Here is a 144,179-nt window from a genome sequence, read left to right on the forward strand (position 1 = left end):
GGCTATTTAATAAGTCTAAGTTGCTGAAATGAGCCTATTTAATCAGCGTAAGTTGCTGAAATAAGCCTATTTAATAAGTCTAAGTTGCTGAAATAAGGCTATTTAATAAGCTTAAGTTGCTAAAATGAGCCTATTTAATAAGCCTAAGTTGCTGAAATAAGGCTATTTAATAAGTCTAAGTTGCTGAAATAAGCCTATTTAATAAGCCTAAGTTGCTAAAATAAGCCTATTTAATGAGGCTATTTAATAAGTCTATTTAATAAGCCTATTTAATAAGCCTATTTAATAAGCCTATTTAATAAGCCTATTTAATAAGTCTATTTAATAAGTCTATTTAATAAGCCTATTTAAAGAGTATTCAATGAGCCTATTTATTAAGCCTTTTTATTGAGCCTATTTAATACGCCTATTTATTAAGCCTATTTAATAAGCCTAAGTTGCTGAAATAAACCTATTTAAAAAGCCTAAGTTGCTAAAATAAGCCTATTTAATAAGGCTATTTAATAAGTCTATTTAATAAGCCTATTTAATATGCCTATTTAATAAGCCTATTTAATAAGCCTATTTAATAAGTATTTAATGAGCCTATTTATTGAGCCTATTTAATACGCCTATTTAATAAGCCTATTTAATAAGCCTATTGATTGATCCTATTTAATAAGTCTATGTAATAAGCCTATTGATTGATTCTATTTAATAAGTCTATGTAATAAGCCTATTTAATAAGCCTATTTAATAAGTATTTATTGAGCCTATTTAATCAGTCTATTTAATAAGCCTATTTAATAGGCCTATTTAATAAGTCTATGTTGCTGAAATAAGCCTATTTAATAAGCCTAAGTTGCTGAATAAGCCTATTTCATAAGTCTAAGTTGCTGAAATAAGCCTATTTAATAAGCCTAAGTTGCTGAAATAAGCCTATTTAATAAGGCTATTTAATAAGCCTAAGTTGCTGAATAAGCATATTTAATAAGTCTAAGTTGCTGAAATAAGGCTATTTAATAAGCCCAAGTTGCTGAAATGAGCCTATTTAATGAGGCTATTTAATAAGTCTATTTAATAAGCCTATTTAATAAGCCTATTTAATAAGCCTATTTAATAAGCCTATTTAATAAGCCTATTTAATAAGTCTATTTAATAAGTCTATTTAATCAGCATATTTAATAAGTATTTAATGAGCCTATTTAATAAGCCTATTTATTGAGCCTATTTAATAAGCCTATTTATTAAGCCTATTTAATAAGCCTATTTAATAAGCCTATTTAATAAGTCTATTTAATAAGCCTATTTAATAAGCCTATTTAATAAGCCTATTTATTAAGCCTATTTAATGAGCCTATTTAATAAGCCTATTTATTGAGCCTATTTAATAAGTCTATTTAATAAGCCTATTTAATAAGCCTATTTAATAAGTCTATTTAATAAGTCTATTTAATAAGCCTATTTAATAAGTATTTAATGAGCCTATTTAACAAGCCTATTTATTGAGCCTATTTAATAAGCCTATTTATTGAGCCTATTTAATAAGCCTATTTATTGAGCCTATTTAATACGCCTATTTATTGAGCCTATTTAGTAAGCCTATTTATTGAGCCTATTTAATAAGCCTATTTAATAAGCCTATTTAATAAGCCTATTTATTAAGCCTATTTAATAAGTCTATTTAATAAGCCTATTTAATAAGTCTATTTAATAAGTCTAATTAATAAGCCTATTTAATAAGTATTTAATGAGCCTATTTAATGAGTCTATTTAATAAACCTTTTTAATTAGCCTATTTAATAAGTCTATTTAATAAGCCTATTTAATAAGTATTTAATGCGCCTATTTAATAAGCCTATTTATTGAGCCTATTTAATGAGCCTATTTATTGAGCCTATTTAATAATCCTATTTATTGAGCCTATTTAATAAGCCAATTTATTGAGCCCATTTCATACGCCTATTTAATATGTCTATTTAATAAGCCTATTTAATAAGCCTATTTAATAAGTCTAAGTTGCTGAAATAAGCCTATTTAATAAGCCCAAGTTGCTGAAATGAGCATATTTAATAAGGCTGTTTAATAAGCCTAAGTTGCTGAAATAAGCCTATTTCATAAAACTAAGTTGCTGAAATAAGGCTTTTTAATAAGTCTAAGTTGCTGAAATAAGCCTATTTAATAAGCCTAAGTTGCTAAAATAAGTCTATTTAATAAGGCTATTTGATAAGCCTAAGTTGCTGAATAAGCCTATTTAATAAGTCTAAGTTGCTGAAATAAGGCTATTTAATAAGCGTAAGTTGCTGAAATGAGCCTTTTTAATAAGCCTAAGTTGCTGAAATAAGGCTATTTAATAAGTCTAAGTTGCTGAAATAAGCCTATTTAATAAGCCTAAGTTGCTAAAATGAGGCTATTTAATAAGTCTATTTAATAAGCCTATTTAATAAGCCTATTTAATAAGCCTATTTAATATGCCTATTTAATAAGTCTATTTAATAAGTCTATTTAATACGCCTATTTAATAAGTATTTAATGAGCCTATTTAATAAGCCTATTTATTGAGCCTATTTAATAAGCCTATTTATTAAGCCTATTCATTAAGCATATTTAATGAGCCTATTTAATAAGCCTATTTATTGAGCCTATTTAATAAGTCTATTTAATAAGCCTGTTTAATGAGCCTATTTAATAAGTATTTAATGAGCATATTTAATAAGCCTAAGTTGCTGAATAAGCCTATTTAATAAGCCTATTTAATAAGTCTATTTAATAAGCCTATTTAATGAGCCTATTTAATAAGCCTAGTTGATAAGCCTATTCATTAAGCATATTTAATGAGCCTATTTAATAAGCCTATTTATTGAGCCTATTTAATAAGTCTATTTAATAAGCCTGTTTAATGAGCCTATTTAATAAGCCTACGTTGCTGAAATAAGCCTATTTAATAAGCCTATTTAATAAGCCTAAGTTGCTGAAATAACGCTATTTAATAAGCCTAAGTTGCTGAGATAAGCCAATCTAATAAGCCTAAGTTGCTGAAATAAGGCTATTTAATAAGTCTAAGTTGCTGAAATAAGCCTATTTAATAAGCCTAAGTTTCTGAAATAAGTATATTTAATAAGCATAAGTTGCTGAAATAAGCCTATTTAATAAGTCTAAGTTGCTGAAATAAGGCTATTTAATAAGTCTAAGTTGCTGAAATGAGCCTATTTAATCAGCGTAAGTTGCTGAAATAAGCCTATTTAATAAGTCTAAGTTGCTGAAATAAGGCTATTTAATAAGCTTAAGTTGCTGAAATAAGGCTATTTAATAAGTCTAAGTTGCTGAAATAAGCCTATTTAATAAGCCTAAGTTGCTAAAATAAGCCTATTTAATGAGGCTATTTAATAAGTCTATTTAATAAGCCTATTTAATAAGCCTATTTAATAAGCCTATTTAATAAGCCTATTTAATAAGTCTATTTAATAAGTCTATTTAATAAGCCTATTTAAAGAGTATTCAATGAGCCTATTTATTAAGCCTTTTTATTGAGCCTATTTAATACGCCTATTTATTAAGCCTATTTAATAAGCCTATTTAATAAGCCTAAGTTGCTGAAATAAACCTATTTAAAAAGCCTAAGTTGCTAAAATAAGCCTATTTAATAAGGCTATTTAATAAGTCTATTTAATAAGCCTATTTAATACGCCTATTTAATAAGCCTATTTAATAAGCCTATTTAATAAGTATTTAATGAGCCTATTTATTGAGCCTATTTAATACGCCTATTTAATAAGCCTATTTAATAAGCCTATTGATTGATCCTATTTAATAAGTCTATGTAATAAGCCTATTTAATAAGCCTATTTAATAAGTATTTATTGAGCCTATTTAATCAGTCTATTTAATAAGCCTATTTAATAGGCCTATTTAATAAGTCTATGTTGCTGAAATAAGCCTATTTAATAAGCCTAAGTTGCTGAATAAGCCTATTTCATAAGTCTAAGTTGCTGAAATAAGCCTATTTAATAAGCCTAAGTTGCTGAAATAAGCCTATTTAATAAGGCTATTTAATAAGGCTAAGTTGCTGAATAAGCATATTTAATATGTCTAAGTTGCTGAAATAAGGCTATTTAATAAGCCCAAGTTGCTGAAATGAGCCTATTTAATGAGGCTATTTAATAAGTCTATTTAATAAGCCTATTTAATAAGCCTATTTAATAAGCCTATTTATTAAGCCTATTTAATAAGCCTATTTAATAAGCCTATTTAATAAGTCTATTTAATAAGCCTATTTAATAAGCCTATTTAATAAGCCTATTTATTGAGCCTATTTAATAAGTCTATTTAATAAGCCTGTTCAATAAGCCTATTTAATAAGTATTTAATGAGCCTAATTAATAAGCCTAAGTTGCTGAAATAAGCCTATTTAATAAGCCCAAGTTGCTGAAATAAGCCTATTAAATAAGGCTGTTTAATAAGCCTAAGTTGCTGAAATAAGCCTATTTCATAAGACTAAGTTGCTGAAATAAGGCTTTTTAATAAGTGTAAGTTGCTGAAATAAACCTATTTAATAAGCCTAAGTTGCTAAAATAAGTCTATTTAATAAGGCTATTTGATAAGCCTAAGTTGCTGAATAAGCCTATTTAATAAGTCTAAGTTGCTGAAATAAGGCTATTTAATAAGCCTAAGTTGCTGAAATGAGCCTTTTTATTAAGCCTAAGTTGCTAAAATAAGACTATTTAATGAGGCTATTTAATAAGTCTATTTAATATGCCTATTTAATAAGCCTATTTAATAAGCCTATTTAATATGCCTATTTAATAAGTCTATTTAATAAGTCTATTTAATACGCCTATTTAATATGTATTTAATGAGCCTATTTAATAAGCCTATTTATTGAGCCTATTTAATCAGCCTATTTATTAAGCCTATTTAATAAGCCTATTTAAAAAGCCTATTTAATAAGTCTATTTAATAAGCCTATTTAATGAGCCTATTTAATAAGCCTAGTTGATAAGCCTATTTATTAAGCATATTTAATGAGCCTATTTAATAAGCCTATTTATTGAGCCTATTTAATAAGTCTATTTAATAAGCCTGTTTAATGAGCCTATTTAATGAGCCTATTTAATAAGCCTAAGTTGCTGAATAAGCCTATTTAATAAGCCTAAGTTGCTGAATAAGCCTATTTAATAAGCCTAAGATGCTGAAATAAGCCTATTTAATAAGTCTAAGTTGCTGAAATAAGGCTATTTAATAAGTCTAAGTTGCTGAAATAAGCCTATTTAATAAGCCTACGTTGCTGAAATAAGTATATTTAATAAGCATAAGTTGCTGAAATAAGCCTATTTAATAAGTCTAAGTTGCTGAAATAAGGCTATTTAATAAGTCTAAGTTGCTGAAATGAGCCTATTTAATCAGCGTAAGTTGCTGAAATAAGCCTATTTAATAAGTTTAAGTTGCTGAAATAAGGCTATTTAATAAGCTTAAGTTGCTGAAATGAGCCTATTTAATAAGGCTATTTAATAAGTCTAAGTTGCTGAAATAAACCTATTTAAAAAGCCTAAGTTGCTAAAATAAGCCTATTTAATTAGGCTATTTAATAAGTCTATTTAATAAGCCTATTTAATATGCCTATTTAATGAGCCTATTTATTGAGCCTATTTAATAAGCCTATTTAATAAGCCTATTTAATAAGCCTATTGATTGATCCTATTTAATAAGTCTATGTAATAAGCCTATTTAATAAGCCTATTTAATAAGTATTTATTGAGCCTATTTAATCAGTCTATTTAATAAGCCTATTTAATAGGCCTATTTAATAAGTCTACGTTGCTGAAATAAGGCTATTTAATAAGCCCAAGTTGCTGAAATGAGCCTATTTAATGAGGCTATTTAATAAGTCTATTTAATAAGCCTATTTAATAAGCCTATTTAATAAGCCTATTTAATATGCCTATTTAATAAGCCTATTTAATAAGTCTATTTAATAAGTCTATTTAATCAGCATATTTAATAAGCCTGTTTAATAAGCCTATTTAATAAGTATTTAATGAGCCTAATTAATAAGCCTATTTATTGAGCCTATTTAAAAAGCCTATTTATTAAGCCTATTTAATGAGCCTATTTAATAAGCCTATTTAATAAGTCTATTTAATAACCCTATTTGATAAGCCTATTTAATAAGCCTATTTATTAAGCCTATTTAATGAGCCTATTTAATAAGCCTATTTAATAAGTCTATTTAATAACCCTATTTGATAAGCCTATTTAATAAGCCTATTTATTAAGCCTATTTAATGAGCCTATTTAATAAGCCTATTTATTGAGCCTATTTAATACGCCTATTTAATAAGTCTATTTAATAAGCCTATTTAATGAGCCTATTTAATAAGCCTAGTTGATAAGCCTATTTATTGAGCCTATTTAATAAGTCTATTTAATAAGCCTGTTTAATGAGCCTATTTAATAAGTATTTAATGAGCCTATTTAATAAGCCTAAGTTGCTGAATAAGCCTATTTAATAAGCCTACGTTGCTGAAATAAGCCTATTTAATAAGCCTATTTAATAAGCCTAAGTTGATGAATAAGCCTATTTAATAAGCCTAAGATGCTGAAATAAGCCTATTTAATAAGTCTAAGTTGCTGAAATAAGGCTATTTAATAAGTCTAAGTTGCTAAAATAAGCCTATTTAATAAGCCTAAGTTGCTGAAATAAGTATATTTAATAAGCATAAGTTGCTGAAATAAGCCTATTTAATAAGTCTAAGTTGCTGAAATAAGGCTATTTAATAAGTCTAAGTTGCTGAAATGAGCCTATTTAATCAGCGTAAGTTGCTGAAATAAGCCTATTTAATAAGTCTAAGTTGCTGAAATAAGGCTATTTAATAAGCTTATGTTGCTGAAATGAGCCTATTTAATAAGCCTAAGTTGCTGAAATAAGGCTATTTAATAAGTCTAAGTTGCTGAAATAATCCTATTTAATAAGCCTAAGTTGCTAAAATAAGCCTATTTGATGAGGCTATTTAATATGTCTATTTAATAAGCCTATTTAATAAGCCTATTTAATAAGCCTATTTAATAAGCCTATTTAATAAGTCTATTTAATAAGTCTATTTAATAAGCCTATTTAAAGAGTATTCAATGAGCCTATTTATTAAGCCTTTTTATTGAGCCTATTTAATAAGCCTATTTATTAAGCCTATTTAATAAGCCTATTTAATAAGCCTAAGTTGCTGAAATAAGCCTATTTAATAAGGCTATTTAATAAGTCTAAGTTGCTGAAATAAACCTATTTAAAAAGCCTAAGTTGCTAAAATAAGCCTATTTATTGAGCCTATTTAATACGCCTATTTAATAAGCCTATTTAATAAGCCTATTGATTGATCCTATTTAATAAGTCTATGTAATAAGCCTATTTAATAAGCCTATTTAATAAGTATTTATTGAGCCTATTTAATCAGTCTATTTAATAAGCCTATTTAATAGGCCTATTTAATAAGTCTACGTTGCTGAAATAAGGCTATTTAATAAGCCCAAGTTGCTGAAATGAGCCTATTTAATGAGGCTATTTAATAAGTCTATTTAATAAGCCTATTTAATAAGCCTATTTAATAAGCCTATTTAATATGCCTATTTAATAAGCCTATTTAATAAGTCTATTTAATAAGACTATTTAATCAGCATATTTAATAAGCCTGTTTAATAAGCCTATTTATTAAGTATTTAATGAGCCTAATTAATAAGCCTATTTATTGAGCCTATTTAATAAGCCTATTTATTGAGCCTATTTAAAAAGCCTATTTATTAAGCCTATTTAATAAGCCTATTTAATAAGCCTATTTAATAAGTCTATTTAATAACCCTATTTGATAAGCCTATTTAATAAGCCTATTTATTAAGCCTATTTAATGAGCCTATTTAATAAGCCTATTTAATAAGTCTATTTAATAACCCTATTTGATAAGCCTATTTAATAAGCCTATTTATTAAGCCTATTTAATGAGCCTATTTAATAAGCCTATTTATTGAGCCTATTTAATAAGCCTATTTAATAAGTCTATTTAATAAGCCTATTTAATGAGCCTATTTAATAAGCCTAGTTGATAAGCCTATTTATTAAGCATATTTAATGAGCCTATTTAATAAGCCTATTTATTGAGCCTATTTAATAAGTCTATTTAATACGCCTGTTTAATGAGCCTATTTAATAAGTATTTAATGAGCCTATTTAATAAGCCTAAGTTGCTGAATAAGCCTATTTAATAAGCCTACGTTGCTGAAATAAGCCTATTTAATAAGCCTATTTAATAAGCCTAAGTTGCTGAATAAGCCTATTTAATAAGCCTAAGATGCTGAAATAAGCCTATTTAATAAGTCTAAGTTGCTGAAATAAGGCTATTTAATAAGTCTAAGTTGCTAAAATAAGCCTATTTAATAAGCCTAAGTTGCTGAAATAAGTATATTTAATAAGCATAAGTTGCTGAAATAAGCCTATTTAATAAGTCTAAGTTGCTGAAATAAGGCTATTTAATAAGTCTAAGTTGCTGAAATGAGCCTATTTAATCAGCGTAAGTTGCTGAAATAAGCCTATTTAATAAGTCTAAGTTGCTGAAATAAGGCTATTTAATAAGCTTATGTTGCTGAAATGAGCCTATTTAATAAGCCTAAGTTGCTGAAATAAGGCTATTTAATAAGTCTAAGTTGCTGAAATAAGCCTATTTAATAAGCCTAAGTTGCTAAAATAAGCCTATTTGATGAGGCTATTTAATAAGTCTATTTAATAAGCCTATTTAATAAGCCTATTTAATAAGCCTATTTAATAAGCCTATTTAATAAGTCTATTTAATAAGTCTATTTAATAAGCCTATTTAAAGAGTATTCAATGAGCCTATTTATTAAGCCTTTTTATTGAGCCTATTTAATAAGCCTATTTATTAAGCCTATTTAATAAGCCTATTTAATAAGCCTAAGTTGCTGAAATAAGCCTATTTAATAAGGCTATTTAATAAGTCTAAGTTGCTGAAATAAACCTATTTAAAAAGCCTAAGTTGCTAAAATAAGCCTATTTAATTAGGCTATTTAATAAGTCTATTTAATAAGCCTATTTAATATGCCTATTTAATGAGCCTATTTATTGAGCCTATTTAATAAGCCTATTTAATAAGCCTATTTAATAAGCCTATTGATTGATCCTATTTAATAAGTCTATGTAATAAGCCTATTTAATAAGCCTATTTAATAAGTATTTATTGAGCCTATTTAATCAGTCTATTTAATAAGCCTATTTAATAGGCCTATTTAATAAGTCTACGTTGCTGAAATAAGGCTATTTAATAAGCCCAAGTTGCTGAAATGAGCCTATTTAATGAGGCTATTTAATAAGTCTATTTAATAAGCCTATTTAATAAGCCTATTTAATAAGCCTATTTAATATGCCTATTGAATAAGCCTATTTAATAAGTCTATTTAATAAGTCTATTTAATCAGCATATTTAATAAGCCTGTTTAATAAGCCTATTTAATAAGTATTTAATGAGCCTAATTAATAAGCCTATTTATTGAGCCTATTTAATAAGCCTATTTATTAAGCCTATTTAATAAGCCTATTTAATAAGCGTATTTAATAAGTCTATTTAATAACCCTATTTGATAAGCCTATTTAATAAGCCTATTTATTAAGCCTATTTAATGAGCCTATTTAATAAGCCTATTTATTGAGCCTATTTAATAAGTCTATTTAATAAGCCTGTTTAATAAGCCTATTTAATAAGTATTTAATGAGCCTAATTAATAAGCCTAAGTTGCTGAAATAAGCCTATTTAATAAGCCCAAGTTGCTGAAAAAAGCCTATTTAATAAGGCTGTTTAATAAGCCTAAGTTGCTGAAATAAGCCTATTTCATAAGACTAAGTTGCTGAAATAAGGCTTTTTAATAAGTCTAAGTTGCTGAAATAAGCCTATTTAATAAGCCTAAGTTGCTAAAATAAGTCTATTTAATAAGGCTATTTGATAAGCCTAAGTTGCTGAATAAGCCTATTTAATAAGTCTAAGTTGCTGAAATAAGGCTATTTAATAAGCCTAAGTTGCTGAAATGAGCCTTTTTATTAAGCCTAAGTTGCTAAAATAAGACTATTTAATGAGGCTATTTAATAAGTCTATTTAATATGCCTATTTAATAAGCCTATTTAATAAGCCTATTTAATATGCCTATTTAATAAGTCTATTTAATAAGTCTATTTAATATGCCTATTTAATAAGTATTTAATGAGCCTATTTAATAAGCCTATTTATTGAGCCTATTTAATCAGCCTATTTATTAAGCCTATTTAATAAGCCTATTTAATAAGCCTATTTAATAAGTCTATTTAATGAGCCTATTTAATGAGCCTATTTAATAAGCCTAGTTGATAAGCCTATTTATTAAGCATATTTAATGAGCCTATTTAATAAGCCTATTTATTGAGCCTATTTAAAAAGTCTATTTAATAAGCCTGTTTAATGAGCCTATTTAATAAGTATTTAATGAGCCTATTTAATAAGCCTAAGTTGCTGAATAAGCCTATTTAATAAGCCTACGTTGCTGAAATAAGCTTATTTAATAAGCCTATTTAATAAGCCTAAGTTGCTGAATAAGCCTATTTAATAAGCCTAAGATGCTGAAATAAGCCTATTTAATATGTCTAAGTTGCTGAAATAACGCTATTTAATAAGCCTAAGTTGCTGAGATAAGCCTATCTAATAAGCCTAAGTTGCTGAAATAAGGCTATTTAATAAGTCTAAGTTGCTGAAATAAGCCTATTTAATAAGCCTAAGTTGCTGAAATAAGTATATTTAATAAGCATAAGTTGCTGAAATAAGCCTATTTAATAAGTCTAAGTTGCTGAAATAAGGCTATTTAATAAGTCTAAGTTGCTGAAATGAGCCTATTTAATCAGCGTAAGTTGCTGAAATAAGCCTATTTAATAAGTCTAAGTTGCTGAAATAAGGCTATTTAATAAGCTTAAGTTGCTGAAATGATCCTATTTAATAAGCCTAAGTTGCTGAAATAAGGCTATTTAATAAGTCTAAGTTGCTGAAATAAGCCTATTTAATAAGCCTAAGTTGCTAAAATAAGCCTATTTAATGAGGCTATTTAATAAGTCTATTTAATAAGCCTATTTAATAAGCCTATTTAATAAGCCTATTTAATAAGCCTATTTAATAAGTCTATTTAATAAGTCTATTTAATAAGCCTATTTAAAGAGTATTCAATGAGCCTATTTATTAAGCCTTTTTATTGAGCCTATTTAATAAGCCTATTTATTAAGCCTATTTAATAAGCCTATTTAATAAGCCTAAGTTGCTAAAATAAGCCTATTTAATTAGGCTATTTAATAAGTCTATTTAATAAGCCTATTTAATACGCCTATTTAATGAGCCTATTTATTGAGCCTATTTAATAAGCCTATTTAATAAGCCTATTTAATAAGCCTATTGATTGATCCTATTTAATAAGTCTATGTAATAAGCCTATTTAATAAGCCTATTTAATAAGTATTTATTGAGCCTATTTAATAAGCCTATTTATTGAGCCTATTTAATAAGCCTATTTATTAAGCCTATTTAATAAGCCTATTTAATAAGCCTATTTAATAAGTCTATTTAATAAGCCTATTTAATAAGCCTATTTAATAAGCCTATTTATTAAGCCTATTTAATAAGCCTGTTTAATAAGCCTATTTAATAAGTATTTAATGAGCCTAATTAATAAGCCTAAGTTGCTGAAATAAGCCTATTTAATAAGCCCAAGTTGCTGAAATAAGCCTATTTAATAAGGCTGTTTAATAAGCCTAAGTTGCTGAAATACGCCTATTTCATAAGACTAAGTTGCTGAAATAAGGCTTTTTAATAAGTCTAAGTTGCTGAAATAAGCCTATTTAATAAGCCTAAGTTGCTAAAATAAGGCTATTTAATAAGCCTAAGTTGCTGAAATTAGCCTTTTTATTAAGCCTAAGTTGCTAAAATAAGACTATTTAATGAGGCTATTTAATAAGTCTATTTAATAAGCCTATTTAATAAGCCTATTTAATAAGCCTATTTAATAAGCCTATTTAATAAGCGTATTTAATAAGTCTATTTAATAACCCTATTTGATAAGCCTATTTAATAAGCCTATTTATTAAGCCTATTTAATGAGCCTATTTAATAAGCCTATTTATTGAGCCTATTTAATAAGTCTATTTAATAAGCCTGTTTAATAAGCCTATTTAATAAGTATTTAATGAGCCTAATTAATAAGCCTAAGTTGCTGAAATAAGCCTATTTAATAAGCCCAAGTTGCTGAAATAAGCCTATTTAATAAGGCTGTTTAATAAGCCTAAGTTGCTGAAATAAGCCTATTTCATAAGACTAAGTTGCTGAAATAAGGCTTTTTAATAAGTCTAAGTTGCTGAAATAAGCCTATTTAATAAGCCTAAGTTGCTAAAATAAGTCTATTTAATAAGGCTATTTGATAAGCCTAAGTTGCTGAATAAGCCTATTTAATAAGTCTAAGTTGCTGAAATAAGGCTATTTAATAAGCCTAAGTTGCTGAAATGAGCCTTTTTATTAAGCCTAAGTTGCTAAAATAAGACTATTTAATGAGGCTATTTAATAAGTCTATTTAATATGCCTATTTAATAAGCCTATTTAATAAGCCTATTTAATATGCCTATTTAATAAGTCTATTTAATAAGTCTATTTAATATGCCTATTTAATAAGTATTTAATGAGCCTATTTAATAAGCCTATTTGTTGAGCCTATTTAATCAGCCTATTTATTAAGCCTATTTAATAAGCCTATTTAATAAGCCTATTTAATAAGTCTATTTAATAAGCCTATTTAATGAGCCTATTTAATAAGCCTAGTTGATAAGCCTATTTATTAAGCATATTTAATGAGCCTATTTAATAAGCCTATTTATTGAGCCTATTTAATAAGTCTATTTAATAAGCCTGTTTAATGAGCCTATTTAATAAGTATTTAATGAGCCTATTTAATAAGCCTAAGTTGCTGAATAAGCCTATTTAATAAGCCTACGTTGCTGAAATAAGCCTATTTAATAAGCCTATTTAATAAGCCTAAGTTGCTGAATAAGCCTATTTAATAAGCCTAAGATGCTGAAATAAGCCTATTTAATATGTCTAAGTTGCTGAAATAACGCTATTTAATAAGCCTAAGTTGCTGAGATAAGCCTATCTAATAAGCCTAAGTTGCTGAAATAAGGCTATTTAATAAGTCTAAGTTGCTGAAATAAGCCTATTTAATAAGCCTAAGTTGCTGAAATAAGTATATTTAATAAGCATAAGTTGCTGAAATAAGCCTATTTAATAAGTCTAAGTTGCTGAAATAAGGCTATTTAATAAGTCTAAGTTGCTGAAATGAGCCTATTTAATCAGCGTAAGTTGCTGAAATAAGCCTATTTAATAAGTCTAAGTTGCTGAAATAAGGCTATTTAATAAGCTTAAGTTGCTGAAATGAGCCTATTTAATAAGCCTAAGTTGCTGAAATAAGGCTATTTAATAAGTCTAAGTTGCTGAAATAAGCCTATTTAATAAGCCTAAGTTGCTAAAATAAGCCTATTTAATGAGGCTATTTAATAAGTCTATTTAATAAGCCTATTTAATAAGCCTATTTAATAAGCCTATTTAATAAGCCTATTTAATAAGTCTATTTAATAAGTCTATTTAATAAGCCTATTTAAAGAGTATTCAATGAGCCTATTTATTAAGCCTTTTTATTGAGCCTATTTAATAAGCCTATTTATTAAGCCTATTTAATAAGCCTATTTAATAAGCCTAAGTTGCTAAAATAAGCCTATTTAATTAGGCTATTTAATAAGTCTATTTAATAAGCCTATTTAATACGCCTATTTAATGAGCCTATTTATTGAGCCTATTTAATAAGCCTATTTAATAAGCCTATTTAATAAGCCTATTGATTGATCCTATTTAATAAGTCTATGTAATAAGCCTATTTAATAAGCCTATTTAATAAGTATTTATTGAGCATATTTAATAAGCCTATTTATTGAGCCTATTTAATAAGCCTATTTATTAAGCCTATTTAATAAGCCTATTTAATAAGCCTATTTAATAAGTCTATTTAATAAGCCTATTTAATAAGCCTATTTAATAAGCCTATTTATTAAGCCTATTTAATAAGCCTGTTTAATAAGCCTATTTAATATGCCTATTTAATGAGCCTATTTATTGAGCCTATTTAATAAGCCTATTTAATAAGCCTATTTAATAAGCCTATTGATTGATCCTATTTAATAAGTCTATGTAATAAGCCTATTTAATAAGCCTATTTAATAAGTATTTATTGAGCCTATTTAATCAGTCTATTTAATAAGCCTATTTAATAGGCCTATTTAATAAGTCTACGTTGCTGAAATAAGGCTATTTAATAAGCCCAAGTTGCTGAAATGAGCCTATTTAATGAGGCTATTTAATAAGTCTATTTAATAAGCCTATTTAATAAGCCTATTTAATAAGCCTATTTAATATGCCTATTGAATAAGCCTATTTAATAAGTCTATTTAATAAGTCTATTTAATCAGCATATTTAATAAGCCTGTTTAATAAGCCTATTTAATAAGTATTTAATGAGCCTAATTAATAAGCCTATTTATTGAGCCTATTTAATAAGCCTATTTATTAAGCCTATTTAATAAGCCTATTTAATAAGCGTATTTAATAAGTCTATTTAATAACCCTATTTGATAAGCCTATTTAATAAGCCTATTTATTAAGCCTATTTAATGAGCCTATTTAATAAGCCTATTTATTGAGCCTATTTAATAAGTCTATTTAATAAGCCTGTTTAATAAGCCTATTTAATAAGTATTTAATGAGCCTAATTAATAAGCCTAAGTTGCTGAAATAAGCCTATTTAATAAGCCCAAGTTGCTGAAAAAAGCCTATTTAATAAGGCTGTTTAATAAGCCTAAGTTGCTGAAATAAGCCTATTTCATAAGACTAAGTTGCTGAAATAAGGCTTTTTAATAAGTCTAAGTTGCTGAAATAAGCCTATTTAATAAGCCTAAGTTGCTAAAATAAGTCTATTTAATAAGGCTATTTGATAAGCCTAAGTTGCTGAATAAGCCTATTTAATAAGTCTAAGTTGCTGAAATAAGGCTATTTAATAAGCCTAAGTTGCTGAAATGAGCCTTTTTATTAAGCCTAAGTTGCTAAAATAAGACTATTTAATGAGGCTATTTAATAAGTCTATTTAATATGCCTATTTAATAAGCCTATTTAATAAGCCTATTTAATATGCCTATTTAATAAGTCTATTTAATAAGTCTATTTAATATGCCTATTTAATAAGTATTTAATGAGCCTATTTAATAAGCCTATTTATTGAGCCTATTTAATCAGCCTATTTATTAAGCCTATTTAATAAGCCTATTTAATAAGCCTATTTAATAAGTCTATTTAATGAGCCTATTTAATGAGCCTATTTAATAAGCCTAGTTGATAAGCCTATTTATTAAGCATATTTAATGAGCCTATTTAATAAGCCTATTTATTGAGCCTATTTAAAAAGTCTATTTAATAAGCCTGTTTAATGAGCCTATTTAATAAGTATTTAATGAGCCTATTTAATAAGCCTAAGTTGCTGAATAAGCCTATTTAATAAGCCTACGTTGCTGAAATAAGCTTATTTAATAAGCCTATTTAATAAGCCTAAGTTGCTGAATAAGCCTATTTAATAAGCCTAAGATGCTGAAATAAGCCTATTTAATATGTCTAAGTTGCTGAAATAACGCTATTTAATAAGCCTAAGTTGCTGAGATAAGCCTATCTAATAAGCCTAAGTTGCTGAAATAAGGCTATTTAATAAGTCTAAGTTGCTGAAATAAGCCTATTTAATAAGCCTAAGTTGCTGAAATAAGTATATTTAATAAGCATAAGTTGCTGAAATAAGCCTATTTAATAAGTCTAAGTTGCTGAAATAAGGCTATTTAATAAGTCTAAGTTGCTGAAATGAGCCTATTTAATCAGCGTAAGTTGCTGAAATAAGCCTATTTAATAAGTCTAAGTTGCTGAAATAAGGCTATTTAATAAGCTTAAGTTGCTGAAATGATCCTATTTAATAAGCCTAAGTTGCTGAAATAAGGCTATTTAATAAGTCTAAGTTGCTGAAATAAGCCTATTTAATAAGCCTAAGTTGCTAAAATAAGCCTATTTAATGAGGCTATTTAATAAGTCTATTTAATAAGCCTATTTAATAAGCCTATTTAATAAGCCTATTTAATAAGCCTATTTAATAAGTCTATTTAATAAGTCTATTTAATAAGCCTATTTAAAGAGTATTCAATGAGCCTATTTATTAAGCCTTTTTATTGAGCCTATTTAATAAGCCTATTTATTAAGCCTATTTAATAAGCCTATTTAATAAGCCTAAGTTGCTAAAATAAGCCTATTTAATTAGGCTATTTAATAAGTCTATTTAATAAGCCTATTTAATACGCCTATTTAATGAGCCTATTTATTGAGCCTATTTAATAAGCCTATTTAATAAGCCTATTTAATAAGCCTATTGATTGATCCTATTTAATAAGTCTATGTAATAAGCCTATTTAATAAGCCTATTTAATAAGTATTTATTGAGCCTATTTAATAAGCCTATTTATTGAGCCTATTTAATAAGCCTATTTATTAAGCCTATTTAATAAGCCTATTTAATAAGCCTATTTAATAAGTCTATTTAATAAGCCTATTTAATAAGCCTATTTAATAAGCCTATTTATTAAGCCTATTTAATAAGCCTGTTTAATAAGCCTATTTAATAAGTATTTAATGAGCCTAATTAATAAGCCTAAGTTGCTGAAATAAGCCTATTTAATAAGCCCAAGTTGCTGAAATAAGCCTATTTAATAAGGCTGTTTAATAAGCCTAAGTTGCTGAAATACGCCTATTTCATAAGACTAAGTTGCTGAAATAAGGCTTTTTAATAAGTCTAAGTTGCTGAAATAAGCCTATTTAATAAGCCTAAGTTGCTAAAATAAGGCTATTTAATAAGCCTAAGTTGCTGAAATTAGCCTTTTTATTAAGCCTAAGTTGCTAAAATAAGACTATTTAATGAGGCTATTTAATAAGTCTATTTAATAAGCCTATTTAATAAGCCTATTTAATAAGCCTATTTAATAAGCCTATTTAATAAGCGTATTTAATAAGTCTATTTAATAACCCTATTTGATAAGCCTATTTAATAAGCCTATTTATTAAGCCTATTTAATGAGCCTATTTAATAAGCCTATTTATTGAGCCTATTTAATAAGTCTATTTAATAAGCCTGTTTAATAAGCCTATTTAATAAGTATTTAATGAGCCTAATTAATAAGCCTAAGTTGCTGAAATAAGCCTATTTAATAAGCCCAAGTTGCTGAAATAAGCCTATTTAATAAGGCTGTTTAATAAGCCTAAGTTGCTGAAATAAGCCTATTTCATAAGACTAAGTTGCTGAAATAAGGCTTTTTAATAAGTCTAAGTTGCTGAAATAAGCCTATTTAATAAGCCTAAGTTGCTAAAATAAGTCTATTTAATAAGGCTATTTGATAAGCCTAAGTTGCTGAATAAGCCTATTTAATAAGTCTAAGTTGCTGAAATAAGGCTATTTAATAAGCCTAAGTTGCTGAAATGAGCCTTTTTATTAAGCCTAAGTTGCTAAAATAAGACTATTTAATGAGGCTATTTAATAAGTCTATTTAATATGCCTATTTAATAAGCCTATTTAATAAGCCTATTTAATATGCCTATTTAATAAGTCTATTTAATAAGTCTATTTAATATGCCTATTTAATAAGTATTTAATGAGCCTATTTAATAAGCCTATTTGTTGAGCCTATTTAATCAGCCTATTTATTAAGCCTATTTAATAAGCCTATTTAATAAGCCTATTTAATAAGTCTATTTAATAAGCCTATTTAATGAGCCTATTTAATAAGCCTAGTTGATAAGCCTATTTATTAAGCATATTTAATGAGCCTATTTAATAAGCCTATTTATTGAGCCTATTTAATAAGTCTATTTAATAAGCCTGTTTAATGAGCCTATTTAATAAGTATTTAATGAGCCTATTTAATAAGCCTAAGTTGCTGAATAAGCCTATTTAATAAGCCTACGTTGCTGAAATAAGCCTATTTAATAAGCCTATTTAATAAGCCTAAGTTGCTGAATAAGCCTATTTAATAAGCCTAAGATGCTGAAATAAGCCTATTTAATATGTCTAAGTTGCTGAAATAACGCTATTTAATAAGCCTAAGTTGCTGAGATAAGCCTATCTAATAAGCCTAAGTTGCTGAAATAAGGCTATTTAATAAGTCTAAGTTGCTGAAATAAGCCTATTTAATAAGCCTAAGTTGCTGAAATAAGTATATTTAATAAGCATAAGTTGCTGAAATAAGCCTATTTAATAAGTCTAAGTTGCTGAAATAAGGCTATTTAATAAGTCTAAGTTGCTGAAATGAGCCTATTTAATCAGCGTAAGTTGCTGAAATAAGCCTATTTAATAAGTCTAAGTTGCTGAAATAAGGCTATTTAATAAGCTTAAGTTGCTGAAATGAGCCTATTTAATAAGCCTAAGTTGCTGAAATAAGGCTATTTAATAAGTCTAAGTTGCTGAAATAAGCCTATTTAATAAGCCTAAGTTGCTAAAATAAGCCTATTTAATGAGGCTATTTAATAAGTCTATTTAATAAGCCTATTTAATAAGCCTATTTAATAAGCCTATTTAATAAGCCTATTTAATAAGTCTATTTAATAAGTCTATTTAATAAGCCTATTTAAAGAGTATTCAATGAGCCTATTTATTAAGCCTTTTTATTGAGCCTATTTAATAAGCCTATTTATTAAGCCTATTTAATAAGCCTATTTAATAAGCCTAAGTTGCTAAAATAAGCCTATTTAATTAGGCTATTTAATAAGTCTATTTAATAAGCCTATTTAATACGCCTATTTAATGAGCCTATTTATTGAGCCTATTTAATAAGCCTATTTAATAAGCCTATTTAATAAGCCTATTGATTGATCCTATTTAATAAGTCTATGTAATAAGCCTATTTAATAAGCCTATTTAATAAGTATTTATTGAGCATATTTAATAAGCCTATTTATTGAGCCTATTTAATAAGCCTATTTATTAAGCCTATTTAATAAGCCTATTTAATAAACCTATTTAATAAGTCTATTTAATAAGCCTATTTAATAAGCCTATTTAATAAGCCTATTTATTAAGCCTATTTAATAAGCCTGTTTAATAAGCCTATTTAATAAGTATTTAATGAGCCTAATTAATAAGCCTAAGTTGCTGAAATAAGCCTATTTAATAAGCCCAAGTTGCTGAAATAAGCCTATTTCATAAGACTAAGTTGCTGAAATAAGGCTTTTTAATAAGTCTAAGTTGCTGAAATAAGCCTATTTAATAAGCCTAAGTTGCTAAAATAAGTCTATTTAATAAGGCTATTTGATAAGCCTAAGTTGCTGAATAAGCCTATTTAATAAGTCTAAGTTGCTGAAATAAGGCTATTTAATAAGCCTAAGTTGCTGAAATTAGCCTTTTTATTAAGCCTAAGTTGCTAAAATAAGACTATTTAATGAGGCTATTTAATAAGTCTATTTAATAAGCCTATTTAATAAGCCTAAGTTGCTAAAATAAGTCTATTTAATAAGGCTATTTGATAAGCCTAAGTTGCTGAATAAGCCTATTTAATAAGTCTAAGTTGCTGAAATAAGGCTATTTAATAAGCCTAAGTTGCTGAAATTAGCCTTTTTATTAAGCCTAAGTTGCTAAAATAAGACTATTTAATGAGGCTATTTAATAAGTCTATTTAATAAGCCTATTTAATAAGCCTATTTAATAAGCCTATTTAATAAGCCTATTTAATAAGCCTATTTAATAAGTCTATTTAATAAGCCTATTTAATGAGCCTATTTAATAAGCCTAGTTGATAAGCCTATTTATTAAGCATATTTAATGAGCCTATTTAATAAGCCTATTTATTGAGCCTATTTAATAAGTCTATTTAATAAGCCTGTTTAATGAGCCTATTTAATAAGTATTTAATGAGCCTATTTAATAAGCCTAAGTTGCTGAATAAGCCTATTTAATAAGCCTACGTTGCTGAAATAAGCCTATTTAATAAGCCTATTTAATAAGCCTAAGTTGCTGAAATAACACTATTTAATAAGCCTAAGTTGCTGAGATAAGCCTATCTAATAAGCCTAAGTTGCTGAAATAAGGCTATTTAATAAGTCTAATTTGCTGAAATAAGCCTATTTAATAAGCCTAAGTTGCTAAAATAAGCCTATTTAATGAGGCTATTTAATAAGTCTATTTAATAAGCCTATTTAATAAGCCTATTTAATAAGCCTATTTAATAAGCCTATTTAATAAGTCTATTTAATAAGTCTATTTAATAAGCCTATTTAAAGAGTATTCAATGAGCCTATTTATTAAGCCTTTTTATTGAGCCTATTTAATAAGCCTATTTATTAAGCCTATTTAATAAGCCTATTTAATAAGCCTAAGTTGCTGAAATAAGCCTATTTAATAAGGCTATTTAATAAGTCTAAGTTGCTGAAATAAACCTATTTAAAAAGCCTAAGTTGCTAAAATAAGCCTATTTAATTAGGCTATTTAATAAGTCTATTTAATAAGCCTATTTAATACGCCTATTTAATAAGCCTATTTAATAAGCCTATTTAATAAGCCTATTTAATGAGCCTATTTATTGAGCCTATTTAATAAGCCTATTTAATAAGCCTATTTAATAAGCCTATTTAATAAGCCTATTTAATGAGCCTATTTATTGAGCCTATTTAATAAGTCTATTTAATAAGCCTATTTAATAAGCCTATTTAATAAGTATTTATTGAGCCTATTTAATCAGTCTATTTAATAAGCCTATTTAATAGGCCTATTTAATAAGTCTACGTTGCTGAAATAAGCCTATTTAATAAGCCTAAGTTGCTGAATAAGCCTATTTCATAAGTCTAAGTTGCTGAAATAAGCCTATTTAATAAACCTAAGTTGCTGAAATAAGCCTATTTAATAAGGCTATTTAATAAGCCTAAGTTGCTGAATAAGCATATTTAATAAGTCTAAGTTGCTGAAATAAGGCTATTTAATAAGCCCAAGTTGCTGAAATGAGCCTATTTAATGAGGCTATTTAATACGTCTATTTAATAAGCCTATTTAATAAGCCTATTTAATAAGCCTATTTAATAAGCCTATTTAATAAGTCTATTTAATAAGTCTATTTAATCAGCCTATTTAATAAGTATTTAATGAGCCTATTTAATAAGCCTATTTATTGAGCCTATTTAATAAGCCTATTTATTAAGCCTATTTAATAAGCCTATTTAATAAGCCTATTTAATAAGTCTATTTAATATGCCTATTTAATAAGCCTATTTAATAAGCCTATTTATTAAGCCTATTTAATGAGCCTATTTAATAAGCCTATTTATTGAGCCTATTTAATAAGTCTATTTAATAAGCCTGTTTAATAAGCCTATTTAATAAGTATTTAATGAGCCTAATTAATAAGCCTAAGTTGCTGAATAAGCCTATTTAATAAGCCTAAGTTGCTGAAATAAGCCTATTTAATAAGCCTATTTAATAAGCCTAAGTTGCTGAATAAGCCTATTTAATAAGCCTAAGTTGCTGAATAAGCCTATTTAATAAGTCTAAGTTGCTTAAATAAGGCTATTTAATAAGCCTAAGTTGCTGAAATAAGCCTATTTAATAAGCCTAAGATGTTGAAATAAGGCTATTTAATAAGTCTAAGTTGCTGAAATAAGCCTATTTAATAAGCCTAAGTTGCTGAAATAAGTATATTTAATGAACATAAGTTGCTGAAATAAGCCTATTTAATAAGCCTAAGTTGCTGAGATAAGCCTATTTAATAAGTCTAAGTTACTGAAATAAGGATATTTAATAAGCCTAAGTTGCTGAAATAAGCCTATTTAATAAGCCCAAGTTGCTGAAATAAGCCTACTTAATTAGGCTATTTAATAAGCCTAAGTTGCTAAAATAAGCCTATTTAATAAGGCTATTTAATAAGCGTAAGTTGCTGAAATAAGCCTATTTAATAAGCCCAAGTTGTTGAAATAAGCCTATTTAATAAGCCTATTTAATAAGCCTAAGTTGCTGAAATAAGCCTATTTAATAAGCCTAAGTTGCTGAAATAAGCCTATTTAATAGTCCTATCTAATAATTCTAAGTTTCAGAAATGAGCATATTTCACAAGCCTATTTAATGAGCCTAAGTTGCTGAAATGTCTATTTAATAAGTCAATTTAATGTCTAAGTTGCTAAAATAAGCCTATTTAATAAGGCTATTTAATAAGTCTAAGTTGCTGAAATAAACCTATTTAAAATGCTATTTAATACGCCTAAGTTGCTGAAATAAACCTGATTAATAAGGCTATTTAATAAGCATAAGCTGCTGAAATAAGCCTTTTTAATAAGCCTACGTTGCTGAAATAAGCCTATATAAAAAGGTCTATTTAATAAGTCTAAGTTGCTGAAATAAACCTATTTAAAAATGCAATTTAATAAGCCTAAATTGCTGAAATAAACCTGTTTAATAAGGCTATTTAATAAGCATAAGTTGCTGAAATAAGCCTATTTAATAAGCCTAAGTTGCTGAAATAAGCCTATTTAATAAGGCTATTTAATAAGTCTAAGTTGCAGAAATAAACCTATTTAATAATGCTATTTAATACGCCTAAGTTGCTGAAATAAGCATATTTAATAAGCCTAAGTTGCTAAAATAAGCCTATTTAATAGGCCTATCTAATAAGTCTAAGTTGCAGAAATAAGCATATTTCATAAGCCAATTTAATGAGCCTAAGTTGCTGAAATGTCTATTTAATGTCGATTTAATAAGTCTAAGTTGCTAAAATAAGCCTATTTAATAAGGCTATTTAATAAGCCTAAGTTGCTGAAATAAGCCTATTTAATAAGCCGAAGTTTCTGAACTAAGCCTATTTAAAAAGGTATATTTAATAAGTCTAAGTTCATGAAATAAACCTATTTAAAAATGCTACTTAATAAGCCTAAGTTTACTGAAATAAACCTGTTTAATAATGCTATTTAATAAGCATAAGTTGCTGAAATAAGCCTATTTAATAAGCCTAAGTTGCTGAAATAAGCCTATTTAATAAGGCTATTTAATAAGTCTGAGTTGCTGAAATAAACCTATTTAAAAAGCCTAAGTTGCTCAAATAAGCCTATTTAATGGGGCTATTTAATAAGTCTATTTAATAAGCCTATTTAATACGCCTATTTAATAAGCCTATTTATTGAGCCTATTTAATAAGCCTATTTAATAAGCCTATTTATTGAGCCTATTTAATAAATCTATTTAATAAGCCTATTTAATAAGCCTATTAAATGAGTATTTGATGAGCCTATTTAATCAGTCTATTTAATAAGCCTATTTAATAGGCCTATTTAATAAGTCTAAGTTACTGAAATAAGCCTATTTAATAAGCCTACGTTGCTGAAAAGCCTACTTCATAAGCCTAAGTTGCTGAAATAAGCCTTTTTAATAAGTCTAAGTTGCTGAAATAAGCCTATTTAATAAGCCTAAGTTGCTGAAATAAGCCTATTTAATAAGGCTATTTAATAAGCCTAAGTTGCTGAATAAGCCTATTTAATAAGTCTAAGTTGCTGAACTAAGGCTATTTAATAAGCCTAAGTTGCTGAAATGAGCCTATTTAATAAGCCTAAGTTGCTGAAATAAGGCTATTTAATAAGTCTAAGTTGCTGAAATAAACCTATTTAATAAGCCTAAGTTGCTGAAATAAGCCTATTTAATAGGCCTATCTAATAAGTCTAAGTTTCAGAAATAAGCATATTTCATAAGCCTATTTAATGAGCCTAAGTTGCTGAAATGTCTATTTAATAAGGCTATTTAATGAGCCTAAGTTGCTGAAATAAGCCTATTTAATAAGCCTACGTTTCTGAACTAAGCCTATTTAAAAAGGTCTATTTAATAAGTCTAAGTTACTGAAATAAACCTATTTAAAAATGCTATTTAATACGCCTAAGTTGCTGAAATAAACCTGATTAATAAGGCTATTTAATAAGCATAAGTTGCTGAAATAAGCCTATTTAATAAGCCTATGTTGCTGAACTAAGCCTATATAAAAAGGTCTATTTAATAAGTCTAAGTTGCTGAAATAAACCTATTTAAAAATGCTATTTAATAAGCCTTAATTGCTGAAATAAACCTGTTTAATAAGGCTATTTAATAAGCATAAGTTGCTGAAATAAGCCTATTTAATAAGCCTAAGTTGCTGAAATAAGCCTATTTAATAAGGCTATTTAATAAGTCTAAGTTGCAGAAATAAACCTATTTAATAATGCTATTTAATACGCCTAAGTTGCTGAAATAAGCATATTTAATAAGCCTAAGTTGCTGAAATAAGCCTATTTAATAGGCCTATCTAATAAGTCTAAGTTGCAGAAATAAGCATATTTCATAAGCATATTTAATGAGCCTAAGTTGCTGAAATGTCTATTTAATAAGTCGATTTAATAAGTCTAAGTTGCTAAAATAAGCCTATTTAATAAGGCTATTTAATAAGCCTAAGTTGCTGAAAAAAGCCTATGTAAAAAGCCTAAGTTTCTGAACTAAGCCTATTTAAAAAGGTATATTTAATAAGTCTAAGTTGCTGAAATAAACCTATTTAAAAATGCTATTTAATAAGCCTAAGTTGCTGAAATAAACCTGTTTAATAAGGCTATTTAATAAGCGTAAGTTGCTGGAATAAGCCTATTTAATAAGCCTAAGTTGCTGAAATAAGCCTATTTAATAAGGCTATTTAATAAGTCTAAGTTGCTGAAATAAACCTATTTAATAAGCCTAAGTTGCTAAAATAAGCCTATTTAATGAGGCTATTTAATAAGTCCATTTAATAAGCCTATTTAATAAGCCTATTTAATACACCTATTTAATAAGCCTATTTAATACGCCTATTTAATAAGCCTATTTATTGAGCCTATTTAATAAGCCTATTTAATAAGCGTATTTAATAAGCCTATTTATTGAGCCTATTTAATAAGTCTATTTAATAAGCCTATTTAATAGACCTATTTAATAAGTCTAAGTTGCTGAAATAAGCCTATTTAATAAGCCTAAGTTGCTGAAAAGCCTATTTCATAAGCCTAAGTTGCTGAAATAAGCCTTTTTAATAAGTCTAATTTGCTGAAATAAGTCTATTTAATAAGCCTAAGTTGCTGAAATAAGCCTATTTAATAAGGCTATTTAATAAGTCTAAGTTGCAGAAATAAACCTATTTAATAATGCTATTTAATACGCCTAAGTTGCTGAAATAAGCATATTTAATAAGCCTAAGTTGCTGAAATAAGCCTATTTAATAGGCCTATCTAATAAGTCTAAGTTGCAGAAATAAGCATATTTCATAAGCATATTTAATGAGCCTAAGTTGCTGAAATGTCTATTTAATAAGGCTATTTAATAAGCCTAAGTTGCTGAAATAAGCCTATTTAATAAGGCTATTTAATGAGCCTAAGTTGCTGAAATAAGCCTATGTAAAAAGCCTAAGTTTCTGAACTAAGCCTATTTAAAAAGGTATATTTAATAAGTCTAAGTTGCTGAAATAAACCTATTTAAAAATGCTATTTAAAAAGCCTAAGTTGCTGAAATAAACCTGTTTAATAAGGCTATTTAATAAGCGTAAGTTGCTGGAAAAAGCCTATTTAATATGCCTAAGTTGCTGAAATAAGCCTATTTAATAAGGCTATTTAATAAGTCTAAGTTGCTGAAATAAACCTATTTAATAAGCCTAAGTTGCTAAAATAAGCCTATTTAATGAGGCTATTTAATAAGTCCATTTAATAAGCCTATTTAATAAGCCTATTTAATACGCCTATTTAATAAGCCTATTTAATACGCCTATTTAATAAGCCTATTTATTGAGCCTATTTAATAAGCCTATTTAATAAGCCTATTTAATAAGCCTATTTATTGAGCCTATTTAATAAGTCTATTTAATAAGCCTATTTAATAGACCTATTTAATAAGTCTAAGTTGCTGAAATAAGCCTATTTAATAAGCCTAAGTTGCTGAAAAGCCTATTTCATAAGCGTAAGTTGCTGAAATAAGCCTTTTAAATAAGTCTAATTTGCTGAAATAAGTCTATTTAATAAGCCTAAGTTGCTGAAATAAGCCTATTTAATAAGGCTATTTAATACGCCTAAGTTGCTGAATAAGCCTATTTAAAAAGTCTAAGTTGCTGAACTAAGGCTATTTAATAAGCCGAAGTTTCTGAACTAAGCCTATTTAAAAAGGTATATTTAATAAGTATAAGTTCATGAAATAAACCTATTTAAAAATGCTACTTAATAAACCTAAGTTTACTGAAATAAACCTGTTTAATAATGCTATTTAATAAGCATAAGTTGCTGAAATAAGCCTATTTAATAAGCCTAAGTTGCTGAAATAAGCCTATTTAATAAGGCTATTTAATAAGTCTGAGTTGCTGAAATAAACCTATTTAAAAAGCCTAAGTTGCTCAAATAAGCCTATTTAATGGGGGTATTTAATAAGTCTATTTAATAAGCCTATTTAATACGCCTATTTAATAAGTCTATTTAATAAGCCTATTTAATAAGCCTATTTAATAAGCCTATTTATTGAGCCTATTTAATAAGCCTATTTAATAAGCCTATTTATTGAGCCTATTTAATAAATCTATTTAATAAGCCTATTTAATAAGCCTATTAAATGAGTATTTGATGAGCCTATTTAATCAGTCTATTTAATAAGCCTATTTAATAGGCCTATTTAATAAGTCTAAGTTACTGAAATAAGCCTATTTAATAAGCCTACGTTGCTGAAAAGCCTATTTCATAAGCCTAAGTTGCTGAAATAAGCCTTTTTAATAAGTCTAAGTTGCTGAAATAAGCCTATTTAATAAGCCTAAGTTGCTGAAATAAGCCTATTTAATAAGGCTATTTAATAAGCCTAAGTTGCTGAATAAGCCTATTTAATAAGTCTAAGTTGCTGAACTAAGGCTATTTAATAAGCCTAAGTTGCTGAAATGAGCCTATTTAATAAGCCTAAGTTGCTGAAATAAGGCTATTTAATAAGTCTAAGTTGCTGAAATAAACCTATTTAATAAGCCTAAGTTGCTGAAATAAGCCTATTTAATAGGCCTATCTAATAAGTCTAAGTTGCAGAAATAAGCATATTTCATAAGCCTATTTAATGAGCCTAAGTTGCTGAAATGTCTATTTAATAAGTCGATTTAATAAGTCTAAGTTGCTAAAATAAGCCTATTTAATAAGGCTATTTAATAAGCCTAAGTTGCTGAAATGAGCCTATTTAATGAGGCTATTTAATGAGCTTAAGTTGCTGAAATAAGCCTATTTAATAAGCCTATGTTGCTGAACTAAGCCTATATAAAAAGGTCTATTTAATAAGTCTAAGTTGCTGAAATAAACCTATTTAAAAATGCTATTTAAAAAGCCTAAGTTGCTGAAATAAACCTGTTTAATAAGGCTATTTAATAAGCATAAGTTGCTGAAAAAAGCCTATTTAATATGCCTAAGTTGCTGAAATAAGCCTATTTAATAAGGCTATTTAATAAGTCTAAGTTGCAGAAATAAACCTATTTAATAATGCTATTTAATACGCCTAAGTTGCTGAAATAAACCTGATTAATAAGGCTATTTAATAAGCATAAGTTGCTGAAATAAGCCTTTTTAATAAGCCTACGTTGCTGAAATAAGCCTATATAAAAAGGTCTATTTAATAAGTCTAAGTTGCTGAAATAAACCTATTTAAAAATGCAATTTAATAAGCCTAAATTGCTGAAATAAACCTGTTTAATAAGGCTATTTAATAAGCATAAGTTGCTGAAATAAGCCTATTTAATAAGCCTAAGTTGCTGAAATAAGCCTATTTAATAAGGCTATTTAATAAGTCTAAGTTGCAGAAATAAACCTATTTAATAATGCTATTTAATACGCCTAAGTTGCTGAAATAAGCATATTTAATAAGCCTAAGTTGCTAAAATAAGCCTATTTAATAGGCCTATCTAATAAGTCTAAGTTGCAGAAATAAGCATATTTCATAAGCCTATTTAATGAGCCTAAGTTGCTGAAATGTCTATTTAATGTCGATTTAATAAGTCTAAGTTGCTAAAATAAGCCTATTTAATAAGGCTATTTAATAAGCCTAAGTTGCTGAAATAAGCCTATTTAATAAGGCTATTTAATGAGCCTAAGTTGCTGAAATAAGCCTATTTAATAAGCCGAAGTTTCTGAACTAAGCCTATTTAAAAAGGTATATTTAATAAGTCTAAGTTCATGAAATAAACCTATTTAAAAATGCTACTTAATAAGCCTAAGTTTACTGAAATAAACCTGTTTAATAATGCTATTTAATAAGCATAAGTTGCTGAAATAAGCCTATTTAATAAGCCTAAGTTGCTGAAATAAGCCTATTTAATAAGGCTATTTAATAAGTCTGAGTTGCTGAAATAAACCTATTTAAAAAGCCTAAGTTGCTCAAATAAGCCTATTTAATGGGGCTATTTAATAAGTCTATTTAATAAGCCTATTTAATACGCCTATTTAATAAGTCTATTTAATAAGCCTATTTAATAAGCCTATTTAATAAGCCTATTTATTGAGCCTATTTAATAAGCCTATTTAATAAGCCTATTTATTGAGCCTATTTAATAAATCTATTTAATAAGCCTATTTAATAAGCCTATTAAATGAGTATTTGATGAGCCTATTTAATCAGTCTATTTAATAAGCCTATTTAATAGGCCTATTTAATAAGTCTAAGTTACTGAAATAAGCCTATTTAATAAGCCTACGTTGCTGAAAAGCCTATTTCATAAGCCTAAGTTGCTGAAATAAGCCTTTTTAATAAGTCTAAGTTGCTGAAATAAGCCTATTTAATAAGCCTAAGTTGCTGAAATAAGCCTATTTAATAAGGCTATTTAATAAGCCTAAGTTGCTGAATAAGCCTATTTAATAAGTCTAAGTTGCTGAACTAAGGCTATTTAATAAGCCTAAGTTGCTGAAATAAGGCTATTTAATAAGTCTAAGTTGCTGAAATAAACCTATTTAATAAGCCTAAGTTGCTGAAATAAGCCTATTTAATAGGCCTATCTAATAAGTCTAAGTTGCAGAAATAAGCATATTTCATAAGCCTATTTAATGAGCCTAAGTTGCTGAAATGTCTATTTAATAAGTCGATTTAATAAGTCTAAGTTGCTAAAATAAGCCTATTTAATAAGGCTATTTAATAAGCCTAAGTTGCTGAAATGAGCCTATTTAATGAGGCTATTTAATGAGCCTAAGTTGCTGAAATAAGCCTATTTAATAAGCCTACGTTTCTGAACTAAGCCTATTTAAAAAGGTCTATTTAATAAGTCTAAGTTACTGAAATAAACCTATTTAAAAATGCTATTTAATACGCCTAAGTTGCTGAAATAAACCTGATTAATAAGGCTATTTAATAAGCATAAGTTGCTGAAATAAGCCTATTTAATAAGCCTATGTTGCTGAACTAAGCCTATATAAAAAGGTCTATTTAATAAGTCTAAGTTGCTGAAATAAACCTATTTAAAAATGCTATTTAATAAGCCTTAATTGCTGAAATAAACCTGTTTAATAAGGCTATTTAATAAGCATAAGTTGCTGAAATAAGCCTATTTAATAAGCCTAAGTTGCTGAAATAAGCCTATTTAATAAGGCTATTTAATAAGTCTAAGTTGCAGAAATAAACCTATTTAATAATGCTATTTAATACGCCTAAGTTGCTGAAATAAGCATATTTAATAAGCCTAAGTTGCTGAAATAAGCCTATTTAATAGGCCTATCTAATAAGTCTAAGTTGCAGAAATAAGCATATTTCATAAGCATATTTAATGAGCCTAAGTTGCTGAAATGTCTATTTAATAAGTCGATTTAATAAGTCTAAGTTGCTAAAATAAGCCTATTTAATAAGGCTATTTAATAAGCCTAAGTTGCTGAAAAAAGCCTATTTAATAAGGCTATTTAATGAGCCTAAGTTGCTGAAATAAGCCTATGTAAAAAGCCTAAGTTTCTGAACTAAGCCTATTTAAAAAGGTATATTTAATAAGTCTAAGTTGCTGAAATAAACCTATTTAAAAATGCTATTTAATAAGCCTAAGTTGCTGAAATAAACCTGTTTAATAAGGCTATTTAATAAGCGTAAGTTGCTGGAATAAGCCTATTTAATAAGCCTAAGTTGCTGAAATAAGCCTATTTAATAAGGCTATTTAATAAGTCTAAGTTGCTGAAATAAACCTATTTAATAAGCCTAAGTTGCTAAAATAAGCCTATTTAATGAGGCTATTTAATAAGTCCATTTAATAAGCCTATTTAATAAGCCTATTTAATACACCTATTTAATAAGCCTATTTAATACGCCTATTTAATAAGCCTATTTATTGAGCCTATTTAATAAGCCTATTTAATAAGCCTATTTAATAAGCCTATTTATTGAGCCTATTTAATAAGTCTATTTAATAAGCCTATTTAATAGACCTATTTAATAAGTCTAACTTGCTGAAATAAGCCTATTTAATAAGCCTAAGTTGCTGAAAAGCCTATTTCATAAGCCTAAGTTGCTGAAATAAGCCTTTTTAATAAGTCTAATTTGCTGAAATAAGTCTATTTAATAAGCCTAAGTTGCTGAAATAAGCCTATTTAATAAGGCTATTTAATAAGTCTAAGTTGCAGAAATAAACCTATTTAATAATGCTATTTAATACGCCTAAGTTGCTGAAAAAAGCATATTTAATAAGCCTAAGTTGCTGAAATAAGCCTATTTAATAGGCCTATCTAATAAGTCTAAGTTGCAGAAATAAGCATATTTCATAAGCATATTTAATGAGCCTAAGTTGCTGAAATGTCTATTTAATAAGGCTATTTATAAGCCTAAGTTGCTGAAATAAGCCTATTTAATAAGGCTATTTAATGAGCCTAAGTTGCTGAAATAAGCCTATGTAAAAAGCCTAAGTTTCTGAACTAAGCCTATTTAAAAAGGTATATTTAATAAGTCTAAGTTGCTGAAATAAACCTATTTAAAAATGCTATTTAAAAAGCCTAAGTTGCTGAAATAAACCTGTTTAATAAGGCTATTTAATAAGCATAAGTTGCTGAAAAAAGCCTATTTAATATGCCTAAGTTGCTGAAATAAGCCTATTTAATAAGGCTATTTAATAAGTCTAAGTTGCAGAAATAAACCTATTTAATAATGCTATTTAATACGCCTAAGTTGCTGAAATAAACCTGATTAATAAGGCTATTTAATAAGCATAAGTTGCTGAAATAAGCCTTTTTAATAAGCCTACGTTGCTGAAATAAGCCTATATAAAAAGGTCTATTTAATAAGTCTAAGTTGCTGAAATAAACCTATTTAAAAATGCAATTTAATAAGCCTAAATTGCTGAAATAAACCTGTTTAATAAGGCTATTTAATAAGCATAAGTTGCTGAAATAAGCCTATTTAATAAGCCTAAGTTGCTGAAATAAGCCTATTTAATAAGGCTATTTAATAAGTCTAAGTTGCAGAAATAAACCTATTTAATAATGCTATTTAATACGCCTAAGTTGCTGAAATAAGCATATTTAATAAGCCTAAGTTGCTAAAATAAGCCTATTTAATAGGCCTATCTAATAAGTCTAAGTTGCAGAAATAAGCATATTTCATAAGCCTATTTAATGAGCCTAAGTTGCTGAAATGTCTATTTAATGTCGATTTAATAAGTCTAAGTTGCTAAAATAAGCCTATTTAATAAGGCTATTTAATAAGCCTAAGTTGCTGAAATAAGCCTATTTAATAAGGCTATTTAATGAGCCTAAGTTGCTGAAATAAGCCTATTTAATAAGCCGAAGTTTCTGAACTAAGCCTATTTAAAAAGGTATATTTAATAAGTCTAAGTTCATGAAATAAACCTATTTAAAAATGCTACTTAATAAGCCTAAGTTTACTGAAATAAACCTGTTTAATAATGCTATTTAATAAGCATAAGTTGCTGAAATAAGCCTATTTAATAAGCCTAAGTTGCTGAAATAAGCCTATTTAATAAGGCTATTTAATAAGTCTGAGTTGCTGAAATAAACCTATTTAAAAAGCCTAAGTTGCTCAAATAAGCCTATTTAATGGGGCTATTTAATAAGTCTATTTAATAAGCCTATTTAATACGCCTATTTAATAAGTCTATTTAATAAGCCTATTTAATAAGCCTATTTAATAAGCCTATTTATTGAGCCTATTTAATAAGCCTATTTAATAAGCCTATTTATTGAGCCTATTTAATAAATCTATTTAATAAGCCTATTTAATAAGCCTATTAAATGAGTATTTGATGAGCCTATTTAATCAGTCTATTTAATAAGCCTATTTAATAGGCCTATTTAATAAGTCTAAGTTACTGAAATAAGCCTATTTAATAAGCCTACGTTGCTGAAAAGCCTATTTCATAAGCCTAAGTTGCTGAAATAAGCCTTTTTAATAAGTCTAAGTTGCTGAAATAAGCCTATTTAATAAGCCTAAGTTGCTGAAATAAGCCTATTTAATAAGGCTATTTAATAAGCCTAAGTTGCTGAATAAGCCTATTTAATAAGTCTAAGTTGCTGAACTAAGGCTATTTAATAAGCCTAAGTTGCTGAAATAAGGCTATTTAATAAGTCTAAGTTGCTGAAATAAACCTATTTAATAAGCCTAAGTTGCTGAAATAAGCCTATTTAATAGGCCTATCTAATAAGTCTAAGTTGCAGAAATAAGCATATTTCATAAGCCTATTTAATGAGCCTAAGTTGCTGAAATGTCTATTTAATAAGTCGATTTAATAAGTCTAAGTTGCTAAAATAAGCCTATTTAATAAGGCTATTTAATAAGCCTAAGTTGCTGAAATGAGCCTATTTAATGAGGCTATTTAATGAGCCTAAGTTGCTGAAATAAGCCTATTTAATAAGCCTACGTTTCTGAACTAAGCCTATTTAAAAAGGTCTATTTAATAAGTCTAAGTTGCTGAAATAAACCTATTTAATAAGCCTAAGTTGCTAAAATAAGCCTATTTAATGAGGCTATTTAATAAGTCCATTTAATAAGCCTATTTAATAAGCCTATTTAATACACCTATTTAATAAGCCTATTTAATACGCCTATTTAATAAGCCTATTTATTGAGCCTATTTAATAAGCCTATTTAATAAGCCTATTTAATAAGCCTATTTATTGAGCCTATTTAATAAGTCTATTTAATAAGCCTATTTAATAGACCTATTTAATAAGTCTAAGTTGCTGAAATAAGCCTATTTAATAAGCCTAAGTTGCTGAAAAGCCTATTTCATAAGCCTAAGTTGCTGAAATAAGCCTTTTTAATAAGTCTAATTTGCTGAAATAAGTCTATTTAATAAGCCTAAGTTGCTGAAATAAGCCTATTTAATAAGGCTATTTAATAAGTCTAAGTTGCAGAAATAAACCTATTTAATAATGCTATTTAATACGCCTAAGTTGCTGAAAAAAGCATATTTAATAAGCCTAAGTTGCTGAAATAAGCCTATTTAATAGGCCTATCTAATAAGTCTAAGTTGCAGAAATAAGCATATTTCATAAGCATATTTAATGAGCCTAAGTTGCTGAAATGTCTATTTAATAAGGCTATTTATAAGCCTAAGTTGCTGAAATAAGCCTATTTAATAAGGCTATTTAATGAGCCTAAGTTGCTGAAATAAGCCTATGTAAAAAGCCTAAGTTTCTGAACTAAGCCTATTTAAAAAGGTATATTTAATAAGTCTAAGTTGCTGAAATAAACCTATTTAAAAATGCTATTTAAAAAGCCTAAGTTGCTGAAATAAACCTGTTTAATAAGGCTATTTAATAAGCATAAGTTGCTGAAAAAAGCCTATTTAATATGCCTAAGTTGCTGAAATAAGCCTATTTAATAAGGCTATTTAATAAGTCTAAGTTGCTGAAATAAACCTATTTAATAAGCCTAAGTTGCTAAAATAAGCCTATTTAATGAGGCTATTTAATAAGTCCATTTAATAAGCCTATTTAATAAGCCTATTTAATACGCCTATTTAATAAGCCTATTTAATACGCCTATTTAATAAGCCTATTTATTGAGCCTATTTAATAAGCCTATTTAATAAGCCTATTTAATAAGCCTATTTATTGAGCCTATTTAATAAGTCTATTTAATAAGCCTATTTAATAGACCTATTTAATAAGTCTAAGTTGCTGAAATAAACCTATTTAATAAGCCTAAGTTGCTGAAATAAGCCTATTTAATAGGCCTATCTAATAAGTCTAAGTTGCAGAAATAAGCATATTTCATAAGCCTATTTAATGAGCCTAAGTTGCTGAAATGTCTATTTAATAAGTCGATTTAATAAGTCTAAGTTGCTAAAATAAGCCTATTTAATAAGGCTATTTAATAAGCCTAAGTTGCTGAAATGAGCCTATTTAATGAGGCTATTTAATGAGCCTAAGTTGCTGAAATAAGCCTATTTAATAAGCCTACGTTTCTGAACTAAGCCTATTTAAAAAGGTCTATTTAATAAGTCTAAGTTACTGAAATAAACCTATTTAAAAATGCTATTTAATACGCCTAAGTTGCTGAAATAAACCTGATTAATAAGGCTATTTAATAAGCATAAGTTGCTGAAATAAGCCTATTTAATAAGCCTATGTTGCTGAACTAAGCCTATATAAAAAGGTCTATTTAATAAGTCTAAGTTGCTGAAATAAACCTATTTAAAAATGCTATTTAATAAGCCTTAATTGCTGAAATAAACCTGTTTAATAAGGCTATTTAATAAGCATAAGTTGCTGAAATAAGCCTATTTAATAAGCCTAAGTTGCTGAAATAAGCCTATTTAATAAGGCTATTTAATAAGTCTAAGTTGCAGAAATAAACCTATTTAATAATGCTATTTAATACGCCTAAGTTGCTGAAATAAGCATATTTAATAAGCCTAAGTTGCTGAAATAAGCCTATTTAATAGGCCTATCTAATAAGTCTAAGTTGCAGAAATAAGCATATTTCATAAGCATATTTAATGAGCCTAAGTTGCTGAAATGTCTATTTAATAAGTCGATTTAATAAGTCTAAGTTGCTAAAATAAGCCTATTTAATAAGGCTATTTAATAAGCCTAAGTTGCTGAAAAAAGCCTATTTAATAAGGCTATTTAATGAGCCTAAGTTGCTGAAATAAGCCTATGTAAAAAGCCTAAGTTTCTGAACTAAGCCTATTTAAAAAGGTATATTTAATAAGTCTAAGTTGCTGAAATAAACCTATTTAAAAATGCTATTTAATAAGCCTAAGTTGCTGAAATAAACCTGTTTAATAAGGCTATTTAATAAGCGTAAGTTGCTGGAATAAGCCTATTTAATAAGCCTAAGTTGCTGAAATAAGCCTATTTAATAAGGCTATTTAATAAGTCTAAGTTGCTGAAATAAACCTCTTTAATAAGCCTAAGTTGCTAAAATAAGCCTATTTAATGAGGCTATTTAATAAGTCCATTTAATAAGCCTATTTAATAAGCCTATTTAATACACCTATTTAATAAGCCTATTTAATACGCCTATTTAATAAGCCTATTTATTGAGCCTATTTAATAAGCCTATTTAATAAGCCTATTTAATAAGCCTATTTATTGAGCCTATTTAATAAGTCTATTTAATAAGCCTATTTAATAGACCTATTTAATAAGTCTAAGTTGCTGAAATAAGCCTATTTAATAAGCCTAAGTTGCTGAATAGCCTATTTCATAAGCCTAAGTTGCTGAAATAAGCCTTTTTAATAAGTCTAATTTGCTGAAATAAGTCTATTTAATAAGCCTAAGTTGCTGAAATAAGCCTATTTAATAAGGCTATTTAATAAGTCTAAGTTGCAGAAATAAACCTATTTAATAATGCTATTTAATACGCCTAAGTTGCTGAAATAAGCATATTTAATAAGCCTAAGTTGCTGAAATAAGCCTATTTAATAGGCCTATCTAATAAGTCTAAGTTGCAGAAATAAGCATATTTCATAAGCATATTTAATGAGCCTAAGTTGCTGAAATGTCTATTTAATAAGGCTATTTAATAAGCCTAAGTTGCTGAAATAAGCCTATTTAATAAGGCTATTTAATGAGCCTAAGTTGCTGAAATAAGCCTATGTAAAAAGCCTAAGTTTCTGAACTAAGCCTATTTAACAAGGTATATTTAATAAGTCTAAGTTGCTGAAATAAACCTATTTAAAAATGCTATTTAAAAAGCCTAAGTTGCTGAAATAAACCTGTTTAATAAGGCTATTTAATAAGCGTAAGTTGCTGGAAAAAGCCTATTTAATATGCCTAAGTTGCTGAAATAAGTCTATTTAATAAGGCTATTTAATAAGTCTAAGTTGCTGAAATAAACCTATTTAATAAGCCTAAGTTGCTAAAATAAGCCTATTTAATGAGGCTATTTAATAAGTCCATTTAATAAGCCTATTTAATAAGCCTATTTAATACGCCTATTTAATAAGCCTATTTAATACGCCTATTTAATAAGCCTATTTATTGAGCCTATTTAATAAGCCTATTTAATAAGCCTATTTAATAAGGCTATTTAATGAGCCTAAGTTGCTGAAATAAGCCTATGTAAAAAGCCTAAGTTTCTGAACTAAGCCTATTTAAAAAGGTATATTTAATAAGTCTAAGTTGCTGAAATAAACCTATTTAAAAATGCTATTTAAAAAGCCTAAGTTGCTGAAATAAACCTGTTTAATAAGGCTATTTAATAAGCGTAAGTTGCTGGAAAAAGCCTATTTAATATGCCTAAGTTGCTGAAATAAGCCTATTTAATAAGGCTATTTAATAAGTCTAAGTTGCTGAAATAAACCTATTTAATAAGCCTAAGTTGCTAAAATAAGCCTATTTAATGAGGCTATTTAATAAGCCTATTTAATAAGCCTATTTAATAAGCCTATTTATTGAGCCTATTTAATAAGTCTATTTAATAAGCCTATTTAATAGACCTATTTAATAAGTCTAAGTTGCTGAAATAAGCCTATTTAATAAGCCTAAGTTGCTGAAAAGCCTATTTCATAAGCGTAATTGTGCTGGTGGCCATGTTCTATAGGTGACTTCCAAGTAAACCATATTGCATGGGGGAAATTGTGCTGGTTTGCCATGTTGTATAGGTGACTTCCAAGTCAGCCATATTGCTTGGGGGACATTCTGCTGGTTGCCATGTTCTATAGGTGACTTCCAAGTGAGCCATATTGCTTGGGGGACATTGTGCTGGTTGCCATGTTGTATAGGTGACTTCCAAGTCAGCCATATTGCATGGTGGACATTGTGCTGGTGGCCATGTTCTATGGGTGACTTCCAAGTCAGCCACATTGCATGGGGGACATTGTGCTGGTTTCTTGTATAGGTGACTTCCAAGTCAACCATATTGCATTAGGGACATTGTGCTGGTTGCCCTGTTGTATAGGTGACTTCCAAGTCAACCATAGTGCATGGGGGACATTGTGCTGGTTGCCATGTTGTATAGGTGACTTCAAAGTCAGCCATATTGCATGGGGGACATTGTGCTGGATGCCATGTTGTATAGGTGACTTCCAAGTGAGCCATATTGCATGGGGGACATTGTGCTGGTTGTGTTGTATAGGTGACTTCCAAGTCAGCCATATTGCATGGGGGACATTGTGCTGGTTGTGTTGTATAGGTGACTTCCAAGTCAGCCATATTGCATGGGGGACATTGTGCTGGTTGTATTGTATAGGTGACTTCCAAGTCAGCCATATTGCATGGGGGACATTGTGCTGGTTGTATTGTATAGGTGACTTCCAAGTGAGCCATATTGCTTGGGGGACATTGTGCTGGTGGCCATGTTCTATAGGTGACTTCCAAGTCAGCCATATTGCATGGGGGACATTGTGCTGGTTGCCATGTCCTATAGGTGACTTCCAAGTCAGCCATATTGCATGGGGGACATTGTGCTGGTTGCCATGTTGTATAGGTGACTTCCAAGTGAGCCATATTGCTTGGGGGACATTGTGCTGGTTGTGTTGTATAGGTGACTTCCAAGTCAGCCATATTGCATGGGGGACATTGTGCTGGTTGTCTTGTATAGGTGACTTCCAAGTCAGCCGTGTTGCATGGGGGACATTGTGCTGGTTGTATTGTATAGGTGACTTCCAAGTCAGCCATATTGCATGGGGGACATTGTGCTGGTGGCCATGTTGTAAAGGTGACTTCCAAGTCAGCCATATTGCATGGGGGACATTGTGCTGGTTGCCATGTTGTATAGGTGACTTCCAAGTCAGCCATATTGCATGGGGGACATTGTGCTGGTTGCCATGTTGTATAGGTGACTTACAAGTCAGCCATATTGCATGGGGGACATTGTGCTGGTTGCCATGTTGTATAGGTGACTTCCAAGTGAGCCATATTGCTTGGGGGACATTGTGCTGGTTGTGTTGTATAGGTGACTTCCAAGTCAGCCATATTGCATGGGGGACATTGTGCTGGTTGTCTTGTATAGGTGACTTCCAAGTCAGCCGTGTTGCATGGGGGACATTGTGCTGGTTGTATTGTATAGGTGACTTCCAAGTCAGCCATATTGCATGGGGGACATTGTGCTGGTGGCCATGTTGTTAAGGTGACTTCCAAGTCAGCCATATTGCATGGGGGACATTGTGCTGGTTGCCATGTTGTATAGGTGACTTCCAAGTCAGCCATATTGCATGGGGGACATTGTGCTGGTTGCCATGTTGTATAGGTGACTTACAAGTCAGCCATATTGCATGGGGGACATTGTGCTGGTTGCCATGTCCTATAGGTGACTTCCAAGTCAGCCACATTGCTTGGGGGACATTGTGCTGGTTGCCATGTTCTATAGGTGACTTCCAAGTCAGCCATATTGCTTGGTAGACATTGCGCTGGTTGCCATGTTGTATAGGTGACTTCCAAGTCAGCCATATTGCTTGGGGGACATTGTGCTGGTTGCCATGTTGTATAGGTGAATTCCAAGTCAGCCATATTGCATGGGGACATTGTGCTAGTGGCCATGTTCTATAGGTGACTTCCAAGTCAGCCATATTGCATGGGGGACATTGTGCTGGTTGTCTTGTATAGGTGACTTCCAAGTCAGGCATATTGCATGGGGGACATTGTGCTGGTTGTATTGTATAGGTGACTTCCAAGTCAGCCATATTGCATGGGGGACATTGTGCTGGTGGCCATGTCCTATAGGTGACTTCCAAGTCAGCCATATTGCATGGGGGACATTGTGCTGGTTGTCTTGTATAGGTGACTTCCAAGTCAGCCATATTGCTTGGGGGACATTGTGCTGGTTGTATTGTATAGGTGACTTCCAAGTCAGCCATATTGCATGGGGGACATTGTGCTGGTTGCCATGTTGTATAGGTGACTTCCAAGTCAGCCATATTGCATGGGGGACATTGTGCTGGTGGCCATGTTCTATAGGTGACTTCCAAGTCAGCCATATTGCATTTGGGACATTGTGCTGGTTGTCTTGTATAGGTGACTTCCAAGTCAGCCATATTGCATGGGGGACATTGTTCTGGTTGTGTTGTATAGGTGACTTCCAAATCAGCCATATTGCATGGGGGACATTGTGCTGGTTGTATTGTATAGGTGACTTCCAAGTCAGCCATATTGCATGGGGGACATTGTGCTGGTTGTCTTGTATAGGTGACTTCCAAGTCAGCCATATTGCTTGGGGGACATTGTGCTGGTTGTATTGTATAGGTGACTTCCAAATCAGCCATATTGCATGGGGGACATTGTGCTGGTGGCAATGTTGTAAAGGTGACTTCCAAGTCAGCCATATTGCATGGGGGACATTGTGCTGGTTGCCATGTTGTATAGGTGACTTCCAAGTCAGGCATATTGCATGGGGGACATTGTGCTGGTTGCCATGTTGTATAGGTGACTTACAAGTCAGCCATATTGCATGGGGGACATTGTGCTGGTTGCCATGTCCTATAGGTGACTTCCAAGTCAGCCATATTGCATGGGGGAAATTGTGCTGGTTGTCTTGTATAGGTGACTTTTAAGTCAGCCACATTGCTTGGGGGACATTGTGCTGGTTGCCATGTTCTATAGGTGACTTCCAAGTCAGCCATGTTGCTTGGTAGACATTGCGCTGGTTGCCATGTTGTATAGGTGACTTCCAAGTCAGCCATATTGCTTGGGGGACATTGTGCTGGTTGCCATGTTGTATAGGTGACTTCCAAGTCAGCCATATTGCATGGGGGACATTGTGCTGGTGGCCATGTTCTATAGGTGACTTCCAAGTCAGCCATATTGCATGGGGGACATTGTGCTGGTTGTCTTGTATAGGTGACTTCCAAGTCAGCCATATTGCATGGGGGACATTGTGCTGGTTGTGTTGTATAGGTGGCTTCCAAATCAGCCATATTGCATGGGGGACATTGTGCTGGTTGTATTGTATAGGTGACTTCCAAGTCAGCCAGATTGCATGGGGGACATTGTGCTGTTTGTATTGTATAGGTGACTTCCAAGTCAGCCATATTGCATGGGGGACATTGTGCTGGTGGCCATGTCCTATAGGTGACTTCCAAGTCAGCCATATTGCATGGGGGACATTGTGCTGGTTGTCTTGTATAGGTGACTTCCAAGTCAGCCATATTGCATGGGGGACATTGTGCTGGTTGCCATGTTGTATAGGTGACTTACAAGTCAGCCATATTGCATGGGGGACATTGTGCTGGTTGCCATGTCCTATAGGTGACTTCCAAGTCAGCCATATTGCATGGGGGAAATTGTGCTGGTTGTCTTGTATAGGTGACTTTTAAGTCAGCCACATTGCTTGGGGGACATTGTGCTGGTTGCCATGTTATATAGGTGACTTCCAAGTCAGCCATATTGCTTGGTAGACATTGCGCTGGTTGCCATGTTGTATAGGTGACTTCCAAGTCAGCCATATTGCTTGGGGGACATTGTGCTGGTTGCCATGTTGTATAGGTGACTTCCAAGTCAGCCATATTGCATGGGGGACATTGTGCTGGTGGCCATGTTCTATAGGTGACTTCCAAGTCAGCCATATTGCATGGGGGACATTGTGCTGGTTGTCTTGTATAGGTGACTTCCAAGTCAGCCATATTGCATGGGGGACATTGTGCTGGTTGTGTTGTATAGGTGGCTTCCAAATCAGCCATATTGCATGGGGGACATTGTGCTGGTTGTATTGTATAGGTGACTTCCAAGTCAGCCAGATTGCATGGGGGACATTGTGCTGTTTGTATTGTATAGGTGACTTCCAAGTCAGCCATATTGCATGGGGGACATTGTGCTGGTGGCCATGTCCTATAGGTGACTTCCAAGTCAGCCATATTGCATGGGGGACATTGTGCTGGTTGTCTTGTATAGGTGACTTCCAAGTCAGCCATATTGCTTGGGGGACATTGTGCTGGTTGTATTGTATAGGTGACTTCCAAGTCAGCCATATTGCATGGGGGACATTGTGCTGGTTGCCATGTTGTATAGGTGACTTCCAAGTCAGCCATATTGCATGGGGGACATTGTGCTGGTGGCCATGTTCTATAGGTGACTTCCAAGTCAGCCATATTGCATTTGGGACATTGTGCTGGTTGTCTTGTATAGGTGACTTCCAAGTCAGCCATATTGCATGGGGGACATTGTTCTGGTTGTGTTGTATAGGTGACTTCCAAATCAGCCATATTGCATGGGGGACATTGTGCTGGTTGTATTGTATAGGTGACTTCCAAGTCAGCCATATTGCATGGGGGACATTGTGCTGGTTGTCTTGTATAGGTGACTTCCAAGTCAGCCATATTGCTTGGGGGACATTGTGCTGGTTGTATTGTATAGGTGACTTCCAAATCAGCCATATTGCATGGGGGACATTGTGCTGGTGGCCATGTTGTAAAGGTGACTTCCAAGTCAGCCATATTGCATGGGGGACATTGTGCTGGTTGCCATGTTGTATAGGTGACTTCCAAGTCAGCCATATTGCATGGGGGACATTGTGCTGGTTGCCATGTTGTATAGGTGACTTACAAGTCAGCCATATTGCATGGGGGACATTGTGCTGGTTGCCATGTCCTATAGGTGACTTCCAAGTCAGCCATATTGCATGGGGGAAATTGTGCTGGTTGTCTTGTATAGGTGACTTTTAAGTCAGCCACATTGCTTGGGGGACATTGTGCTGGTTGCCATGTTCTATAGGTGACTTCCAAGTCAGCCATGTTGCTTGGTAGACATTGCGCTGGTTGCCATGTTGTATAGGTGACTTCCAAGTCAGCCATATTGCTTGGGGGACATTGTGCTGGTTGCCATGTTGTATAGGTGACTTCCAAGTCAGCCATATTGCATGGGGGACATTGTGCTGGTGGCCATGTTCTATAGGTGACTTCCAAGTCAGCCATATTGCATGGGGGACATTGTGCTGGTTGTCTTGTATAGGTGACTTCCAAGTCAGCCATATTGCATGGGGGACATTGTGCTGGTTGTGTTGTATAGGTGGCTTCCAAATCAGCCATATTGCATGGGGGACATTGTGCTGGTTGTATTGTATAGGTGACTTCCAAGTCAGCCAGATTGCATGGGGGACATTGTGCTGTTTGTATTGTATAGGTGACTTCCAAGTCAGCCATATTGCATGGGGGACATTGTGCTGGTGGCCATGTCCTATAGGTGACTTCCAAGTCAGCCATATTGCATGGGGGACATTGTGCTGGTTGTCTTGTATAGGTGACTTCCAAGTCAGCCATATTGCATGGGGGACATTGTGCTGGTTGCCATGTTGTATAGGTGACTTACAAGTCAGCCATATTGCATGGGGGACATTGTGCTGGTTGCCATGTCCTATAGGTGACTTCCAAGTCAGCCATATTGCATGGGGGAAATTGTGCTGGTTGTCTTGTATAGGTGACTTTTAAGTCAGCCACATTGCTTGGGGGACATTGTGCTGGTTGCCATGTTATATAGGTGACTTCCAAGTCAGCCATATTGCTTGGTAGACATTGCACTGGTTGCCATGTTGTATAGGTGACTTCCAAGTCAGCCATATTGCTTGGGGGACATTGTGCTGGTTGCCATGTTGTATAGGTGACTTCCAAGTCAGCCATATTGCATGGGGGACATTGTGCTGGTGGCCATGTTCTATAGGTGACTTCCAAGTCAGCCATATTGCATGGGGGACATTGTGCTGGTTGTCTTGTATAGGTGACTTCCAAGTCAGCCATATTGCATGGGGGACATTGTGCTGGTTGTGTTGTATAGGTGGCTTCCAAATCAGCCATATTGCATGGGGGACATTGTGCTGGTTGTATTGTATAGGTGACTTCCAAGTCAGCCAGATTGCATGGGGGACATTGTGCTGTTTGTATTGTATAGGTGACTTCCAAGTCAGCCATATTGCATGGGGGACATTGTGCTGGTGGCCATGTCCTATAGGTGACTTCCAAGTCAGCCATATTGCATGGGGGACATTGTGCTGGTTGTCTTGTATAGGTGACTTCCAAGTCAGCCATATTGCTTGGGGGACATTGTGCTGGTTGTATTGTATAGGTGACTTCCAAGTCAGCCATATTGCATGCGGGACATTGTGCTGGTTGCCATGTTGTATAGGTGACTTCCAAGTCAGCCATATTGCATGGGGGACATTGTGCTGGTGGCCATGTTCTATAGGTGACTTCCAAGTCAGCCATATTGCATTTGGGACATTGTGCTGGTTGTCTTGTATAGGTGACTTCCAAGTCAGCCATATTGCATAGGGGACATTGTTCTGGTTGTGTTGTATAGGTGACTTCCAAATCAGCCATATTGCATGGGGGACATTGTGCTGGTTGTATTGTATAGGTGACTTCCAAGTCAGCCATATTGCATGGGGGACATTGTGCTGGTTGTCTTGTATAGGTGACTTCCAAGTCAGCCATATTGCTTGGGGGACATTGTGCTGGTTGTATTGTATAGGTGACTTCCAAGTCAGCCATATTGCATGGGGGACATTGTGCTGGTTGCCATGTTGTATAGGTGACTTCCAAGTCAGCCATATTTCATGGGGGACATTGTGCTGGTGGCCATGTTCTATAGGTGACTTCCAAGTCAGCCATATTGCATTTGGGACATTGTGCTGGTTGTATTGTATAGGTGACTTCCAAGTCAGCCATATTGCATGGGGGACATTGTGCTGGTTGTATTGTATAGGTGACTTCCAAGTGAGCCATATTCCTTGGGGGACATTGTGCTGGTTGCCATGTTCTATAGGTGACTTCCAAGTCAGCCATATTGCTTGGGGGACATTGTGCTGGTGGCCATGTTCTATAGGTGACTTCCAAGTCAGCCATATTGCTTGGGGGACATTGTGCTGGTTGTATTGTATAGCTGACTTCCAAGTCAGCCATATTGCATGGGGGACATTGTGCTGGTTGCATTGTATAGGTGACTTCCAAGTCAGCCATATTGCATGGGGGACATTGTGCTGGTGGCCATGTCCTATAGGTGACTTCCAAGTCAGCCATATTGCATGGGGGACATTGTGCTGCTTGTCTTGTATAGGTGACTTCCAAGTCAGCCATATTGCTTGGGGGACATTGTGCTGGTTGTATTGTATAGGTGACTTCCAAGTCAGCCATATTGCATGGGGGAAATTGTGCTGGTTGCCATGTTGTATAGGTGACTTCCAAGTCAGCCATATTGCATGGTGGACATTGTGCTGGTGGCCATGTTCTATAGGTGACTTCCAAGTCAGCCATATTGCATTTGGGACATTGTGCTGGTTGTCTTGTATAGGTGACTTCCAAGTCAGCCATATTGCATGGGGGACATTGTGCTGGTTGCCATGTCCTATAGGTGACTTCCAAGTCAGCCATATTGCATGGGGGAAATTGTGCTGGTTGTCTTGTATAGGTGACTTTTAAGTCAGCCACATTGCTTGGGGGACATTGTGCTGGTTGCCATGTTATATAGGTGACTTCCAAGTCAGCCATATTGCTTGGTAGACATTGCGCTGGTTGCCATGTTGTATAGGTGACTTCCAAGTCAGCCATATTGCTTGGGGGACATTGTGCTGGTTGCCATGTTGTATAGGTGACTTCCAAGTCAGCCATATTGCATGGGGGACATTGTGCTGGTGGCCATGTTCTATAGGTGACTTCCAAGTCAGCCATATTGCATGGGGGACATTGTGCTGGTTGTCTTGTATAGGTGACTTCCAAGTCAGCCATATTGCATGGGGGACATTGTGCTGGTTGTGTTGTATAGGTGGCTTCCAAATCAGCCATATTGCATGGGGGACATTGTGCTGGTTGTATTGTATAGGTGACTTCCAAGTCAGCCAGATTGCATGGGGGACATTGTGCTGTTTGTATTGTATAGGTGACTTACAAGTCAGCCATATTGCATGGGGGACATTGTGCTGGTGGCCATGTCCTATAGGTGACTTCCAAGTCAGCCATATTGCATGGGGGACATTGTGCTGGTTGTCTTGTATAGGTGACTTCCAAGTCAGCCATATTGCTTGGGGGACATTGTGCTGGTTGTATTGTATAGGTGACTTCCAAGTCAGCCATATTGCATGGGGGACATTGTGCTGGTTGCCATGTTGTATAGGTGACTTCCAAGTCAGCCATATTGCATGGGGGACATTGTGCTGGTGGCCATGTTCTATAGGTGACTTCCAAGTCAGCCATATTGCATTTGGGACATTGTGCTGGTTGTCTTGTATAGGTGACTTCCAAGTCAGCCATATTGCATAGGGGACATTGTTCTGGTTGTGTTGTATAGGTGACTTCCAAATCAGCCATATTGCATGGGGGACATTGTGCTGGTTGTATTGTATAGGTGACTTCCAAGTCAGCCATATTGCATGGGGGACATTGTGCTGGTTGTCTTGTATAGGTGACTTCCAAGTCAGCCATATTGCTTGGGGGACATTGTGCTGGTTGTATTGTATAGGTGACTTCCAAGTCAGCCATATTGCATGGGGGACATTGTGCTGGTTGCCATGTTGTATAGGTGACTTCCAAGTCAGCCATATTTCATGGGGGACATTGTGCTGGTGGCCATGTTCTATAGGTGACTTCCAAGTCAGCCATATTGCATTTGGGACATTGTGCTGGTTGTATTGTATAGGTGACTTCCAAGTCAGCCATATTGCATGGGGGACATTGTGCTGGTTGTATTGTATAGGTGACTTCCAAGTGAGCCATATTGCTTGGGGGACATTGTGCTGGTTGCCATGTTCTATAGGTGACTTCCAAGTCAGCCATATTGCTTGGGGGACATTGTGCTGGTGGCCATGTTCTATAGGTGACTTCCAAGTCAGCCATATTGCTTGGGGGACATTGTGCTGGTTGTATTGTATAGCTGACTTCCAAGTCAGCCATATTGCATGGGGGACATTGTGCTGGTTGCATTGTATAGGTGACTTCCAAGTCAGCCATATTGCATGGGGGACATTGTGCTGGTGGCCATGTCCTATAGGTGACTTCCAAGTCAGCCATATTGCATGGGGGACATTGTGCTGCTTGTCTTGTATAGGTGACTTCCAAGTCAGCCATATTGCTTGGGGGACATTGTGCTGGTTGTATTGTATAGGTGACTTCCAAGTCAGCCATATTGCATGGGGGAAATTGTGCTGGTTGCCATGTTGTATAGGTGACTTCCAAGTCAGCCATATTGCATGGTGGACATTGTGCTGGTGGCCATGTTCTATAGGTGACTTCCAAGTCAGCCATATTGCATTTGGGACATTGTGCTGGTTGTCTTGTATAGGTGACTTCCAAGTCAGCCATATTGCATGGGGGACATTGTGCTGGTTGTGTTGTATAGGTGACTTCCAAATCAGCCATATTGCATGGGGGACATTGTGCTGGTTGTATTGTATAGGTGACTTCCAAGTCAGCCATATTGCATGGGGGACATTGTGCTGGTTGTCTTGTATAGGTGACTTCCAAGTCAGCCATATTTCATGGGGGACATTGTGCTGGTGGCCATGTTCTATAGGTGACTTCCAAGTCAGCCATATTGCATTTGGGACATTGTGCTGGTTGTATTGTATAGGTGACTTCCAAGTCAGCCATATTGCATGGGGGACATTGTGCTGGTTGTATTGTATAGGTGACTTCCAAGTGAGCCATATTGCTTGGGGGACATTGTGCTGGTTGCCATGTTCTATAGGTGACTTCCAAGTCAGCCATATTGCTTGGGGGACATTGTGCTGGTGGCCATGTTCTATAGGTGACTTCCAAGTCAGCCATATTGCTTGGGGGACATGGTGCTGGTTGTATTGTATAGCTGACTTCCAAGTCAGCCATATTGCATGGGGGACATTGTGCTGGTTGCATTGTATAGGTGACTTCCAAGTCAGCCATATTGCATGGGGGACATTGTGCTGGTGGCCATGTCCTATAGGTGACTTCCAAGTCAGCCATATTGCATGGGGGACATTGTGCTGCTTGTCTTGTATAGGTGACTTCCAAGTCAGCCATATTGCTTGGGGGACATTGTGCTGGTTGTATTGTATAGGTGACTTCCAAGTCAGCCATATTGCATGGGGGAAATTGTGCTGGTTGCCATGTTGTATAGGTGACTTCCAAGTCAGCCATATTGCATGGTGGACATTGTGCTGGTTGTCTTGTATAGGTGACTTTCAAGTCAGCCATATTGCATGGGGGACATTGTGCTGGTTGTGTTGTATAGGTGACTTCCAAATCAGCCATATTGCATGGGGGACATTGTGCTGGTTGTATTGTATAGGTGACTTCCAAGTCAGCCATATTGCATGGGGGACATTGTGCTGGTTGTCTTGTATAGGTGACTTCCAAGTCAGCCATATTGCTTGGGGGACATTGTGCTGGTTGTATTGTATAGGTGACTTCCAAGTCAGCCATATTGCATGGGGGACATTGTGCTGGTTGCCATGTTGTATAGGTGACTTCCAAGTCTGCCATGTTGCATGGGGGACATTGTGCTGGTGGCCATGTTCTATAGGTGACTTCCAAAGTCAGCCATATTGCATTTGGGACATTGTGCTGGTTGTCTTGTATAGGTGACTTCCAAGTCAGCCATATTGCATGGGGGACATTGTGCTGGTTGTATTGTATAGGTGACTTCCAAGTCAGCCATATTGCATGGGGGACATTGTGCTGGTTGCCATGTTGTATAGGTGACTTCCAAGTCTGCCATGTTGCATGGGGGACATTGTGCTGGTGGCCATGTTCTATAGGTGACTTCCAAGTCAGCCATATTGCATTTGGGACATTGTGCTGGTTGTATTGTATAGGTGACTTCCAAGTCAGCCATATTGCATGGGGGACATTGTGCTGGTTGTATTGTATAGGTGACTTCCAAGTCAGCCATATTGCATGGGGGACATTGTGCTGGTTGCCATGTTGTATAGGTGACTTCCAAGTCAGCCATATTGCTTGGGGGACATTGTGCTGGTGGCCATGTTCTATAGGTGACTTCCAAGTCAGCCATATTGCATGGGGGACATTGTGCTGGTTGCCATGTCCTATTGGTGACTTCCAAGTCAGCCATATTGCATGGGGGACATTGTGCTGGTTGTCTTGTATAGGTGACTTCCAAGTCAGCCATATTGCTTGGGGGACATTGTGCTGGTTGCCATGTTCTATAGGTGACTTCCAAGTCAGCCATATTGCTTGGGGGACATTGTGCTGGTGGCCATGTTCTATAGGTGACTTCCAAGTCAGCCATATTGCTTGGGGGACATTGTGCTGGTTGCCATGTTGTATAGGTGACTTCCATTCAGCCATATTGCATGGGGGACATTGTGCTGGTTGTATTGTATAGGTGACTTCCAAGTCAGCCAGATTGCATGGGGGACATTGTGCTGTTTGTATTGTATAGGTGACTTCCAAGTCAGCCATATTGCATGGGGGACATTGTGCTGGTGGCCATGTCCTATAGGTGACTTCCAAGTCAGCCATATTGCATGGGGGACATTGTGCTGGTTGTCTTGTATAGGTGACTTCCAAGTCAGCCATATTGCTTGGGGGACATTGTGCTGGTTGTATTGTATAGGTGACTTCCAAGTCAGCCATATTGCATGGGGGACATTGTGCTGGTTGCCATGTTGTATAGGTGACTTCCAAGTCAGCCATATTGCATGGGGGACATTGTGCTGGTGACCATGTTCTATAGGTGACTTCCAAGTCAGCCATATTGCATTTGGGACATTGTGCTGGTTGTCTTGTATAGGTGACTTCCAAGTCAGCCATATTGCATAGGGGACATTGTTCTGGTTGTGTTGTATAGGTGACTTCCAAATCAGCCATATTGCATGGGGGACATTGTGCTGGTTGTATTGTATAGGTGACTTCCAAGTCAGCCATATTGCATGGGGGACATTGTGCTGGTTGTCTTGTATAGGTGACTTCCAAGTCAGCCATATTGCTTGGGGGACATTGTGCTGGTTGTATTGTATAGGTGACTTCCAAGTCAGCCATATTGCATGGGGGACATTGTGCTGGTTGCCATGTTGTATAGTTGACTTCCAAGTCAGCCATATTTCATGGGGGACATTGTGCTGGTGGCCATGTTCTATAGGTGACTTCTAAGTCAGCCATATTGCATTTGGGACATTGTGCTGGTTGTATTGTATAGGTGACTTCCAAGTCAGCCATATTGCATGGGGGACATTGTGCTGGTTGTATTGTATAGGTGACTTCCAAGTGAGCCATATTGCTTGGGGGACATTGTGCTGGTTGCCATGTTCTATAGGTGACTTCCAAGTCAGCCATATTGCTTGGGGGACATTGTGCTGGTGGCCATGTTCTATAGGTGACTTCCAAGTCAGCCATATTGCTTGGGGGACATTGTGCTGGTTGTATTGTATAGCTGACTTCCAAGTCAGCCATATTGCATGGGGGACATTGTGCTGGTTGCATTGTATAGGTGACTTCCAAGTCAGCCATATTGCATGGGGGACATTGTGCTGGTGGCCATGTCCTATAGGTGACTTCCAAGTCAGCCATATTGCATGGGGGACATTGTGCTGCTTGTCTTGTATAGGTGACTTCCAAGTCAGCCATATTGCTTGGGGGACATTGTGCTGGTTGTATTGTATAGGTGACTTCCAAGTCAGCCATATTGCATGGGGGAAATTGTGCTGGTTGCCATGTTGTATAGGTGACTTCCAAGTCAGCCATATTGCATGGTGGACATTGTGCTGGTGGCCATGTTCTATAGGTGACTTCCAAGTCAGCCATATTGCATTTGGGACATTGTGCTGGTTGTCTTGTATAGGTGACTTCCAAGTCAGCCATATTGCATGGGGGACATTGTGCTGGTTGTGTTGTATAGGTGACTTCCAAATCAGCCATATTGCATGGGGGACATTGTGCTGGTTGTATTGTATAGGTGACTTCCAAGTCAGCCATATTGCATGGGGGACATTGTGCTGGTTGTCTTGTATAGGTGACTTCCAAGTCAGCCATATTTCATGGGGGACATTGTGCTGGTGGCCATGTTCTATAGGTGACTTCCAAGTCAGCCATATTGCATTTGGGACATTGTGCTGGTTGTATTGTATAGGTGACTTCCAAGTCAGCCATATTGCATGGGGGACATTGTGCTGGTTGTATTGTATAGGTGACTTCCAAGTGAGCCATATTGCTTGGGGGACATTGTGCTGGTTGCCATGTTCTATAGGTGACTTCCAAGTCAGCCATATTGCTTGGGGGACATTGTGCTGGTGGCCATGTTCTATAGGTGACTTCCAAGTCAGCCATATTGCTTGGGGGACATGGTGCTGGTTGTATTGTATAGCTGACTTCCAAGTCAGCCATATTGCATGGGGGACATTGTGCTGGTTGCATTGTATAGGTGACTTCCAAGTCAGCCATATTGCATGGGGGACATTGTGCTGGTGGCCATGTCCTATAGGTGACTTCCAAGTCAGCCATATTGCATGGGGGACAATGTGCTGCTTGTCTTGTATAGGTGACTTCCAAGTCAGCCATATTGCTTGGGGGACATTGTGCTGGTTGTATTGTATAGGTGACTTCCAAGTCAGCCATATTGCATGGGGGAAATTGTGCTGGTTGCCATGTTGTATAGGTGACTTCCAAGTCAGCCATATTGCATGGTGGACATTGTGCTGGTGGCCATGTTCTATAGGTGACTTCCAAGTCAGCCATATTGCATTTGGGACATTGTGCTGGTTGTCTTGTATAGGTGACTTCCAAGTCAGCCATATTGCATGGGGGACATTGTGCTGGTTGTGTTGTATAGGTGACTTCCAAATCAGCCATATTGCATGGGGGACATTGTGCTGGTTGTATTGTATAGGTGACTTCCAAGTCAGCCATATTGCATGGGGGACATTGTGCTGGTTGTCTTGTATAGGTGACTTCCAAGTCAGCCATATTGCTTGGGGGACATTGTGCTGGTTGTATTGTATAGGTGACTTCCAAGTCAGCCATATTGCATGGGGGACATTGTGCTGGTTGCCATGTTGTATAGGTGACTTCCAAGTCTGCCATGTTGCATGGGGGACATTGTGCTGGTGGCCATGTTCTATAGGTGACTTCCAAGTCAGCCATATTGCATTTGGGACATTGTGCTGGTTGTCTTGTATAGGTGACTTCCAAGTCAGCCATATTGCATGGGGGACATTGTGCTGGTTGTATTGTATAGGTGACTTCCAAGTCAGCCATATTGCATGGGGGACATTGTGCTGGTTGCCATGTTGTATAGGTGACTTCCAAGTCTGCCATGTTGCATGGGGGACATTGTGCTGGTGGCCATGTTCTATAGGTGACTTCCAAGTCAGCCATATTGCATTTGGGACATTGTGCTGGTTGTATTGTATAGGTGACTTCCAAGTCAGCCATATTGCATGGGGGACATTGTGCTGGTTGTATTGTATAGGTGACTTCCAAGTCAGCCATATTGCATGGGGGACATTGTGCTGGTTGCCATGTTGTATAGGTGACTTCCAAGTCAGCCATATTGCTTGGGGGACATTGTGCTGGTGGCCATGTTCTATAGGTGACTTCCAAGTCAGCCATATTGCATGGGGGACATTGTGCTGGTTGCCATGTCCTATTGGTGACTTCCAAGTCAGCCATATTGCATGGGGGACATTGTGCTGGTTGTCTTGTATAGGTGACTTCCAAGTCAGCCATATTGCTTGGGGGACATTGTGCTGGTTGCCATGTTCTATAGGTGACTTCCAAGTCAGCCATATTGCTTGGGGGACATTGTGCTGGTGGCCATGTTCTATAGGTGACGTCCAAGTCAGCCATATTGCTTGGGGGACATTGTGCTGGTGGCCATGTTCTATAGGTGACTTCCAAGTCAGCCATATTGCTTGGGGGACATTGTGCTGGTTGCCATGTTGTATAGGTGACTTCCATTCAGCCATATTGCATGGGGGACATTGTGCTGGTTGCCATGTTGTATAGGTGACTTCCAAGTCAGCCATATTGCATGGGGGACATTGTGCTGGTTGTATTGTATAGGTGACTTCCAAGTCAGCCATATTGCATTTGGGACATTGTGCTGGTTGTATTGTATAGGTGACTTCCAAGTCAGCCATATTGCTTGGGGGACATTGTGCTGGTTGTATTGTATAGGTGACTTCCAAGTCAGCCATATTGCATGGGGGACATTGTGCTGGTTGCCATGTTGTATAGGTGACTTCCAAGTCAGCCATATTGCATGGGGGACATTGTGCTGGTGGCCATGTTCTATAGGTGACTTCCAAGTCAGCCATATTGCATTTGGGACATTGTGCTGGTTGTCTTGTATAGGTGACTTCCAAGTCAGCCATATTGCATAGGGGACATTGTTCTGGTTGTGTTGTATAGGTGACTTCCAAATCAGCCATATTGCATGGGGGACATTGTGCTGGTTGTATTGTATAGGTGACTTCCAAGTCAGCCATATTGCATGGGGGACATTGTGCTGGTTGTCTTGTATAGGTGACTTCCAAGTCAGCCATATTGCTTGGGGGACATTGTGCTGGTTGTATTGTATAGGTGACTTCCAAGTCAGCCATATTGCATGGGGGACATTGTGCTGGTTGCCATGTTGTATAGGTGACTTCCAAGTCAGCCATATTTCATGGGGGACATTGTGCTGGTGGCCATGTTCTATAGGTGACTTCCAAGTCAGCCATATTGCATTTGGGACATTGTGCTGGTTGTATTGTATAGGTGACTTCCAAGTCAGCCATATTGCATGGAGGACATTGTGCTGGTTGTATTGTATAGGTGACTTCCAAGTGAGCCATATTGCTTGGGGGACATTGTGCTGGTTGCCATGTTCTATAGGTGACTTCCAAGTCAGCCATATTGCTTGGGGGACATTGTGCTGGTGGCCATGTTCTATAGGTGACTTCCAAGTCAGCCATATTGCTTGGGGGACATTGTGCTGGTGGCCATGTTCTATAGGTGACTTCCAAGTCAGCCATATTGCTTGGGGGACATTGTGCTGGTTGTATTGTATAGCTGACTTCCAAGTCTGCCATGTTGCATGGGGGACATTGTGCTGGTGGCCATGTTCTATAGGTGACTTCCAAGTCAGCCATATTGCATTTGGGACATTGTGCTGGTTGTCTTGTATAGGTGACTTCCAAGTCAGCCATATTGCATGGGGGACATTGTGCTGGTTGTATTGTATAGGTGACTTCCAAGTCAGCCATATTGCATGGGGGACATTGTGCTGGTTGCCATGTTGTATAGGTGACTTCCAAGTCTGCCATGTTGCATGGGGGACATTGTGCTGGTGGCCATGTTCTATAGGTGACTTCCAAGTCAGCCATATTGCATTTGGGACATTGTGCTGGTTGTATTGTATAGGTGACTTCCAAGTCAGCCATATTGCATGGGGGACATTGTGCTGGTTGTATTGTATAGGTGACTTCCAAGTCAGCCATATTGCATGGGGGACATTGTGCTGGTTGCCATGTTGTATAGGTGACTTCCAAGTCAGCCATATTGCTTGGGGGACATTGTGCTGGTGGCCATGTTCTATAGGTGACTTCCAAGTCAGCCATATTGCATGGGGGACATTGTGCTGGTTGCCATGTCCTATTGGTGACTTCCAAGTCAGCCATATTGCATGGGGGACATTGTGCTGGTTGTCTTGTATAGGTGACTTCCAAGTCAGCCATATTGCTTGGGGGACATTGTGCTGGTTGCCATGTTCTATAGGTGACTTCCAAGTCAGCCATATTGCTTGGGGGACATTGTGCTGGTGGCCATGTTCTATAGGTGACGTCCAAGTCAGCCATATTGCTTGGGGGACATTGTGCTGGTGGCCATGTTCTATAGGTGACTTCCAAGTCAGCCATATTGCTTGGGGGACATTGTGCTGGTTGCCATGTTGTATAGGTGACTTCCATTCAGCCATATTGCATGGGGGACATTGTGCTGGTTGCCATGTTGTATAGGTGACTTCCAAGTCAGCCATATTGCATGGGGGACATTGTGCTGGTTGTATTGTATAGGTGACTTCCAAGTCAGCCATATTGCATTTGGGACATTGTGCTGGTTGTATTGTATAGGTGACTTCCAAGTCAGCCATATTGCTTGGGGGACATTGTGCTGGTTGTATTGTATAGGTGACTTCCAAGTCAGCCATATTGCATGGGGGACATTGTGCTGGTTGCCATGTTGTATAGGTGACTTCCAAGTCAGCCATATTGCATGGGGGACATTGTGCTGGTGGCCATGTTCTATAGGTGACTTCCAAGTCAGCCATATTGCATTTGGGACATTGTGCTGGTTGTCTTGTATAGGTGACTTCCAAGTCAGCCATATTGCATAGGGGACATTGTTCTGGTTGTGTTGTATAGGTGACTTCCAAATCAGCCATATTGCATGGGGGACATTGTGCTGGTTGTATTGTATAGGTGACTTCCAAGTCAGCCATATTGCATGGGGGACATTGTGCTGGTTGTCTTGTATAGGTGACTTCCAAGTCAGCCATATTGCTTGGGGGACATTGTGCTGGTTGTATTGTATAGGTGACTTCCAAGTCAGCCATATTGCATGGGGGACATTGTGCTGGTTGCCATGTTGTATAGGTGACTTCCAAGTCAGCCATATTTCATGGGGGACATTGTGCTGGTGGCCATGTTCTATAGGTGACTTCCAAGTCAGCCATATTGCATTTGGGACATTGTGCTGGTTGTATTGTATAGGTGACTTCCAAGTCAGCCATATTGCATGGAGGACATTGTGCTGGTTGTATTGTATAGGTGACTTCCAAGTGAGCCATATTGCTTGGGGGACATTGTGCTGGTTGCCATGTTCTATAGGTGACTTCCAAGTCAGCCATATTGCTTGGGGGACATTGTGCTGGTGGCCATGTTCTATAGGTGACTTCCAAGTCAGCCATATTGCTTGGGGGACATTGTGCTGGTTGTATTGTATAGCTGACTTCCAAGTCAGCCATATTGCATGGGGGACATTGTGCTGGTTGCATTGTATAGGTGACTTCCAAGTCAGCCATATTGCATGGGGGACATTGTGCTGGTGGCCATGTCCTATAGGTGACTTCCAAGTCAGCCATATTGCATGGGGGACATTGTGCTGCTTGTCTTGTATAGGTGACTTCCAAGTCAGCCATATTGCTTGGGGGACATTGTGCTGGTTGTATTGTATAGGTGACTTCCAAGTCAGCCATATTGCATGGGGGAAATTGTGCTGGTTGCCATGTTGTATAGGTGACTTCCAAGTCAGCCATATTGCATGGTGGACATTGTGCTGGTGGCCATGTTCTATAGGTGACTTCCAAGTCAGCCATATTGCATTTGGGACATTGTGCTGGTTGTCTTGTATAGGTGACTTCCAAGTCAGCCATATTGCATGGGGGACATTGTGCTGGTTGTGTTGTATAGGTGACTTCCAAATCAGCCATATTGCATGGGGGACATTGTGCTGGTTGTATTGTATAGGTGACTTCCAAGTCAGCCATATTGCATGGGGGACATTGTGCTGGTTGTCTTGTATAGGTGACTTCCAAGTCAGCCATATTTCATGGGGGACATTGTGCTGGTGGCCATGTTCTATAGGTGACTTCCAAACAGCCATATTGCATTTGGGACATTGTGCTGGTTGTATTGTATAGGTGACTTCCAAGTCAGCCATATTGCATGGGGGACATTGTGCTGGTTGTATTGTATAGGTGACTTCCAAGTGAGCCATATTGCTTGGGGGACATTGTGCTGGTTGCCATGTTCTATAGGTGACTTCCAAGTCAGCCATATTGCTTGGGGGACATTGTGCTGGTGGCCATGTTCTATAGGTGACTTCCAAGTCAGCCATATTGCTTGGGGGACATGGTGCTGGTTGTATTGTATAGCTGACTTCCAAGTCAGCCATATTGCATGGGGGACATTGTGCTGGTTGCATTGTATAGGTGACTTCCAAGTCAGCCATATTGCATGGGGGACATTGTGCTGGTGGCCATGTCCTATAGGTGACTTCCAAGTCAGCCATATTGCATGGGGGACATTGTGCTGCTTGTCTTGTATAGGTGACTTCCAAGTCAGCCATATTGCTTGGGGGACATTGTGCTGGTTGTATTGTATAGGTGACTTCCAAGTCAGCCATATTGCATGGGGGAAATTGTGCTGGTTGCCATGTTGTATAGGTGACTTCCAAGTCAGCCATATTGCATGGTGGACATTGTGCTAGTGGCCATGTTCTATAGGTGACTTCCAAGTCAGCCATATTGCATTTGGGACATTGTGCTGGTTGTCTTGTATAGGTGACTTCCAAGTCAGCCATATTGCATGGGGGACATTGTGCTGGTTGTGTTGTATAGGTGACTTCCAAATCAGCCATATTGCATGGGGGACATTGTGCTGGTTGTATTGTATAGGTGACTTCCAAGTCAGCCATATTGCATGGGGGACATTGTGCTGGTTGTCTTGTATAGGTGACTTCCAAGTCAGCCATATTGCTTGGGGGACATTGTGCTGGTTGTATTGTATAGGTGACTTCCAAGTCAGCCATATTGCATGGGGGACATTGTGCTGGTTGCCATGTTGTATAGGTGACTTCCAAGTCTGCCATGTTGCATGGGGGACATTGTGCTGGTGGCCATGTTCTATAGGTGACTTCCAAGTCAGCCATATTGCATTTGGGACATTGTGCTGGTTGTCTTGTATAGGTGACTTCCAAGTCAGCCATATTGCATGGGGGACATTGTGCTGGTTGTATTGTATAGGTGACTTCCAAGTCAGCCATATTGCATGGGGGACATTGTGCTGGTTGCCATGTTGTATAGGTGACTTCCAAGTCTGCCATGTTGCATGGGGGACATTGTGCTGGTGGCCATGTTCTATAGGTGACTTCCAAGTCAGCCATATTGCATTTGGGACATTGTGCTGGTTGTATTGTATAGGTGACTTCCAAGTCAGCCATATTGCATGGGGGACATTGTGCTGGTTGTATTGTATAGGTGACTTCCAAGTCAGCCATATTGCATGGGGGACATTGTGCTGGTTGCCATGTTGTATAGGTGACTTCCAAGTCAGCCATATTGCTTGGGGGACATTGTGCTGGTGGCCATGTTCTATAGGTGACTTCCAAGTCAGCCATATTGCATGGGGGACATTGTGCTGGTTGCCATGTCCTATTGGTGACTTCCAAGTCAGCCATATTGCATGGGGGACATTGTGCTGGTTGTCTTGTATAGGTGACTTCCAAGTCAGCCATATTGCTTGGGGGACATTGTGCTGGTTGCCATGTTCTATAGGTGACTTCCAAGTCAGCCATATTGCTTGGGGGACATTGTGCTGGTGGCCATGTTCTATAGGTGACTTCCAAGTCAGCCATATTGCTTGGGGGACATTGTGCTGGTTGCCATGTTGTATAGGTGACTTCCATTCAGCCATATTGCATGGGGGACATTGTGCTGGTGGCCATGTTCTATAGGTGACTTCCAAGTCAGCCATATTGCATGGGGGACATTGTGCTGGTTGCCATGTTGTATAGGTGACTTCCAAGTCAGCCATATTGCATGGGGGACATTGTGCTGGTTGTATTGTATAGGTGACTTCCAAGTCAGCCATATTGCATGGAGGACATTGTGCTGGTTGCCATGTCCTATAGGTGACTTTCAAGTCAGCCATATTACATGGGGGAAATTGTGCTGGTTGTCTTGTATAGGTGACTTCCAAGTCAGCCATATTGCTTGGCGGACATTGTGCTGGTTGCCATGTTCTATAGGTGACTTCCAAGTCAGCCATATTGCATGGGGGACATTGTGCTGGTGGCCATGTTCTATAGGTGACTTCCAAGTCAGCCATATTGCATTTGGGACATTGTGCTGGTTGTATTGTATAGATGACTTCCAAGTCAGCCATATTGCTTGGGGGACATTGTGCTGGTTGTATTGTATAGGTGACTTCCAAGTCAGCCATATTGCATGGGGGACATTGTGCTGGTTGCCATGTTGTATAGGTGACTTCCAAGTCAGCCATATTGCATGGGGGACATTGTGCTGGTGGCCATGTTCTATAGGTGACTTCCAAGTCAGCCATATTGCATTTGGGACATTGTGCTGGTAGTATTGTATAGGTGACTTCCAAGTCAGCCATATTGCATGGGGGACATTGTGCTGGTTGTATTGTATAGGTGACTTCCAAGTGAGCGACATTGCTTGGTGGACATTGTGCTGGTGGAAATGTTCTATAGGTGACTTCCAAGTCAGCCATATTGCATGGGGGACATTGTGCTGGTTGCCATGTCGTATAGGTGACTTCCAAGTCAGCCATATTGCATGGGGGACATTGTGCTGGTTGCCATGTTCTATAGGTGACTTCCAAGTCAGCCATATTGCTTGGGGGACATTGTGCTTGTTGCCATGTTCTATAGGTGACTTCCAAGTCAGCCATATTGCTTGGGGGACATTGTGCTGGTGGCCATGTTCTATAGGTGACTTCCAAGTCAGCCATATTGCTTGGGGGACATTGTGCTGGTTGTATTGTATAGGTGACTTCCAAGTCAGCCATTTTGCATGGGGGACATTGTGCTGGTTGTATTGTATAGGTGACTTCCAAGTCAGCCATATTGCATGGGGGACATTGTGCTGGTGGCCATGTCCTATAGGTGACTTCCAAGTCAGCCATATTGCATGGGGGACATTGTGCTGGTTGTCTTGTATAGGTGACTTCCAAGTCAGCCATATTTCTTGGGGGACATTGTGCTGGTTGTATTGTATAGGTGACTTCCAAGTCAGCCATATTGCATGGGGGAAATTGTGCTGGTTGCCATGTTGTATAGGTGACTTCCAAGTCAGCCATATTGCATGGTGGACATTGTGCTGGTGGCCATGTTCTATAGGTGACTTCCAAGTCAGCCATATTGCATTTGGGACATTGTGCTGGTTGTCTTGTATAGGTGACTTCCAAGTCAGCCATATTGCATGGGGGACATTGTGCTGGTTGTGTTGTATAGGTGACTTCTAAATCAGCCATATTGCATGGGGGACATTATGCTGGTTGTATTGTATAGGTGACTTCCAAGTCAGCCATATTGCATGGGGGACATTGTGCTGGTTGTCTTGTATAGGTGACTTCCAAGTCAGCCATATTGCTTGGGGGACATTGTGCTGGTTGTATTGTATAGGTGACTTCCAAGTCAGCCATATTGCATGGGGGACATTGTGCTGGTTGCCATGTTGTATAGGTGACTTCCAAGTCAGCCATATTGCATGGGGGACATTGTGCTGGTGGCCATGTTCTATAGGTGACTTCCAAGTCAGCCATATTGCATTTGGGACATTGTGCTGGTTGTATTGTATAGGTGACTTCCAAGTCAGCCATATTGCATGGGGGACATTGTGCTGGTTGTATTGTATAGGTGACTTCCAAGTCAGCCATATTGCATGGGGGGCATTGTGCTGGTTGCCATGTTGTATAGGTGACTTCCAAGTCAGCCATATTGCTTGGGGGACATTGTGCTGGTGGCCATGTTCTATAGGTGACTTCCAAGTCAGCCATATTGCATGGGGGACATTGTGCTGGTTGCCATGTCCTATAGGTGACTTCCAAGTCAGCCATATTGCATGGGGGACATTGTGCTGGTTGTCTTGTATAGGTGACTTCCAAGTCAGCCATATTGCTTGGGGGACATTGTGCTGGTTGCCATGTTGTATAGGTGACTTCCAAGTCAGCCATATTGCATTTGGGACATTGTGCTGGTTGTCTTGTATAGGTGACTTCCAAGTCAGCCATATTGCATGGGGGACATTGTGCTGGTTGTGTTGTATAGGTGACTTCCAAATCAGCCATATTGCATGGGGGACATTGTGCTGGTTGTATTGTATAGGTGACTTCCAAGTCAGCCATATTGCATGGGGGACATTGTGCTGGTTGTCTTGTATAGGTGACTTCCAAGTCAGCCATATTGCTTGGGGGACATTGTGCTGGTTGTATTGTATAGGTGACTTCCAAGTCAGCCATATTGCATGGGGGACATTGTGCTGGTTGCCATGTTGTATAGGTGACTTCCAAGTCAGCCATATTGCATGGGGGACATTGTGCTGGTGGCCATGTTCTATAGGTGACTTCCAAGTCAGCCATATTGCATTTGGGACATTGTGCTGGTTGTATTGTATAGGTGACTTCCAAGTCAGCCATATTGCATGGGGGACATTGTGCTGGTTGTATTGTATAGGTGACTTCCAAGTCAGCCATATTACATGGGGGACATTGTGCTGGTTGCCATGTTGTATAGGTGACTTCCAAGTCAGCCATATTGCTTGGGGGACATTGTGCTGGTGGCCATGTTCTATAGGTGACTTCCAAGTCAGCCATATTGCATGGGGGACATTGTGCTGGTTGCCATGTCCTATAGGTGAATTCCAAGTCAGCCATATTGCATGGGGGACATTGTGCTGGTTGTCTTGTATAGGTGACTTCCAAGTCAGCCATATTGCTTGGGGGACATTGTGCTGGTTGCCATGTTCTATAGGTGACTTCCAAGTCAGCCATATTGCTTGGGGGACATTGTGCTGGTGGCCATGTTCTATAGGTGACTTCCAAGTCAGCCATATTGCTTGGGGGACATTGTGCTGGTGGCCATGTTCTATAGGTGACTTCCAAGTCAGCCATATTGCATGGGGGACATTGTGCTGGTTGCCATGTTGTATAGGTGACTTCCAAGTCAGCCATATTGCATGGGGGACATTGTGCTGGTTGTATTGTATAGGTGACTTCCAAGTCAGCCATATTGCATGGGGGACATTGTGCTGGTTGCCATGTCCTATAGGTGACTTCCAAGTCAGCCATATTGCATTTGGGACATTGTGCTGGTTGTATTGTATAGGTGAGTTCCAAGTCAGCCATATTGCATGGGGGATATTGTGCTGGTTGTATTGTATAGGTGACTTCCAAGTCAGCCATATTACATGGGGGACATTGTGCTGGTTGCCATGTTGTATAGGTGACTTCCAAGTCAGCCATATTGCTTGGGGGACATTGCGCTGGTGGCCATGTTCTATAGGTGACTTCCAAGTCAGCCATATTGCATGGGGGACATTGTGCTGGTTGCCATGTCCTATAGGTGACTTCCAAGTCAGCCATATTGCATGGGGGACATTGTGCTGGTTGTCTTGTATAGGTGACTTCCAAGTCAGCCATATTGCTTGGGGGACATTGTGCTGGTTGCCATGTTCTATAGGTGACGTCCAAGTCAGCCATATTGCTTGGGGGACATTGTGCTGGTGGCCATGTTGTATAGGTGACTTCCAAGTCAGCCATATTGCATGGGGGACATTGTGCTGGTGGCCATGTTCTATAGGTGACTTCCAAGTCAGCCATATTGCATGGGGGACATTGTGCTGGTTGCCATGTTGTATAGGTGACTTCCAAGTCAGCCATATTGCATGGGGGACATTGTGCTGGTTGTATTGTATAGGTGACTTCCAAGTCAGCCATATTGCATGGGGGACATTGTGCTGGTTGCCATGTCCTATAGGTGACTTCAATGTCAGCCATATTGCATGGGGGAAATTGTGCTGGTTGTCTTGTATAGGTGACTTCCAAGTCAGCCATATTGCTTGGGGGACATTGTGCTGGTTGCCATGTTCTATAGGTGACTTCCAAGTCAGCCATATTGCATGGGGGACATTGTGCTGGTGGCCATGTTCTATAGGTGACTTCCAAGTCAGCCATCTTGCATTTGGGACATTGTGCTGGTTGTATTGTATAGGTGACTTCCAAGTCAGCCATATTGCATGGGGGACATTGTGCTGGTTGTATTGTATAGGTGACTTCCAAGTGAGCCATATTGCTTGGGGGACATTGTGCTGGTGGCCATGTTCTATAGGTGACTTCCAAGTCAGCCATATTGCATGGGGGACATTGTGCTGGTTGCCATGTCCTATAGGTGACTTCCAAGTCAGCCATATTGCATGGGGGACATTGTGCTGGTTGCCATGTTGTATAGGTGACTTCCAAGTCAGCCATATTGCATGGGGGACATTGTGCTGGTTGCCATGTTGTATAGGTGACTTCCAAGTGAGCCATATTGCTTGGGGGATATTGTGCTGGTTGTGTTGTATAGGTGACTTCCAAGTCAGCCATATTGCATGGGGGACATTGTGCTGGTTGTCTTGTATAGGTGACTTCCAAGTCAGCCGTGTTGCATGGGGGACATTGTGCTGGTGGCCATGTTCTATAGGTGACTTCCAAGTCAGCCATATTGCATGGGGGACATTGTGCTGTTTGCCATGTTGTATAGGTGACTTCCAAGTCAGCCATATTGCTTGGGGGACATTGTGCCGGTTGCCACGTTCTATAGGTGACTTCCAAGTGAGCCATATTGCTTGGGGGACATTGTGCTGGTTGCTCATGTTGTATAGGTGACTTCCAAGTCAGCCATATTGCATGGGGGACATTGTGCTGGTGGCCATGTTCTATAGGTGACTTCCAAGTCAGCCACATTGCATGGGGGACATTGTGCTGGTTTCTTGTATAGGTGACTTCCAAGTCAGCCATATTGCATGGGGGACATTGTGCTGGTTGCCATGTTGTATAGGTGACTTCCAAGTCAGCCATATTGCATGGGGGACATTGTGCTGGTTGCCATGTTGTATAGGTGACTTCAAAGTCAGCCATATTGCATGGGGGACATTGTGCTGGATGCCATGTTGTATAGGTGACTTCCAAGTGAGCCATATTGCATGGGGGACATTGTGCTGGTTGTGTTGTATAGGTGACTTCCAAGTCAGCCATATTGCATGGGGGACATTGTGCTGGTTGTATTGTATAGGTGACTTCCAAGTCAGCCATATTGCATGGGGGACATTGTGCTGGTTGTCTTGTATAGGTGACTTCCAAGTCAGCCATATTGCATGGGGGACATTGTGCTAGTTGCCATGTTGTATAGGTGACTTCCAAGTCAGCCATATTGCATGGGGGACATTGTGCTGGTTGCCATGTTGTATAGGTGACTTCAAAGTCAGCCATATTGCATGGGCGACATTGTGCTGGATGCCATGTTGTATAGGTGACTTCCAAGTGAGCCATATTGCATGGGGGACATTGTGCTGGTTGTGTTGTATAGGTGACTTCCAAGTCAGCCATATTGCATGGGGGACATTGTGCTGGTTGTGTTGTATAGGTGACTTCCAAGTCAGCCATATTGCATGGGGGACATTGTGCTGGTTGTATTGTATAGGTGACTTCCAAGTCAGCCATATTGCTTGGGGGACATTGTGCTGGTTGTATTGTATAGGTGACTTCCAAGTCAGCCATATTGCATGGGGGAAATTGTGCTGGTTGCCATGTTGTATAGGTGACTTCCAAGTCAGCCATATTGCATGGTGGACATTGTGCTGGTGGCCATGTTCTATAGGTGACTTCCAAGTCAGCCATATTGCATTTGGGACATTGTGCTGGTTGTCTTGTATAGGTGACTTCCAAGTCAGCCATATTGCATGGGGGACATTGTGCTGGTTGTGTTGTATAGGTGACTTCCAAATCAGCCATATTGCATGGGGGACATTGTGCTGGTTGTATTGTATAGGTGACTTCCAAGTCAGCCATATTGCATTGGGGACACTGTGCTGGTTGTCTTGTATAGGTGACTTCCAAGTCAGCCATATTGCTTGGGGGACATTGTGCTGGTTGTATTGTATAGGTGACTTCCAAGTCAGCCATATTGCATGGGGGACATTGTGCTGGTTGCCATGTTGTATAGGTGACTTCCAAGTCAGCCATATTGCAGGGGGGACATTGTGCTGGTGGCCATGTTCTATAGGTGACTTCCAAGTCAGCCATATTGCATTTGGGACATTGTGCTGGTTGTATTGTATAGGTGACTTCCAAGTCAGCCATATTGCATGGGGGACATTGTGCTGGTTGTATTGTATAGGTGACTTCCAAGTCAGCCATATTGCATGGGGGACATTGTGCTGGTTGCCATGTTGTATAGGTGACTTCCAAGTCAGCCATATTGCTTGGGGGACATTGTGCTGGTGGCCATGTTCTATAGGTGACTTCCAAGTCAGCCATATTGCATGGGGGACATTGTGCTGGTTGTCATGTCCTATAGGTGACTTCCAAGTCAGCCATATTGCATGGGGGACATTGTGCTGGTTGTCTTGTATAGGTGACTTCCAAGTCAGCCATATTGCTTGGGGGACATTGTGCTGGTTGCCATGTTCTATAGGTGACTTCCAAGTCAGCCATATTGCTTGGGGGACATTGTGCTGGTGGCCATGTTCTATAGGTGACTTCCAAGTCAGCCATATTGCTTGGGGGACATTGTGCTGGTTGCCATGTTGTATAGGTGACTTTCAAGTCAGCCATATTGCATGGGGGACATTGTGCTGGTGGCCATGTTCTATAGGTGACTTCCAAGTCAGCCATATTGCATGGGGGACTTTGTGCTGGTTGCCATGTTATACAGGTGACTTCCAAGTCAGCCATATTGCATGAGGGACATTGTGCTGGTTGCCATGTCCTATAGGTGACTTTCAAGTCAGCCATATTGCATGGGGGAAATTGTGCTGGTTGTCTTGTATAGGTGACTTCCAAGTCAGCCATATTGCTTGGCGGACATTGTGCTGGTTGCCATGTTCTATAGGTGACTTCCAAGTCAGCCATATTGCATGGGGGACATTGTGCTGGTGGCCATGTTCTATAGGTGACTTCCAAGTCAGCCATATTGCATTTGGGACATTGTGCTGGTTGTATTGTATAGGTGACTTCCAAGTCAGCCATATTGCTTGGGGGACATTGTGCTGGTTGTATTGTATAGGTGACTTCCAAGTCAGCCATATTGCATGGGGGACATTGTGCTGGTTGTCTTGTATAGGTGACTTCCAAGTCAGCCATATTGCTTGGGGGACATTGTGCTGGTTGTATTGTATAGGTGACTTCCAAGTCAGCCATATTGCATGGGGGAAATTGTGCTGGTTGCCATGTTGTATAGGTGACTTCCAAGTCAGCCATATTGCATGGTGGACATTGTGCTGGTGGCCATGTTCTATAGGTGACTTCCAAGTCAGCCATATTGCATTTGGGACATTGTGCTGGTTGTCTTGTATAGGTGACTTCCAAGTCAGCCATATTGCATGGGGGACATTGTGCTGGTTGTATTGTATAGGTGACTTCCAAGTCAGCCATATTGCATGGGGGACATTGTGCTGGTTGCCATGTTGTATAGGTGACTTCCAAGTCAGCCATATTGCATGGGGGACATTGTGCTGGTGGCCATGTTCTATAGGTGACTTCCAAGTCAGCCATATTGCATTTGGGACATTGTGCTGGTTGTATTGTATAGGTGACTTCCAAGTCAGCCATATTGCATGGGGGACATTGTGCTGGTTGTATTGTATAGGTGACTTCCAAGTCAGCCATATTGCATGGGGGGCATTGTGCTGGTTGCCATGTTGTATAGGTGACTTCCAAGTCAGCCATATTGCTTGGGGGACATTGTGCTGGTGGCCATGTTCTATAGGTGACTTCCAAGTCAGCCATATTGCATGGGGGACATTGTGCTGGTTGCCATATTGTATAGGTGACTTCCAAGTCAGCCATATTGCATGGGGGACATTGTGCTGGTGGCCATGTTCTATAGGTGACTTCCAAGTCAGCCATATTGCATGGGGGACATTGTGCTGGTTGCCATGTTGTATAGGTGACTTCCAAGTCAGCCATATTGCATGGGGGACATTGTGCTGGTTGTATTGTATAGGTGACTTCCAAGTCAGCCATATTGCATGGGGGACATTGTGCTGGTTGCCATGTCCTATAGGTGACTTCCAAGTCAGCCATATTGCATTTGGGACATTGTGCTGGTTGTATTGTATAGGTGACTTCCAAGTCAGCCATATTGCATGGGGGATATTGTGCTGGTTGTATTGTATAGGTGACTTCCAAGTCAGCCATATTACATGGGGGACATTGTGCTGGTTGCCATGTTGTATAGGTGACTTCCAAGTCAGCCATATTGCTTGGGGGACATTGCGCTGGTGGCCATGTTCTATAGGTGACTTCCAAGTTAGCCATATTGCATGGGGGACATTGTGCTGGTTGCCATGTCCTATAGGTGACTTCCAAGTCAGCCATATTGCATGGGGGACATTGTGCTGGTTGTCTTGTATAGGTGACTTCCAAGTCAGCCATATTGCTTGGGGGACATTGTGCTGGTTGCCATGTTCTATAGGTGACTTCCAAGTCAGCCATATTGCTTGGGGGACATTGTGCTGGTGGCCATGTTCTATAGGTGACTTCCAAGTCAGCCATATTGCTTGGGGGACATTGTGCTGGTTGCCATGTTGTATAGGTGACTTCCAAGTCAGCCATATTGCATGGGGGACATTGTGCTGGTGGCCATGTTCTATAGGTGACTTCCAAGTCAGCCATATTGCATGGGGGACATTGTGCTGGTTGCCATGTTGTATAGGTGACTTCCAAGTCAGCCATATTGCATGGGGGACATTGTGCTGGTTGTATTGTATAGGTGACTTCCAAGTCAGCCATATTGCATGGGGGACAGTGTGCTGGTTGCCATGTCCTATAGGTGACTTCAATGTCAGCCATATTGCATGGGGGAAATTGTGCTGGTTGTCTTGTATAGGTGACTTCCAAGTCAGCCATATTGCTTGGGGGACATTGTGCTGGTTGCCATGTTCTATAGGTGACTTCCAAGTCAGCCATATTGCATGGGGGACATTGTGCTGGTGGCCATGTTCTATAGGTGACTTCCAAGTCAGCCATATTGCATTTGGGACATTGTGCTGGTTGTATTGTATAGGTGACTTCCAAGTCAGCCATATTGCATGGGGGACATTGTGCTGGTTGTATTGTATAGGTGACTTCCAAGTGAGCCATATTGCTTGGGGGACATTGTGCTGGTGGCCATGTTCTATAGGTGACTTCCAAGTCAGCCATATTGCATGGGGGACATTGTGCTGGTTGCCATGTCCTATAGGTGACTTCCAAGTCAGCCATATTGCATGGGGGACATTGTGCTGGTTGCCATGTTGTATAGGTGACTTCCAAGTCAGCCATATTGCATGGGGGACATTGTGCTGGTTGCCATGTTGTATAGGTGACTTCCAAGTGAGCCATATTGCTTGAGGGATATTGTGCTGGTTGTGTTGTATAGGTGACTTCCAAGTCAGCCATATTGCATGGGGGACATTGTGCTGGTTGTCTTGTATAGGTGACTTCCAAGTCAGCCGTGTTGCATGGGGGACATTGTGCTGGTGGCCATGTTCTATAGGTGACTTACAAGTCAGCCATATTGCATGGGGGACATTGTGCTGGTTGCCATGTTGTATAGGTGACTTCCAAGTCAGCCATATTGCTTGGGGGACATTGTGCCGGTTGCCACGTTCTATAGGTGACTTCCAAGTGAGCCATATTGCTTGGGGGACATTGTGCTGGTTGCCATGTTGTATAGGTGACTTCCAAGTCAGCCATATTGCATGGGGGACATTGTGCTGGTGGCCATGTTCTATAGGTGACTTCCAAGTCAGCCACATTGCATGGGGGACATTGTGCTGGTTTCTTGTATAGGTGACTTCCAAGTCAGCCATATTGCATGGGGGACATTGTGCTGGTTGCCATGTTGTATAGGTGACTTCCAAGTCAGCCATATTGCATGGGGGACATTGTGCTGGTTGCCATGTTGTATAGGTGACTTCAAAGTCAGCCATATTGCATGGGGGACATTGTGCTGGATGCCATGTTGTATAGGTGACTTCCAAGTGAGCCATATTGCATGGGGGACATTGTGCTGGTTGTGTTGTATAGGTGACTTCCAAGTCAGCCATATTGCATGGGGGACATTGTGCTGGTTGTGTTGTATAGGTGACTTCCAAGTCAGCCATATTGCATGGGGGACATTGTGCTGGTTGTATTGTATAGGTGACTTCCAAGTCAGCCATATTGCTTGGGGGACATTGTGCTGGTTGTATTGTATAGGTGACTTCCAAATCAGCCATATTGCATGGGGGACATTGTGCTGGTTGTGTTGTATAGGTGACTTCCAAATCAGCCATATTGCATGGGGGAAATTGTGCTGGTTGTATTGTATAGGTGACTTCCAAGTCAGCCATATTGCTTGGGGGACATTGTGCTGGTTGTATTGTATAGGTGACTTCCAAGTCAGCCATATTGCATGGGGGACATTGTGCTGGTTGCCATGTTGTATAGGTGACTTCCAAGTCAGCCATATTGCATGGGGGACATTGTGCTGGTGGCCATGTTCTATAGGTGACTTCCAAGTCAGCCATATTGCATGGGGGACATTGTGCTGGTTGTATTGTATAGGTGACTTCCAAGTCAGCCATATTGCATGGGGGACATTGTGCTGGTTGTCTTGTATAGGTGACTTCCAAGTCAGCCATATTGCTTGGGGGACATTGTGCTGGTTGCCATGTTGTATAGGTGACTTCCAAGTCAGCCATATTGCATGGGGGACATTGTGCTGGTGGCCATGTTCTATAGGTGACTTCCAAGTCAGCCATATTGCATTTGGGACATTGTGCTGGTTGTATTGTATAGGTGACTTCCAAGTCAGCCATATTGCATGGGGGACATTGTGCTGGTTGTATTGTATAGGTGACTTCCAAGTCAGCCATATTGCATGGGGGACATTGTGCTGGTTGCCATGTTGTATAGGTGACTTCCAAGTCAGCCATATTGCTTGGGGGACATTGTGCGGGTGGCCATGTTCTATAGGTGACTTCCAAGTCAGCCATATTGCATGGGGGACATTGTGCTGGTTGTCATGTCCTATAGGTGACTTCCAGGTCAGCCATATTGCTTGGGGGACATTGTGCTGGTTGTATTGTATAGGTGACTTCCAAGTCAGCCATATTGCATGGGGGACATTGTGCTGGTTGTCTTGTATAGGTGACTTCCAAGTCAGCCATATTGCTTGGGGGACATTGTGCTGGTTGTATTGTATAGGTGACTTCCAAGTCAGCCATATTGCATGGGGGAAATTGTGCTGGTTGCCATGTTGTATAGGTGACTTCCAAGTCAGCCATATTGCATGGTGGACATTGTGCTGGTGGCCATGTTCTATAGGTGACTTCCAAGTCAGCCATATTGCATTTGGGACATTGTGCTGGTTGTCTTGTATAGGTGACTTCCAAGTCAGCCATATTGCATGGGGGACATTGTGCTGGTTGTGTTGTATAGGTGACTTCCAAATCAGCCATATTGCATGGGGGACATTGTGCTGGTTGTATTGTATAGGTGACTTCCAAGTCAGCCATATTGCATGGGGGACATTGTGCTGGTTGTCTTGTATAGGTGACTTCCAAGTCAGCCATATTGCTTGGGGGACATTGTGCTGGTTGTATTGTATAGGTGACTTCCAAGTCAGCCATATTGCATGGGGGACATTGTGCTGGTTGCCATGTTGTATAGGTGACTTCCAAGTCAGCCATATTGCATGGGGGACATTGTGCTGGTGGCCATGTTCTATAGGTGACTTCCAAGTCAGCCATATTGCATTTGGGACATTGTGCTGGTTGTATTGTATAGGTGACTTCCAAGTCAGCCATATTGCATGGGGGACATTGTGCTGGTTGTATTGTATAGGTGACTTCCAAGTCAGCCATATTGCATGGGGGGCATTGTGCTGGTTGCCATGTTGTATAGGTGACTTCCAAGTCAGCCATATTGCTTGGGGGACATTGTGCTGGTGGCCATGTTCTATAGGTGACTTCCAAGTCAGCCATATTGCATGGGGGAAATTGTGCTGGTTGCCATGTTGTATAGGTGACTTCCAAGTCAGCCATATTGCATGGTGGACATTGTGCTGGTGGCCATGTTCTATAGGTGACTTCCAAGTCAGCCATATTGCATTTGGGACATTGTGCTGGTTGTCTTGTATAGGTGACTTCCAAGTCAGCCATATTGCATGGGGGACATTGTGCTGGTTGTGTTGTATAGGTGACTTCCAAATCAGCCATATTGCATGGGGGACATTGTGCTGGTTGTATTGTATAGGTGACTTCCAAGTCAGCCATATTGCATGGGGGACATTGTGCTGGTTGTCTTGTATAGGTGACTTCCAAGTCAGCCATATTGCTTGGGGGACATTGTGCTGGTTGTATTGTATAGGTGACTTCCAAGTCAGCCATATTGCATGGGGGACATTGTGCTGGTTGCCATGTTGTATAGGTGACTTCCAAGTCAGCCATATTGCATGGGGGACATTGTGCTGGTGGCCATGTTCTATAGGTGACTTCCAAGTCAGCCATATTGCATTTGGGACATTGTGCTGGTTGTATTGTATAGGTGACTTCCAAGTCAGCCATATTGCATGGGGGACATTGTGCTGGTTGTATTGTATAGGTGACTTCCAAGTCAGCCATATTGCATGGGGGGCATTGTGCTGGTTGTCTTGTATAGGTGACTTCCAAGTCAGCCATATTGCTTGGGGGACATTGTGCTGGTTGCCATGTTCTATAGGTGACTTCCAAGTCAGCCATATTGCATGGGGGACATTGTGCTGGTGGCCATGTTCTATAGGTGACTTCCAAGTCAGCCATATTGCATTTGGGACATTGTGCTGGTTGTATTGTATAGGTGACTTCCAAGTCAGCCATATTGCATGGGGGACATTGTGCTGGTTGTATTGTATAGGTGACTTCCAAGTGAGCCATATTGCTTGGGGGACATTGTGCTGGTGGCCATGTTCTATAGGTGACTTCCAAGTCAGCCATATTGCATGGGGGACATTGTGCTGGTTGCCATGTCCTATAGGTGACTTCCAAGTCAGCCATATTGCATGGGGGACATTGTGCTGGTTGCCATGTTGTATAGGTGACTTCCAAGTCAGCCATATTGCATGGGGGACATTGTGCTGGTTGCCATGTTGTATAGGTGACTTCCAAGTGAGCCATATTGCTTGAGGGATATTGTGCTGGTTGTGTTGTATAGGTGACTTCCAAGTCAGCCATATTACATGGGGGACATTGTGCTGGTTGTCTTGTATAGGTGACTTCCAAGTCAGCCGTGTTGCATGGGGGACATTGTGCTGGTGGCCATGTTCTATAGGTGACTTACAAGTCAGCCATATTGCATGGGGGACATTGTGCTGGTTGCCATGTTGTATAGGTGACTTCCAAGTCAGCCATATTGCTTGGGGGACATTGTGCCGGTTGCCACGTTCTATAGGTGACTTCCAAGTGAGCCATATTGCTTGGGGGACATTGTGCTGGTTGCCATGTTGTATAGGTGACTTCCAAGTCAGCCATATTGCATGGGGGACATTGTGCTGGTGGCCATGTTCTATAGGTGACTTCCAAGTCAGCCACATTGCATGGGGGACATTGTGCAGGTTTCTTGTATAGGTGACTTCCAAGTCAGCCATATTGCATGGGGGACATTGTGCTGGTTGCCATGTTGTATAGGTGACTTCCAAGTCAGCCATATTGCATGGGGGACATTGTGCTGGTTGCCATGTTGTATAGGTGACTTCAAAGTCAGCCATATTGCATGGGGGACATTGTGCTGGATGCCATGTTGTATAGGTGACTTCCAAGTGAGCCATATTGCATGGGGGACATTGTGCTGGTTGTGTTGTATAGGTGACTTCCAAGTCAGCCATATTGCATGGGGGACATTGTGCTGGTTGTGTTGTATAGGTGACTTCCAAGTCAGCCATATTGCATGGGGGACATTGTGCTGGTTGTATTGTATAGGTGACTTCCAAGTCAGCCATATTGCTTGGGGGACATTGTGCTGGTTGTATTGTATAGGTGACTTCCAAATCAGCCATATTGCATGGGGGACATTGTGCTGGTTGTGTTGTATAGGTGACTTCCAAATCAGCCATATTGCATGGGGGAAATTGTGCTGGTTGTATTGTATAGGTGACTTCCAAGTCAGCCATATTGCTTGGGGGACATTGTGCTGGTTGTATTGTATAGGTGACTTCCAAGTCAGCCATATTGCATGGGGGACATTGTGCTGGTTGCCATGTTGTATAGGTGACTTCCAAGTCAGCCATATTGCATGGGGGACATTGTGCTGGTGGCCATGTTCTATAGGTGACTTCCAAGTCAGCCATATTGCATGGGGGACATTGTGCTGGTTGTATTGTATCGGTGACTTCCAAGTCAGCCATATTGCATGGGGGACATTGTGCTGGTTGTCTTGTATAGGTGACTTCCAAGTCAGCCATATTGCTTGGGGGACATTGTGCTGGTTGCCATGTTGTATAGGTGACTTCCAAGTCAGCCATATTGCATGGGGGACATTGTGCTGGTGGCCATGTTCTATAGGTGACTTCCAAGTCAGCCATATTGCATTTGGGACATTGTGCTGGTTGTATTGTATAGGTGACTTCCAAGTCAGCCATATTGCATGGGGGACATTGTGCTGGTTGTATTGTATAGGTGACTTCCAAGTCAGCCATATTGCATGGGGGACATTGTGCTGGTTGCCATGTTGTATAGGTGACTTCCAAGTCAGCCATATTGCTTGGGGGACATTGTGCGGGTGGCCATGTTCTATAGGTGACTTCCAAGTCAGCCATATTGCATGGGGGACATTGTGCTGGTTGTCATGTCCTATAGGTGACTTCCAAGTCAGCCATATTGCATGGGGGACATTGTGCTGGTTGTCTTGTATAGGTGACTTCCAAGTCAGCCATATTGCTTGGGGGACATTGTGCTGGTTGCCATGTTCTATAGGTGACTTCCAAGTCAGCCATATTGCTTGGGGGACATTGTGCTGGTGGCCATGTTCTATAGGTGACTTCCAAGTCAGCCATATTGCTTGGGGGACATTGTGCTGGTTGCCATGTTGTATAGGTGACTTCCAAGTCAGCCATATTGCATGGGGGACATTGTGCTGGTGGCCATGTTCTATAGGTGACTTCCAAGTCAGCCATATTGCATGGGGGACATTGTGCTGGTTGCCATGTTATACAGGTGACTTCCAAGTCAGCCATATTGCATGGGGGACATTGTGCTGGTTGTATTGTATAGGTGACTTCCAAGTCAGCCATTTTGCATGGGGGACATTGTGCTGGTTGCCATGTCCTATAGGTGACTTTCAAGTCAGCCATATTGCATGGGGGAAATTGTGCTGGTTGTCTTGTATAGGTGACTTCCAAGTCAGCCATATTGCTTGGCGGACATTGTGCTGGTTGCCATGTTCTATAGGTGACTTCCAAGTCAGCCATATTGCATGGGGGACATTGTGCTGGTGGCCATGTTCTATAGGTGACTTCAAAGTCAGCCATATTGCATTTGGGACATTGTGCTGGTTGTATTGTATAGGTGACTTCCAAGTCAGCTATATTGCTTGGGGGACATTGTGCTGGTTGTATTGTATAGGTGACTTCCAAGTCAGCCATATTGCATGGGGGACATTGTGCTGGTTGTCTTGTATAGGTGACTTCCAAGTCAGCCATATTGCTTGGGGGACATTGTGCTGGTTGTATTGTATAGGTGACTTCCAAGTCAGCCATATTGCATGGGGGAAATTGTGCTGGTTGCCATGTTGTATAGGTGACTTCCAAGTCAGCCATATTGCATGGTGGACATTGTGCTGGTGGCCATGTTCTATAGGTGACTTCCAAGTCAGCCATATTGCTTGGGGGACATTGTGCTGGTTGTCTTGTATAGGTGACTTCCAAGTCAGCCATATTGCATGGGGGACATTGTGCTGGTGGTCATGTCCTATAGGTGACTTCCAAATCAGCCATATTGCATGGGGGACATTGTGCTGGTTGTATTGTATAGGTGACTTCCAAGTCAGCCATATTGCATGGGGGACATTGTGCTGGTTGCCATGTTGTATAGGTGACTTCCAAGTCAGCCATATTGCATGGGGGACATTGTGCTGGTGGCCATGTTCTATAGGTGACTTCCAAGTCAGCCATATTGCATTTGGGACATTGTGCTGGTTGTATTGTATAGGTGACTTCCAAGTCAGCCATATTGCATGGGGGACATTGTGCTGGTTGTATTGTATAGGTGACTTCCAAGTCAGCCATATTGCATGGGGGACATTGTGCTGGTTGCCATGTTGTATAGGTGACTTCCAAGTCAGCCATATTGCTTGGGGGACATTGTGCTGGTGGCCATGTTCTATAGGTGACTTCCAAGTCAGCCATTTTGCATGGGGGACATTGTGCTGGTTGCCATGTCCTATAGGTGACTTTCAAGTCAGCCATATTGCATGGGGGAAATTGTGCTGGTTGTCTTGTATAGGTGACTTCCAAGTCAGCCATATTGCTTGGCGGACATTGTGCTGGTGGCCATGTTCTATAGGTGACTTCCAAGTCAGACATATTGCATGGGGGACATTGTGCTGGTTGTATTGTATAGGTGACTTCCAAGTCAGCCATATTGCTTGGGGGACATTGTGCTGGTTGTATTGTATAGGTGACTTCCAAGTCAGCCATATTGCATGGGGGACATTGTGCTGGTTGTCTTGTATAGGTGACTTCCAAGTCAGCCATATTGCTTGGGGGACATTGTGCTGGTTGTATTGTATAGGTGACTTCCATGTCAGCCATATTGCATGGGGGAAATTGTGCTGGTTGCCATGTCCTATAGGTGACTTTCAAGTCAGCCATATTGCATGGGGGAAATTGTGCTGGTTGTCTTGTATAGGTGACTTCCAAGTCAGCCATATTGCTTGGCGGACATTGTGCTGGTTGACATGTTCTATAGGTGACTTCCAAGTCAGCCATATTGCATGGGGGACATTGTGCTGGTGGCCATGTTCTATAGGTGACTTCCAAGTCAGCCATATTGCATTTGGGACATTGTGCTGGTTGTATTGTATAGGTGACTTCCAAGTCAGCCATATTGCTTGGGGGACATTGTGCTGGTTGTATTGTATAGGTGACTTCCAAGTCAGCCATATTGCATAGGGGACATTGTGCTGGTTGTCTTGTATAGGTGACTTCCAAGTCAGCCATATTGCTTGGGGGACATTGTGCTGGTTGTATTGTATAGGTGACTTCCAAGTCAGCCATATTGCATGGGGGAAATTGTGCTGGTTGCCATGTTGTATAGGTGACTTCCAAGTCAGCCATATTGCATGGTGGACATTGTGCTGGTGGCCATGTTCTATAGGTGACTTCCAAGTCAGCCATATTGCATTTGGGACATTGTGCTGGTTGTCTTGTATAGGTGACTTCCAAGTCAGCCATATTGCATGGGGGACATTGTGCTGGTTGTGTTGTATAGGTGACTTCCAAATCAGCCATATTGCATGGGGGACATTGTGCTGGTTGTATTGTATAGGTGACTTCCAAGTCAGCCATATTGCATGGGGGACATTGTGCTGGTTGTCTTGTATAGGTGACTTCCAAGTCAGCCATATTGCTTGGGGGACATTGTGCTGGTTGTATTGTATAGGTGACTTCCAAGTCAGCCATATTGCATGGGGGACATTGTGCTGGTTGCCATGTTGTATAGGTGACTTCCAAGTCAGCCATATTGCATGGGGGACATTGTGCTGGTGGCCATGTTCTATAGGTGACTTCCAAGTCAGCCATATTGCATTTGGGACATTGTGCTGGTTGTATTGTATAGGTGACTTCCAAGTCAGCCATATTGCATGGGGGACATTGTGCTGGTTGTATTGTATAGGTGACTTCCAAGTCAGCCATATTGCATGGGGGGCATTGTGCTGGTTGCCATGTTGTATAGGTGACTTCCAAGTCAGCCATATTGCTTGGGGGACATTGTGCTGGTGGCCATGTTCTATAGGTGACTTCCAAGTCAGCCATATTGCATGCGGGACATTGTGCTGGTTGCCATGTCCTATAGGTGACTTCCAAGTCAGCCATATTGCATGGGGGACATTGTGCTGGTTGTCTTGTATAGGTGACTTCCAAGTCAGCCATATTGCTTGGGGGACATTGTGCTGGTTGCCATGTTCTATAGGTGACTTCCAAGTCAGCCATATTGCTTGGGGGACATTGTGCTGGTTGCCATGTTGTATAGGTGACTTCCAAGTCAGCCATATTGCATTTGGGACATTGTGCTGGTTGTCTTGTATAGGTGACTTCCAGGTCAGCCATATTGCTTGGGGGACATTGTGCTGGTTGTATTGTATAGGTGACTTCCAAGTCAGCCATATTGCATGGGGGACATTGTGCTGGTTGTCTTGTATAGGTGACTTCCAAGTCAGCCATATTGCTTGGGGGACATTGTGCTGGTTGTATTGTATAGGTGACTTCCAAGTCAGCCATATTGCATGGGGGAAATTGTGCTGGTTGCCATGTTGTATAGGTGACTTCCAAGTCAGCCATATTGCATGGTGGACATTGTGCTGGTGGCCATGTTCTATAGGTGACTTCCAAGTCAGCCATATTGCATTTGGGACATTGTGCTGGTTGTCTTGTATAGGTGACTTCCAAGTCAGCCATATTGCATGGGGGACATTGTGCTGGTTGTGTTGTATAGGTGACTTCCAAATCAGCCATATTGCATGGGGGACATTGTGCTGGTTGTATTGTATAGGTGACTTCCAAGTCAGCCATATTGCATGGGGGACATTGTGCTGGTTGTCTTGTATAGGTGACTTCCAAGTCAGCCATATTGCTTGGGGGACATTGTGCTGGTTGTATTGTATAGGTGACTTCCAAGTCAGCCATATTGCATGGGGGACATTGTGCTGGTTGCCATGTTGTATAGGTGACTTCCAAGTCAGCCATATTGCATGGGGGACATTGTGCTGGTGGCCATGTTCTATAGGTGACTTCCAAGTCAGCCATATTGCATTTGGGACATTGTGCTGGTTGTATTGTATAGGTGACTTCCAAGTCAGCCATATTGCATGGGGGACATTGTGCTGGTTGTATTGTATAGGTGACTTCCAAGTCAGCCATATTGCATGGGGGGCATTGTGCTGGTTGCCATGTTGTATAGGTGACTTCCAAGTCAGCCATATTGCTTGGGGGACATTGTGCTGGTGGCCATGTTCTATAGGTGACTTCCAAGTCAGCCATATTGCATGGGGGAAATTGTGCTGGTTGCCATGTTGTATAGGTGACTTCCAAGTCAGCCATATTGCATGGTGGACATTGTGCTGGTGGCCATGTTCTATAGGTGACTTCCAAGTCAGCCATATTGCATTTGGGACATTGTGCTGGTTGTCTTGTATAGGTGACTTCCAAGTCAGCCATATTGCATGGGGGACATTGTGCTGGTTGTGTTGTATAGGTGACTTCCAAATCAGCCATATTGCATGGGGGACATTGTGCTGGTTGTATTGTATAGGTGACTTCCAAGTCAGCCATATTGCATGGGGGACATTGTGCTGGTTGTCTTGTATAGGTGACTTCCAAGTCAGCCATATTGCTTGGGGGACATTGTGCTGGTTGTATTGTATAGGTGACTTCCAAGTCAGCCATATTGCATGGGGGACATTGTGCTGGTTGCCATGTTGTATAGGTGACTTCCAAGTCAGCCATATTGCATGGGGGACATTGTGCTGGTGGCCATGTTCTATAGGTGACTTCCAAGTCAGCCATATTGCATTTGGGACATTGTGCTGGTTGTATTGTATAGGTGACTTCCAAGTCAGCCATATTGCATTGGGGACATTGTGCTGGTTGTATTGTATAGGTGACTTCCAAGTCAGCCATATTGCATGGGGGGCATTGTGCTGGTTGCCATGTTGTATAGGTGACTTCCAAGTCAGCCATATTGCTTGGGGGACATTGTGCTGGTGGCCATGTTCTATAGGTGACTTCCAAGTCAGCCATATTGCATGCGGGACATTGTGCTGGTTGCCATGTCCTATAGGTGACTTCCAAGTCAGCCATATTGCATGGGGGACATTGTGCTGGTTGTCTTGTATAGGTGACTTCCAAGTCAGCCATATTGCTTGGGGGACATTGTGCTGGTTGCCATGTTCTATAGGTGACTTCCAAGTCAGCCATATTGCTTGGGGGACATTGTGCTGGTTGCCATGTTGTATAGGTGACTTCCAAGTCAGCCATATTGCATTTGGGACATTGTGCTGGTTGTCTTGTATAGGTGACTTCCAGGTCAGCCATATTGCTTGGGGGACATTGTGCTGGTTGTATTGTATAGGTGACTTCCAAGTCAGCCATATTGCATGGGGGACATTGTGCTGGTTGTCTTGTATAGGTGACTTCCAAGTCAGCCATATTGCTTGGGGGACATTGTGCTGGTTGTATTGTATAGGTGACTTCCAAGTCAGCCATATTGCATGGTGGACATTGTGCTGGTGGCCATGTTCTATAGGTGACTTCCAAGTCAGCCATATTGCATTTGGGACATTGTGCTGGTTGTCTTGTATAGGTGACTTCCAAGTCAGCCATATTGCATGGGGGACATTGTGCTGGTTGTGTTGTATAGGTGACTTCCAAATCAGCCATATTGCATGGGGGACATTGTGCTGGTTGTATTGTATAGGTGACTTCCAAGTCAGCCATATTGCATGGGGGACATTGTGCTGGTTGTCTTGTATAGGTGACTTCCAAGTCAGCCATATTGCTTGGGGGACATTGTGCTGGTTGTATTGTATAGGTGACTTCCAAGTCAGCCATATTGCATGGGGGACATTGTGCTGGTTGCCATGTTGTAATGGTGACTTCCAAGTCAGCCATATTGCATGGGGACATTGTGCTGGTGGCCATGTTCTATAGGTGACTTCCAAGTCAGCCATATTGCATTTGGGACATTGTGCTGGTTGAATTGTATAGGTGACTTCCAAGTCAGCCATATTGCATGGGGGACATTGTGCTGGTTGTATTGTATAGGTGACTTCCAAGTCAGCCATATTGCATGGGGGGCATTGTGCTGGTTGCCATGTTGTATAGGTGACTTCCAAGTCAGCCATATTGCTTGGGGGACATTGTGCTGGTGGCCATGTTCTATAGGTGACTTCCAAGTCAGCCATATTGCATGCGGGACATTGTGCTGGTTGTCTTGTATAGGTGACTTCCAAGTCAGCCATATTGCTTGGGGGACATTGTGCTGGTTGCCATGTTCTATAGGTGACTTCCAAGTCAGCCATATTGCTTGGGGGACATTGTGCTGGTTGCCATGTTGTATAGGTGACTTCCAAGTCAGCCATATTGCATTTGGGACATTGTGCTGGTTGTCTTGTATAGGTGACTTCCAGGTCAGCCATATTGCTTGGGGGACATTGTGCTGGTTGTATTGTATAGGTGACTTCCAAGTCAGCCATATTGCATGGGGGACATTGTGCTGGTTGTCTTGTATAGGTGACTTCCAAGTCAGCCATATTGCTTGGGGGACATTGTGCTGGTTGTATTGTATAGGTGACTTCCAAGTCAGCCATATTGCATGGGGGAAATTGTGCTGGTTGCCATGTTGTATAGGTGACTTCCAAGTCAGCCATATTGCATGGTGGACATTGTGCTGGTGGCCATGTTCTATAGGTGACTTCCAAGTCAGCCATATTGCATTTGGGACATTGTGCTGGTTGTCTTGTATAGGTGACTTCCAAGTCAGCCATATTGCATGGGGGACATTGTGCTGGTTGTGTTGTATAGGTGACTTCCAAATCAGCCATATTGCATGGGGGACATTGTGCTGGTTGTATTGTATAGGTGACTTCCAAGTCAGCCATATTGCATGGGGGACATTGTGCTGGTTGTCTTGTATAGGTGACTTCCAAGTCAGCCATATTGCTTGGGGGACATTGTGCTGGTTGTATTGTATAGGTGACTTCCAAGTCAGCCATATTGCATGGGGGACATTGTGCTGGTTGCCATGTTGTATAGGTGACTTCCAAGTCAGCCATATTGCATGGGGACATTGTGCTGGTGGCCATGTTCTATAGGTGACTTCCAAGTCAGCCATATTGCATTTGGGACATTGTGCTGGTTGAATTGTATAGGTGACTTCCAAGTCAGCCATATTGCATGGGGGACATTGTGCTGGTTGTATTGTATAGGTGACTTCCAAGTCAGCCATATTGCATGGGGGGCATTGTGCTGGTTGCCATGTTGTATAGGTGACTTCCAAGTCAGCCATATTGCATGGGGGACATTGTGCTGGTTGTGTTGTATAGGTGACTTCCAAATCAGCCATATTGCATGGGGGACATTGTGCTGGTTGTATTGTATAGGTGACTTCCAAGTCAGCCATATTGCATGGGGGACATTGTGCTGGTTGTCTTGTATAGGTGACTTCCAAGTCAGCCATATTGCTTGGGGGACATTGTGCTGGTTGTATTGTATAGGTGACTTCCAAGTCAGCCATATTGCATGGGGGACATTGTGCTGGTTGCCATGTTGTATAGGTGACTTCCAAGTCAGCCATATTGCATGGGGGACATTGTGCTGGTGGCCATGTTCTATAGGTGACTTCCAAGTCAGCCATATTGCATTTGGGACATTGTGCTGGTTGTATTGTATAGGTGACTTCCAAGTCAGCCATATTGCATTGGGGACATTGTGCTGGTTGTATTGTATAGGTGACTTCCAAGTCAGCCATATTGCATGGGGGGCATTGTGCTGGTTGCCATGTTGTATAGGTGACTTCCAAGTCAGCCATATTGCTTGGGGGACATTGTGCTGGTGGCCATGTTCTATAGGTGACTTCCAAGTCAGCCATATTGCATGCGGGACATTGTGCTGGTTGCCATGTCCTATAGGTGACTTCCAAGTCAGCCATATTGCATGGGGGACATTGTGCTGGTTGTCTTGTATAGGTGACTTCCAAGTCAGCCATATTGCTTGGGGGACATTGTGCTGGTTGCCATGTTCTATAGGTGACTTCCAAGTCAGCCATATTGCTTGGGGGACATTGTGCTGGTTGCCATGTTGTATAGGTGACTTCCAAGTCAGCCATATTGCATTTGGGACATTGTGCTGGTTGTCTTGTATAGGTGACTTCCAGGTCAGCCATATTGCTTGGGGGACATTGTGCTGGTTGTATTGTATAGGTGACTTCCAAGTCAGCCATATTGCATGGGGGACATTGTGCTGGTTGTCTTGTATAGGTGACTTCCAAGTCAGCCATATTGCTTGGGGGACATTGTGCTGGTTGTATTGTATAGGTGACTTCCAAGTCAGCCATATTGCATGGTGGACATTGTGCTGGTGGCCATGTTCTATAGGTGACTTCCAAGTCAGCCATATTGCATTTGGGACATTGTGCTGGTTGTCTTGTATAGGTGACTTCCAAGTCAGCCATATTGCATGGGGGACATTGTGCTGGTTGTGTTGTATAGGTGACTTCCAAATCAGCCATATTGCATGGGGGACATTGTGCTGGTTGTATTGTATAGGTGACTTCCAAGTCAGCCATATTGCATGGGGGACATTGTGCTGGTTGTCTTGTATAGGTGACTTCCAAGTCAGCCATATTGCTTGGGGGACATTGTGCTGGTTGTATTGTATAGGTGACTTCCAAGTCAGCCATATTGCATGGGGGACATTGTGCTGGTTGCCATGTTGTAATGGTGACTTCCAAGTCAGCCATATTGCATGGGGACATTGTGCTGGTGGCCATGTTCTATAGGTGACTTCCAAGTCAGCCATATTGCATTTGGGACATTGTGCTGGTTGAATTGTATAGGTGACTTCCAAGTCAGCCATATTGCATGGGGGACATTGTGCTGGTTGTATTGTATAGGTGACTTCCAAGTCAGCCATATTGCATGGGGGGCATTGTGCTGGTTGCCATGTTGTATAGGTGACTTCCAAGTCAGCCATATTGCTTGGGGGACATTGTGCTGGTGGCCATGTTCTATAGGTGACTTCCAAGTCAGCCATATTGCATGCGGGACATTGTGCTGGTTGTCTTGTATAGGTGACTTCCAAGTCAGCCATATTGCTTGGGGGACATTGTGCTGGTTGCCATGTTCTATAGGTGACTTCCAAGTCAGCCATATTGCTTGGGGGACATTGTGCTGGTTGCCATGTTGTATAGGTGACTTCCAAGTCAGCCATATTGCATTTGGGACATTGTGCTGGTTGTCTTGTATAGGTGACTTCCAGGTCAGCCATATTGCTTGGGGGACATTGTGCTGGTTGTATTGTATAGGTGACTTCCAAGTCAGCCATATTGCATGGGGGACATTGTGCTGGTTGTCTTGTATAGGTGACTTCCAAGTCAGCCATATTGCTTGGGGGACATTGTGCTGGTTGTATTGTATAGGTGACTTCCAAGTCAGCCATATTGCATGGGGGAAATTGTGCTGGTTGCCATGTTGTATAGGTGACTTCCAAGTCAGCCATATTGCATGGTGGACATTGTGCTGGTGGCCATGTTCTATAGGTGACTTCCAAGTCAGCCATATTGCATTTGGGACATTGTGCTGGTTGTCTTGTATAGGTGACTTCCAAGTCAGCCATATTGCATGGGGGACATTGTGCTGGTTGTGTTGTATAGGTGACTTCCAAATCAGCCATATTGCATGGGGGACATTGTGCTGGTTGTATTGTATAGGTGACTTCCAAGTCAGCCATATTGCATGGGGGACATTGTGCTGGTTGTCTTGTATAGGTGACTTCCAAGTCAGCCATATTGCTTGGGGGACATTGTGCTGGTTGTATTGTATAGGTGACTTCCAAGTCAGCCATATTGCATGGGGGACATTGTGCTGGTTGCCATGTTGTATAGGTGACTTCCAAGTCAGCCATATTGCATGGGGACATTGTGCTGGTGGCCATGTTCTATAGGTGACTTCCAAGTCAGCCATATTGCATTTGGGACATTGTGCTGGTTGAATTGTATAGGTGACTTCCAAGTCAGCCATATTGCATGGGGGACATTGTGCTGGTTGTATTGTATAGGTGACTTCCAAGTCAGCCATATTGCATGGGGGGCATTGTGCTGGTTGCCATGTTGTATAGGTGACTTCCAAGTCAGCCATATTGCTTGGGGGACATTGTGCTGGTGGCCATGTTCTATAGGTGACTTCCAAGTCAGCCATATTGCATGGGGGACATTGTGCTGGTTGCCATGTCCTATAGGTGACTTCCAAGTCAGCCATATTGCATGGGGGACATTGTGCTGGTTGTCTTGTATAGGTGACTTCCAAGTCAGCCATATTGCTTGGGGGACATTGTGCTGGTTGCCATGTTCTATAGGTGACTTCCAAGTCAGCCATATTGCTTGGGGGACATTGTGCTGGTTGCCATGTTGTATAGGTGACTTCCAAGTCAGCCATATTGCATTTGGGACATTGTGCTGGTTGTCTTGTATAGGTGACTTCCAAGTCAGCCATATTGCATGGGGGACATTGTGCAGGTTGTGTTGTATAGGTGACTTCCAAATCAGCCATATTGCATGGGGGACATTGTGCTGGTTGTATTGTATAGGTGACTTCCAAGTCAGCCATATTGCATGGGGGACATTGTGCTGGTTGTCTTGTATAGGTGACTTCCAAGTCAGCCATATTGCTTGGGGGACATTGTGCTGGTGGCCATGTTCTATAGGTGACTTCCAAGTCAACCATATTGCATTTGGGACATTGTGCTGGTTGTATTGTATAGGTGACTTCCAAGTCAGCCATATTACATGGGGGACATTGTGCTGGTTGCCATGTTGTATAGGTGACTTCCAAGTCAGCCATATTGCTTGGGGGACATTGTGCTGGTGGCCATGTTCTATAGGTGACTTCCAAGTCAGCCATATTGCATGGGGGACATTGTGCTGGTTGCCATGTCCTATAGGTGACTTCCAAGTCAGCCATATTGCATGGGGGACATTGTGCTGGTTGTCTTGTATAGGTGACTTCCAAGTCAGCCATATTGCTTGGGGGACATTGTGCTGGTTGCCATGTTCAATAGGTGACTTCCAAGTCAGCCATATTGCTTGGGGGACATTGTGCTGGTGGCCATGTTCTATAGGTGACTTCCAAGTCAGCCATATTGCTTGGGGGACATTGTGCTGGTTGCCATGTTGTATAGGTGACTTCCAAGTCAGCCATATTGCATGGGGGACATTGTGCTGGTGGCCATGTTCTATAGGTGACTTCCAAGTCAGCCATATTGCATGGGGGACATTGTGCTGGTTGCCATGTTGTATAGGTGACTTCCAAGTCAGCCATATTGCATGGGGGACATTGTGCTGGTGGCCATGTTCTATAGGTGACTTCCAAGTCAGCCATATTGCATGGGGGACATTGTGCTGGTTGCCATGTTGTATAGGTGACTTCCAAGTCAGCCATATTGCATTTGGGACATTGTGCTGGTTGTATTGTATAGGTGACTTCCAAGTCAGCCATATTGCATGGGGGACATTGTGCTGGTTGCCATGTCCTATAGGTGACTTCCAAGTCAGCCATATTACATGGGGGACATTGTGCTGATTGCCATGTTGTATAGGTGACTTCCAAGTCAGCGATATTGCTTGGGGGACATTGTGCTGGTGGCCATGTTCTATAGGTGACTTCCAAGTCAGCCATATTGCATGGGGGACATTGTGCTGGTTGCCATGTCCTATCGGTGACTTCCAAGTCAGCCATATTGCATGGGGGACATTGTGCTGGTTGTCTTGTATAGGTGACTTCTAAGTCAGCCATATTGCTTGGGGGACATTGTGCTGGTTGCCATGTTCTATAGGTGACGTCCAAGTCAGCCATATTGCTTGGGGGACATTGTGCTGGTGGCCATGTTCTATAGGTGACTTCCAAGTCAGCCATATTGCTTGGGGGACATTGTGCTGGTTGCCATGTTGTATAGGTGACTTCCAAGTCAGCCATATTGCATGGGGGACATTGTGCTGGTGGCCATGTTGTATAGGTGACTTCCAAGTCAGCCATATTGCATGGGGGACATTGTGCTGGTTTCCCATGTTGTATAGGTGACTTCCAAGTCAGCCATATTGCATGGGGGACATTGTGCTGGTTGTATTGTATAGGTGACTTCCAAGTCAGCCATATTGCATGGGGGACATTGTGCTGGTTGTCATGTCCTATAGGTGACTTCAATGTCAGCCATATTGCATGGGGGAAATTGTGCTGGTTGTCTTGTATAGGTGACTTCCAAGTCAGCCATATTGCTTGGGGGACATTGTGCTGGTTGCCATGTTCTATAGGTGACTTCCAAGTCAGCCATATTGCATGGGGGACATTGTGCTGGTGGCCATGTTCTATAGGTGACTTCCAAGTCAGCCATATTGCATTTGGGACATTGTGCTGGTTGTATTGTATAGGTGACTTCCAAGTCAGCCATATTGCATGGGGGACATTGTGCTGGTTGTATTGTATAGGTGACTTCCAAGTGAGCCATATTGCTTGGGGGACATTGTGCTGGTGGCCATGTTCTATAGGTGACTTCCAAGTCAGCCATATTGCATGGGGGACATTGTGCTGGTTGCCATGTCCTATAGGTGACTTCCAAGTCAGCCATATTGCATGGGGGACATTGTGCTGGTTGCCATGTTGTATAGGTGACTTCCAAGTCAGCCATATTGCATGGGGGACATTGTGCTGGCTGCCATGTTATATAGGTGACTTCCAAGTGAGCCATATTGCTTGGGGGATATTGTGCTGGTTGTGTTGTATAGGTGACTTCCAATCAGCCATATTGCATGGGGGACATTGTGCTGGTTGTCTTGTATAGGTGACTTCCAAGTCAGCCGTGTTGCATGGGGGACATTGTGCTGGTGGCCATGTTCTATAGGTGACTTCCAAGTCAGCCATATTGCATGGGGGACATTGTGCTGGTTGCCATGTTGTATAGGTGACTTCCAAGTGAGCCATATTGCTTGGGGGACATTGTGCTGGTTGCCATGTTGTATAGGTGACTTCCCAGTCAGCCATATTGCATGGGGGACATTGTGCTGGTGGCCATGTTCTATAGGTGACTTCCAAGTCAGCCACATTGCATGGGGGACATTGTGCTGGTTTCTTGTATAGGTGATTTCCAAGTCAGCCATATTGCATGGGGGACATTGTGCTGGTTGCCATGTTGTATCGGTGACTTCCAAGTCAGCCATATTGCATGCGGGACATTGTGCTGGTTGCCATGTTGTATAGGTGACTTAAAAGTCAGCCATATTGCATGGGGGACATTGTGCTGGATGCCATGTTGTATAGGTGACTTCCAAGTGAGCCATATTGCATGGGGGACATTGTGCTGGTTGTGTTGTATAGGTGACTTCCAAGTCAGCCATATTGCATGGGGGACATTGTGCTGGTTGTGTTGTATAGGTGACTTCCAAGTCAGCCATATTGCATGGGGGACATTGTGCTGGTTGTCTTGTATAGGTGACTTCCAAGTCAGCCATATTGCATGGGGGACATTGTGCTGGTTGCCATGTTGTATAGGTGACTTCCAAGTCAGCCATATTGCATGGGGGACATTGTGCTGGTTGCCATGTTGTAAAGGTGACTTCAAAGTCAGCCATATTGCATGGGGGACATTGTGCTGGATGCCATGTTGTATAGGTGACTTCCAAGTGAGCCATATTGCATGGGGGACATTGTGCTGGTTGTGTTGTATAGGTGACTTCCAAGTCAGCCATATTGCATTGGGGACATTGTGCTGGTTGTGTTGTATAGGTGACTTCCAAGTCAGCCATATTGCATGGGGGACATTGTGCTGGTTGTATTGTATAGGTGACTTCCAAGTCAGCCATATTGCTTGGGGGACATTGTGCTGGTTGTATTGTATAGGTGACTTCCAAGTCAGCCATATTGCATGGGGGAAATTGTGCTGGTTGCCATGTTGTATAGGTGACTTCCAAGTCAGCCATATTGCATGGTGGACATTGTGCTGGTGGCCATGTTCTATAGGTGACTTCCAAGTCAGCCATATTGCATTTGGGACATTGTGCTGGTTGCCATGTTGTATAGGTGACTTCCAAGTCAGCCATATTGCATGGGGGACATTGTGCTGGTGGCCATGTTCTATAGGTGACTTCCAAGTCAGCCATATTGCATTTGGGACATTGTGCTGGTTGTATTGTATAGGTGACTTCCAAGTCAGCCATATTGCATGGGGGACATTGTGCTGGTTGTATTGTATAGGTGACTTCCAAGTCAGCCATATTGCATGGGGGACATTGTGCTGGTTGCCATGTTGTATAGGTGACTTCCAAGTCAGCCATATTGCATGGGGGACATTGTGCTGGTTGCCATGTTGTATAGGTGACTTTCAAGTCAGCCATATTGCATGGGGGACATTGTGCTGGTGGCCATGTTCTATAGGTGACTTCCAAGTCAGCCATATTGCATTTGGGACATTGTGCTGGTTGTATTGTATAGGTGACTTCCAAGTCAGCCATATTGCATGGGGGACATTGTGCTGGTTGTGTTGTATAGGTGACATCCAAATCAGCCATATTGCATGGGGGACATTGTGCTGGTTGTATTGTATAGGTGACTTCCAAGTCAGCCATATTGCATGGGGGACATTGTGCTGGTTGTCTTGTATAGGTGACTTCCAAGTCAGCCATATTGCTTGGGGGACATTGTGCTGGTTGTATTGTATAGGTGACTTCCAAGTCAGCCATATTGCATGGGGGACATTGTGCTGGTTGCCATGTTGTATAGGTGACTTCCAAGTCAGCCATATTGCATGGGGGACATTGTGCTGGTGGCCATGTTCTATAGGTGACTTCCAAGTCAGCCATATTGCATTTGGGACATTGTGCTGGTTGTATTGTATAGGTGACTTCCAAGTCAGCCATATTGCATGGGGGACATTGTGCTGGTTGTATTGTATAGGTTACTTCCAAGTCAGCCATATTGCATGGGGGACATTGTGCTGGTTGCCATGTTGTATAGGTGACTTCCAAGTCAGCCATATTGCATGGGGGACATTGTGCTGGTTGCCATGTTGTATAGGTGACTTCCAAGTCAGCCATATTGCATGGGGGACATTGTGCTGGTGGCCATGTTCTATAGGTGACTTCCAATTCAGCCATATTGCATTTGGGACATTGTGCTGGTTGTATTGTATAGGTGACTTCCAAGTCAGCCATATTGCATGGGGGACATTGTGTTGGTTGTATTGTATAGGTGACTTCCAAGTCAGCCATATTGCATGGGGGACATTGTGCTGGTTGCCATGTTGTATAGGTGACTTCCAAGTCAGCCATAGTGCTTGGGGGACATTGTGCTGGTGGCCATGTTCTATAGGTGACTTCCAAGTGAGCCATATTGCATGGGGGACATTGTGCTGGTTGTGTTGTATAGGTGACTTCCAAGTCAGCCATATTGCATTGGGGACATTGTGCTGGTTGTGTTGTATAGGTGACTTCCAAGTCAGCCATATTGCATGGGGGACATTGTGCTGGTTGTATTGTATAGGTGACTTCCAAGTCAGCCATATTGCTTGGGGGACATTGTGCTGGTTGTATTGTATAGGTGACTTCCAAGTCAGCCATATTGCATGGGGGAAATTGTGCTGGTTGCCATGTTGTATAGGTGACTTCCAAGTCAGCCATATTGCATGGTGGACATTGTGCTGGTGGCCATGTTCTATAGGTGACTTCCAAGTCAGCCATATTGCATTTGGGACATTGTGCTGGTTGCCATGTTGTATAGGTGACTTCCAAGTCAGCCATATTGCATGGGGGACATTGTGCTGGTGGCCATGTTCTATAGGTGACTTCCAAGTCAGCCATATTGCATTTGGGACATTGTGCTGGTTGTATTGTATAGGTGACTTCCAAGTCAGCCATATTGCATGGGGGACATTGTGCTGGTTGTATTGTATAGGTGACTTCCAAGTCAGCCATATTGCATGGGGGACATTGTGCTGGTTGCCATGTTGTATAGGTGACTTCCAAGTCAGCCATATTGCATGGGGGACATTGTGCTGGTTGCCATGTTGTATAGGTGACTTCCAAGTCAGCCATATTGCATGGGGGACATTGTGCTGGTGGCCATGTTCTATAGGTGACTTCCAAGTCAGCCATATTGCTTGGGGGACATTGTGCTGGTTGTATTGTATAGGTGACTTCCAAGTCAGCCATATTGCATGGGGGAAATTGTGCTGGTTGCCATGTTGTATAGGTGACTTCCAAGTCAGCCATATTGCATGGTGGACATTGTGCTGGTGGCCATGTTCTATAGGTGACTTCCAAGTCAGCCATATTGCATTTGGGACATTGTGCTGGTTGCCATGTTGTATAGGTGACTTCCAAGTCAGCCATATTGCATGGGGGACATTGTGCTGGTGGCCATGTTCTATAGGTGACTTCCAAGTCAGCCATATTGCATTTGGGACATTGTGCTGGTTGTATTGTATAGGTGACTTCCAAGTCAGCCATATTGCATGGGGGACATTGTGCTGGTTGTATTGTATAGGTGACTTCCAAGTCAGCCATATTGCATGGGGGACATTGTGCTGGTTGCCATGTTGTATAGGTGACTTCCAAGTCAGCCATATTGCATGGGGGACATTGTGCTGGTTGCCATGTTGTATAGGTGACTTTCAAGTCAGCCATATTGCATGGGGGACATTGTGCTGGTGGCCATGTTCTATAGGTGACTTCCAAGTCAGCCATATTGCATTTGGGACATTGTGCTGGTTGTATTGTATAGGTGACTTCCAAGTCAGCCATATTGCATGGGGGACATTGTGCTGGTTGTGTTGTATAGGTGACATCCAAATCAGCCATATTGCATGGGGGACATTGTGCTGGTTGTATTGTATAGGTGACTTCCAAGTCAGCCATATTGCATGGGGGACATTGTGCTGGTTGTCTTGTATAGGTGACTTCCAAGTCAGCCATATTGCTTGGGGGACATTGTGCTGGTTGTATTGTATAGGTGACTTCCAAGTCAGCCATATTGCATGGGGGACATTGTGCTGGTTGCCATGTTGTATAGGTGACTTCCAAGTCAGCCATATTGCATGGGGGACATTGTGCTGGTGGCCATGTTCTATAGGTGACTTCCAAGTCAGCCATATTGCATTTGGGACATTGTGCTGGTTGTATTGTATAGGTGACTTCCAAGTCAGCCATATTGCATGGGGGACATTGTGCTGGTTGTATTGTATAGGTTACTTCCAAGTCAGCCATATTGCATGGGGGACATTGTGCTGGTTGCCATGTTGTATAGGTGACTTCCAAGTCAGCCATATTGCATGGGGGACATTGTGCTGGTTGCCATGTTGTATAGGTGACTTCCAAGTCAGCCATATTGCATGGGGGACATTGTGCTGGTGGCCATGTTCTATAGGTGACTTCCAATTCAGCCATATTGCATTTGGGACATTGTGCTGGTTGTATTGTATAGGTGACTTCCAAGTCAGCCATATTGCATGGGGGACATTGTGTTGGTTGTATTGTATAGGTGACTTCCAAGTCAGCCATATTGCATGGGGGACATTGTGCTGGTTGCCATGTTGTATAGGTGACTTCCAAGTCAGCCATAGTGCTTGGGGGACATTGTGCTGGTGGCCATGTTCTATAGGTGACTTCCAAGTGAGCCATATTGCATGGGGGACATTGTGCTGGTTGTGTTGTATAGGTGACTTCCAAGTCAGCCATATTGCATTGGGGACATTGTGCTGGTTGTGTTGTATAGGTGACTTCCAAGTCAGCCATATTGCATGGGGGACATTGTGCTGGTTGTATTGTATAGGTGACTTCCAAGTCAGCCATATTGCTTGGGGGACATTGTGCTGGTTGTATTGTATAGGTGACTTCCAAGTCAGCCATATTGCATGGGGGAAATTGTGCTGGTTGCCATGTTGTATAGGTGACTTCCAAGTCAGCCATATTGCATGGTGGACATTGTGCTGGTGGCCATGTTCTATAGGTGACTTCCAAGTCAGCCATATTGCATTTGGGACATTGTGCTGGTTGCCATGTTGTATAGGTGACTTCCAAGTCAGCCATATTGCATGGGGGACATTGTGCTGGTGGCCATGTTCTATAGGTGACTTCCAAGTCAGCCATATTGCATTTGGGACATTGTGCTGGTTGTATTGTATAGGTGACTTCCAAGTCAGCCATATTGCATGGGGGACATTGTGCTGGTTGTATTGTATAGGTGACTTCCAAGTCAGCCATATTGCATGGGGGACATTGTGCTGGTTGCCATGTTGTATAGGTGACTTCCAAGTCAGCCATATTGCATGGGGGACATTGTGCTGGTTGCCATGTTGTATAGGTGACTTTCAAGTCAGCCATATTGCATGGGGGACATTGTGCTGGTGGCCATGTTCTATAGGTGACTTCCAAGTCAGCCATATTGCATTTGGGACATTGTGCTGGTTGTATTGTATAGGTGACTTCCAAGTCAGCCATATTGCATGGGGGACATTGTGCTGGTTGTGTTGTATAGGTGACATCCAAATCAGCCATATTGCATGGGGGACATTGTGCTGGTTGTATTGTATAGGTGACTTCCAAGTCAGCCATATTGCATGGGGGACATTGTGCTGGTTGTCTTGTATAGGTGACTTCCAAGTCAGCCATATTGCTTGGGGGACATTGTGCTGGTTGTATTGTATAGGTGACTTCCAAGTCAGCCATATTGCATGGGGGACATTGTGCTGGTTGCCATGTTGTATAGGTGACTTCCAAGTCATCCATATTGCATGGGGGACATTGTGCTGGTGGCCATGTTCTATAGGTGACTTCCAAGTCAGCCATATTGCATTTGGGACATTGTGCTGGTTGTATTGTATAGGTGACTTCCAAGTCAGCCATATTGCATGGGGGACATTGTGCTGGTTGTATTGTATAGGTTACTTCCAAGTCAGCCATATTGCATGGGGGACATTGTGCTGGTTGCCATGTTGTATAGGTGACTTCCAAGTCAGCCATATTGCATGGGGGACATTGTGCTGGTTGCCATGTTGTATAGGTGACTTCCAAGTCAGCCATATTGCATGGGGGACATTGTGCTGGTGGCCATGTTCTATAGGTGACTTCCAATTCAGCCATATTGCATTTGGGACATTGTGCTGGTTGTATTGTATAGGTGACTTCCAAGTCAGCCATATTGCATGGGGGACATTGTGTTGGTTGTATTGTATAGGTGACTTCCAAGTCAGCCATATTGCATGGGGGACATTGTGCTGGTTGCCATGTTGTATAGGTGACTTCCAAGTCAGCCATAGTGCTTGGGGGACATTGTGCTGGTGGCCATGTTCTATAGGTGACTTCCAAGTCAGCCATATTGCATGGGGGACATTGTGCTGGTTGTCATGTCCTATAGGTGACGTCCAAGTCAGCCATATTGCATGGGGGACATTGTGCTGGTTGTCTTGTATAGGTGACTTCCAAGTCAGCCATATTGCTTGGGGGACATTGTGCTGGTTGCCATGTTCTATAGGTGACTTCCAAGTCAGCCATATTGCTTGGGGGACATTGTGCTGGTGGCCATGTTCTATAGGTGACTTCCAAGTCAGCCATATTGCTTGGGGGACATTGTGCTGGTTGCCATGTTGTATAGGTGACTTCCAAGTCAGCCATATTGCATGGGGGACATTGTGCTGGTGGCCATGTTCTATAGGTGACTTCCAAGTCAGCCATATTGCACGGGGGACTTTATGCTGGTTGCCATGTTATATAGGTGACTTCCAAGTCAGCCATATTGCATGGGGGACATTGTGCTGGTTGTATTGTATAGGTGACTTCCAAGTCAGCCATATTGCATGGGGGACATTGTGCTGGTTGCCATGGCCTATAGGTGACTTTCAAGTCAGCCATATTGCATGGGGGAAATTGTGCTGGTTGTATTGTATAGGTGACTTCCAAGTCAGCCATATTGCATGGGGGACATTGTGCTGGTTGCCATGTTGTATAGGTGACTTCCAAGTCAGCCATATTGCATGGGGGACATTGTGCTGGTGGCCATGTTCTATAGGTGACTTCCAAGTCAGCCATATTGCATTTGGGACATTGTGCTGGTTGTATTGTATAGGTGACTTCCAAGTCAGCCATATTGCATGGGGGACATTGTGCTGGTTGTATTGTATAGGTTACTTCCAAGTCAGCCATATTGCATGGGGGACATTGTGCTGGTTGCCATGTTGTATAGGTGACTTCCAAGTCAGCCATATTGCATGGGGGACATTGTGCTGGTTGCCATGTTGTATAGGTGACTTCCAAGTCAGCCATATTGCATGGGGGACATTGTGCTGGTGGCCATGTTCTATAGGTGACTTCCAATTCAGCCATATTGCATTTGGGACATTGTGCTGGTTGTATTGTATAGGTGACTTCCAAGTCAGCCATATTGCATGGGGGACATTGTGTTGGTTGTATTGTATAGGTGACTTCCAAGTCAGCCATATTGCATGGGGGACATTGTGCTGGTTGCCATGTTGTATAGGTGACTTCCAAGTCAGCCATAGTGCTTGGGGGACATTGTGCTGGTGGCCATGTTCTATAGGTGACTTCCAAGTGAGCCATATTGCATGGGGGACATTGTGCTGGTTGTGTTGTATAGGTGACTTCCAAGTCAGCCATATTGCATTGGGGACATTGTGCTGGTTGTGTTGTATAGGTGACTTCCAAGTCAGCCATATTGCATGGGGGACATTGTGCTGGTTGTATTGTATAGGTGACTTCCAAGTCAGCCATATTGCTTGGGGGACATTGTGCTGGTTGTATTGTATAGGTGACTTCCAAGTCAGCCATATTGCATGGGGGAAATTGTGCTGGTTGCCATGTTGTATAGGTGACTTCCAAGTCAGCCATATTGCATGGTGGACATTGTGCTGGTGGCCATGTTCTATAGGTGACTTCCAAGTCAGCCATATTGCATTTGGGACATTGTGCTGGTTGCCATGTTGTATAGGTGACTTCCAAGTCAGCCATATTGCATGGGGGACATTGTGCTGGTGGCCATGTTCTATAGGTGACTTCCAAGTCAGCCATATTGCATTTGGGACATTGTGCTGGTTGTATTGTATAGGTGACTTCCAAGTCAGCCATATTGCATGGGGGACATTGTGCTGGTTGTATTGTATAGGTGACTTCCAAGTCAGCCATATTGCATGGGGGACATTGTGCTGGTTGCCATGTTGTATAGGTGACTTCCAAGTCAGCCATATTGCATGGGGGACATTGTGCTGGTTGCCATGTTGTATAGGTGACTTTCAAGTCAGCCATATTGCATGGGGGACATTGTGCTGGTGGCCATGTTCTATAGGTGACTTCCAAGTCAGCCATATTGCATTTGGGACATTGTGCTGGTTGTATTGTATAGGTGACTTCCAAGTCAGCCATATTGCATGGGGGACATTGTGCTGGTTGTGTTGTATAGGTGACATCCAAATCAGCCATATTGCATGGGGGACATTGTGCTGGTTGTATTGTATAGGTGACTTCCAAGTCAGCCATATTGCATGGGGGACATTGTGCTGGTTGTCTTGTATAGGTGACTTCCAAGTCAGCCATATTGCTTGGGGGACATTGTGCTGGTTGTATTGTATAGGTGACTTCCAAGTCAGCCATATTGCATGGGGGACATTGTGCTGGTTGCCATGTTGTATAGGTGACTTCCAAGTCATCCATATTGCATGGGGGACATTGTGCTGGTGGCCATGTTCTATAGGTGACTTCCAAGTCAGCCATATTGCATTTGGGACATTGTGCTGGTTGTATTGTATAGGTGACTTCCAAGTCAGCCATATTGCATGGGGGACATTGTGCTGGTTGTATTGTATAGGTTACTTCCAAGTCAGCCATATTGCATGGGGGACATTGTGCTGGTTGCCATGTTGTATAGGTGACTTCCAAGTCAGCCATATTGCATGGGGGACATTGTGCTGGTTGCCATGTTGTATAGGTGACTTCCAAGTCAGCCATATTGCATGGGGGACATTGTGCTGGTGGCCATGTTCTATAGGTGACTTCCAATTCAGCCATATTGCATTTGGGACATTGTGCTGGTTGTATTGTATAGGTGACTTCCAAGTCAGCCATATTGCATGGGGGACATTGTGTTGGTTGTATTGTATAGGTGACTTCCAAGTCAGCCATATTGCATGGGGGACATTGTGCTGGTTGCCATGTTGTATAGGTGACTTCCAAGTCAGCCATAGTGCTTGGGGGACATTGTGCTGGTGGCCATGTTCTATAGGTGACTTCCAAGTCAGCCATATTGCATGGGGGACATTGTGCTGGTTGTCATGTCCTATAGGTGACGTCCAAGTCAGCCATATTGCATGGGGGACATTGTGCTGGTTGTCTTGTATAGGTGACTTCCAAGTCAGCCATATTGCTTGGGGGACATTGTGCTGGTTGCCATGTTCTATAGGTGACTTCCAAGTCAGCCATATTGCTTGGGGGACATTGTGCTGGTGGCCATGTTCTATAGGTGACTTCCAAGTCAGCCATATTGCTTGGGGGACATTGTGCTGGTTGCCATGTTGTATAGGTGACTTCCAAGTCAGCCATATTGCATGGGGGACATTGTGCTGGTGGCCATGTTCTATAGGTGACTTCCAAGTCAGCCATATTGCACGGGGGACTTTATGCTGGTTGCCATGTTATATAGGTGACTTCCAAGTCAGCCATATTGCATGGGGGACATTGTGCTGGTTGTATTGTATAGGTGACTTCCAAGTCAGCCATATTGCATGGGGGACATTGTGCTGGTTGCCATGGCCTATAGGTGACTTTCAAGTCAGCCATATTGCATGGGGGAAATTGTGCTGGTTGTCTTGTATAGGTGACTTCCAAGTCAGCCATATTGCTTGGCGGACATTGTGCTGGTTGCCATGTTCTATAGGTGACTTCCAAGTCAGCCATATTGCATGGGGGACATTGTGCTGGTGGCCATGTTCTATAGGTGACTTCCAAGTCAGCCATATTGCATTTGGGACATTGTGCTGGTTGTATTGTATAGGTGACTTCCAAGTCAGCCATATTGCTTGGGGGACATTGTGCTGGTTGTATTGTATAGGTGACTTCCAAGTCAGCCATATTGCATGGGGGACATTGTGCTGGTTGCCATGTTGTATAGATGACTTCCAAGTCAGCCATATTGCATGGGGGACATTGTGCTGGTGGCCATGATCTATAGGTGACTTCCAAGTCAGCCATATTGCATTTGGGACATTGTGCTGGTTGTATTGTATAGGTGACTTCCAAGTCAGCCATATTGCATGGGGGACATTGTGCTGGTTCTATTGTATAGGTGACTTCCAAGTGAGCCATATTGCTTGGGGGACATTGTGCTGGTGGCCATGTTCTATAGGTGACTTCCAAGTCAGCCATATTGCATGGGGGACATTGTGCTGGTTGCCATGTCCTATAGGTGACTTCCAAGTCAGCCATATTGCATGGGGGACATTGTGCTGGTTGTCTTGTATAGGTGACTTCCAAGTCAGCCATGTTGCTTGGGGGACATTGTGCTGGTTGCCATGTTCTATAGGTGACTTCCAAGTCAGCCATATTGCTTGGGGGACATTGTGCTGGTGGCCATGTTCTATAGGTGACTTCCAAGTCAGCCATATTGCATGGGGGACATTGTGCTGGTTGTGTTGTATAGGTGACATCCAAATCAGCCATATTGCATGGGGGACATTGTGCTGGTTGTATTGTATAGGTGACTTCCAAGTCAGCCATATTGCATGGGGGACATTGTGCTGGTTGTCTTGTATAGGTGACTTCCAAGTCAGCCATATTGCTTGGGGGACATTGTGCTGGTTGTATTGTATAGGTGACTTCCAAGTCAGCCATATTGCATGGGGGACATTGTGCTGGTTGCCATGTTGTATAGGTGACTTCCAAGTCAGCCATATTGCATGGGGGACATTGTGCTGGTGGCCATGTTCTATAGGTGACTTCCAAGTCAGCCATATTGCATTTGGGACATTGTGCTGGTTGTATTGTATAGGTGACTTCCAAGTCAGCCATATTGCATGGGGGACATTGTGCTGGTTGTATTGTATAGGTGACTTCCAAGTCAGCCATATTGCATGGGGGACATTGTGCTGGTTGCCATGTTGTATAGGTGACTTCCAAGTCAGCCATATTGTTTGGGGGACATTGTGCTGGTGGCCATGTTCTATAGGTGACTTCCAAGTCAGCCATATTGCATGGGGGACATTGTGCTGGTTGTCATGTCCTATAGGTGACTTCCAAGTCAGCCATATTGCATGGGGGACATTGTGCTGGTTGTCTTGTATAGGTGACTTCCAAGTCAGCCATATTGCTTGGGGGACATTGTGCTGGTTGCCATGTTCTATAGGTGACTTCCAAGTCAGCCATATTGCTTGGGGGACATTGTGCTGGTGGCCATGTTCTATAGGTGACTTCCAAGTCAGCAATATTGCTTGCGGGACATTGTGCTGGTTGCCATGTTGTATAGGTGACTTCCAAGTCAGCCATATTGCATGGGGGACATTGTGCTGGTGGCCATGTTCTATAGGTGACTTCCAAGTCAGCCATATTGCATGGGGGACATTGTGCTGGTTGCCATGTTATATAGGTGACTTCCAAGTCAGCCATATTGCATGGGGGACATTGTGCTGGTTGTATTGTATAGGTGACTTCCAAGTCAGCCATATTGCATGGGGGACATTGTGCTGGTTGCCATGTCCTATAGGTGACTTTCAAGTCAGCCATATTGCATGGGGGAAATTGTGCTGGTTGTCTTGTATAGGTGACTTCCAAGTCAGCCATATTTCTTGGCGGACATTGTGCTGGTTGCCATGTTCTATAGGTGACTTCCAAGTCAGCCATATTGCATGGGGGACATTGTGCTGGTGGCCATGTTCTATAGGTGACTTCCAAGTCAGCCATATTGCATTTGGGACATTGTGCTGGTTGTATTGTATAGGTGACTTCCAAGTCAGCCATATTGCTTGGGGGACATTGTGCTGGTTGTATTGTATAGGTGACTTCCAAGTCAGCCATATTGCATGGGGGACATTGTGCTGGTTGCCATGTTGTATAGGTGACTTCCAAGTCAGCCATATTGCATGGGGGACATTGTGCTGGTGGCCATGTTCTATAGGTGACTTCCAAGTCAGCCATATTGCATTTGGGACATTGTGCTGGTTGTATTGTATAGGTGACTTCCAAGTCAGCCATATTGCATGGGGGACATTGTGCTGGTTCTATTGTATAGGTGACTTCCAAGTGAGCCATATTGCTTGGGGGACATTGTGCTGTTGGCCATGTTCTATAGGTGACTTCCAAGTCAGCCATATTGCATGGGGGACATTGTGCTGGTTGCCATGTCCTATAGGTGACTTCCAAGTCAGCCATATTGCATGGGGGACATTGTGCTGGTTGTCTTGTATAGGTGACTTCCAAGTCAGCCATGTTGCTTGGGGGACATTGTGCTGGTTGCATGTTCTATAGGTGACTTCCAAGTCAGCCATATCGCTTGGGGGACATTGTGCTGGTGGCCATGTTCTATAGGTGACTTCCAAGTCAGCCATATTGCTTGGGGGACATTGTGCTGGTTGTATTGTATAGGTGACTTCCAATTCAGCCATATTGCATGGGGGACATTGTGCTGGTTGTATTGTATAGGTGACTTCCAATTAAGCCATATTGCATGGGGGACATTGTGCTGGTGGCCATGTCCTATAGGTGACTTCCAAGTCAGCCATATTGCATGGGGGACATTGTGCTGGTTGTCTTGTATAGGTGACTTCCAAGTCAGCCATATTGCTTGGGGGACATTGTGCTGGTTGTATTGTATAGGTGACTTCCAAGTCAGCCATATTGCATGGGGGAAATTGTGCTGGTTGCCATGTTGTATAGGTGACTTCCAAGTCAGCCAAATTGCATGGTGGACATTGTGCTGGTGGCCATGTTCTATAGGTGACTTCCAAGTCAGCCATATTGCATTTGGGACATTGTGCTGGTTGTCTTGTATAGGTGACTTCCAAATCAGCCATATTGCATGGGGGACATTGTGCTGGTTGTCTTGTATAGGTGACTTCCAAGTCAGCCATATTGCTTGGGGGACATTGTGCTGGTTGTATTGTATAGGTGACTTCCAAGTCAGCCATATTGCATGGGGGACATTGTGCTGGTTGCCATGTTGTATAGGTGACTTCCAAGTCAGCCATATTGCATGGGGGACATTGTGCTGGTTGTATTGTATATGTGACTTCCAAGTCAGCCATATTGCATGGGGGACATTGTGCTGGTTGTATTGTATAGGTGATTTCCAAGTCAGCCATATTGCATGGGGGACATTGTGCTGGTTGTATTGTATAGGTGACTTCCAAGTCAGCCATATTGCATGGGGGACATTGTGCTGGTTGCCATGTTGTATAGGTGACTTCCAAGTCAGCCATATTGCTTGGGGGACATTGTGCTGGTGGCCATGTTCTATAGGTGACTTCCAAGTCAGCCATATTGCATGGGGGACATTGTGCTGGTTGCCATGTTGTATAGGTGACTTCCAAGTCAGCCATATTGCATGGGGGACATTGTGCTGGTTGCCATGTCCTATAGGTGACTTCCAAGTCAGCCATATTGCATGGGGGAAATTGTGCTGGTTGTCTTGTATAGGTGACTTCCAAGTCAGCCATATTGCTTGGGGGACATTGTGCTGGTTGCCATGTTCTATAGGTGACTTCCAAGTCAGCCATATTGCATTTGGGACATTGTGCTGGTTGTATTGTATAGGTGACTTCCAAGTCAGCCATATTGCATGGGGGACATTGTGCTGGTTGTATTGTATAGGTGACTTCCAAGTGAGCCATATTGCTTGGGGGACATTGTGCTGGTGGCCATGTTCTATAGGTGACTTCCAAGTCAGCCATATTGCATGGGGGACATTGTGCTGGTTGCCATGTCCTATAGGTGACTTCCAAGTCAGCCATATTGCATGGGGGACATTGTGCTGGTTGCCATGTTGTATAGGTGACTTCCAAGTCAGCCATATTGCATGGGGGACATTGTGCTGGTTGCCATGCTGTATAGGTGACTTCCAAGTGAGCCATATTGCTTGGGGGACATTGTGCTGGTTGTGTTGTATAGGTGACTTCCAAGTCAGCCATATTGCATGGGGGACATTGTGCTGGTTGTCTTGTATAGGTGACTTCCAAGTCAGCCGTGTTGCATGGGGGACATTGTGCTGGTGGCCATGTTCTATAGGTGACTTCCAAGTCAGCCATATTGCATGGGGGACATTGTGCTGGTTGCCATGTTGTATAGGTGACTTCCAAGTCAGCCATATTGCTTGGGGGACATTGTGCCGGTTGCCACGTTCTATAGGTGACTTCTAAGTGAGCCATATTGCTTGGGGGACATTGTACTGGTTGCCATGTTGTATAGGTGACTTCCAAGTCAGCCATATTGCATGGGGGACATTGTGCTGGTGGCCATGTTCTATAGGTGACTTCCAAGTCAGCCACATTGCATGGGGGACATTGTGCTGGTTTCTTGTATAGGTGACTTCCAAGTCAGCCATATTGCATAGGGGACATTGTGCTGGTTGCCATGTTGTATAGGTGACTTCCAAGTCAGCCATATTGCATGGGGGACATTGTGCTGGTTGCCATGTTGTATAGGTGACTTCAAAGTCAGCCATATTGCATGGGGGACATTGTGCTGGATGCCATGTTGTATAGGTGACTTCCAAGTGAGCCATATTGCATGGGGGACATTGTGCTGGTTGTGTTGTATAGGTGACTTCCAAGTCAGCCATATTGCATGGGGGACATTGTGCTGGTTGTCTTGTATAGGTGACTTCCAAGTCAGCCATATTGCTTGGGGGACATTGTGCTGGTTGTATTGTATAGGTGACTTCCAAGTCAGCCATATTGCATGGGGGACATTGTGCTGGTTGCCATTTTGTATAGGTGACTTCCAAGTCAGCCATATTGCATGGGGGACATTGTGCTGGTAGCCATGTTCTATAGGTGACTTCCAAGTCAGCCATATTGCATTTGGGACATTGTGCTGGTTGTCTTGTATAGGTGACTTCCAAGTCAGCCATATTGCATGGGGGACATTGTGCTGGTTGTGTTGTATAGGTGACTTCCAAATCAGCCATATTGCATGGGGGACATTGTGCTGGTTGTATTGTATAGGTGACTTCCAAGTCAGCCATATTGCATGGGGGACATTGTGCGGGTTGTATTGTATAGGTGACTTCCAAGTCAGCCATATTGCAATGGGGACATTGTGCTGGTGGCCATGTCGTATAGGTGACTTCCAAGTCAGCCATATTGCATGGGGGACATTGTGCTGGTTGTCTTGTATAGGTGACTTCCAAGTCAGCCATATTGCTTGGGGGACATTGTGCTGGTTGTATTTTATAGGTGACTTCCAAGTCAGCCATATTGCATGGGGGACATTGTGCTGGTTGCCATGTTGTATAGGTGACTTCCAAGTCAGCCATATTGCATGGGGGACATTGTGCTGGTGGCCATGTTCTATAGGTGACTTCCAAGTCAGCCATATTGCATTTGGGACATTGTGCTGGTTGTATTGTATAGGTGACTTCCAAGTCAGCCATATTGCATGGGGGACAATGTGCTGGTTGTATTGTATAGGTGACTTCCAAGTGAGCCATATTGCTTGGGGGACATTGTGCTGGTGGCCATGTTCTATAGGTGACTTCCAAGTCAGCCATATTGCATGGGGGACATTGTGCTGGTTGCATTGTCCTATAGGTGACTTCCAAGTCAGCCATATTGTATGGGGGACATTGTGCTGGTGGCCATGTTCTATAGGTGACTTCCAAGTCAGCCATATTGCATGGGGGACATTGTGCTGGTTGTCTTGTATAGGTGACTTCCAAGTCAGCCATATTGCATGGGAGACATTGTGCTGGTGGCCATGTTCTATAGGTGACTTCCAAGTCAGCCATATTGCTTGGGGGACATTGTGCTGGTTGTATTGTATAGGTGACTTCCAAGTCAGCCATATTGCATGGGGGACATTGTGCTGGTTGCCATGTTGTATAGGTGACTTCCAAGTCAGCCATATTGCATGGGGGACATTGTGCTGGTTGTCTTGTATAGGTGACTTTCAACTCAGCCATATTGCATGGGGGACATTGTGCTGGTTGCCATGTTGTATAGGTGACTTCCAAGTCAGGCATATTGCATGGGGGACATTGTGCTGGTTGCCATGTTGTATAGGTGACTTCCAAGTGAGCCATATTGCTTGGGGGACATTGTGCTGGTTGTGTTGTATAGGTGACTTCCAAGTCAGCCATATTGCATGGGGGACATTGTGCTGGTTGCCATGTCCTATAGGTGACTTCCAAGTCAGCCATATTGCATGGGGGACATTGTGCTGGTTGCCATGTTGTATAGGTGACTTCCAAGTAAGCCATATTGCATGGGGGACATTGTGCTGGTTGCCATGTTGTATAGGTGACTTCCAAGTGAGCCATATTGCTTGGGGGACATTGTGCTGGTTGTGTTGTATAGGTGACTTCCAAGTCAGCCATATTGCATGGGGGACATTGTGCTGGTTGTCTTGTATAGGTGACTTCCAAGTCAGCCGTGTTGCATGGGGGACATTGTTCTGGTGGCCATGTTCTATAGGTGACTTCCAAGTCAGCCATATTGCATGGGGGACATTGTGCTGGTTGCCATGTTGTATAGGTGACTTCCAAGTCAGCCATATTGCTTGGGGGACATTGTGCTGGTTGCCACGTTCTATAGGTGACTTCCAAGTGAGCCATATTGCTTGGGGGACATTGTACTGGTTGCCATGTTGTATAGGTGACATCCAAGTCAGCCATATTGCATGGGGGACATTGTGCTGGTGGCCATGTTCTATAGGTGACTTCCAAGTCAGCCACATTGCATGGGGGACATTGTGCTGGTTTCTTGTATAGGTGACTTCCAAGTCAGCCATATTGCATGGGGGACATTGTGCTGGTTGCCATGTTGTATAGGTGACTTCCAAGTCAGCCATATTGCATGGGGGACATTGTGCTGGTTGCCATGTTGTATAGGTGACTTCAAAGTCAGACATATTGCATGGGGGACATTGTGCTGGATGCCATGTTGTATAGGTGACTTCCAAGTGAGCCATATTGCATGGGGGACATTGTGCTGGTTGTGTTGTATAGGTGACTTCCAAGTCAGCCATATTGCATGGGGGACATTGTGCTGGTTGTCTTGTATAGGTGACTTCTAAGTCAGCCATATTGCTTGGGGGACATTGTGCTGGTTGTATTGTATAGGTGACTTCCAAGTCAGCCATATTGCATGGGGGACATTGTGCTGGTTGCCATTTTGTATAGGTGACTTCCAAGTCAGCCATATTGCAAAGGGGACATTGTGCTGGTGGCCATGTTCTATAGGTGACTTCCAAGTCAGCCATTTTGCATTTGGGACATTGTGCTGGTTGTCTTGTATAGGTGACTTCCAAGTCAGCCATATTGCATGGGGGACATTGTGCTGGTTGTGTTGTATAGGTGACTTCCAAATCAGCCATATTGCATGGGGGACATTGTGCTGGTTGTATTGTATAGGTGACTTCCAAGTCAGCCATATTGCATGGGGGACATTGTGCTGGTTGTATTGTATAGGTGACTTCCAAGTCAGCCATATTGCATGGGGGACATTGTGCTGGTGGCCATGTCGTATAGGTGACTTCCAAGTCAGCCATATTGCATGGGGGACATTGTGCTGGTTGTCTTGTATAGGTGACTTCCAAGTCAGCCATATTGCTTGGGGGACATTGTGCTGGTTGTATTTTATAGGTGACTTCCAAGTCAGCCATATTGCATGGGGGACATTGTGCTGGTTGCCATGTTGTATAGGTGACTTCCAAGTCAGCCATATTGCATGGGGGACATTGTGCTGGTGGCCATGTTCTATAGGTGACTTCCAAGTCAGCCATATTGCATTTGGGACATTGTGCTGGTTGTATTGTATAGGTGACTTCCAAGTCAGCCATATTGCATGGGGGACATTGTGCTGGTTGTATTGTATAGGTGACTTCCAAGTGTGCCATATTGCTTGGGGGACATTGTGCTGGTGGCCATGTTCTATAGGTGACTTCCAAGTCAGCCATATTGCATGGGGGACATTGTGCTGGTTGCATTGTCCTATAGGTGACTTCCAAGTCAGCCATATTGCATGGGGAACATTGTGCTGGTGGCCATGTTCTATAGGTGACTTCCAAGTCAGCCATATTGCATGGGGGACATTGTGCTGGTTGTCTTGTATAGGTGACTTCCAAGTCAGCCATATTGCATGGGAGACATTGTGCTGGTGGCCATGTTCTATAGGTGACTTCCAAGTCAGCCATATTGCTTGGGGGACATTGTGCTGGTTGTATTGTATAGGTGACTTCCAAGTCAGCCATATTGCATGGGGGACATTGTGCTGGTTGCCATGTTGTATAGGTGACTTCCAAGTCAGCCATATTGCATGGGGGACATTGTGCTGGTTGTCTTGTATAGGTGACTTCCAAGTCAGCCATTTTGCATGGGGGACATTGTGCTGGTTGCCAAGTTGTATAGGTGACTTCCAAGTCAGGCATATTGCATGGGGGACATTGTGCTGGTTGCCATGTTGTATAGGTGACTTCCAAGTGAGCCATATTGCTTTGGGGACATTGTGCTGGTTGTGTTGTATAGGTGACTTCCAAGTCAGCCATATTGCATGGGGGACATTGTGCTGGTTGTCTTGTATAGGTGACTTCCAAGTCAGCCGTGTTGCATGGGGGACATTGTGCTGGTGGCCATGTTCTATAGGTGACTTCCAAGTCAGCCATATTGCATTTGGGACATTGTGCTGGTTGTCTTGTATAGGTGACTTCCAAGTCAGCCATATTGCATGGGGGACATTGTGCTGGTTGTGTTGTATAGGTGACTTCCAAATCAGCCATATTGCATGGGGGACATTGTGCTGGTTGTATTGTATAGGTGACTTCCAAGTCAGCCATATTGCATGGGGGACATTGTGCTGGTTGTATTGTATAGGTGACTTCCAAGTCAGCCATATTGCATGGGGGACATTGTGCTGGTGGCCATGTCGTATAGGTGACTTCCAAGTCAGCCATATTGCATGGGGGACATTGTGCTGGTTGTCTTGTATAGGTGACTTCCAAGTCAGCCATATTGCTTGGGGGACATTGTGCTGGTTGTATGGTATAGGTGACTTCCAAGTCAGCCATATTGCATGCATGGGGGACATTGTGCTGGTTGCCATGTTGTATAGGTGACGTCCAAGTCAGCCATATTGCATGGGGGACATTGTGCTGGTGGCCATGTTCTATAGGTGACTTCAAAGTCAGCCATATTGCATTTGGGACATTGTGCTGGTTGCATTGTCCTATAGGTGACTTCCAAGTCAGCCATATTGCATGGGGGACATTGTGCTGGTTGTATTGTATAGGTGACTTCCAAGTGAGCCATATTGCTTGTGGGACATTGTGCTGGTGGCCATGTTCTATAGGTGACTTCCAAGTCAGCCATATTGCATGGGGGACATTGTGCTGGTTGCATTGTCCTATAGGTGACTTCCAAGTCAGCCATATTGCATGTGGGACATTGTGCTGGTGGCCATGTTCTATAGGTGACTTCCAAGTCAGCCATATTGCATGGGGGACATTGTGCTGGTTGTCTTGTATAGGTGACTTCCAAGTCAGCCATATTGCATGGGGGACATTGTGCTGGTGGCCATGTTCTATAGGTGACTTCCAAGTCAGCCATATTGCTTGGGGGACATTGTGCTGGTTGTATTGTATAGGTGACTTCCAAGTCAGCCATATTGCATGGGGGACATTGTGCTGGTTGCCATGTTGTATAGGTGACTTCCAAGTCAGCCATATTGCATGGGGGACATTGTGCTGGTTGTCTTGTATAGGTGACTTCCAAGTCAGCCATATTGCATGGGGGACATTGTGCTGGTTGCCATGTTGTATAGGTGACTTCCAAGTCAGGCATATTGAATGGGGGACATTGTGCTGGTTGCCATGTTGTATAGGTGACTTCCAAGTGAGCCATATTGCTTTGGGGACATTGTGCTGGTTGTGTTGTATAGGTGACTTTCAAGTCAGCCATATTGCATGGGGGACATTGTGCTGGTTGTCTTGTATAGGTGACTTCCAAGTCAGCCGTGTTGCATGGGGGACATTGTGCTGGTTGTCTTGTATAGGTGACTTCCAAGTCAGCCATATTGCTTGGAGGACATTGTGCTGGTTGTCTTGTATAGGTGACTTCCAAGTCAGCCATATTGCATGGGGGACATTGTGCTGGTTGTCTTGTATAGGTGACTTCCAAGTCAGCCATATTGCTTGGAGGACATTGTGCTGGTTGTCTTGTATAGGTGACTTCCAAGTCAGCCATATTACATGGGGGAAATTGTGCTGGTTGCCATGTTGTATAGGTGACTTCCAAATCAGCCATATTTCATGGGGGACATTGTGCTGGTTGCCATGTTGTATAGGTGACTTCCAATTCAGCCATATTGCATGGGGGACATTGTGCTGGTTGCCATGTTGTATAGGTGACTTTCAAGTGAGCCATATTGCATGGGGGACATTGTGCTGGTTGTGTTGTATAGGTGACTTCCAAATCAGCCATATTGCATGGGGGACATTGTGCTGGTTGTGTTGTATAGGTGACTTCCAAGTCAGCCATATTGCATGGGGGACATTGTGCTGGTTGTATTGTATAGGTGACTTCCAAGTCAGCCATATTGCATGGGGGACATTGTGCTGGTTGTCTTGTATAGGTGACTTCCAAGTGAGCCATAATGCATGGGGGACATTGTGCTGGTGGCCATGTTCTATAGGTGACTTCCAAGTCAGCCATATTGCATGGGGGACATTGTGCTGGTTGTGTTGTTTAGGTGACTTCCAAGTCAGCCATATTGCATGGGGGACATTGTGCTGGTTGTGTTGTATAGGTGACTTCCAAGTCAGCCATATTGCATGGGGGACATTGTGCTGGTTGTATTGTTTAGGTGACTTCCAAGTCAGCCATATTGCATTTGGGACATTGTGCTGGTTGTATTGTATAGGTGACTTCCAAGTCAGCCATTTTGCATGGGGGACATTGTGCTGGTTGTCTTGTATAGGTGACTTCCAAGTCAGCCATATTGCTTGGGGGACATTGTGCTGGTTGCCATTTTATTTAGGTGACTTCCAAGTCAGCCATATTGCATGGGGGACATTGTGCTGGTTGTATTGTATAGGTGACTTCCAAGTCAGCCATATTGCATGGGGGACATTGTGCTGGTTGTATGTATAGGTGACTTCCAAGTCAGCCATATTGCATGGGGGACATTGTGATGGTTGCCATGTCCTATAGGTGACTTCCAAGTCAGCCATATTGCATGGGGGACATTGTGCTGATTGTCTTGTATAGGTGACTTCCAAGTCAGCCATATTGCATGGGGGACATTGTGCTGGTTGCATTGTCCTATAGGTGACTTCCAAGTCAGCCATATTGCATGGGGAACATTGTGCTGGTGGCCATGTTCTATAGGTGACTTCCAAGTCAGCCATATTGCATGGGGGACATTGTGCTGGTTGTCTTGTATAGGTGACTTCCAAGTCAGCCATATTACATGGGGGAAATTGTGCTGGTTGCCATGTTGTATAGGTGACTTCCAAATCAGCCATATTTCATGGGGGACATTGTGCTGGTTGCCATGTTGTATAGGTGACTTCCAATTCAGCCATATTGCATGGGGGACATTGTGCTGGTTGCCATGTTGTATAGGTGACTTTCAAGTGAGCCATATTGCATGGGGGACATTGTGCTGGTTGTGTTGTATAGGTGACTTCCAAATCAGCCATATTGCATGGGGGACATTGTGCTGGTTGTGTTGTATAGGTGACTTCCAAGTCAGCCATATTGCATGGGGGACATTGTGCTGGTTGTATTGTATAGGTGACTTCCAAGTCAGCCATATTGCATGGGGGACATTGTGCTGGTTGTCTTGTATAGGTGACTTCCAAGTGAGCCATAATGCATGGGGGACATTGTGCTGGTGGCCATGTTCTATAGGTGACTTCCAAGTCAGCCATATTGCATGGGGGACATTGTGCTGGTTGTGTTGTTTAGGTGACTTCCAAGTCAGCCATATTGCATGGGGGACATTGTGCTGGTTGTGTTGTATAGGTGACTTCCAAGTCAGCCATATTGCATGGGGGACATTGTGCTGGTTGTATTGTTTAGGTGACTTCCAAGTCAGCCATATTGCATGGGGGACATTGTGCTGGTTGTATTGTATAGGTGACTTCCAAGTCAGCCATTTTGCATGGGGGACATTGTGCTGGTTGTCTTGTATAGGTGACTTCCAAGTCAGCCATATTGCTTGGGGGACATTGTGCTGGTTGCCATTTTATTTAGGTGACTTCCAAGTCAGCCATATTGCATGGGGGACATTGTGCTGGTTGTATTGTATAGGTGACTTCCAAGTCAGCCATATTGCATGGGGGACATTGTGCTGGTTGTATGTATAGGTGACTTCCAAGTCAGCCATATTGCATGGGGGACATTGTGATGGTTGCCATGTCCTATAGGTGACTTCCAAGTCAGCCATATTGCATGGGGGACATTGTGCTGATTGTCTTGTATAGGTGACTTCCAAGTCAGCCATATTGCATGGGGGACATTGTGCTGGTTGCATTGTCCTATAGGTGACTTCCAAGTCAGCCATATTGCATGGGGAACATTGTGCTGGTGGCCATGTTCTATAGGTGACTTCCAAGTCAGCCATATTGCATGGGGGACATTGTGCTGGTTGTCTTGTATAGGTGACTTCCAAGTCAGCCATATTGCATGGGAGACATTGTGCTGGTGGCCATGTTCTATAGGTGACTTCCAAGTCAGCCATATTGCTTGGGGGACATTGTGCTGGTTGTATTGTATAGGTGACTTCCAAGTCAGCCATATTGCATGGGGGACATTGTGCTGGTTGCCATGTTGTATAGGTGACTTCCAAGTCAGCCATATTGCATGGGGGACATTGTGCTGGTTGTCTTGTATAGGTGACTTCCAAGTCAGCCATATTGCATGGGGGACATTGTGCTGGTTGCCAAGTTGTATAGGTGACTTCCAAGTCAGGCATATTGCATGGGGGACATTGTGCTGGTTGCCATGTTGTATAGGTGACTTCCAAGTGAGCCATATTGCTTTGGGGACATTGTGCTGGTTGTGTTGTATAGGTGACTTCCAAGTCAGCCATATTGCATGGGGGACATTGTGCTGGTTGTCTTGTATAGGTGACTTCCAAGTCAGCCGTGTTGCATGGGGGACATTGTGCTGGTGGCCATGTTCTATAGGTGACTTCCAAGTCAGCCATATTGCATTTGGGACATTGTGCTGGTTGTCTTGTATAGGTGACTTCCAAGTCAGCCATATTGCATGGGGGACATTGTGCTGGTTGTGTTGTATAGGTGACTTCCAAATCAGCCATATTGCATGGGGGACATTGTGCTGGTTGTATTGTATAGGTGACTTCCAAGTCAGCCATATTGCATGGGGGACATTGTGCTGGTTGTATTGTATAGGTGACTTCCAAGTCAGCCATATTGCATGGGGGACATTGTGCTGGTGGCCATGTCGTATAGGTGACTTCCAAGTCAGCCATATTGCATGGGGGACATTGTGCTGGTTGTCTTGTATAGGTGACTTCCAAGTCAGCCATATTGCTTGGGGGACATTGTGCTGGTTGTATGGTATAGGTGACTTCCAAGTCAGCCATATTGCATGCATGGGGGACATTGTGCTGGTTGCCATGTTGTATAGGTGACGTCCAAGTCAGCCATATTGCATGGGGGACATTGTGCTGGTGGCAATGTTCTATAGGTGACTTCAAAGTCAGCCATATTGCATTTGGGACATTGTGCTGGTTGCATTGTCCTATAGGTGACTTCCAAGTCAGCCATATTGCATGGGGGACATTGTGCTGGTTGTATTGTATAGGTGACTTCCAAGTGAGCCATATTGCTTGTGGGACATTGTGCTGGTGGCCATGTTCTATAGGTGACTTCCAAGTCAGCCATATTGCATGGGGGACATTGTGCTGGTTGCATTGTCCTATAGGTGACTTCCAAGTCAGCCATATTGCATGTGGGACATTGTGCTGGTGGCCATGTTCTATAGGTGACTTCCAAGTCAGCCATATTGCATGGGGGACATTGTGCTGGTTGTCTTGTATAGGTGACTTCCAAGTCAGCCATATTGCATGGGGGACATTGTGCTGGTGGCCATGTTCTATAGGTGACTTCCAAGTCAGCCACATTGCTTGGGGGACATTGTGCTGGTTGTATTGTATAGGTGACTTCCAAGTCAGCCATATTGCATGGGGGACATTGTGCTGGTTGCCATGTTGTATAGGTGACTTCCAAGTCAGCCATATTGCATGGGGGACATTGTGCTGGTTGTCTTGTATAGGTGACTTCCAAGTCAGCCATATTGCATGGGGGACATTGTGCTGGTTGCCATGTTGTATAGGTGACTTCCAAGTCAGGCATATTGAATGGGGGACATTGTGCTGGTTGCCATGTTGTATAGGTGACTTCCAAGTGTGCCATATTGCTTTGGGGACATTGTGCTGGTTGTGTTGTATAGGTGACTTTCAAGTCAGCCATATTGCATGGGGGACATTGTGCTGGTTGTCTTGTATAGGTGACTTCCAAGTCAGCCGTGTTGCATGGGGGACATTGTGCTGGTTGTCTTGTATAGGTGACTTCCAAGTCAGCCATATTGCTTGGAGGACATTGTGCTGGTTGTCTTGTATAGGTGACTTCCAAGTCAGCCATATTGCATGGGGGACATTGTGCTGGTTGTCTTGTATAGGTGACTTCCAAGTCAGCCATATTGCTTGGAGGACATTGTGCTGGTTGTCTTGTATAGGTGACTTCCAAGTCAGCCATATTACATGGGGGAAATTGTGCTGGTTGCCATGTTGTATTGGTGACTTCCAAATCAGTCATATTTCATGGGGGACATTGTGCTGGTTGCCATGTTGTATAGGTGACTTCCAAGTCAGCCATATTGCATGGGGGACATTGTGCTGGTTGCCATGTTGTATAGGTGACTTTCAAGTGAGCCATATTGCATGGGGGACATTGTGCTGGTTGTGTTGTATAGGTGACTTCCAAATCAGCCATATTGCATGGGGGACATTGTGCTGGTTGTGTTGTATAGGTGACTTCCAAGTCAGCCATATTGCATGGGGGACATTGTGCTGGTTGTATTGTATAGGTGACTTCCAAGTCAGCCATATTGCATGGGGGACATTGTGCTGGTTGTCTTGTATAGGTGACTTCCAAGTGAGCCATAATGCATGGGGGACATTGTGCTGGTGGCCATGTTCTACAGGTGACTTCCAAGTCAGCCATATTGCATGGGGGACATTGTGCTGGTTGTGTTGTTTAGGTGACTTCCAAGTCAGCCATATTGCATGGGGGACATTGTGCTGGTTGTGTTGTATAGGTGACTTCCAAGTCAGCCATATTGCATGGGGGACATTGTGCTGGTTGTATTGTTTAGGTGACTTCCAAGTCAGCCATATTGCATGGGGGACATTGTGCTGGTTGTATTGTATAGGTGACTTCCAAGTCAGCCATTTTGCATGGGGGACATTGTGCTGGTTGTCTTGTATAGGTGACTTCCAAGTCAGCCATATTGCTTGGGGGACATTGTGCTGGTTGCCATTTTATTTAGGTGACTTCCAAGTCAGCCATATTGCATGGGGGACATTGTGCTGGTTGTATTGTATAGGTGACTTCCAAGTCAGCCATATTGCATGGGGGACATTGTGCTGGTTGTATGTATAGGTGACTTCCAAGTCAGCCATATTGCATGGGGGACATTGTGATGGTTGCCATGTCCTATAGGTGACTTCCAAGTCAGCCATATTGCATGGGGGACATTGTGCTGGTTGTCTTGTATAGGTGACTTCCAAGTCAGCCATATTGCTTGGGGGACATTGTGCTGGTTGCCATGTTCTATAGGTGACTTCCAAGTCAGCCATATTGCTTGGGGGACATTGTGCAGGTGGCCATGTTCTATAGGTGACTTCCAAGTCAGCCATATTGCTTGGGGGACATTGTGCTGGTTGCCATGTTGTATAGGTGACTTCCAAGTCAGCCATATTGCTTGGGGGACATTGTGCTGGTGGCCATGTTCTATAGGTGACTTCCAAGTCAGCCATATTGCATGGGGGACATTGTGCTGGTGGCCATGTCCTATAGGTGACTTCCAAGTCAGCCATATTGCATGGGGGACATTGTGCTGCTTGTCTTGTATAGGTGACTTCCAAGTCAGCCATATTGCTTGGGGGACATTGTGCTGGTTGTATTGTATAGGTGACTTCCAAGTCAGCCATATTGCATGGGGGAAATTGTGCTGGTTGCCATGTTGTATAGGTGACTTCCAAGTCAGCCATATTGCATGGTGGACATTGTGCTGGTGGCCATGTTCTATAGGTGACTTCCAAGTCAGCCATATTGCATTTGGGACATTGTGCTGGTTGTCTTGTATAGGTGACTTCCAAGTCAGCCATATTGCATGGGGGACATTGTGCTGGTTGTGTTGTATAGGTGACTTCCAAATCAGCCATATTGCATGGGGGACATTGTGCTGGTTGTATTGTATAGGTGACTTCCAAGTCAGCCATATTGCATGGGGGACATTGTGCTGGTTGTCTTGTATAGGTGACTTCCAAGTCAGCCATATTGCTTGGGGGACATTGTGCTGGTTGTATTGTATAGGTGACTTCCAAGTCAGCCATATTGCATGGGGGACATTGTGCTGGTTGCCATGTTGTATAGGTAACTTCCAAGTCTGCCATGTTGCATGGGGGACATTGTGCTGGAGGCCATGTTCTATAGGTGACTTCCAAGTCAGCCATATTGCATTTGGGACATTGTGCTGGTTGTATTGTATAGGTGACTTCCAAGTCAGCCATATTGCATGGGGGACATTGTGCTGGTTGTATTGTATAGGTGACTTCCAAGTCAGCCATATTGCATGGGGGACATTGTGCTGGTTGCCATGTTGTATAGGTGACTTCCAAGTCAGCCATATTGCTTGGGGGACATTGTGCTGGTGGCCATGTTCTATAGGTGACTTCCAAGTCAGCCATATTGCATGGGGGACATTGTGCTGGTTGCCATGTCCTATAGGTGACTTCCAAGTCAGCCATATTGCATGGGGGACATTGTGCTGGTTGTCTTGTATAGGTGACTTCCAAGTCAGCCATATTGCTTGGGGGACATTGTGCTGGTTGCCATGTTCTATAGGTGACTTCCAAGTCAGCCATATTGCTTGGGGGACATTGTGCTGGTGGCCATGTTCTATAGGTGACTTCCAAGTCAGCCATATTGCTTGGGGGACATTGTGCTGGTTGCCATGTTGTATAGGTGACTTCCAAGTCAGCCATATTGCATGGGGGACATTGTGCTGGTGGCCATGTTCTATAGGTGACTTCCAAGTCAGCCATATTGCATGGGGGACATTGTGCGGGTTGCCATGTTGTATAGGTGACTTCCAAGTCAGCCATATTGCATGGGGGACATTGCGCTGGTTGTATTGTATAGGTGACTTCCAAGTCAGCCATATTGCATGGAGGACATTGTGCTGGTTGCCATGTCCTATAGGTGACTTTCAAGTCAGCCATATTGCATGGGGGAAATTGTGCTGGTTGTCTTGTATAGGTGACTTCCAAGTCAGCCATATTGCTTGGCGGACATTGTGCTGGTTGCCATGTTCTATAGGTGACTTCCAAGTCAGCCATATTGCATGGGGGACATTGTGCTGGTGGCCATGTTCTATAGGTGACTTCCAAGTCAGCCATATTGCATTTGGGACATTGTGCTGGTTGTATTGTATAGGTGACTTCCAAGTCAGCCATATTGCTTGGGGGACATTGTGCTGGTTGTATTGTATAGGTGACTTCCAAGTCAGCCATATTGCATGGGGGACATTGTGCTGGTTGCCATGTTGTATAGGTGACTTCCAAGTCAGCCATATTGCATGGGGGACATTGTGCTGGTGGCCATGTTCTATAGGTGACTTCCAAGTCAGCCATATTGCATTTGGGACATTGTGCTGGTTGTATTGTATAGGTGACTTCCAAGTCAGCCATATTGCATGGGGGACATTGTGGTGGTTGTATTGTATAGGTGACTTCCAAGTGAGCGATATTGCTTGGGGGACATTGTGCTGGTGGCCATGTTCTATAGGTGACTTCCAAGTCAGCCATATTGCATGGGGGACATTGTGCTGGTTGCCATGTCGTATAGGTGACTTCCAAGTCAGCCATATTGCATGGGGGACATTGTGCTGGTTGCCATGTTCTATAGGTGACTTCCAAGTCAGCCATATTGCTTGGGGGACATTGTGCTGGTTGCCATGTTCTATAGGTGACTTCCAAGTCAGCCATATTGCTTGGGGGACATTGTGCTGGTGGCCATGTTCTATAGGTGACTTCCAAGTCAGCCATATTGCTTGGGGGACATTGTGCTGGTTGTATTGTATAGGTGACTTCCAAGTCAGCCATATTGCATGGGGGACATTGTGCTGGTTGTATTGTATATTTGACTTCCAAGTCAGCCATATTGCATGGGGGACATTGTGCTGGTTGTCTTGTATAGGTGACTTCCAAGTCAGCCATATTGCTTGGGGGACATTGTGCTGGTTGTATTGTATAGGTGACTTCCAAGTCAGCCATATTGCATGGGGGAAATTGTGCTGGTTGCCATGTTGTATAGGTGACTTCCAAGTCAGCCATATTGCATGGTGGACATTGTGCTGGTGGCCATGTTCTATAGGTGACTTCCAAGTCAGCCATATTGCATTTGGGACATTGTGCTGGTTGTCTTGTATAGGTGACTTCCAAGTCAGCCATATTGCATGGGGGACATTGTGCTGGTTGTGTTGTATAGGTGACTTCCAAATCAGCCATATTGCATGGGGGACATTGTGCTGGTTGTATTGTATAGGTGACTTCCAAGTCAGCCATATTGCATGGGGGACATTGTGCTGGTTGTCTTGTATAGGTGACTTCCTAGTCAGCCATATTTCTTGGGGGACATTGTGCTGGTTGTATTGTATAGGTGACTTCCAAGTCAGCCATATTGCATGGGGGACATTGTGCTGGTTGTGTTGTATAGGTGACTTCCAAGTCAGCCATATTGCATGGGGGACATTGTGCTGGTTGTATTGTATAGGTGACTTCCAAGTCAGCCATATTGCATGGGGGACATTGTGCTGGTTGCATTGTATAGGTGACTTCCAAGTCAGCCATATTGCATGGGGGACATTGTGCTGGTTGTCTTGTATAGGTGACTTCCAAGTCAGCCATATTGCTTGGGGGACATTGTGCTGGTTGCCATTTTATTTAGGTGACTTCCAAGTCAGCCATATTGCATGGGGGACATTGTGCTGGTTGTATTGTATAGGTGACTTCCAAGTCAGCCATATTGCATGGGGGACATTGTGCTGGTTGTATGTATAGGTGACTTCCAAGTCAGCCATATTGCATGGGGGACATTGTGATGGTTGCCATGTCCTATAGGTGACTTCCAAGTCAGCCATATTGCATGGGGGACATTGTGCTGGTTGTCTTGTATAGGTGACTTCCAAGTCAGCCATATTGCATGGGGGACATTGTGCTGGTGGCCATGTTCTATAGGTGACTTCCAAGTCAGCCATATTGCATGGAGGACATTGTGCTGGTGGCCATGTTCTATAGGTGACTTCCAAGTCAGCCATATTGCATGGGGGACATTGTGCTGGTTGCCATGTTGTATAGGTGACTTCCAAGTCAGCCATATTGCATGGGGGACATTGTGCTGGTTGTCTTGTATAGGTGACTTCCAAGTCAGCCATATTGCTTGGGGGACATTGTGCTGGTTGCCATGTTCTATAGGTGACTTCCAAGTCAGCCATATTGCTTGGGGGACATTGTGCTGGTGGCCATGTTCTATAGGTGACTTCCAAGTCAGCCATATTGCTTGGGGGACATTGTGCTGGTTGCCATGTTGTATAGGTGACTTCCAAGTCAGCCAAATTGCATGGGGGACATTGTGCTGGTTGTATTGCATAGGTGACTTCCAAGTCAGCCATATTGCATGGGGGACATTGTGCTGGTTGCCATGTTGTATAGGTGACTTCCAAGTCAGCCATATTGCATGGGGGACATTGTGCTGGTGGCTATGTTCTATAGGTGACTTCCAAGTCAGCCATATTGCATTTGGGACATTGTGCTGGTTGTATTGTATAGGGGACTTCCAAGTCAGCCATATTGCATGGGGGACATTGTGCTGGTTGAATTGTATAGGTGACTTCCAAGTGAGCCATATTGATGGCGGACATTGTGCTGGTGGCCATGTTCTATAGGTGACTTCCAAGTCAGCCATATTGCATGGGGGACATTGTGCTGGTTGCCATGTCCTATAGGTGACTTCCAAGTCAGCCATATTGCATAGGGGACATTGTGCTGGTTGTCTTGTATAGGTGACTTCCAAGTCAGCCATATTGCTTGGGGGACATTGTGCTGGTTGCCATGTTCTATATGTGACTTCCAAGTCAGCCATATTGCTTGGGGGACATTGTGCTGGTGGCCATGTTCTATAGGTGACTTCCAAGTCAGCCATATTGCTTGGGGGACATTGTGCTGGTTGCCATGTTGTATAGGTGACTTCCAAGTCAGCCATATTGCATGGGGGACATTGTGCTGGTGGCCATGTTCTATAGGTGACTTCCAAGTCAGCCATATTGCATGGGGGACATTGTGCTGGTTGCCATGTTGTATAGGTGACTTCCAAGTCAGCCAAATTGCATGGGGGACATTGTGCTGGTTGTATTGTATAGGTGACTTCCAAGTCAGCCATATTGCATGTGGGACATTGTGCTGGTTGCCATGTCCTATAGGTGACTTCCAAGTCAGCCATATTGCATGGGGGAAATTGTGCTGGTTGTCTTGTATAGGTGACTTCCAAGTCAGCCATATTGCTTGGGGGACATTGTGCTGGTTGCCATGTTCTATAGGTGACTTCCAAGTCAGCCATATTGCATGGGGGACATTGTGCTGGTGGCCATGTTCTATAGGTGACTTCCAAGTCAGCAATATTGCATGGGGGACATTGTGCTGGTTGTCTTGTATAGGTGACTTCCAAGTCAGCCATATTGCATGGGGGACATTGTGCTGGTTGTATTGTATAGGTGACTTCCAAGTCAGCCATATTGCATGGGGGACATTGTGCTGGTGGTCATGTCCTATAGGTGACTTCCAAGTCAGCCATATTGCATGGGGGACATTGTGCTGGTTGTCTTGTATAGGTGACTTCCAAGTCAGCCATATTGCTTGGGGGACATTGTGCTGGTTGTATTGTATAGGTGACTTCCAAGTCAGCCATATTGCATGGGGGGCATTGTGCTGGTTGCCATGTTGTATAGGTGACTTCCAAGTCAGCCATATTGCATGGGGGACATTGTGCTGGTGGCCATGTTCTATAGGTGACTTCCAAGTCAGCCATATTGCATTTGGGACATTGTGCTGGTTGTATTGTATAGGTGACTTCCAAGTCAGCCATATTGCATGGGGGACATTGTGCTGGTTGTATTGTATAGGTGACTTCAAAGTGAGCCATATTGCTTGGCGGACATTGTGCTGGTGGCCATGTTCTATAGGTGACTTCCAAGTCAGCCATATTGCATGGGGGACATTGTGCTGGTTGCCATGTCCTATAGGTGACTTCCAAGTCAGCCATATTGCATGGGGGACATTGTGCTGGTTGTCTTGTATAGGTGACTTCCAAGTCAGCCATATTGCTTGGGGGACATTGTGCTGGTTGCCATGTTCTATAGGTGACTTCCAAGTCAGCCATATTGCTTGGGGGACATTGTGCTGGTGGCCATGTTCTATAGGTGACTTCCAAGTCAGCCATATTGCTTGGGGGACATTGTGCTGGTTGCCATGTTGTATAGGTGACTTCCAAGTCAGCCATATTGCATGGGGGACATTGTGCTGGTGGCCATGTTCTATAGGTGACTTCCAAGTCAGCCATATTGCATGGGGGACATTGTGCTGGTTGCCATGTCCTATAGGTGACTTCCAAGTCAGCCATATTGCATGGGGGACATTGTGCTGGTTGTCTTGTATAGGTGACTTCCAAGTCAGCCATATTGCTTGGGGGACATTGTGCTGGTTGCCATGTTCTATAGGTGACTTCCAAGTCAGCCATATTGCTTGGGGGACATTGTGCTGGTGGCCATGTTCTATAGGTGACTTCCAAGTCAGCCAGATTGCTTGGGGGACATTGTGCTGGTTGCCATGTTGTATAGGTGACTTCCAAGTCAGCCATATTGCATGGGGGACATTGTGCTGGTGGCCATGTTCTATAGGTGACTTCCAAGTCAGCCATATTGCATGGGGGACATTGTGCTGGTTGCCATGTTGTATAGGTGACTTCCAAGTCAGCCAAATTGCATGGGGGACATTGTGCTGGTTGTATTGTATAGGTGACTTCCAAGTCAGCCATATTGCATGGGGGACATTGTGCTGGTTGCCATGTTGTATAGGTGACTTCCAAGTCAGCCATATTGCATGGGGGACATTGTGCTGGTGGCTATGTTCTATAGGTGACTTCCAAGTCAGCCATATTGCATTTGGGACATTGTGCTGGTTGTATTGTATAGGTGACTTCCAAGTCAGCCATATTGCATGGGGGACATTGTGCTGGTTGTATTGTATAGGTGACTTCCAAGTGAGCCATATTGCTTGGCGGACATTGTGCTGGTGGCCATGTTCTATAGGTGACTTCCAAGTCAGCCATATTGCATGGGGGACATTGTGCTGGTTGCCATGTCATATAGGTGACTTCCAAGTCAGCCATATTGCATGGGGGACATTGTGCTGGTTGTCTTGTATAGGTGACTTCCAAGTCAGCCATATTGCTTGGGGGACATTGTGCTGGTTGCCATGTTCTATAGGTGACTTCCAAGTCAGCCATATTGCTTGGGGGACATTGTGCTGGTGGCCATGTTCTATAGGTGACTTCCAAGTCAGCCATATTGCTTGGGGGACATTGTGCTGGTTGCCATGTTGTATAGGTGACTTCCAAGTCAGCCATATTGCATGGGGGACATTGTGCTGGTGGCCATGTTCTATAGGTGACTTCCAAGTCAGCCATATTGCATGGGGGACATTGTGCTGGTTGCCATGTTGTATAGGTGACTTCCAAGTCAGCCAAATTGCATGGGGGACATTGTGCTGGTTGTATTGTATAGGTGACTTCCAAGTCAGCCATATTGCATGGGGGACATTGTGCTGGTTGCCATGTCCTATAGGTGACTTCCAAGTCAGCCATATTGCATGGGGGAAATTGTGCTGGTTGTCTTGTATAGGTGACTTCCAAGTCAGCCATATTGCTTGGGGGACATTGTGCTGGTTGCCATGTTCTATAGGTGACTTCCAAGTCAGCCATATTGCATGGCGGACATTGTGCTGGTGGCCATGTTCTATAGGTGACTTCCAAGTCAGCAATATTGCATGTGGGACATTGTGCTGGTTGTCTTGTATAGGTGACTTCCAAGTCAGCCATATTGCATGGGGGACATTGTGCTGGTTGTATTGTATAGGTGACTTCCAAGTCAGCCATATTGCATGGGGGACATTGTGCTGGTGGCCATGTCCTATAGGTGACTTCCAAGTCAGCCATATTGCATGGGGGACATTGTGCTGGTTGTCTTGTATAGGTGACTTCCAAGTCAGCCATATTGCTTGGGGGACATTGTGCTGGTGGCCATGTTCTATAGGTGACTTCCAAGTCAGCCATATTGCATTTGGGACATTGTGCTGGTTGTATTGTATAGGTGACTTCCAAGTCAGCCATATTGCATGGGGGACATTGTGCTGGTTGTATTGTATAGGTGACTTCCAAGTGAGCCATATTGCTTGGCGGACATTGTGCTGGTGGCCATGTTCTATAGGTGACTTCCAAGTCAGCCATATTGCATGGGGGACATTGTGCTGGTTGCCATGTCCTATAGGTGACTTCCAAGTCAGCCATATTGCATGGGGGACATTGTGCTGGTTGCCATGTCCTATAGGTGACTTCCAAGTCAGCCATATTGCATGGGGGACATTGTGCTGGTTGTCTTGTATAGGTGACTTCCAAGTCAGCCATATTGCTTGGGGGACATTGTGCTGGTTGCCATGTTCTATAGGTGACTTCCAAGTCAGCCATATTGCTTGGGGGACATTGTGCTGGTGGCCATGTTCTATAGGTGACTTCCAAGTCAGCCATATTGCTTGGGGGACATTGTGCTGGTTGCCATGTTGTATAGGTGACTTCCAAGTCAGCCATATTGCATGGGGGACATTGTGCTGGTGGCCATGTTCTATAGGTGACTTCCAAGTCAGCCATATTGCATGGGGGACATTGTGCTGGTTGCCATGTCCTATAGGTGACTTCCAAGTCAGCCATATTGCATGGGGGACATTGTGCTGGTTGTCTTGTATAGGTGACTTCCAAGTCAGCCATATTGCTTGGGGGACATTGTGCTGGTTGCCATGTTCTATAGGTGACTTCCAAGTCAGCCATATTGCTTGGGGGACATTGTGCTGGTGGCCATGTTCTATAGGTGACTTCCAAGTCAGCCAGATTGCTTGGGGGACATTGTGCTGGTTGCCATGTTGTATAGGTGACTTCCAAGTCAGCCATATTGCATGGGGGACATTGTGCTGGTGGCCATGTTCTATAGGTGACTTCCAAGTCAGCCATATTGCATGGGGGACATTGTGCTGGTTGCCATGTTGTATAGGTGACTTCCAAGTCAGCCAAATTGCATGGGGGACATTGTGCTGGTTGTATTGTATAGGTGACTTCCAAGTCAGCCATATTGCATGGGGGACATTGTGCTGGTTGCCATGTTGTATAGGTGACTTCCAAGTCAGCCATATTGCATGGGGGACATTGTGCTGGTGGCTATGTTCTATAGGTGACTTCCAAGTCAGCCATATTGCATTTGGGACATTGTGCTGGTTGTATTGTATAGGTGACTTCCAAGTCAGCCATATTGCATGGGGGACATTGTGCTGGTTGTATTGTATAGGTGACTTCCAAGTGAGCCATATTGCTTGGCGGACATTGTGCTGGTGGCCATGTTCTATAGGTGACTTCCAAGTCAGCCATATTGCATGGGGGACATTGTGCTGGTTGCCATGTCCTATAGGTGACTTCCAAGTCAGCCATATTGCATGGGGGACATTGTGCTGGTTGTCTTGTATAGGTGACTTCCAAGTCAGCCATATTGCTTGGGGGACATTGTGCTGGTTGCCATGTTCTATAGGTGACTTCCAAGTCAGCCATATTGCTTGGGGGACATTGTGCTGGTGGCCATGTTCTATAGGTGACTTCCAAGTCAGCCATATTGCTTGGGGGACATTGTGCTGGTTGCCATGTTGTATAGGTGACTTCCAAGTCAGCCATATTGCATGGGGGACATTGTGCTGGTGGCCATGTTCTATAGGTGACTTCCAAGTCAGCCATATTGCATGGGGGACATTGTGCTGGTTGCCATGTTGTATAGGTGACTTCCAAGTCAGCCAAATTGCATGGGGGACATTGTGCTGGTTGTATTGTATAGGTGACTTCCAAGTCAGCCATATTGCATGGGGGACATTGTGCTGGTTGCCATGTCCTATAGGTGACTTCCAAGTCAGCCATATTGCATGGGGGAAATTGTGCTGGTTGTCTTGTATAGGTGACTTCCAAGTCAGCCATATTGCTTGGGGGACATTGTGCTGGTTGCCATGTTCTATAGGTGACTTCCAAGTCAGCCATATTGCATGGCGGACATTGTGCTGGTGGCCATGTTCTATAGGTGACTTCCAAGTCAGCAATATTGCATGTGGGACATTGTGCTGGTTGTCTTGTATAGGTGACTTCCAAGTCAGCCATATTGCATGGGGGACATTGTGCTGGTTGTATTGTATAGGTGACTTCCAAGTCAGCCATATTGCATGGGGGACATTGTGCTGGTGGCCATGTCCTATAGGTGACTTCCAAGTCAGCCATATTGCATGGGGGACATTGTGCTGGTTGTCTTGTATAGGTGACTTCCAAGTCAGCCATATTGCTTGGGGGACATTGTGCTGGTGGCCATGTTCTATAGGTGACTTCCAAGTCAGCCATATTGCATTTGGGACATTGTGCTGGTTGTATTGTATAGGTGACTTCCAAGTCAGCCATATTGCATGGGGGACATTGTGCTGGTTGTATTGTATAGGTGACTTCCAAGTGAGCCATATTGCTTGGCGGACATTGTGCTGGTGGCCATGTTCTATAGGTGACTTCCAAGTCAGCCATATTGCATGGGGGACATTGTGCTGGTTGCCATGTCCTATAGGTGACTTCCAAGTCAGCCATATTGCATGGGGGACATTGTGCTGGTTGTCTTGTATAGGTGACTTCCAAGTCAGCCATATTGCTAGGGGGACATTGTGCTGGTTGCCATGTTCTATAGGTGACTTCCAAGTCAGCCATATTGCTTGGGGGACATTGTGCTGGTGGCCATGTTCTATAGGTGACTTCCAAGTCAGCCATATTGCTTGGGGGACATTGTGCTGGTTGCCATGTTGTATAGGTGACTTCCAAGTCAGCCATATTGCATGGGGGACATTGTGCTGGTGGCCATGTTCTATAGGTGACTTCCAAGTCAGCCATATTGCATGGGGGACATTGTGCTGGTTGCCATGTTGTATAGGTGACTTCCAAGTCAGCCAAATTGCATGGGGGACATTGTGCTGGTTGTATTGTATAGGTGACTTCCAAGTCAGCCATATTGCATGGGGGACATTGTGCTGGTTGCCATGTCCTATAGGTGACTTCCAAGTCAGCCATATTGCATGGGGGAAATTGTGCTGGTTGTCTTGTATAGGTGACTTCCAAGTCAGCCATATTGCTTGGGGGACATTGTGCTGGTTGCCATGTTCTATAGGTGACTTCCAAGTCAGCCATATTGCATGGGGGACATTGTGCTGGTGGCCATGTTCTATAGGTGACTTCCAAGTCAGCCATATGGCATGGGGGACATTGTGCTGGTGGCCATGTTCTATAGGTGACTTCCAAGTCAGCCATATTGCATTTGGGACATTGTGATGATTATCTTGTATAGGTGACTTCCAAGTCAGCCATATTGCATGAGGTACATTGTGCTGGTTGTGTTGTATAGGTGACTTCCAAATCAGCCATATTGCATGGGGGACATTGTGCTGGTTGTATTGTATAGGTGACTTCCAAGTCAGCCATATTGCATGGGGGACATTGTGCTGGTTGTCTTGTATAGGTGACTTCCAAGTCAGCCATATTGCTTGGGGGACATTGTGCTGGTTGTATTGTATAGGTGACTTCCAAGTCAGCCATATTGCATGGGGGACATTGTGCTGGTTGCCATGTTGTATAGGTGACTTCCAAGTCAGCCAAATTGCATGGGGGACATTGTGCTGGTGGCCATGTTCTATAGGTGATTTCCAAGTCAGCCATATTGCATTTGGGACATTGTGCTGGTTGTATTGTATAGGTGACTTCCAAGTCAGCCATATTGCATGGGGGACATTGTGCTGGTTGTATTGTATAGGTGGCTTCCAAGTGAGCCATATTGCTTGGGGGACATTGTGCTGGTGGCCATGTTCTATAGGTGACTTCCAAGTCAGCCATATTTCATGGGGGACATTGTGCTGGTTGCCATGTTCTATAGGTGACTTCCAAGTCAGCCATATTGCATGGGGGACATTGTGCTGGTTGTCTTGTATAGGTGACTTCCAAGTCAGCCATATTGCTTGGGGGACATTGTGCTGGTTGCCATGTTCTATAGGTGACTTCCAAGTCAGCCATATTGCTTGGGGGACATTGTGCTGGTGGCCATGTTCTATAGGTGACTTTCAAGTCAGCCATATTGCTTGGGGGACATTGTGCTGGTTGCCATGTTGTATAGGTGACTTCCAAGTCAGCCATATTGCATGGGTTACATTGTGCTGGTGGCCATGTTCTATAGGTGACTTCCAAGTCAGCCATATTGCATGGGGGACATTGTGCTGGTTGCCATGTTGTATAGGTGACTTCCAAGTCAGCCATATTGCATGGGGGACATTGGGCTGGTGGCCATGTTCTATAGGTGACTTCCAAGTCAGCCATATTGCATGGGGGACATTGTGCTGGTTGTCTTGTATAGGTGACTTCCAAGTCAGCCATATTGCATAGGGGACATTGTGCTGGTTGTGTTGTATAGGTGACTTCCAAATCAGCCATATTGCATGGGGGACATTGTGCTGGTTGTATTGTATAGGTGACTTCCAAGTCAGCCATATTGCATGGGGGACATTGTGCTGGTTGTATTGTATAGGTGACTTCCAAGTCAGCCATATTGCATGGGGGACATTGTGCTGGTGGCCATGTCCTATAGGTGACTTCCAAGTCAGCCATATTGCTTGGGGGACATTGTGCTGGTTGCCATGTTGTATAGGTGACTTCCAAGTCAGCCATATTGCATGGGGGACATTGTGCTGGTGGCCATGTTCTATAGGTGACTTCCAAGTCAGCCATATTGCATGGGGGACATTGTGCTGGTTGCCATGTTGTATAGGTGACTTCCAAGTCAGCCAAATTGCATGGGGGACATTGTGCTGGTTGTATTGTATAGGTGACTTCCAAGTCAGCCATATTGCATGGGGGACATTGTGCTGGTTGCCATGTCCTATAGGTGACTTCCAAGTCAGCCATATTGCATGGGGGAAATTGTGCTGGTTGTCTTGTATAGGTGACTTCCAAGTCAGCCATATTGCATGGGGGACATTGTGCTGGTGGCCATGTTCTATAGGTGACTTCCAAGTCAGCCATATTGCATGGGGGACATTGTGCTGGTTGTCTTGTTTAGGTGACTTCCAAGTCAGCCATATTGCATGGGGGACATTGTGCTGGTTGTATTGTATAGGTGACTTCCAAGTCAGCCATATTGCATGGGGGACGTTGTGCTGGTGGCCATGTCCTATAGGTGACTTCCAAGTCAGCCATATTGCATGGGGGACATTGTGCTGGTTGTCTTGTATAGGTGACGTCCAAGTCAGCCATATTGCATGGGGGACATTGTGCTGGTTGTGTTGTATAGGTGACTTCCAAATCAGCCATATTGCATGGGGGACATTGTGCTGGTTGTATTGTATAGGTGACTTCCAAGTCAGCCATATTGCATGGGGGACATTGTGCTGGTTGTCTTGTATAGGTGACTTCCAAGTCAGCCATATTGCTTGGGGGACATTGTGCTGGTTGTATTGTATAGGTGACTTCCAAGTCAGCCATATTGCATGGGGGACATTGTGCTGGTTGCCATGTTGTATAGGTGACTTCCAAGTCAGCCATATTGCATGGGGGACATTGTGCTGGTGGCCATGTTCTATAGGTGACTTCCAAGTCAGCCATATTGCATGGGGGACATTGTGCTGGTTGTCTTGTTTAGGTGACTTCCAAGTCAGCCATATTGCATGGGGGACATTGTGCTGGTTGTATTGTATAGGTGACTTCCAAGTGAGCCATATTGCTTGGCGGACATTGTGCTGGTGGCCATGTTCTATAGGTGACTTCCAAGTCAGCCATATTGCATGGGGGAAATTGTGCTGGTTGTCTTGTATAGGTGACTTCCAAGTCAGCCATATTGCTTGGGGGACATTGTGCTGGTTGCCATGTTCTATAGGTGACTTCCAAGTCAGCCATATTGCATGGGGGACATTGTGCTGGTGGCCATGTTCTATAGGTGACTTCCAAGTCAGCCATATTGCATGGGGGACATTGTGCTGGTTGTCTTGTTTAGGTGACTTCCAAGTCAGCCATATTGCATGGGGGACATTGTGCTGGTTGTATTGTATAGGTGACTTCCAAGTCAGCCATATTGCATGGGGGACATTGTGCTGGTGGCCATGTCCTATAGGTGACTTCCAAGTCAGCCATATTGCATGGGGGACATTGTGCTGGTTGTCTTGTATAGGTGACTTCCAAGTCAGCCATATTGCATGGGGGACATTGTGCTGGTTGTGTTGTATAGGTGACTTCCAAATCAGCCATATTGCATGGGGGACATTGTGCTGGTTGTATTGTATAGGTGACTTCCAAGTCAGCCATATTGCATGGGGGACATTGTGCTGGTTGTCTTGTATAGGTGACTTCCAAGTCAGCCATATTGCTTGGGGGACATTGTGCTGGTTGTATTGTATAGGTGACTTCCAAGTCAGCCATATTGCATGGGGGACATTGTGCTGGTTGCCATGTTCTATAGGTGACTTCCAAGTCAGCCATATTGCATTTGGGACATTGTGCTGGTTGTATTGTATAGGTGACTTCCAAGTCAGCCATATTGCATGGGGGACATTGTGCTGGTTGTATTGTATAGGTGACTTCCAAGTGAGCCATATTGCTTGGCGGACATTGTGCTGGTGGCCATGTTCTATAGGTGACTTCCAAGTCAGCCATATTGCATGGGGGACATTGTGCTGGTTGTATTGTATAGGTGACTTCCAAGTCAGCCATATTGCATGGGGGACATTGTGCTGGTTGTATTGTATAGGTGACTTCCAAGTCAGCCATATTGCATGGGGGACATTGTGCTGGTTGTATTGTATAGGTGACTTCCAAGTCAGCCATATTGCATGGGGGACATTGTGCTGGTGGCCATGTCCTATAGGTGACTTCCAAGTCAGCCATATTGCATGGGGGACATTGTGCTGGTTGTCTTGTATAGGTGACTTCCAAGTCAGCCATATTGCTTGGGGGACATTGTGCTGGTTGTATTGTATAGGTGACTTCCAAGTCAGCCAAATTGCATAGGGGACATTGTGCTGGTTGCCATGTTGTATAGGTGACTTCCAAGTCAGCCATATTGCATGGGGGACATTGTGCTGGTGGCCATGTTCTATAGGTGACTTCCAAGTCAGCCATATTGCATTTGGGACATTGTGCTGGTTGTCTTGTATAGGTGACTTCCAAGTCAGCCATATTGCATTGGGGACATTGTGCTGGTTGTGTTGTATAGGCGACTTCCAAATCAGCCATATTGCATGGGGGACATTGTGCTGGTTGTATTGTATAGGTGACTACCAAGTCAGCCATATTGCATGGGGGACATTGTGCTTGTTGTCTTGTATAGGTGACTTCCAAGTCAGCCATATTGCTTGGGGGACATTGTGCTGGTTGTATTGTATAGGTGACTTCCATGTCAGCCATATTGCATGGAGGACATTGTGCTGGTTGCCATGTTGTATAGGTGACTTCCAAGTCAGCCATATTGCATGGGGGACATTGTGCTGGTGGCCATGTTCTATAGGTGACTTCCAAGTCAGCCATATTGCATTTGGGACATTGTGCTGGTTGTATTGTATAGGTGACTTCCAAGTGAGCCATATTGCTTGGCGGACATTGTGCTGGTGGCCATGTTCTATAGGTGACTTCCAAGTCAGCCATATTGCATGGGGGACATTGTGCTGGTTGCCATGTCCTATAGGTGACTTCCAAGTAAGCCATATTGCATGGGGGACATTGTGCTGGTTGTCTTGTATAGGTGACTTCCAAGTCAGCCATATTGCTTGGGGGACATTGTGCTGGTTGCCATGTTCTATAGGTGACTTCCAAGTCAGCCATATTGCTTGGGGGACATTGTGCTGGTGGCCATGTTCTATAGGTGACTTCCAAGTCAGCCATATTGCTTGGGGGACATTGTGCTGGTTGCCATGTTGTATAGGTGACTTCCAAGTCAGCCATATTGCATGTGGGACATTGTGCTGGTTGCCATGTTGTATAGGTGACTTCCAAGTCAGCCAAATAGCATGGGTGGACATTGTGCTGGTTGTATTGTATAGGTGACTTCCAAGTCAGCCATATTGCATGGGGGACATTGTGCTGGTTGCCATGTCCTATAGGTGACTTCCAAGTCAGCCATATTGCATGGGGGAAATTGTGCTGGTTGTCTTGCATAGGTGACTTCCAAGTCAGCCATATTGCTTGGGGGACATTGTGCTGGTTGCCATGTTCTATAGGTGACTTCCAAGTCAGCCATATTGCATGGGGGACATTGTGCTGGTGGCCATGTTCTATAGGTGACTTCCAAGTCAGCCATATTGCATGGGGGACATTGTGCTCGTTGTCTTGTATAGGTGACTTCCAAGTCAGCCATATTGCATGGGGGACATTGTGCTGGTTGTATTGTATAGGTGACTTCCAAGTCAGCCATATTGCTTGGGGGACATTGTGCTGGTGGCCATGTCCTATAGGTGACTTCCAAGTCAGCCATATTGCATGGGGGACATTGTGCTGGTTGTCTTGTATAGGTGACTTCCAAGTCAGCTATATTGCATGGGGGACATTGTGCTGGTTGTGTTGTATAGGTGACTTCCAAATCAGCCATATTGCATGGGGGACATTGTGCTGGTTGTATTGTAAAGGTGACTTCCAAGTCAGCCATATTGCATGGGGGACATTGTGCTGGTTGTCTTGTATAGGTGACTTCCAAGTCAGCCATATTGCTTGGGGGACATTGTGCTGGTTGTATTGTATAGGTGACTTCCAAGTCAGCCATAATGCATGGGGGACATTGTGCTGGTTGCCATGTTGTATAGGTGACTTCCAATTCAGCCATATTGCATGGGGGACATTGTGCTGGTGGCCATGTTCTATAGGTGACTTCCAAGTCAGCCATATTGCATTTGGGACATTGTGCTGGTTGTATTGTATAGGTGACTTCCAAGTCAGCCATATTGCATGGGGGACATTGTGCTGGTTGTATTGTATAGGTGACTTCCAAGTGAGCCATATTGCTTGGCGGACATTGTGCTGGTGGCCATGTTCTATAGGTGACTTCCAAGTCAGCCATATTGCATGGGGGACATTGTGCTGGTTGCCATGTCCTATAGGTGACTTCCAAGTCAGCCATATTGCTTGGGGGACATTGTGCTGGTGGCCATGTTCTATAGGTGACTTCCAAGTCAGCCATATTGCTTGGGGGACATTGTGCTGGTTGCCATGTTGTATAGGTGACTTCCAAGTCAGCCATATTGCATGGGTTACATTGTGCTGGTGGCCATGTTCTTTAGGTGACTTCCAAGTCAGCCATATTGCATGGGGGACATTGTGCTGGTTGTCTTGTATAGGTGACTTCCAAGTCAGCCATATTGCATGGGGGACATTGTGCTGGTTGTGTTGTATAGGTGACTTCCAAATCAGCCATATTGCATGGGGGACATTGTGCTGGTTGCCATGTTGTATAGGTGACTTCCAAGTCAGCCATATTGCATGGGGGACATTGTGCTGGTTGTATTGTATAGGTGACTTCCAAGTCAGCCATATTGCATGGGGGACATTGTGCTGGTTGTCTTGTATAGGTGACTTCCAAGTCAGCCATATTGCTTGGGGGACATTGTGCTGGTTGTATTGTATAGGTGACTTCCAAGTCAGCCATATTGCATAGGGGACATTGTGCTGGTTGCCATGTTGTATAGGTGACTTCCAAGTCAGCCATATTGCATGGGGGACATTGTGATGGTGGCCATGTTCTATAGGTGACTTCCAAGTCAGCCATATTGCATGGGGGACATTGTGCTGGTTGTCTTGTATAGGTGACTTCCAAGTCAGCCATATTGCATGGGGGACATTGTGCTGGTTGTGTTGTATAGGTGACTTCCAAATCAGCCATATTGCATGGGGGACATTGTGCTGGTTGTATTGTATAGGTGACTTCCAAGTCAGCCATATTGCATGGGGGACATTGTGCTGGTTGTCTTGTATAGGTGACTTCCAAGTCAGCCATATTGCTTGGGGGACATTGTGCTGGTTGTATTGTATAGGTGACTTCCATGTCAGCCATATTGCATGGGGGACATTGTGCTGGTTGCCATGTTGTATAGGTGACTTCCAAGTCAGCCATATTGCATGGGGGACATTGTGCTGGTGGCCATGTTCTATAGGTGACTTCCAAGTCAGCCATATTGCATGGGGGACATTGTGCTGGTTGCCATGTTGTATAGGTGACTTCCAAGTCAGCCAAATTGCAAGGGGGACATTGTGCTGGTTGTATTGTATAGGTGACTTCCAAGTCAGCCATATTGCATGGGGGACATTGTGCTGGTTGCCATGTCCTATAGGTGACTTCCAATTCAGCCATATTGCATGGGGGACATTGTGCTGGTGGCCATGTTCTATAGGTGACTTCCAAGTCAGCCATATTGCATGGGGGACATTGTGCTGGTTGTCTTGTATAGGTGACTTCCAAGTCAGCCATATTGCATGGGGGACATTGTGCTGGTTGTGTTGTATAGGTGACTTCCAAATCAGCCATATTGCATGGGGGACATTGTGCTGGTTGTATTGTATAGGTGACTTCCAAGTCAGCCATATTGCATGGGGGACATTGTGCTGGTTGTCTTGTATAGGTGACTTCCAAGTCAGCCATATTGCTTGGGGGACATTGTGCTGGTTGTATTGTATAGGTGACTTCCATGTCAGCCATATTGCATGGGGGACATTGTGCTGGTTGCCATGTTGTATAGGTGACTTCCAAGTCAGCCATATTGCATGGGGGACATTGTGCTGGTGGCCATGTTCTATAGGTGACTTCCAAGTCAGCCATATTGCATGGGGGACATTGTGCTGGTTGCCATGTTGTATAGGTGACTTCCAAGTCAGCCAAATTGCAAGGGGGACATTGTGCTGGTTGTATTGTATAGGTGACTTCCAAGTCAGCCATATTGCATGGGGGACATTGTGCTGGTTGCCATGTCCTATAGGTGACTTCCAATTCAGCCATATTGCATGGGGGACATTGTGCTGGTGGCCATGTTCTATAGGTGACTTCCAAGTCAGCCATATTGCATTTGGGACATTGTGCTGGTTGTATTGTATAGGTGACTTCCAAGTCAGCCATATTGCATGGGGGACATTGTGCTGGTTGTATTGTATAGGTGACTTCCAAGTGAGCCATATTGCTTGGCGGACATTGTGCTGGTGGCCATGTTCTATAGGTGACTTCCAAGTCAGCCATATTGCATGGGGGACATTGTGCTGGTTGCCATGTCCTATAGGTGACTTCCAAGTCAGCCATATTGCTTGGGGGACATTGTGCTGGTGGCCATGTTCTATAGGTGACTTCCAAGTCAGCCATATTGCTTGGGGGACATTGTGCTGGTTGCCATGTTGTATAGGTGACTTCCAAGTCAGCCATATTGCATGGGTTACATTGTGCTGGTGGCCATGTTCTATAGGTGACTTCCAAGTCAGCCATATTGCATGGGGAACATTGTGCTGGTGGCCATGTTCTATAGGTGACTGCCAAGTCAGCCATATTGCATGGGGGACATTGTGCTGGTTGTCTTGTATAGGTGACTTCCAAGTCAGCCATATTGCATGGGGGACATTGTGCTGGTTGTGTTGTATAGGTGACGTCCAAATCAGCCATATTGCATGGGGGACATTGTGCTGGTTGCCATGTTGTATAGGTGACTTCCAAGTCAGCCATATTGCATGGGGGACATTGTGCTGGTTGTATTGTATATGTGACTTCCAAGTCAGCCATATTGCATGGGGGACATTGTGCTGGTGGCCATGTCCTTTAGGTGACTTACAAGTCAGCCATATTGCATGGGGGACATTGTGCTGGTTGTCTTGTATAGGTGACTTCCAAGTGAGCCATATTGCTTGGCGGACATTGTGCTGGTTGTGTTGTATAGGTGACTTCCAAATCAGCCATATTGCATGGGGGACATTGTGCTGGTTGTATTGTATAGGTGACTTCCAAGTCAGCCATATTGCATGGGGGACATTGTGCTGGTTGTATTGTATAGGTGACTTCCAAGTCAGCCATATTGCATGGGGGACATTGTGCTGGTGGCCATGTCCTATAGGTGACTTCCAAGTCAGCCATATTGCATGGGGGACATTGTGCTGGTTGTCTTGAATAGGTGACTTCCAAGTCAGCCATATTGCTTGGGGGACATTGTGCTGGTTGTATTGTATAGGTGACTTCCAAGTCAGCCATATTGCATAGGGGACATTGTGCTGGTTGCCATGTTGTATAGGTGACTTCCAAGTCAGCCATATTGCATGGGGGACATTGTCCTGGTGGCCATGTTCTATAGGTGACTTCCAAGTCAGCCATATTGCATGGGGGACATTGTGCTGGTTGTCTTGTATAGGTGACTTCCAAGTCAGCCATATTGCATGGGGGACATTGTGCTGGTTGTGTTGTATAGGTGACTTCCAAATCAGCCATATTGCATGGGGGACATTGTGCTGGTTGTATTGTATAGGTGACTTCCAAGTCAGCCATATTGCATGGGGGACATTGTGCTGGTTGTCTTGTATAGGTGACTTCCAAGTCAGCCATATTGCTTGGGGGACATTGTGCTGGTTGTATTGTATAGGTGACTTCCATGTCAGCCATATTGCATGGGGGACATTGTGCTGGTTGCCATGTTGTATAGGTGACTTCCAAGTCAGCCATATTGCATGGGGGACATTGTGCTGGTGGCAATGTTCTATAGGTGACTTCCAAGTCAGCCATATTGCATTTGGGACATTGTGCTGGTTGTATTGTATAGGTGACTTCCAAGTCAGCCATATTGCATGGGGGACAATGTGCTGGTTGTATTGTATAGGTGACTTCCAAGTGAGCCATATTGCTTGGCGGACATTGTGCTGGTGGCCATGTTCTATAGGTGACTTCCAAGTCAGCCATATTGCATGGGGGACATTGTGCTGGTTGCCATGTCCTATAGGTGACTTCCAAGTCAGCCATATTGCATGGGGGACATTGTGCTGGTTGTCTTGTATAGGTGACTTCCAAGTCAGCCATATTGCTTGGGGGACATTGTGCTGGTTGCCATGTTCTATAGGTGACTTCCAAGTCAGCCATTTTGCTTGGGGGACATTGTGCTGGTGGCCATGTTCTATAGGTGACTTCCAAGTCAGCCATATTGCTTGGGGGACATTGTGCTGGTTGCCATGTTGTATAGGTGACTTCCAAGTCAGCCATATTGCATGGGGGACATTGTGCTGGTGGCCATGTTCTATAGGTGACTTCTAAGTCAGCCATATTGCATGGGGGACATTGTGCTGGTTGCCATGTTGTATAGGTGACTTTCAAGTCAGCCAAATTGCATGGGGGACATTGTGCTGGTTGTATTGTATAGGTGACTTCCAAGTCAGCCATATTGCATGGGGGACATTGTGCTGGTTGCCATGTCCTATAGGTGACTTCCAAGTCAGCCATATTGCATGGGGAAATTGTGCTGGTTGTCTTGTATAGGTGACTTCCAAGTCAGCCATATTGCTTGGGGGACATTGTGCTGGTTGCCATGTTCTATAGGTGACTTCCAAGTCAGCCATATTGCATGGGGGACATTGTGCTGGTGGCCATGTTCTATAGGTGACTTCCAAGCCAGCAATATTGCATGGGGGACATTGTGCTGGTTGTTTTGTATAGGTGACTTCCAAGTCAGCCATATTGCATGGGGGATATTGTGCTGGTTGTATTGTATATGTGACTTCCAAGTCAGCCATATTGCATGGGGGACATTGTGCTGGTTGTATTGTATAGGTGACTTCCAAGTGAGCCATATTGCTTGGCGGACATTGTGCTGGTGGCCATGTTCTATAGGTGACTTCCAAGTCAGCCATATTGCATTGGGGACATTGTGCTGGTTGTGTTGTATAGGTGACTTCCAAATCAGCCATATTGCATGGGGGACATTGTGCTGGTTGTATTGTATAGGTGACTTCCAAGTCAGCCATATTGCATGGGGGACATTGTGCTGGTTGTCTTGTATAGGTGACTTCCAAGTCAGCCATATTGCTTGGGGGACATTGTGCTGGTTGTATTGTATAGGTGACTTCCATGTCAGCCATATTGCATGGGGGACATTGTGCTGGTTGCCATGTTGTATAGGTGACTTCCAAGTCAGCCATATTGCATGGGGGACATTGTGCTGGTGGCCATGTTGTATAGGTGACTTCCAAGTCAGCCAAATTGCAAGGGGGACATTGTGCTGGTTGTATTGTATAGGTGACTTCCAAGTCAGCCATATTGCATGGGGGACATTGTGCTGGTTGCCATGTCCTATAGGTGACTTCCAATTCAGCCATATTGCATGGGGGACATTGTGCTGGTGGCCATGTTCTATAGGTGACTTCCAAGTCAGCCATATTGCATTTGGGACATTGTGCTGGTTGTATTGTATAGGTGACTTCCAAGTCAGCCATATTGCATGGGGGACATTGTGCTGGTTGTATTGTATAGGTGACTTCCAAGTGAGCCATATTGCTTGGCGGACATTGTGCTGGTGGCCATGTTCTATAGGTGACTTCCAAGTCAGCCATATTGCATGGGGGACATTGTGCTGGTTGCCATGTCCTATAGGTGACTTCCAAGTCAGCCATATTGCTTGGGGGACATTGTGCTGGTGGCCATGTTCTATAGGTGACTTCCAAGTCAGCCATATTGCTTGGGGGACATTGTGCTGGTTGCCATGTTGTATAGGTGACTTCCAAGTCAGCCATATTGCATGGGTTACATTGTGCTGGTGGCCATGTTCTATAGGTGACTTCCAAGTCAGCCATATTGCATGGGGAACATTGTGCTGGTGGCCATGTTCTATAGGTGACTTCCAAGTCAGCCATATTGCATGGGGGACATTGTGCTGGTTGTCTTGTATAGGTGACTTCCAAGTCAGCCATATTGCATGGGAGACATTGTGCTGGTTGTGTTGTATAGGTGACGTCCAAATCAGCCATATTGCATGGGGGACATTGTGCTGGTTGCCATGTTGTATAGGTGACTTCCAAGTCAGCCATATTGCATGGGGGACATTGTGCTGGTTGTATTGTATTTGTGACTTCCAAGTCAGCCATATTGCATGGGGGACATTGTGCTGGTGGCCATGTCCTTTAGGTGACTTACAAGTCAGCCATATTGCATGGGGGACATTGTGCTGGTTGTCTTGTATAGGTGACTTCCAAGTGAGCCATATTGCTTGGCGGACATTGTGCTGGTTGTGTTGTATAGGTGACTTCCAAATCAGCCATATTGCATGGGGGACATTGTGCTGGTTGTATTGTATAGGTGACTTCCAAGTCAGCCATATTGCATGGGGGACATTGTGCTGGTTGTATTGTATAGGTGACTTCCAAGTCAGCCATATTGCATGGGGGACATTGTGCTGGTGGCCATGTCCTATAGGTGACTTCCAAGTCAGCCATATTGCATGGGGGACATTGTGCTGGTTGTCTTGAATAGGTGACTTCCAAGTCAGCCATATTGCTTGGGGGACATTGTGCTGGTTGTATTGTATAGGTGACTTCCAAGTCAGCCATATTGCATAGGGGACATTGTGCTGGTTGCCATGTTGTATAGGTGACTTCCAAGTCAGCCATATTGCATGGGGGACATTGTCCTGGTGGCCATGTTCTATAGGTGACTTCCAAGTCAGCCATATTGCATGGGGGACATTGTGCTGGTTGTCTTGTATAGGTGACTTCCAAGTCAGCCATATTGCATGGGGGACATTGTGCTGGTTGTGTTGTATAGGTGACTTCCAAATCAGCCATATTGCATGGGGGACATTGTGCTGGTTGTATTGTATAGGTGACTTCCAAGTCAGCCATATTGCATGGGGGACATTGTGCTGGTTGTCTTGTATAGGTGACTTCCAAGTCAGCCATATTGCTTGGGGGACATTGTGCTGGTTGTATTGTATAGGTGACTTCCATGTCAGCCATATTGCATGGGGGACATTGTGCTGGTTGCCATGTTGTATAGGTGACTTCCAAGTCAGCCATATTGCATGGGGGACATTGTGCTGGTGGCAATGTTCTATAGGTGACTTCCAAGTCAGCCATATTGCATTTGGGACATTGTGCTGGTTGTATTGTATAGGTGACTTCCAAGTCAGCCATATTGCATGGGGGACAATGTGCTGGTTGTATTGTATAGGTGACTTCCAAGTGAGCCATATTGCTTGGCGGACATTGTGCTGGTGGCCATGTTCTATAGGTGACTTCCAAGTCAGCCATATTGCATGGGGGACATTGTGCTGGTTGCCATGTCCTATAGGTGACTTCCAAGTCAGCCATATTGCATGGGGGACATTGTGCTGGTTGTCTTGTATAGGTGACTTCCAAGTCAGCCATATTGCTTGGGGGACATTGTGCTGGTTGCCATGTTCTATAGGTGACTTCCAAGTCAGCCATTTTGCTTGGGGGACATTGTGCTGGTGGCCATGTTCTATAGGTGACTTCCAAGTCAGCCATATTGCATGGGGGACATTGTGCTGGTGGCCATGTTCTATAGGTGACTTCTAAGTCAGCCATATTGCATGGGGGACATTGTGCTGGTTGCCATGTTGTATAGGTGACTTTCAAGTCAGCCAAATTGCATGGGGGACATTGTGCTGGTTGTATTGTATAGGTGACTTCCAAGTCAGCCATATTGCATGGGGGACATTGTGCTGGTTGCCATGTCCTATAGGTGACTTCCAAGTCAGCCATATTGCATGGGGAAATTGTGCTGGTTGTCTTGTATAGGTGACTTCCAAGTCAGCCATATTGCTTGGGGGACATTGTGCTGGTTGCCATGTTCTATAGGTGACTTCCAAGTCAGCCATATTGCATGGGGGACATTGTGCTGGTGGCCATGTTCTATAGGTGACTTCCAAGCCAGCAATATTGCATGGGGGACATTGTGCTGGTTGTCTTGTATAGGTGACTTCCAAGTCAGCCATATTGCATGGGGGATATTGTGCTAGTTGTATTGTATATGTGACTTCCAAGTGAGCCATATTGCTTGGCGGACATTGTGCTGGTGGCCATGTTCTATAGGTGACTTCCAAGTCAGCCATATTGCATGGGGGACATTGTGCTGGTTGCCATGTCCTATAGGTGACTTCCAAGTCAGCCATATTGCATGGGGGACATTGTGCTGGTTGTCTTGTATAGGTGACTTCCAAGTCAGCCATATTGCTTGGGGGACATTGTGCTGGTTGCCATGTTCTATAGGTGACTTCCAAGTCAGCCATATTGCTTGGGGGACATTGTGCTGGTGGCCATGTTCTATAGGTGACTTCCAAGTCAGCCATATTGCTTGGGGGACATTGTGCTGGTTGCCATGTTGTATAGGTGACTTCCAAGTCAGCCATATTGCATGGGGGACATTGTGTTGGTGGCCATGTTCTATAGGTGACTTCCAAGTCAGCCATATTGCATGGGGGACATTGTGCTGGTTGCCATGTTGTATAGGTGACTTCCAAGTCAGCCATATTGCATGGGGGACATTGTGCTGGTTGCCATGTTGTATAGGTGACATCCAAGTCAGCCATATTGCATGGGGGACATTGTGCTGGTGGCTATGTTCTATAGGTGACTTCCAAGTCAGCCATATTGCATTTGGGACATTGTGCTGGTTGTATTGTATAGGTGACTTCCAAGTCAGCCATATTGCATGGGGGACATTGTGCTGGTTGTATTGTATAGGTGACTTCCAAGTGAGCCATATTGCTTGGCGGACATTGTGCTGGTGGCCATGTTCTATAGGTGACTTCCAAGTCAGCCATATTGCATGGGGGACATTGTGCTAGTTGCCATGTCCTATAGGTGACGTCCAAGTCAGCCATATTGCATGGGGGACATTGTGCTGGTTGTCTTGTATAGGTGACTTCCAAGTCAGCCATATTGCTTGGGGGACATTGTGCTGGTTGCCATGTTCTATAGGTGACTTCCAAGTCAGCCATATTGCTTGGGGGACATTGTGCTGGTGGCCATGTTCTATAGGTGACTTCCAAGTCAGCCATATTGCTTGGGGGACATTGTGCTGGTTGCCATGTTGTATAGGTGACTTCCAAGTCAGCCATATTGCATGGGGGACATTGTGCTGGTGGTCATGTTCTATAGGTGACTTCCAAGTCAGCCATATTGCATGGGGGACATTGTGCTGGTTGCCATGTTGTATAGGTGACTTCCAAGTCAGCCAAATTGCATGGGGGACATTGTGCTGGTTGTATTGTATAGGTGACTTCCAAGTCAGCCATATTGCATGGGGGACATTGTGCTGGTTGCCATGTCCTATAGGTGACTTCCAAGTCAGCCATATTGCATGGGGGAAATTGTGCTGGTTGTCTTGTATAGGTGACTTCCAAGTCAGCCATATTGCTTGGGGGACATTGTGCTGGTTGCCATGTTCTATAGGTGACTTCCAAGTCAGCCATATTGCATGGGGGACATTGTGCTGGTGGCCATGTTCTATAGGTGACTTCCAAGTCAGCAATATTGCATGGGGGACATTGTGCTGGTTGTCTTGTATAGGTGACTTCCAAGTCAGCCATATTGCATGGGGGACATTGTGCTGGTTGTATTGTATAGGTGACTTCCAAGTCAGCCATATTGCATGGGGGACATTGTGCTGGTGGCCATGTCCTATAGGTGACTTCCAAGTCAGCCATATTGCATGGGGGACATTGTGCTGGTTGTCTTGTATAGGTGACTTCCAAGTCAGCCATTTTGCTTGGGGGACATTGTGCTGGTTGTATTGTATAGGTGACTTCCAAGTCAGCCATATTGCATGGGGGACATTGTGCTGGTTGCCATGTTGTATAGGTGACTTCCAAGTCAGCCATATTGCATGGGGGACATTGTGCTGGTGGCCATGTTCTATAGGTGACTTCCAAGTCAGCCATATTGCATTTGGGACATTGTGCTGGTTGTATTGTATAGGTGACTTCCAAGTCAGCCATATTGCATGGGGGACATTGTGCTGGTTGTATTGTATAGGTGACTTCCAAGTGAGCCATATTGCTTGGCGGACATTGTGCTGGTGGCCATGTTCTATAGGTGACTTCCAAGTCAGCCATATTGCATGGGGGACATTGTGCTGGTTGCCATGTCCTATAGGTGACTTCCAAGTCAGCCATATTGCATGGGGGACATTGTGCTGGTTGTCTTGTATAGGTGACTTCCAAGTCAGCCATATTGCTTGGGGGACATTGTGCTGGTTGCCATGTTCTATAGGTGACTTCCAAGTCAGCCATATTGCTTGGGGGACATTGTGCTGGTGGCCATGTTCTATAGGTGACTTCCAAGTCAGCCATATTGCTTGGGGGACATTGTGCTGGTTGCCATGTTGTATAGGTGAATTCCAAGTCAGCCATATTGCATGGGGGACATTGTGCTGGTGGCCATGTTCTATAGGTGACTTCCAAGTCAGCCATATTGCATGGGGGACATTGTGCTGGTTGCCATGTCCTATAGGTGACTTCCAAGTCAGCCATATTGCATGGGGGACATTGTGCTGGTTGTCTTGTATAGGTGACTTCCAAGTCAGCCATATTGCTTGGGGGACATTGTGCTGGTTGCCATGTTCTATAGGTGACTTCCAAGTCAGCCATATTGCTTGGGGGACATTGTGCTGGTGGCCATGTTCTATAGGTGACTTCCAAGTCAGCCATATTGCTTGGGGGACATTGTGCTGGTTGCCATGTTGTATAGGTGACTTCCAAGTCAGCCATATTGCATGGGGGACATTGTGCTGGTGGCCATGTTCTATAGGTGACTTCCAAGTCAGCCATATTGCATGGGGGACATTGTGCTGGTTGCCATGTTGTATAGTTGACTTCCAAGTCAGCCAAATTGCATGGGGGACATTGTGCTTGTTGTATTGTATAGGTGACTTCCAAGTCAGCCATATTGCATGGGGGACATTGTGCTGGTTGCCATGTTGTATAGGTGACTTCCAAGTCAGCCATATTGCATGGGGGACATTGTGCTGGTGGCTATGTTCTATAGGTGACTTCCAAGTCAGCCATATTGCATTTGGGACATTGTGCTGGTTGTATTGTATAGGTGACTTCCAAGTCAGCCATATTGCATGGGGGACATTGTGCTGGTTGTATTGTATAGGTGACTTCCAAGTGAGCCATATTGCTTGGCGGACATTGTGCTGGTGGCCATGTTCTATAGTTGACTTCCAAGTCAGCCATATTGCATGGGGGACATTGTGCTGGTTGCCATGTCCTATAGGTGACTTCCAAGTCAGCCATATTGCATGGGGGACATTGTGCTGGTTGTCTTGTATAGGTGACTTCCAAGTCAGCCATATTGCTTGGGGGACATTGTGCTGGTTGCCATGTTCTATAGGTGACTTCCAAGTCAGCCATATTGCTTGGGGGACATTGTGCTGGTGGCCATGTTCTATAGGTGACTTCCAAGTCAGCCATATTGCTTGGGGGACATTGTGCTGGTTGCCATGTTGTATAGGTGACTTCCAAGTCAGCCATATTGCATGGGGGACATTGTGCTGGTTGCCATGTTGTATAGGTGACTTCCAAGTCAGCCAAATTGCATGGGGGACATTGTGCTGGTTGTATTGTATAGGTGACTTCCAAGTCAGCCATATTGCATGGGGGACATTGTGCTGGTTGCCATGTCCTATAGGTGACTTCCAAGTCAGCCATATTGCATGGGGGAAATTGTGCTGGTTGTCTTGTATAGGTGACTTCCAAGTCAGCCATATTGCTTGGGGGACATTGTGCTGGTTGCCATGTTCTATAGGTGACTTCCAAGTCAGCCATATTGCATGGGGGACATTGTGCTGGTGGCCATGTTCTATAGGTGACTTCCAAGTCAGCAATATTGCATGGGGGACATTGTGCTGGTTGTCTTGTATAGGTGACTTCCAAGTCAGCCATATTGCATGGGGGACATTGTGCTGGTTGTATTGTATAGGTGACTTCCAAGTCAGCCATATTGCATGGGGGACATTGTGCTGGTGGCCATGTCCTATAGGTGACTTCCAAGTCAGCCATATTGCATGGGGGACATTGTGCTGGTTGTCTTGTATAGGTGACTTCCAAGTCAGCCATATTGCTTGGGGGACATTGTGCTGGTGGCCATGTTCTATAGGTGACTTCCAAGTCAGCCATATTGCATTTGGGACATTGTGCTGGTTGTATTTTATAGGTGACTTCCAAGTCAGCCATATTGCATGGGGGACATTGTGCTGGTTGTATTGTATAGGTGACTTCCAAGTGAGCCATATTGCTTGGCGGACATTGTGCTGGTGGCCATGTTCTATAGGTGACTTCCAAGTCAGCCATATTGCATGGGGGACATTGTGCTGCTTGCCATGTCCTATAGGTGACTTCCAAGTCAGCCATATTGCATGGGCGACATTGTGCTGGTTGTCTTGTATAGGTGACTTCCAAGTCAGCCATATTGCTTGGGGGACATTGTGCTGGTTGCCATGTTCTATAGGTGACTTCCAAGTCAACAATATTGCTTGGGGGACATTGTGCTGGTGGCCATGTTCTATAGGTGACTTCCAAGTCAGCCATATTGCTTGGGGGACATTGTGCTGGTTGCCATGTTGTATAGGTGACTTCCAAGTCAGCCATATTGCATGGGGGACATTGTGCTGGTGGCCATGTTCTATAGGTGACTTCCAAGTCAGCCATATTGCATGGGGGACATTGTGTTGGTTGCCATGTTGTATAGGTGACTTCCAAGTCAGCCAAATTGCATGGGGGACATTGTGCTGGTTGTATTGTATAGGTGACTTCCAAGTCAGCCATATTGCATTGGGGACATTGTGCTGGTTGCCATGTCCTATAGGTGACTTCCAAGTCAGCCATATTGCATGGGGGAAATTGTGCTGGTTGTCTTGTATAGGTGACTTCCAAGTCAGCCATATTGCTTGGGGGACATTGTGCAGGTTGCCATGTTCTATAGGTGACTTCCAAGTCAGCCATATTGCATGGGGGACATTGTGCTGGTGGCCATGTTCTATAGGTGACTTCCAAGTCAGCCATATTGCATGGGGGACATTGTGCTGGTTGTCTTGTATAGGTGACTTCCAAGTCAGCCATATTGCATGGGGGACATTGTGCTGGTTGTATTGTATAGGTGACTTCCAAGTCAGCCATATTGCATGGGGGACATTGTGCTGGTGGCCATGTCCTATAGGTGACTTCCAAGTCAGCCATATTGCATGGGGGACATTGTGCTGGTTGTCTTGTATAGGTGACTTCCAAGTCAGCCATATTGCTTGGGGGACATTGTGCTGGTTGTATTGTATAGGTGACTTCCAAGTCAGCCATATTGCATGGGGGACATTGTGCTGGTTGCCATGTTGTATAGGTGACTTCCAAGTCAGCCATATTGCATGGGGGACATTGTGCTGGTGGCCATGTTCTATAGGTGACTTCCAAGTCAGCCATATTGCATTTGGGACATTGTGATGATTGTCTTGTATAGGTGACTTCCAAGTCAGCCATATTGCATGAGGGACATTGTGCTGGTTGTGTTGTATAGGTGACTTCCAAATCAGCCATATTGCATGGGGGACATTGTGCTGGTTGTATTGTATAGGTGAATTCCAAGTCAGCCATATTGCATGGGGGACATTGTGCTGGTTGTCTTGTATAGGTGACTTCCAAGTCAGCCATATTGCTTGGGGGACATTGTGATGGTTGTATTGTATAGGTGACTTCCAAGTCAGCCATATTGCATGGGGGACATTGTGCTGGTTGCCATGTTGTATAGGTGACTTCCAAGTCAGCCAAATTGCATGGGGGACATTGTGCTGGTGGCCATGTTCTATAGGTGACTTCCAAGTCAGCCATATTGCATTTGGGACATTGTGCTGGTTGTATTGTATAGGTGACTTCCAAGTCAGCCATATTGCATGGGGGACATTGTGCTGGTTGTATTGTATAGGTGACTTCCAAGTGAGCCATATTGCTTGGGGGACATTGTGCTGGTGGCCATGTTCTATAGGTGACTTCCAAGTCAGCCATATTGCATGGGGGACATTGTGCTGGTTGCCATGTTCTATAGGTGACTTCCAAGTCAGCCATATTGCATGGGGGACATTGTGCAGGTTGTGTTGTATAGGTGACTTCCAAGTCAGCCTTATTGCATGGGGGACATTGTGCTGGTTGTCTTGTATAGGTGACTTCCAAGTCAGCCATATTGCTTGGGGGACATTGTGCTGGTGGCCATGTTCTATAGGTGACTTCCAAGTCAGCCATATTGCATTTGGGACATTGTGCTGGTTGTATTTTATAGGTGACTTCCAAGTCAGCCATATTGCATGGGGGACATTGTGCTGGTTGTATTGTATAGGTGACTTCCAAGTGAGCCATATTGCTTGGCGGACATTGTGCTGGTGGCCATGTTCTATAGGTGACTTCCAAGTCAGCCATATTGCATGGGGGACATTGTGCTGGTTGCCATGTCCTATAGGTGACTTCCAAGTCAGCCATATTGCATGGCCGACATTGTGCTGGTTGTCTTGTGTAGGTGACTTCCAAGTCAGCCATATTGCTTGGGGGACATTGTGCTGGTTGCCATGTTCTATAGGTGACTTCCAAGTCAACAATATTGCTTGGGGGACATTGTGCTGGTGGCCATGTTCTATAGGTGACTTCCAAGTCAGCCATATTGCTTGGGGGACATTGTGCTGGTTGCCATGTTGTATAGGTGACTTCCAAGTCAGCCATATTGCATGGGGGACATTGTGCTGGTGGCCATGTTCTATAGGTGACTTCCAATTCAGCCATATTGCATGGGGGACATTGTGTTGGTTGCCATGTTGTATAGGTGACTTCCAAGTCAGCCAAATTGCATGGGGGACATTGTGCTGGTTGTATTGTATAGGTGACTTCCAAGTCAGCCATATTGCATTGGGGACATTGTGCTGGTTGCCATGTCCTATAGGTGACTTCCAAGTCAGCCATATTGCATGGGGGAAATTGTGCTGGTTGTCTTGTATAGGTGACTTCCAAGTCAGCCATATTGCTTGGGGGACATTGTGCAGGTTGCCATGTTCTATAGGTGACTTCCAAGTCAGCCATATTGCATGGG

This window comes from Petromyzon marinus, unplaced genomic scaffold (genome assembly GCF_048934315.1).
Source record: "Petromyzon marinus isolate PM22_M1 ecotype Great Lakes invasive population unplaced genomic scaffold, UKy_Petmar_22M1.pri1.0 PM_G_Scaffold_13, whole genome shotgun sequence".
Taxonomy (NCBI): domain Eukaryota; kingdom Metazoa; phylum Chordata; class Hyperoartia; order Petromyzontiformes; family Petromyzontidae; genus Petromyzon; species Petromyzon marinus.